This window comes from Malaclemys terrapin, chromosome 1, assembly GCF_027887155.1.
Source record: "Malaclemys terrapin pileata isolate rMalTer1 chromosome 1, rMalTer1.hap1, whole genome shotgun sequence".
In the NCBI taxonomy this organism is placed as follows: Eukaryota; Metazoa; Chordata; order Testudines; family Emydidae; genus Malaclemys; species Malaclemys terrapin.
Window position 1 is genome coordinate 315,799,039 of NC_071505.1, and position 108,540 is coordinate 315,907,578.

The 108,540-nt window shown below is 43.7% G+C and overlaps 1 protein-coding gene and 2 long non-coding RNA genes across 6 annotated transcripts; 1 reads left to right on the top strand and 2 right to left on the bottom strand.

Annotated features, from left to right (window-relative positions):
- Nucleotides 1-21,465: 21,465 nt before the first annotated feature.
- Nucleotides 21,466-90,299, top strand: POGLUT3 (protein O-glucosyltransferase 3). 3 transcript variants are annotated; one of them, XM_054015518.1, is made up of 12 exons: nt 21,466-23,948; nt 45,021-45,178; nt 51,204-51,360; nt 56,448-56,505; nt 60,648-60,774; nt 78,788-78,985; nt 80,738-81,024; nt 82,165-82,381; nt 84,281-84,477; nt 86,306-86,500; nt 87,606-87,710; nt 89,027-90,299. In XM_054015518.1, the coding sequence occupies exons 1-12, from the start codon at nt 23,830-23,832 to the stop codon at nt 89,150-89,152; spliced, it is 1,944 nt and encodes a 647-aa protein (XP_053871493.1). In that variant the 5' UTR covers nt 21,466-23,829; the 3' UTR covers nt 89,153-90,299. The 3 variants fall into 3 exon arrangements, with proteins under 3 accessions (XP_053871493.1, XP_053871491.1, XP_053871492.1); XM_054015517.1 differs by lacking the exons at nt 21,466-23,948; nt 45,021-45,178; nt 51,204-51,360; nt 56,448-56,505; nt 60,648-60,774 and adding exons at nt 73,949-74,037; nt 77,226-77,299; XM_054015516.1 differs by lacking the exons at nt 21,466-23,948; nt 45,021-45,178; nt 51,204-51,360; nt 56,448-56,505; nt 60,648-60,774 and adding an exon at nt 73,725-74,037.
- Nucleotides 32,933-37,832, bottom strand: LOC128829969 (uncharacterized). Its single transcript, XR_008443516.1, has 2 exons — nt 36,346-37,832; nt 32,933-33,298 (listed from the first exon to the last, which is right to left on the bottom strand). It is a non-coding gene; the product is annotated as an uncharacterized LOC128829969 (long non-coding RNA).
- LOC128829968 (uncharacterized) lies at nt 38,146-56,539 on the bottom strand. 2 transcript variants are annotated; one of them, XR_008443514.1, is made up of 3 exons: nt 56,166-56,539; nt 51,264-51,404; nt 38,146-39,357 (listed from the first exon to the last, which is right to left on the bottom strand). It is a non-coding gene; the product is annotated as an uncharacterized LOC128829968 (long non-coding RNA). The 2 variants fall into 2 exon arrangements; XR_008443515.1 differs by lacking the exon at nt 56,166-56,539 and adding an exon at nt 55,253-55,386.
- Nucleotides 90,300-108,540: the final 18,241 nt, after the last annotated feature.

Genomic DNA, 108,540 nt, shown 5'->3' on the forward strand with positions numbered 1-108,540 from the left:
TACCTTGACCTAACTTTGTAGTGTAGAACAGGCCTAAAGAACATAGGAAGAAATTTTCTGTCTTCTAAGCTGCCTTTTCATATGTGTGATGCCAAGTGGCCTAACTGTGGGAGCTTCTGATTTTGGATACCAATGTTAGACTACTAAGGCCTGATTTTTAGAAGTCCTGAGCACCTCCGACTTCATTTGAAGTCAACGGAAACCCAGCACCTCTTGAAAATCAGGCCTGAATTGTTTAATAGTCAGCTCCCAAAAGCTGAAAAACCTCACATTAAAAGCAGTTTTTGAAATCTGAACCTAAACATCTCCATCGAGACTCCCATCAGATTAGTGTCCCTGTGCTTCACTTCATTCAGCATTGCTTTAAATCCTCTTCGCATCTGCAGTCCTCTTCAGAAAACGTTTTTGATCTACATCCTGATTCAAAACCAACTGAAGTCAACTGGAATCTTTCCATTGACATCAATGTTCAGTCTTTGGATCAGGCCCCTATCCTATTTTTATTCTGTAATCTAAAGTATTAGGGTTCCCCTAGTACCTTTAATTCAGCTTACAACTGTACATGTTTGATAATTGTCCAAATCAAACAGAAGCCCTGAAGAACGCCACAGAGACCACATTTACTCTAGGACATGCAGCCCTCAGATTTTATTTACAAAGGAACTCTTGCTCTTCACGGGTATTAGCCTTCAGAAAGGAAACAAATATGCCTAATCAACATTTTTTCTACTTTAAGGGCCTCTCACATATACTGTAAATGAGGATCAGAGGGGTAGCCGTGTTAGTCTGAATCTGTAAAAAGCAACAGAGGGTCCTGTGGCACCTTTAAGACTAACAGAAGTATTGGGAGCATAAGCTTTCATGGGTAAGAGCCTCACTTCTTCAGATGTGAAGAAGTGAGGCTCTTACCCACGAAAGTTTATGCTCCCAATACTTCTGTTAGTCTTAAAAGTGCCACAGGACCCTCTGTTGCTTTTTGTAAATGAGGAGAAACTCCTCTGAAGTCAACGGGCCAGATTAGGTTCTTATTTCCACTGGTGGAAATCCAGAGTAACTCCATTAAAGTCAATGGAAGTACACTGGTGTCAATCAGGAGTAACTGAAAGAATCTGAGTCATACTTGTGTAACAGTGATAATTTTCTTCCCACCGCCTGCCCTCCTGCCATTCTCTATCACTGTTGACAACATCACCATCCCCACATCACTCAAGCCCACAACCTGGGAGTCACCTTTTATTCGTCCCTTTCTCTTGCCCCCGAGATTTGGGTCATGTTCCAATCCAAGTGCTGCTGCTTCTTAATAATTCTAACCTTTACCTTCTTTTCCTTATATCCCCATTGTCAAAACGCTCATCCAAGCCCTCATCATCTGCCATCTGAATTACGTGTTATAAATTATGTGGTGAGGCACAGAAAAGAGCATGTGAAAGTAAAAAGCAGCAGAAAGGCCCCAGAGGCAGCAGACTACACAATCCTGTTAGTGTAGAGGTCCACAGACCCAAGAGCCCTCCATGATAGCATATGCACATTTTAAACAGTTGGCGGACTACTGTTATGTTTTTAAACAGCACTAGAGCTTGCTTTCCCCTCCCCGGCCCCCCAGTGCTTAATTTGTGCCAGGGCTGAGACCTGGCCATTCTAGACTTGGCAGTTCATAGCCCCGACACCTCCGAGTTTGCTGCATCAGCTATGCACGTAAAAAAATTGCTTCAGCCCCAGCACCTCTTTCATTACAAATTAAGCACTGTTCCCCCCTAGATATCCACAAGTCTCCCTCTGACCACAAGCCCATCCAGCAGTCCTTTGAGAATTGACACTTACATCTAAAAGAGCAAAATGCAAAGGGAATGAATGGTGATATATTTTTTTCTCATTTGAAATAGCTAACAGCTGTATGTGTCACTTTTCTTCAGACTAGGGTTGCCAGGTGTCCGGTTTTCAACCGGAACGCCAGGTCGAAAAGGGACCCTGGCGGCTCCAGTCGGCACTGCTGACCGGACCATTAAAAGTTCAGTCAGTGGTGCAGTGGGGGCCCAGGGCTAAAGCAGGCTCCCTGCCTGCCTTAGCTCCGTGCGGCTCCCGGAAGTGGCAGTCAGGTCCTAACAGCCCCTAGGTGCATGGGTGGCCAGGGATGCTCTGCGCACTGCCGTCACACCCAGAGGCGCCACCCCTGCAGCTCCCAATGGTCGCTGTTCCTGGCCAATAGGAACTGCAGGGGTGGGGCCTGCGGGCACGAGGGCGGTGCGCAGAGCCTCCCTGGCCACCCATACATCTAAGGGCTGAAGGGACCTGGCGGCCGCTTCCTGGGAGCTGCAATAAACGCCACCTGGACCACAAACCACCTCCTGCACCCCAAGCCCCTGCCCCAGCCCAGAATCCCCTACCACACCCAAACTCCCTCCCAGAGCCCACACCTCCCCCCAACACCCTGCTCCAGCACTGAGCCCCCTCCTGCATCCTAAACCCCTCATCCCCAGCCTGTGAGTCAGCACACCCAGCCAGAGTCCTCACCCTCCTGCACCCCAACTCCCTGCCCCAGCCTGGAGCCCTCATTTCTGACCTCACCTGGAGCCCGCACCCCCAGCCCAGAGCCCATACCTCCCCTGCATCCCAACCTCCTGCCCCAGCCTGGAGCCCTCTCCCACACCCCAAACCCCTCATTCCCGGCCCCACCCCAGAGCCCGCAACCCCAGTCAGAGCCCTTCCCTTCCCTCCCACACCCCAATCCCCTGCCCCAGCCCGGTGAAAGTGAGAGGGGGTGGAGAAGAGCGAGCAACAGAGGGAGGAGGGATGGAGCAAGCAGGGCCGGGGCCTTGGAAAAGGGGCAGGGCAGGGCCTCAGGGTAGGGCAGGGGTGTTCGGTTTTGTGCCATTAGAAAATTGGCAACCCTACTTCGGACCAGTCTGCATTACTCATTTCAGAATTCCATTATGCACAGTGGTAAGGGAGTAGCTCCCAACCATCCCTTCTGTCAGGTGTGTGTATTTTATGAGGATGTCAGATTGCTTTACCAACAATCAAATCTCTCAACAACTCTGTGAAGCCAGGCGGTATTATTATTCTCATTTCACAAGTTAAATGAAGCATGGAGCAATTAAGTTACCTAACCAAGACAGAACCAGGAATAGAAACCAGGAATCCTTCCTCCCAGTACATTCTTCTGAAAACAAAATAAATGCAAATCAGTTCCCCTTGTACTGCTAGGACACTGGCTGAAATCCTGGCCCCATTAAAGTTAATGTGAGTTTTGCCATTGACTTAATTGGAGACTGGATTTCACCCTCCCTGTTTTTCCTGCTACAGCTGTTCACATCACAAACACCTAAACCCTTGGAAGGAATGCAGCTCCATGTATCAAATCCAGTATTGTAAGAAACACAACGGCAGAGGAATGCAGTACTGTGAGGAATGCAGCACCTTGTAAGATGGTGCTGTGGGTTTTAGCAACATAAGGCAAAATAAACCAGAAATATGAACTCAAATCTCGTCAGATTAAGAAAACTTCTTATGAATGATTGTTGTTTGTTGCTATATTTGTTGAAGCTGCGTTTGTATGTTTACTGTGCCGGCATTAGATAAGACAGAGTGAAGGACAGTCTTTGTCTGAAAGAGCTTAGAATCTGCAAGACAGAAGCAGAGAAGATATGACACACTGTAAGGGATTCATTTCAGTTTAAATTTAAGCAGGGGAAAGAGGCATTTCACGGGCCCCTTACATTCCAAGTCATGTAGAAGAGAAGGAAAAGATACACATGCTCTAGTTTGCAAGTGTTCATAGATAATAAATTGTCAAAGCCTCAACCACAGATTTAAGAAGGAGATAGCACTAATGACAAAGGAAACTTGTAAAGCACCATGCACATCTATGGCACAAGATAGATAATAATGAAGAATTTCTGCCTAAGGTGACAGCCAAAAGAATGGCCACTTCTTAAATCTATTTCAGTTTTAACTGTCTATTGAAAAGAAGCCATGGGCTTGCACGGCCACTGCCCCTGAGCAAAACTCAGGCACAGTTGAGACTAGCCAGTCCCACCTCCCTGATTCTCAGTTGCCAGCTCTGGCATAATTTAAAGCTGCAAGGGAATATTTTTAACTTGAAACAAGATCTTCCCTCCCCACGACCCTTCTGTCCCAGACACACCCTTCCCCATCTTTTGCTTCCCTTTGCATCAGTCCAGGGGGTTCCAGCACAGGAGGAAGTGGAGTTGGGCGGCAGAATTGACACAGGAGGTGGCTCTGCCAATTTTGTATTGGCAGAGATTCCCTTTACAGAGGGAGATTTCCAGTGCAAATCTACAGCCTTTTCAGTTCACTTTGCCCCACATAAGCAGGGCAAAGTGAACTTGATGGACTGGAGAATCCAGCCCAATAATGTTAATCTGACAGGAAAGAAAAATGAAACCAGTTTTCTTAAGTCTCCTTTCAAAAACAAAACAGACCAAACCCACTGATTCATCTGCCTGATTCTCATCCTGGATAGTTCTTACTTTGCATTTGAGTTCTAACCCTTCCACCCCTCTCCCTGAAGTAAAATTAACAAGAAACTTCCTGTTTGTGGGTGCCTTTCATGATGAATCCAATTACTGCAGTTTTTGAAATTAGCCAGGAAGGGGCTGAATGGGAAACAAATGCCACAGGGAATATTGACTGTATTGGGGACATTGCTCAGAAGTTGAGCTCTACCCAAAAGAGTTCAACTGAACCATGTTTATAGCCAAGTATAGATAATACCTTTGGCCTTAGTCACTGTATTTTGTAGGTCCACAAAAAGTCCTTGCATGGAAGACAATCAGACTCCAGGTGACACCCCAACAATTTTCTGGGCCAACATTAGTGGTAGTAGCCTGCTTGGCTATATAAGAATTTGAACACCCCCTTAGTCCCTTTTAAACCCTTTTACTGTTAGACCTTGTCCAGAGTCTAGATCACATTAATGAGAACCATGTTTAAAACCAGCTCTTGCTACAAAAGCACTGGTAGTGTTCTTAACCCTGGGATAGACAGAGCCAAACTATATTTTTAAAGGTGTCATAGCCTATGCGCTATCTGCAATTATCACACCGATCAGTAAAACTACTGGGGAATGGAGTCTGGAATAATCTAGCTGTGTATTTACCTAGAGTTCGGCTGGTTGGTTCTAGGTGGAGTCCATGCCCAATTGTTTGTTTGTCAACATGACGATATGATACATAACAATTAAACACACACCACAGAGTCTTGGGCCTGGTCCACACTAAGCCCCCAGTTCGAACTAAGATATGCAACTTCAGCTACGTGAATAATGTAGCTGAAGTCAAAGTATCTTAAAGTTCAAACTTAAAAGTACTTACTGCGGGTCCACACGCGGCAGGCAGGCAGGCTCCCCCGTCGACTCTGCCTACTCCTCTCGCAGAGCAGGATTACCGGCGTAGATGGCGAGCACTTCCGGGATCGATTTATCATGTCTAGACAAGACGTGATAAATCGATCCCAGAAGATCGATTGCTGGCCGCCGAACCAGCGGGTAAGTATAGACATACCCTTGGAAAAGTTAAACCCTGAGCTGCACGAGAGGCTGACGGAGCAGGAGCTCACTGACAGTGTTTCTGTGACCCTCTGGTTATAAAACCAGCTAGGGAGGGTGTCACATTCTGGGGTGCAATCCAGCTCAGTGAGAGGTTATGTCAACTCCTGTCCCATAACCTCAGATGCCTTACAATGATTTGCTGCTGTATCTCCCAACCTGGGCCACTCACAACCAGCCTAAAAGCATGCAAGTCACACCCTGAGCATCTGTGTATAGTTACAGCCCTAGCCCAGCACCTCTAACCCCCGCAGCCTGTCAGCAACAAATCAGTCACACTGTGGCTTCCAGTGGCCTTGTTTACTACTTGCAGGGTGGCTCCACTAGGCTACCATATGTCCGGCTTTCCCCGGACATGTCCGGCTTTTCTATTTATAAATAGCTGTCCAGGGGGGATTTCTAAAAATCTAAGCATGTCCGTGATTTCCCCCCGGTCAGCTATTTATAGATCGAAAAGCGGTGCCGCTCGGCAGCCAAAGCCCCTTCTTGGCTCCCCCCATCCCCTGCAGCCTTAACATGCCCCTGGCCCCGCAGCTGTCTTCCCCCTCCTCCCCTCCCCTCCCCTGAATGCTCCGTCCCCTGCTCCTCCCCCTCCCCTGCTTCCCGCGAAAGTCTGAAAAGAAGCAGGGGCAGGCGGGCAGCAGCAGGTAAGCTAAGGCGGGGGGGACACGAGAAGGAGGGCTCCGGGGAGGTGCGGCCCGGCCCAGTCCGGCCCCGGCCGAGCGGCTCCGGCCCCGGCTGGCCCCAGCGGCTCCGGCCTGGCTCAGGCCCCGGGGCACCGGCCCCAGTTCCGGCCAAGCGCGCCGGCCCGGCCCCGACCCCAGTGGCTCCGGTTCCGGCCGAGTGCACCGGCCCCAGCCCCAGCGGCTCTGGCCCCACGGCAGCCGGCCCGGCCCCAGCCGAGCACCTCCAGCCCCGGCTGGCCCCAGTGGCTCCGGCCCAGCCCAGCTCGGGCCCCGGAGCACCGGCCCCAGTTCGGCCGAGCAGCACCGGCCGAGCACCCCCAGCCCCGGCGGCTCCAGTTCCGGCCGAGCACTCCGTCCCCGACCCCAGCGGCTCCGGACTAGCTCGGGACCCAGGGCGGCAGCCCCGGTTCTGGCCGAGCGCACCAGCCCCAGCGGCTCCGGCCCGGCTCAGGCCCCAGGGCGGCCGGCCCGGCCCCAAGCCCCGCGACTCCGGCCGGAGCTCAGCCCAATTCCTGGGCTCTTATTAAAGCCGGCCCTGGTCAGGGGACAGGGGCGGGGGGGTTGGATGGGTTGGGAGTTCGGGGGGGGGCTGTCAGGGGGGCAGTGGTGTGGAGAGGGGTTGGAACAGTCAGGGACAGGGAGCAGGGGGGGTTAGATGGGTCAGGGGTTCTGGGGGTCCTGTCAGTGGGCGGGGAGCAGTTGGATAGGGCATGGGAATCCCGGGGGTGTGAATATGGGGTGTGGGAATGGATAAGGGTCGGGGCAGTCAGGGGACAGGTAGGGTCCATGGGGGGCAGTTAGGGTGGGGGGTTCTCAGAGGGGGCAGTCAGGGGACAAGAAGCAGGGGGGGTTTGGGGGTTCTGAGGGGGGCAGTCAGGGGGTGGGAAGTGGGAGGGAGTGGATGGGGGCGGGGTGGGGCTAGAGTGGGGCTCCTCCCCCCGTGTCCTCTTTTTTGATTTTGCAAATATGGTAAACCTAGGCTTCACACTCTCCTAATCCCAAATTTTCCCCAGAATGTGTGTTCTGTGCTGTCCAGCCCTCTCCTGGACAGTCCAGATATTAGAGTTACATACAGTTCAGTTTAAACACAGCGCTGGATTAGTTTTGATTAAAAAATAAAACAAGTTTATTTAACTACACAGAGGGAGATTTTCATGCTATGTCTACACTACGGACCTTACAGTGGCACAGCTGTACTGCTACAACTTTGCTGCTGTAAGGTCTACCGCGTAGCTGATCTTTGCAAGCAGGAGAGAGCTCTTCTGCTGGCACAATTAAACCATCCCCAACAAGCTGCATTATCTATGTCAGCAGGAGAGCCTCTCCTGCCAACAGAGTGCTGTCCACACCTGCACTTTTGCTGGTGAAACATATGTCGGTCATAGGTGTGGTTTTTTTCACACCCCTGACCGACAAACGTTTTATCTACATAAGTGGTAATGAAGACAAAGCCTAAAGTGAGAACAAGTGTTAAGTATTAAAGTCACAAATGATTACCTGAGAAATAAAGATACAATTCTGTCTAGAAACTAAAACTTACCAGCTGGACTTGGTTCAAGGTAAAATCCTTACCACATGTTCCCAGCAACATTGTCACCTTTGTCCTGCTTGTCCTTGTCTGTCCCTCCATGAACGCAAGTGAACACCACACCATTCCATTTTGTTGCAAGCACATTCGTTCCATTTCTGGCCAAAGAGTTTTGTCATGGGATCGGCCCAGCGCGTTTTCGGTCTCTCCAGTTGTCACTTGTGGTCTCTGGGAATCCAGTCACTGATTATTCTTTTAGCCATTTTCGGTTTTTCGTCCTGTGCTACCCCCAGTTGTGAGCGTTGGTCAGGCCGACGCATGAGTCTGTGCTCAGTTTCCTGGTTTATTCTGCTTTGTGTGGCTTGTTTGGCAGGAGAATTTTGCAGCTCTTGTGCCCTGTAGCTGTGGAACCCTCTCCACTTTGGCCGGGTTGCCCTAGAGTAATAGAGGTACTGTCGGACTATCTACTACCCTGGACACTAGCTCGACACCTTCTTGGCTTGATAAGACCTGCCAGAGCATACGTGTTGTACCATAGGTACTGTGCTATATAAGTGGTTATGTTTTGGTTATATACAGTGTATATTTTATAGTAAGAATTAAGGTATTAGAATAAATGAATAGGATAGTGGATACTAGTATTAGCCATTTTCTTTTTATTCATGCCTTGTCAGTAACAGACAGGATCTTGTCTGTGTCTATGTTAATTAGATTAGAGGAATTTCGAAGGCCTAGGCCCCAATGTAGGAAAAGATAGTTGCAAGATCTAATTTACTATGCCTTTTTTGTTCAACATAAAACACTGCTATTTGTTACCTTTTGAAGGTCTCTGTAAAGAACTGTTTGTGTGAATGAAGAATGCATGCATCAGGAAAAGATAAGGTGTGAAGGCCATTGTTAAAGCCAGATGGCCAAGGGAGGAGGAGTGAAGAGACTTAAAGATGCCAGAGAACCATCAGCGCGCATACATGGTTGAGGAGGGGCAGACTGATGACCCTGAGGTGAAGGCAGGCACCCTTAAAACACAAGATAATTGATTAAATCAAAACCAGACAGGATGACCCTCCCAGAGATGTTTTGGGCCATCAAAAGATAACACCCACTGAGGAGTAACTGGTCATAAGCTGACACAGCAAAATCCATAGACTTCAACGGAGAAAAAGGACTATAAGAACAGGGTGCTTTGCCATGGGGCTTTGGGTTCGTCTTGCCAACAACTCCAGGAGCATTGGATCACGACCGACAGAGCCCGGCTCCTCTCTGCAACCAATCTGGCTGGCCACTAGATTGATCCAGACTCTAGCTATAAACATCGACTGGCGGGACTGTGTGCCTGGTGTGTGTGTGTGACTGAAAAGCATATGCTAACTGCTGTATTCTCAATAAATGCAGCGTGTTGCCTTTTCCCCTACAAAAAGATCTCATGTGCTTTGTTTAAACATAACTTACACTCCGCTGTACTTCGCTGTCGAACCCCGTTCACCAATGCTGAGGTAGGGAGGTAGGATTTTGTGGAGATCCCAGCACATTGCTTACCAAATTTTCAGGGCAGGAGCCTCCCCTTCGCCCCCAGGTCAAAGAGGTTCCTTTGTCTGCTTAGGTGAAAGAGAGAGAAAAATAACATGGGATGTTCTTCCCCCTTACTTTTAGAGTCCAGTTGCCCTTTGAAATGCATTTTCCTGAGGGTTGCCCCTAAATAAAGTTCCTTCCAGCTACGAAGACGGAGATATGAAGTCTCATGGTGAAAGAGGTTCCATGTGGTTGCTTGCAAAAATGTAGATGGATCTGTTCGTGCTCCGCTTCCTTGTGAAAGAATGGTCCTTGACCAGTGATTGCCCATCAATTTTGATGATACCTGGCTAGAGGAGTCAGCTTGTCCTTTGTCTTTGAGAAATCGGTTTATCCCCTTTTGCTGTCCCTAGAACCCTGTTTACTACTTACATGTAAATTGTGGTAAACATACATTTCTTTGTTTAGGATAAACCTGTTTAACAACTTCCGTGTAATCAGGGCTATGTGGGATTGAACATGTGCTATCATCATCACACAAGGGGAATTTATGTGTACAGTTATGATGTTGCCACATACATTTCACCATGATATTATTGACCAGTGAGTTATTAGTTTTCAATTATACCTCACAAGGCATATTTTGTACAAAGTTTATTACAATGGTGCATAAGGTGTGAATATAGGTATGCATTCTGTCACAGAAAGATGTGATAAAAGTATTGAAATCCCATGCTCTTATGAATGTGCTTATTTCTGATGGTCTCTGGTGTCCCATTTGAGGTGGAGCCCATTTCAAATCAGTCACCATCTCTGATGCCCTTAAGCAGGAGACAATCCAGGTGATGGTTTTTGGTGATTTAGTATTACTTTAAAAATATCTGCATAAACTCAATCACAGTTTCCATCTGAGATTACCTTTATAAGACATCTCACTGAGAAGTCTTGTCTTGACATGCAATTTTCTTTTACATTTGTAAAAAGCAACAAAAAGTCCTGTGGCACCTTATAGACTAACACAGGCCTGCACAACTCACTGTGCGGCCCGCGTGGGTTGAGTAGGTGGGCTCACTGTGCGGCCCGTGGGGGGGTGAGTAGGCAAATGGGCAGGCAGTTGCAGGGAGTGAGTCGGCGAGCCGGGGGAGGGGGGCTGAGGAGGCGAGCAGCAAATCGGTGGCTGACCTGTTCTGGTCTGGTTCCCATCCCCTTTCCCAGGGCCAGCTCCAGGCACCAGCAAAACAAGCAGGTGCTTGGGGCAGCACATTTCTAGGGGCGGCATTCTGGCACCGGCCATCATAGGCGCCGACTCTGGGGCATGGGGAAATAGTGCCCCTGCCGCCCCAGCTTGCCTCCGCTCCGCCTGCTCCCCTGAGAGCGTCACCGCCACTCCGCTTCTCCCCCTCCCTCCCAGGCTTGCCGCATGCGAAACAGCTGTTTCATGCAGCAAGGCTGGGAGGGAGGACAAGCCGAGAGGCGGGGCACTCGGGGGAGGCGGCGGCGGTGGAGCGGAGGTGAGCTGGAGCGGGTAGTGGTTCCTCTACCCTCCCCCCGTTACTTCCTGCACCCTCCCACCCTAGCTCACCTCTGCTCCACCTGCTCCCCTAAACGCGCTGCTACTCCACTCCCCCCCCCCCAGGCTTGCCGCACGCAAAACCGCTATTTCGCGCAGAAAGCCTGGGAGGGAGGAGAAGCCGAGCGGCAGGCACTCGGAGGAGGCGACGGTGGTGGAGCGGAGGTGAGCTGGAGCGGGGAGCGGTTCCTCTACCCCCCCATTACTTCCTGCTTTCCCCGACCCTAGCTCACCTCTGCTCCGCCTGCTCCCCTGAACGCACCACTGTTCCACTTCTCTTCCCTCTCTCGCCTGAAGCGGAGCAGCAGCACACCAGGGGGAGCAGGCGGAGTGTAGGTGAGCTAGGGCAGGAGGTCACAGGGGGCCCGCAGGAAGCAATGGTGGGGGGGAAATGCGGCACACCAGGGGAGGAGGCAGGGCTGGGGATTTGGGGAAGGGGTTCGGAAGGGGTGGAGTTGCGGCGGGGCCGGGGGCAGAGGGGCACAAAAAAAAAGGGGGGAGCGGCCAAAAATTTTTTTGCTTGGAGCGGCAAAAATCCGAGAGCCGGCCCTGCCCTCTCCAAGTGTTGCAGCTGTCTGGAGGTGCCTGCCTTCCACACCTTCCTCATTCACACCTCATTCATTCAACAGGGCAATTGATTACAAAGTGTGTGTGGGGGGAAGATCTTATTCTACTTCTAGCAAAAAGACATTTTTCTTTTACCTTAATTATACTACCTTTGGGGCCCGCTATAACAAATTACCGAGGTTCAATACTGCTGTTTCGGTGGGGTGACGCTGGGAAAGGAGGGTTTGTTTCCGCGGGGCAGGTGGCGCTGGGGGGGGGGGGGGGTTCTGCAGCGCTGGGGGGGGGGTTGTGGGGCGGGTGGCGCTGGGGCAGGGTTGGCGGCTCTCGGGGGGTTTTGGCCCTCAGCTGTTTTCTTCGGAGTAATATGGCCCTCGCCACTTTATGAGTTGTGCAGGCCTGGACTAACAAATGTATTGGAGCATAAGCTTTCATAGGTGACGAAGTGGGTATTCATCCACGAAAGCTTATGCTCCAATACGTCTGTTAGTCTATAAGGTGCCACAGGACTCTCTGTTGCTTTTTACAGATCCAGACTAACATGGCTACCCTGTTTCCCCGAAAATAAGACAATGTCTTATATTAATTTTTGCTCCCAAAGATGCGCTAGGTCTTATTTTCAGGGGATGTCTTATTTTTCAGAAATGAAAAATGCCTTATTATCGGTGGATGCCTTATTATCGGGGAGGTCTTATTATCGGGGGGATGCCTTATATTACAACGAGAGGCAAAACTGTAAGTAGGCCTTATTTTCGGAGGATGTCTTATTTTCGGGGAAACAGGGTACCCCTCTAATACTTTTACATTTGGTAGCACAGAACTAACATTAATAGAATGCATGTTTTTGCGCCAATAAGGTTTGAGACCACTTAAAAAATAAATCTCTTGGCTTCAGCAGTAGGAGACCATCATCTGAGCATAAACTCACTTTCTATTAACAAACAGTCACTTAACCAATTCATTCTACACAAGCTGTGTATAAAATCCACAAGGCAGAATAACAAATAGAAAAAAATAGACTATGCCAACAAGGAATAAAAAACCAGCAGCCGTGTTTGTATTATCACAATTCAAGTCTAAGGAGCCTTTAAGAAACAACTTGGGAAATTACTTTAAGGACCTGATCCTGCACTACTAATCAGGCAAATCTCCTATCAGAAGCAATCAGGCCCTCTGCATTTAGAAACTTCTCCTATAGGAGTTGACATGTGACATTTTTCAGTACATACATGCTGATATATTTTTCCCATTTAAAATTGACATCTGTCATAGTTCCCAGGTGAGCTGCAGCTCTGATCCCACCTGGTCCCTTTGAATGCAACCCCCTCAGGTCTCTAACCATCACCTGGCTCTAGGTAGAATCTTGTGATTCTCCCACTTTCAAGCTGGGCCCTGGGCTGCAGTCCTTTGTACTAATTGTGATTACCTCAGCAGCAGTGACTTAGGGCTAGACCCTGAAGGTCTGTTCCCTCCGAGAGCAATGCCATGCCAGTGGTTAGTACAGTGACCAGACAGCCTCCTTAGAGTAACATTTATTTAGAATAAACACATTTCAGATCAAACATATCTTAAAACAATAAAAAAAAACTGTACACATACCTAGTTTTTCCCCCGAGGCGTACTGTGCCCTGGATCTGAGACGGCCCCACTGCTAATATTCTTTCCATAGAGTCACTCTTTGTGTGTCAACCCGTCTCCATAGACAGCTGCCGACAATGATCCCCATCTCTTTTCCCCCTGAGAAGCACTTTTTAAATTCCTTAATGATGTGTTTGTTTGTTGTTTTAATCTCCAAGTTCCCAGCCTGGCAAAACAATTTTGCATCTTCCTCAGAGACAGGATCCTTGAAACTTGCCCCCACTGTCTTTCAATTGTGTGTTGGGGTGTCCTTATCTAGATGTACTGTGTTCCTTTCCTGTTTGCTCTTCCCACAGCCACCTGTTAAGTTAGAGCAATACAGTCACATAGTAAATTTACCTCACTGACCAGGCTACTTACAATATTCATATTCTTCTTCTTATTATTATATATCAATCAGTACATACCAGTTCCACAACTGTCACAATGACATTACTCAAATATATAACCGGATGATACAAATGACACCATATGTAGCTGTGCTCTCCCCAAAAGAGTCCACATTTAATGTTAATATACTGTAGTACCAAACTCTGCCCTCCAATATGCTAGAAAATATCACTAGTGGGATTGATTCTGATCTCAGATTGTACACACTAAAGTAATTCCTTTTGTTTCAGAGGAGTCGCTCTTGAATTATGTGTGTAATAGCAGAATCAGAGTTTATATATTATGCAAATTATGTGCTATTCTTCACAATGGAACAACCGCATGGCAAAGTTCCCAGGATATGCTACAATTGTGTGAATACATCTACTTGGCCATACAAAACTGTCTCTGTTGATCGTTACAATCATTTCTGTGGTTTCCATTATTGCTTATGAAAACTCAGTGTGGATTAAACACTCCTGCTTGTTTATACTGTACACAGACATCATGAGATTCAGTGTCATCTATTCTATAGGATTAATTAAACAAGGAGATAATTTGCAGGAAAACTACTAATATAATTAATGCAGTCAAAACAGGAGTATGAAAAAGTGAGGAATGTTCCCCCCACAATGTGGGACAGGAAATGATGCATTTTGGAATTGGCGGGGCAACACCAGAGAGACTGAAAGATGTTAAGGGAATGTACCATAGACCCCAGAACCACCCTTCCTTTCTATAAGCCACAATGGCTTTTCAGTAACACCATTAAACACATGGAAATCAATATGAGAAAACCTTCCAGCTATGATCAGCTCATCACAGTGAGCCACTGCTTAAATCATGAATCTGTATACAATAGCATTGCCTCTGCCCTCCAACCTGGATACTGAGTTCTTCCTCCAGCCCTAGAGCACCCACAGAAACAAATTAGTGGGTGCTTAGCTCCTTGAAGGGGATGTTGTCTGACGCTCGGGGGAGGAGTGCTGGGAGCGAGGACTCTGGATTCCTGGGTTTCCAGCTGGGCTCTAGTTGTTCAAGGGGGTGGGGGGCAGACGGAGACTAGGGCTCCGGACTCCTGGGTTCTGCCCTTAATGCCGGAGGGGAGCGGGGTCCAGTGACCTGGGGTGGGGAAAGAGGCGCGACCCAGCTGTTCCCCAGGTACAGCAGGTGGCGAGCCGCAGCCCCCGGGCTCGGGTTCAGGCTGTGGGACATGGCCTGCCCCAGTACAGAGCCGAGCTCATCCCGGCACCTGGGCTCCAGCCCCGGGGCAGCCTGCCTGAGTCCAGGGAGCGGGGCCAGCCGTACTCAGGTCGGGCAGGCGCACCGCGCAGCTGGGACCCAGGACCCTTCTCCACTGACAAGCCTCGCGGGTGCTGCAACTCCTGTGGGGCCGGGTCCCTCTTCCTGCCCCCGCTGGCGGGGCTGCTCAGACTCCGCAGACACCAGGTAGCGGTATGGACGCGCTAACTCGGAAACATAACGTCCCGCCGTAAGTCAGGAAAGCATGTGCAAATGCCGGCGGGAGGGGTGGAGAAGAGCGGGCTGCGCAGGATTTTTAATAGCACGGTGCTGCCAGCCAGGGTCCTGGCTGCAGGCTCCGCTCAGCCCGCTGCAGGCCTGGGTTCAGCAGCAGGCTGAGCGGGGCCAGCAGCCAGGACCCCAGCAGGCAGCAGCGTGCCATTAAAAATCGGCTCGCGTGCCGTCTTTGGCCCTCATGCCATCGGTTGCCGACCCCTGAAGTAACGTATCATTATCATCCATCTAGATTTTAGTCAATCCCCCCCACTAGGGCTGCTCATAGTCCTTATGGGGAACATAGTCCCTGCTTCCTTTGATCTCTTCCATAGGTATTAGGTGCTTGAAAGTGGGCAGAGAGGGACAAAGTAAGGGCAGGGCCATGACACTACGCACATACTGCACAAGCCACCAGAGCTGGCATCATTTGGTAATGTATATTGATATTACTTCATTGTATCCCTCTTTCCCCACCCTTCATACGTTATTTGCCTTCTTAGATTGTAAACTCTTCAGGACAGAGACTATTTCCTTAATATTTGATTGTACAGCACCTAGCACAATGGGGCCTCATGGTGCTACTGTGATATAATAATAATGGGTAGGATGGGACTGTCTTTCCAGGACGCACTGCCTGAGACCCTTCAAGAAGAACACTGGCTGATTCAGTTAACTGGCTAACTTAATTTATAGCTGCTTTGTATCACCAGAGTGGCACAAAGAAGCCAGAGCATTTTGGTGAACCTGGCCCTGTATTTCCTTCTGGTATTTCAGATTCTGTTCTTGTTACATTTAGTTTGTTCCTTCCTTTACATAAGAAATAAATCCAGGATAATTTAGATTATGGAAGAGTGTTTGTAGCAGGGCTATGTCTTCTGGTTTCTCTGCAGATTGTGAGGTATGAAAACTCAGATGGACCTCTCATTTTTGAAGGAAACGTTCCTGACTACCTTTCTACTGTGTTTGGGGCTGAAGATCAAGATCACTACAATATGACTGGCCATTTATAAAGGTAGCTGGGTCTTAATACTCACGTCTTTTGGGAGGAGTCCCCAAGGAGATGGTAAGGAGCAGAAGAGCATTAGACACCAAAGACGATAGATTTTCCTAGGAAAATTTGTCTCCACACATATCTTTCCATATTGTAAGGACCTGTAGACAGCTGAGTCTCCAGGGCACCAAGTTAGGAGGTACCAGCTGTGTGACGTTATTGATATAATCTGGGACCATATAGAACATGGTTGCAACCAAAGTCCTGTAGTGGCACCAAATCTTATATAAAGGGAGTCAAATGAGGTGTCTAAGACAAGGTTATGGTTTACTGGTTATGATTATGCTGTCTATATGTGTGTACCAATTTTGTAGTTGAAGTTATAAATATTGGCTCTAAACTGTCTGTATTTCAAACTTATGCTATGCTTCTGGGAGACATCCCAGACAAGTTGGTGTTAGCTCTGCCTAGCCTGCTTGATGGCCCATTAAGGACCATCAGCTATACAACTGACCCATGGAGAGAAGGCAGATATGCCTTGTGACTCAGCAAAGTATGCAGGAACTTCCCCGTGTGTCTCCAGACTCCATTTTGCTGTAATTTTCCACAGTAAGAACAAAGAGGTGTTCCTACACCTGGAAAAGACTATAAAAGGCTAATGCCTCTCATCAATCTTGTCTTCGGTCCTGCTGACTACGCTACTGTAACGATGCGGTTCTGGCGGGACCCAACTGAGAGTGCCAATTCAGGACAAATCGCTTAATACAGGGCAGTTACAGCCTAAGGCTGGGGTTTCTCCACCTCTAAGACAAACCAAACCAGCCAGACAAAGAGGACTTTGGTCTCACCCCATTGGCTAACCACAAGTCACACAAGCAATTCCCTTAGACACTCCAGTTTCCCAGTATCACCACCAGTGCCACTCATTATGGGGACAAATGGTTATGAAAACCAATACCCCAGTAAAAGAAAAAAGGTTCTCCTGATCCCAAAGGATCAAGCCCCAGACCCAGGTCAATATACAAACTGGATCTTACCCACAAATCACGCTGTTGCCAATCCTTTAGAATCTAAAATCTAAAGGGTTATTCGTAAAAGGAAAAAGATATAGATGAGAGTTTGAATTGGTTAAATGGAATCAATTACATACAGTAATGGCAAAGTTCTTGGTTCAGGCTTGTAGCACTGATGAAATAAACTGCAGGTTCAAAATCAAGTCTCTGAAGTACATCCACAGTTGGGATGGGTCATCAGTCCTTTGTGTAGAGCTTCCATTCGTAGCAAAGTCCCTCCAGAGGTAAGAAGCAGGATTGAAGACAAGAAGATTGTTGGGGGCGGAATGGATCTGGACAAGTAGTCTGGAGATAAATGTGAGAAGGGAGGGACAGGCAGTAGAAACAAAAGTGAAACTGTTTAAGCAGCATATTTCAGAAGTTTTGAGGTCTTTCTGAGTGTAGCCTTCATTGATTTGAGATCTACCATACCATTCTCTCACTAGAGGGGAAACCTATAATGGCAGCAGGCCGTAAAAGAGACCAAGTTTGGGAATATTTTAATGAAGTTCCTCTACCTGTGGGTAAGATAGGCATGCGTGCAAACTGTGCAACAAAGAAATGCAAGGCCTGGTTGACCGAATGAAACAACATCATGAGAAGTGTTCATTCTCAGGAGGAAGCTGCGTTGAAGATGATGAAAGGAACATGTCTGAACACGCAGGATCTTCAGGTTGGTAAACTTCTTTAATTCATAATTCTTTCTTAAGTAGGGTCACCATATGTCTGGTTTTTCCCAGACATGTCTGGCTTTTTGGTAATCAAACTCCCGTCCGAGGGGAATTGCCAAAAAGCCGAACATGTCCGGGAAAAATACCGGTCGGGCACTTCTCCTCCCGGGCTCCAGCTGCTCTGCTCTGGTGGTGCAGGGTCCGGAGGCATGGGGGCTGCCCGAAGCCGGTAGCGCTTGGGCAGCTCGGCTCTTAAACAGAGCCGAAGAGTCAGGGGAGGAGCACAGCAGCCGGAGCCCAGGAGGGGAAGTGCTTGGCCGGGGGCGCAGGGTCTGGAGGCATGGGGGCTGCCGGAAGCCCGAGCGCTACCGGCTTCACGGTTTGCCGGGCAGCCTTCAGACCCTGCGCCCCCGGCTGGGCACTTCCCCTCCCGGGCTCCAGCTGCGCTGGAGGCTGCCCGGCAAACCGTGAAGCCGGTAGTGCTCAGGCAGCCCTTTTCATGTGGCTGGGAGGGAGGAGGGGGAGTTAGGGTGGGGACTTTGGGGAAGGGGCGGGGAATGGGCGGAGTTGGGGCAGGGAAGGAGCAGAGTTGGGGCGGGGCCAGGGCCCTTGGAGTGTCCTCTTTTTTTATTTTTTAAATATGGTAACCCTATTCTTAAGGACTGCCTGGCTTCCTTCTGGATTACTCTTGAATTCTCATGTTTGAGCAAAAAAAAAAAAAAAATAGTATCATAGTTGTTACTCTATCATTTTAGATGCAGTTGTGATAAAAAATAAATAACTGAAATAGGCAGATCTTCCTTTTACAATTTCACTGTTAAAGTAGTACTGAGTGTCAGTGAATGCAATGAGTAATACTAAATGAGCAGTATGGTAATAATAATTAAATAACTGCATTGACTTATTTTGTTTAGGAGAATCCATCCTCAACATACAGGATTCTGAAGACTATACACCTTCAAGATCACCATCATTTTCTGTAGTTTCAGAGTTATCTGCCAATGATAGTGTTTCAGTTACATCATGTAGGTCACGTAGCCACAGTGTATCACCTGTAGCAAAAAGAAAAAAAAAATCTCCATCATCCAGAAACAACCATAGATAAGTTTGTGATAAGAACTAGCAGATTACAAAAAAGAGGTAATTGATGAAAAAATTTCCTAGTTTGGTTATGCAGTAAACTCTCCTTTCCGTATGATTGAGAACCCACACTTCATTAATATGGTTCAGTCATTAAGACCAGGATACAGTCCACCCAACAGAGCAGATGTCGCAGGCAAATTACTGGATAAAGTGTATGAAAGAGAAATTGAGCAGTGTGCAAAAGGTCTAGAGGGTAAAATTGTTAACCTGAGTCTTGATGGGTGTAGCACAATGATCCTGTTGTATGTGCTTGTGTGACAACAGAAGAAGGGAATGTCTTCCTTACAGAAACAATTGATACATCAGGAAATGCACACACAGCAGAATACTTACAAGAAGCAGCTATAACAAACTGTGAAAAAAAATTCAAATGTCTAGTACGCAGCTTGGTAACAGACAATGCTGCAAACATAACGAAGATGAGAATAAATTATTTAGAAGGTAGTTCCAAGCTAATAACATACAGTTGCAGTGCTCATTTCATGCACCACCTAGCCAAAGACTTCAGTGTTCCAGAAACAAAGTCTAATGTTGTTGAAATTGCAAAATACTTCCGTAACAACCACTTTGCAGCAGCTGCTTGAAAAAAGTGGGAGGAACCAAGCTAACTCTCCCACAAGACGTGCAATGGAACTCAGTAGTGACTGTTTTGAGCACTATATCAATAACTGGCCTAATCTGATGACAGTTTGTGGACAAAATCATGAAAAAAATAGATGGCACTGTCACAGCCAAAGTTCCCAACATTGGGCTTAAGAGAAATGTTGAACACATGCTGAGTCCCCTGAAGCCTATTTCTGTAGCCTTGAACAAAATGCAGAGAAATAGCCGTTTTATTGCTGACGCTGTTGAAATTTGGAAGGAACTGAGTGAGATCTTAAAAAGAGAAATATGCAATGACAGAGTTAAATTACAGGCATTAAAAAAAACTGAATGGGACAAGCACTATCTCCAGCTCATTTTCTTGCAAATATTCTCAATACTCGGTACCAGAGTTCACACCTAGGCAAGACAAAGAAAGGTGGGAGGAGAAACCAGTGAAGTGACTTGCCTTAGGTAATATAGTAGGTCAGTGGCAGATTCAGAAACCCAGCTCTCCTGGTTCCCAGTCCAGTGCCCTATCCTCTGGACCACACTGCCCTTTTCAGTGCATTTTATATCTCATTTGTGTTGTCTTGCCTGTATAGATTGCAGGTTTCTCACAGGAGGGCTGCCTCTTTGTGCATCTTATACAGTTTTGATTACAGTACTCCTGGGGGGAATTCTGCATCACTGTGCGTGCACAGAATTCATGTCTCCTGCAGATTTCTTTGCTTTCCTGCAGAAAAATCACTTTTGACGGGGAAGCTGCAAGAACAGTCACATGCCCCTCCCCAGCAGCACAGGCAGGTTGGTTCGGGCACCCGGAGCAGCCAGTAGAGACATAAATCACCGCCGGCAGTGGAGGGGGGTTGGGCAGTTGTTCACGGGAGAGAGGGAAACACTCTGTCTCTCCCGCTCACTATTGTGGCACTTAGTGTAGATAGGCAGGGCTTTGGGGTGTTTCTGAGGAGGTAGGCATGGGGCAGGTTCTGAAGCAGCCTGTCAGCTTAGTAAATTGTTCCCATTGTTTTTGTAAATTCCCCCAAGAGTATAAAACAGATGTAAAAGTTTTAAGGCTTCTTTACATTGCCACAGTGGTATAAAGCAATGGTATCAAGTTGCAGTGGGGGAAGTCTAGGATGGATATTAGGAAACACTATTTCACTAGGAGGGTGGTGAAACACTGGAATGGGTTACCTAGGGAGGTGGTGGAATCTCCATCCTTAGAGGTTTTTAAGGCCTTGCTTAACAAAGCCTTTGGTAGGATGATTTAGTTGGTGTTGGTCCTGCACAGGGGATTGGACTAGATGACCTCCTGAGGTCTCTTCCAACCCTAATATTCTATGAAAGGAGAGTAAGGCCTTATAAATGCTTATGGTGCTTTAGTGATTAGAACTGATCTAAATTTTTGGACTGAAATAAATGTGCTCCATAAACTGTTTGCTACTCATCTTTCTGGTGATGGTCAGTAGTCAATATAAATTGTGAGTTTGATTTCCCAGCTGTCACTTGCTCTTCAGTTGCCTATGATGCAACACTGAGCAGATGGCTGCATATATTTGTTGACCAATAACTAGAAATAAAGGGTCAAACCTAGCTCCATTACTATTAGGCAGGGGGGCTTGGGAATTTCCTCCAGGGCTCCTCACACCTATTCTCCATCTGTTATATCATAGTTTAAATAAATTACCTAAATAAATGAAAGCAGCAGGGTGGATTTGATTTAAAGCACTAGTCAGGAAGACTCAATTTAATCATGGATTTCTACATAAAAGTGCATTCTTGTTGGTCGTTATAACCTTAATACATATTCTTCACAACTCAGAGATAGATTTAGGTTTCATTTTTAGAAAGTACACACTATACATTTAAGTGATTTATTTCAAAAACGTTTCAGATTAGTTTTATAGCTATATCAGAAAATGAATGATTGTTTGGTTATTTCATTTACCAAAGGTAATTGAAGCAGATGTTTATGGAGTCATTGGGAGGTGAACTATCATTAATATTTGGAGGATTTTCTTGCCATGCTGTATTAGGAGGAGAACATCACCAGACCGACATTTAAATTATTTTATTTAACTAAAACAACAACAACAACAACATCATGTATTCTGGATTTTTTTTCTTCAACAGCAAACATATAATATTTTAACAAAACAAGCATATGAATTTTTGAATTTAGTTAAACATTCAACAAAAGCAAACCTGATTTTACAAACACTGCTGTGCTGTGGGAGGGGTTAGCCTCACTCATCCTTGAGGATGAGTTAAATGAAATATTCTCAAGAAAGGATTTCCAAGTGATAGAAATACAAAAAGCCCAAGGGGCTGTTTACAGATGCTGAAATATTGGTAGGGAATGTAAGGAAATGTGCAGCAGTCAATTCCTGTAGCAACTGGCCCTGAGTTTTTGGAAGAACTGTAGAATCTTGTCTGTTCCTGCTGAACTAATTACTGTGTGAACTACCATGCAGATTAAGTACAGGCAAGTTTAATTAATCGCATGAAATAAGTCATAGTGAAAAAGGGTCACAAAGTAAAGTATAAATGTGACGCATCTTTCAATCTACACTGAATTTTTTTTAAAACTTCTCCTTTTGTTTGAAATAAATCCTTCCAGTGCTGACCCAGGTAAATAACAAATTTGACCATCTTACCCATTAAAAGACAAATTAATCACACTCACCACTACACTTTAAGATAGGCCCATCATTTGAGTCTCACTGTACCACTATTATTATTTCAATGCATGCATTTTTCCTTTTGAAAAATGATGAGTGGAAACTGCATCCACACTCCTGCCTATGGCTGCTGTGACTGCACCTGCAGTTTAGCCCCAATTAAAAAGATCTTGATTTGTTTTAATCCTCTGGTTGAAATATTAAGGGTAATATATTCTTATCTTGATACATACAATGCAGGAGCATCAAAATAATGTCTAACATGTTGCTCCACAATAAGAGCCATCAGAAATTAGACCAGGACAATTGGTACACGGCTACCCCTCTGATACTTGACACCAGGACAAAAGTTATTTCTGTGTTGTTATAATAATGCTTAGCAATTAAGAAGCCTGATTCTCCACTGCTTTGCAGCCTGTGAAATCACTCACAACTGTGCTAAGTGTCAAATGCTCCTGCCTGCTTCCCCTGTAAACGGAAAATTCAGATTTAGTAACATTTTACCCCCTCTTTATGCAGGTATCAATAATTATTATTAGTGTTACTGTAGCAGGTAGAACTCCCCCACCAAGATGGGGTCCGCTTTGCGCCAGGCACTGTACAATCAATCATTCAGGCAGTGCCAGTGCTTAATTTGTAATGAAAGAGGTGCTGGGGCTCAAGCAATTTTTTTTTTTTTAAACTTTCATAACTGACACAACAAGGTCAGAAGTGCCGGGCTCAGCCCTGGCCCGGATTAAGCATTGGTCACTACCCCAAAGAGTTTTCAATTTAAACAGACACAGAGCAGCAGGGGAAACAGAGGCCCAGACAGCTGGAGTGATTTCCCCATGGTCACACAGCAGCTTAGATACAGAGCCAGGAATTAGAAGCAAGGTCTCCTGACTCCCGTTCCTACATTAGACCACACTTGTCTCCCCTCTGTAAGTGATTACACAAAGTCCACATCCTCCCATTCCCTTACAGACATTCATTAAAAACCTCACAACAACGCTGTGAGCCAGGGCTGAAGAAGTGGGTTTTTTACCCACAAAAGCTTATGCCCAAATAAATCTGTTAGTCTTTACAGTGCCACCAGCCTCCTTGTTGTTTTTGTGGATACAAACTAACATAGCTACTCCATAGTACTTGAGGGCTGATTTGTCATCCCCCTATTACAGGTAGGGTCACAGACCCAAACAAGCAGGCTGCTGGTCACGCAGGGATTTGAAATGAGCTGACCATAGTGTGTGTCCCCGTAGCCCAGGGCTCCTCACTGCAGTGCTGGTCTCTCTCCAACAGGGTGTTTCCTGCAGCCCCAGGGCCATCTGTTTCCAGCGCTGGCTCCCTCCCCTGGGGATCTCTACCTTTGTTAAAGGTCAAACTTCCCCGGGTCAGACCCCTTCATCCAAGTCTTGACAAAGCCCTTCCAGCCACGTAACTCCTTCATCGCCAAAGCCCGAATGCGCGTCAATAGCCAAAGGCTCAGAGCAAATATTTGCCTCTCTCAGCCTCGCTCCCGGCAGACCTAAGGGTCTCGCTCCGAACGCGGCTCAGCACCTTGGGACACGGCCCGCCCCTGCGCACACGCGATTGGTCCCGGCGCCCCGTTCAGCCTCTGGCGCCCCGCCGGGGTTAGGTCGGCGGGCTGTCACTCACGCAGGTGTTGGCCAGGGCCAGGCCCCCAGGTGGGAGTTGGTGCTTCCCGCAAGTTGGGGCCGGCTGCTGGGCGGGGCAGGAGCTGAGGGAACAGAGCCGGTCCCCAGCCCGTGCGCGGCGATGGCAGGAGCCCCGCGCGGGCTCGATCTCACCTTCCTCAGCGAGCAGGAAGCCCGGCAGATTGTCCAGGTGCTGGAGCGGGACGCGGAGCTGAAAAGGGCCGAGAAGGACCGGATCAGGTAGGAGGCGTCGATCCTGATCCCAGTGGGCCCCATGCCCCGCTGGGAGGGCAGAGGCAGCGCTCCCGAGCTCCCCCTCACCCCGTCCTGCCTCCGCGCGGCCGCTGCTGCCCCGCCGCGCTGGCCAGCCAGGCTGGGCTGTGTTGAGTGTGTCAGACCCTCGTGCCCTCAGCGAGCCCCGCGAACAGCGGCCCTGGCTCTCCCAGGCAGGGGGCACGGCGGCGGGTGTGTGCGTGGCCCTCATGGACTGGGTGGGTGCAGGGCAGGTTGTTAGGCCGTATTTGTTTGTGTGCGTGTCGGCAGGGAGAGGCTGCAGCTCCCCTGCCCTGCTAGCGCCCCCCCCCCCCTCAAGCCGGCAAGTTATTGGGAGCAACGGGAGGATTTGGGAGCAGCTCTAGAGACACAGCAACGAGCTGGGTAAGAAGCGGGTGTGTCTGTGGTGAGTGGCACTGAGGGCTCTGTAGGGTCTCCTCCCCCCCTACCCCCCTTGTCACGGGAGGCTGTTCTGTCACCTCACCTGTCAGTGACAGAGGGTGTTGGCTGAAGGTTCATTCCTGGTGGAGCGAGGACGGCATGAATACTTGATAAGGGCTGTAAGGAAATGATCCCTATCCCTGTGACAATCTCAGGCACATTCCAGATTGACTCTTGGCACCTCTCCAAAACCAAAGTTGAGGCCTTCACTGATCGAAACAGGTAATAAGGCAATTCACCACTAGGTCATCTGTTTAATTTCATCCCAGGTCAGTGATGGCGATGAGTGACCTAGGTGAAATAACTGGGTGGCCTTAGTCCAGTTCCTAATGGACAGGTGTATACATCCCATAACCACTAATACTGGTTACTTGTTGCCAGTCAAAGCAGACCAAGCACTGAACAGGAATACCCGGTGATCCTTAGAGGTACGGTGCCTCTAGATCAGATTTGAAGTGCTGGTGAGATAGAGTGGGGAAAGCTGCCCTGAGTGCTGCACTTGTTCTCCAGGGTTCTCCCTCTGGCATCTTTCATGAGCGTGACATTCACTTAAACTTTAAAAGGAAGGCAAAGGTCATCTGAAATGAAGTACCTCAGCAGACTGGACTTGCCTGACATATTACAGGGGGCTTGGTTAAACACATGGGGGTAAATTCAGGACTGACTTATATCCTGTGTAACTCCAGTGAAACCCAAGGTTTTCCTCTGAATGGGCGCTCTTACTGAATCCATTGTTTCCAGTTGGTGTTTGCCTTTCTTCAATCACTAGCTAGTTTCTGTGTGGTTTGCCCTGTTATGATAAGATAGGGAGGGGAAAATTGGCCAGGTGTGACTGTTTGCAAGGCTGGAAACATTGTGAAGTATAAATATAGGCCAAGATTTTTGAAAATGGGCACCTAAAGTGAGGCTCCTAAGACCACAATTAGGCATATAAATAAGCTTTTCAAAAGAGCTGAGTATGCCTTTTGAAGTCAATAGACTTACACCTACCACCAAGTCTGAATTTCGTCCTACATCTCTATATTTATGGTTCTGTTTTTCTCTTTATGCAAAGGCTATCTAGGTAAGCTTAACACGTAATGGGGTATTTCTACTGATAGATTGTTGAGTTGGAGGTCTACTTTTAAATTTCAATTAAGTTAGCCTTCGAATGTAAGCTGAGCAGAAGAGCGGAAATAGTCTCTTGTGGCTAAGCACTGGACTGGGATCTGGGTTAAATTCCTGGCTCAGCCAGAGTCTTCAGGTGTGACCTTGGGCAAGTCACTTAATCTGTCAGTGCCTCAGTTTCCTGTATGAAAAATAATAATTCTTTCTAACACCATTTGTTTGTTTTACCTATTTAGATTGTAAGTGCTTCAGATAGCTCCCTGTACTGTTACGATAAGGCTGCGTGTCTGTCATGGAAGTCATGGATTCTGTGACTTCTGCAGTGGCTGGTGTGGCTGGCTCCGGGGCTACTTGGGCAGTCCCTGGGCCAGCAGCAGCAGTTTGGGTGTTGGAGGGGGCTCAGGGCTGGGGCAGGGGGTTGGGGTGTGGAGAGGCACTTACCTCGGGGGAGGGGCTTCCCGGAAGTGGCTGGCATGTTCCTGCTGCTCCTAGGCGGAGGGGCCAGGGGGTTCTGCATGCTGCCCTTGCCTGCAGGCACCACCCCTCAGCTCCCATTGGCTGCGGTTCCCGGCCAATGAGAGCTGCAGAGCCAGCGCCTGGCCTTCCCTCCCTCTAGAAGCTGCAGGGACATGCCAGCTGCTTCTGAGGAGTTGCTTGGAGCTGGGTAGGGAGCCTGCCAGCCCGGCCAAGCCTCCTACTCTCCTCCCCCCCAGCACCAGCAGGGGTCCTGGGCCACGCACTGCTGCATTCCCTCCCCCAGCTCCTGCAGCCCCCCGGCTCAAGTTTTTGTTAGCGGTATATAGAACAAGTCATGGACAGGTCATGAGCTGTGAGTTTTTGTTTAGTGCCCGTGATCTGTCCACGACTTTTACTAAAAATACCCGTGTAGGGGGCCATGGAGCCCATCTAGATTGTTTCCCTGTAATGCAGTTTGTGAGGTAGAACTGTGCAGGCCTGAGGTACCCACCCAACTAAATAGATCCACTGACGCTTTCGTAGTAGCTTCTCAAGGCAGGGAGCTGTTTGTGATACCCTTCATGTGATTATATAGCACCACACACACTGAAAGTGCTATAGAAATAATTATAAAAATTTTTAATTATGTCTGTTTCTAACATGTTTCTGCCTGTGAAAAGACTGTCTTCATTGGGATAAAAATATCATATCATTCTTCAACTCCAGATTAATTCATAAAGGCCCAGGGATTGTCTAGATAGAGAGTTAGTGCACAGAAAACTGGGGTGTAAATCTACAGTGCACTAGTTTGCCGTGCACTGACTGGCCATGTGAATTCTGCTACCATACACTAAAAGTTCCCTAGTATGGTTTGACATACTCCTGAATGGGATCAGATTCTAGCCCTTTTGGGGCCGCACCCTAGAGTGCAGTCAGGTAAGGGATGGCATTATCTGGTAGCAGCAACACCATAGAATGGAGCTAGGGGAAGGAGAGGTGGGGCTGTTGCCTTCTCCATTGAATGGCTAGAGCAGGTCTGAGGTCAGGCCAGGCATACCCACAGGCTGCCTTTCCCGTAATCTCTGGAGCTAAAGAAGATTTGCTTCAAATTGTCTGAGCATGGCTCAGCCTCAGTACAGACAACAACCTCCACCAGTGGATTGGCACCAGGGGCCTAAGTGGAGAAAGCTAAGGCAGAGGGAGTGAGGAGATGGCCAGTGAGCCCTTTAAAAGAAGCAGGGCTGTAACCTGGCAAGATGGGAGCAGGCTCCCTGTTCATTTCCACAAGGACCAGGAAAGAAAAGCTTGGAGGAACAGCAGAGGACCCCTGGGCAGGTATTGAATTTATTTAATAGGAAGAGCCCCAAATTGTTTAGGTAGGTGATTTTATTTGGGAGCTTATATAGACCCAATTACTACAGTATCTGAGTACCTCAGAGCCTTTAAGGTTTTTAATCACCACAACATCCAAGTGAGGTAGGGAAGTACTATTATTTCCATATTACAGATGGGGAACTGAGGCACAGAGATAATAAGGCTCAGATCCACAGAGGTACTTATGTTTATGTCTGGGCTTAAGTACCTAAGTCCCAGTTTTGGCTCCACTACGATCCACAAAACTTCAGCCAAACCTGGTCAGCTCCTAAACTCACTCAGGGCGTAAGTTTTCAGAGTAAAAGTTCCCTAGCTTCCCCCTTCTGAACACATGTGTAACCCACACACCATCTGGTTGTGGTGTTGTGTCCCATCTAGTGGCACCGAGACCACTTAGAGAGAGAGATTTAATGAGTTTACTCTACAGCCTTTGCTAATAGCCAGTTGGCTTTTAGCTCATGCACTAAGCTCCAAAGGTCCCCGGTTCTATCCTGCCCGCTGATGACTGGGGTCTGTCAGCGTTATACATGCACTACTCCCTCCCTCCTGCCTAAGCTGCAGAGCAATCCATGAGCTGGGGAAGCCAGTCATTTGGTGGCCTAAAGTGCATACAGGCCCAATCCAGTAGGTGTGTTCAGAGGCCACCTGAGCCAGATCGGGTCCCATTCAAAATCATCATTGTGGTAGTGCCGCCAGTGACCTTATAACTAGGCTTTGCAGAATTCAGGGTTTTTAAAATAATTTTGATGGATAATAGTTTATTTTTAAAGATGATCCTTTTAAATTTTCACAGTTGTAGGAAATTATGGGGGAGTCAGACAATTATTTAATGACAGATGTTGAGATTCAAAAAGTTAGTTTTATAACTGCTAAACCACAAATTGTCAACTTCACATGTCAAAATATACAAAGTAAATATCTTTAAATCAACAAATTGTATCTGTTTCTACTATTCAGTTACTAGTCCATTTGTAACAAGCCTAATTCAAAAATCTTAATCACTGTATTTTTACTCTGATGAATTGTCAGATTGGCATAGACCCTGGGTTTTGTTTTGTTTTTTGCCTTCCCCTGCAGCATGAGTCACTTGCAGGTTTAAACTAGTGTAAATGGTGGAGTCTCTGTAACTTGAAGTCTTTAAATCATGATTTGAGGACTTCAGTAACTCAGCCAGAGGTTAGGGGTCTATTATAGGATTGGATGGGTGAGGTTCTGTGGCCTGCAATGTGCAGGAGGTCAGACTTGGTGATCATGATGATCCCTCCTGGCCTTTGTCTGCTCAGGCAGCATTTTTCTTACTTTTCCTATCTGTACGTTTTGATTTTTTATTGATGGAAATATTTTTTGTTGGCTTGTGTGTGTGTGTGTGGTGAAATTGACATTCCCAACGTTTATCAAATAAAAGATTAATCCATCCAAGCCTACTTATCCATTTTAGCCCTGTCATTAGATCACTCACCTGGGATATGGGAGACCCTGGTTTAATTCCCCCCTCTTTGTCAGGTGGGGGAAAGGATTTGAACCGGGATCTCCCACCTTTCAGGAGGTGCTTTAACCACTGAGGTATTAGCTATTCTGATGTGCGCGATTCCTTTAATCTCTCCTGCTGAAATTGTTCCGCTGTGAATACATAATGAAAGAATCTTTGGAGCCGGGAAACTAGACCTGGCGTCCACTGCCTTCCAGGTGGATGCCCTAACCACTGGGCTACAGACAGAGTCATTCCTGCTTTTTTTTTCTTGCTCTCTCTCTGTGTGGCCCAAGTGACTCTTCCACAGTGGATCAATACTTAAATAATCATTGGGCCAGAGAGAGCAAGAGAGGGAGCAAGAATGACTCTGTAGCCCAGTGGTTAGGGAATTCAGCTAGGAGACCCCGGGTCCAGTCCTCCATCTCCTACCACTCTTCCATTATTTAGCTACGGTCAAACAGCTTCAGCAGGAGAGACTGAGAAAGACCCACATTAAAATATTCCATAACTCCATGGTTAGAGCACCCTCCTGAGAGGTGGGAATTGAACCTGTGTCTGTAACCACTGGGCTGAAAGTTATACAGTAGGTACTGCCATCACCACTTCCTCTGACCATGTGTGGAGCAAGGCAAACACCTAACTCATTCCCACAAGAAAAGCCCTCTGTGCCTAAGCCGCCTGACTCTTCGCAGCAGGTGCATGTTTGTGAATTGCTATGCACAGCTAGGCTTCTCCCTAGGCACCTATCTCCCAGGGCTTAGCACACAGCATTCTGGGCAGCATCTCCCTTTGGCTAGTTTAGGTGGCTCCCCACTGGCATGCTGGCTTTTGTGGATCACATTCTTAGGTGCCTTCTCTCGTGGGGGGAGGGGGCGTGGAGTGGTGAGGATGTAATTGCCAGCCCCAGCACTTACGGGCACCAGCTTCAGCTGGTGGGAGGGAAGCAGAGGGGGATAATAAAGGAGGAAGGGAACAGAATGAATCAGTCGCTCTTGTTTCTAAATTGTCTTGCTTGATTATTAACTGTTTATGTCCAGGCCCGGGAATCGGAGCAGCTGGCACCAGAGCAGATAGTGATTACATTAGAGACGAAGAGCCAAACCAAACTAATGAATTCTTAGGAGTTTTCAGCACCTCTGCCCCTTTACAGTAAATGCCCCCTTGGGTTATGAATACAGAAAGCATGCAAGAAAGATGAATCCTCTTTGTATTGTTTTGTAAACACGTGCTACAATTGGACTCTTGGGAGCAATTATTTATTAAGGAACACAACTGAACTTACTCCTTATGTTTGGCAGGCCAGTCACTGAGCTCCCCACTTAGTGCTATTGGATTTTGTTTGAGTTGTGCTCCTCTGAGATGCTTGATCCCAAGGGTTTTACTGTAGCAGCCAGGCATAAAATGGTGTAGAGGGAATGCACCTTTTTCATATGCGTTCTGCACTCATAGCAGATTGTGCTCCTTTGTGTTATGGAGCAGACTTGGTGCATCTTGGGATTTAATTTGTTCTGACTTGTTTATATTTTCAAGGGCCTGATCTTCCAGCCTTTACTTAGAGATGTGATTCTTACTCATTTACACAAAATGCCCCATTGAGAAGCATGAGACCACTTGCATGAGTGAAGATGACCCATGGGAGTTAGGAGTAATGGGACAGAATCCTCTAACCCTTTATCATTAAGGAAGATTTCTAACATCCTGCCTTATGCCTCAGCAACTTTTGAGGCCTAGAGAGGGAAATACAGGGGCAACCAATCGTGGTAATTATCCTTGTTTCACTGGTGCTCCCTCCTGCTGCTCACACGGCCACAGCTGTACTTTTATTTTTAGCTCACTAGCATGGTATATCTACTCGAGCTGGGAATTACTGCTCCAGTGCAGAATACCCTTAGGGAGGCCTGATTTAGAGCCTGATGCAGAGCACACTGAGATCTGTCAAGACTTCCATGGACTTTGGCAGCCTTTGGATCAGGCTGTCTTGTGCTTTGACAGCGCTTGAAAAATATTGCATGTATATCTCCTGCTTTCCAAGGCTATGCCCCATGCAATTTAAAAATAAGAGTTGTAAACTACTTATTTGTACTGAATTTAACCACTCTTTAAAATTTCCTGCTCCTCCATGGTGAATGGGCAAATGGAGTTTTCAAGCCCAGGACCTGGAGACAAACTTTTTTTTCTCACTGATGCAGGTGGTCCTTCCAGGACAGAGATGAGGCATGTTGTCCAGGAACAGCATGGAGACATTTGTTCTACCATTCCTGGATGTGTTCTAAATAAAGGACTTCAGTTTCTAGAGCTGACAATCTGGAACCTTTCATAAATTCTAAATTTTCATGTAAGAAAAAAAAATCAAAGTAGAAAAAGAAGATTAGAAAGGAATTTTCGTGATCATTTGTGCAACTAAAAATTGATGTGGGATTTACTCTCTTTTTAATAGTTGAACAATTATGCTTACCATATTTAAGTGCGGTAACACATATATGAATGCCTGGGCGTGGCAATCATTACTCATATTTTTTTACAGTTTTACACTGTAAATAGTTACATGTATTGGTACCATAACAACTGAGACCTAACACATTAATGCAAAAGAAGGCTAAGTGAAGTAGATAAGATCTAAATCTAACTGGATTTTATTACTAATAATTATGTACATTTTAATTCGTGGCGAATGTAACTAAGAAACCATAATGCCTTTGTGTTCTGTGTACTGCACCTTTACACATCAGTGTATACTGGTCTGAGTGCAAAGACAGTAGCCATAGAAGGAAGGTGGTGTATTGTTAAGGGTGCAAGCCTGTGATTTGGGAGACCTGTGTTCAATTCGCTGCCGCACCATTGACTTGCATGACTGTGGACAGGTTACTTAGTTTCTTGCCTCAGTTTCTGACCGCTGTAGAGTAGGCATAGCAGTATTTCTCTAATTCATAGGGGTGTTAAGAGAATAAATATGGGAAAGAGTGTGAGGTCCTCAGATAGTATAGTAATAGGGACGATATAAGTGAGAATGGTAAATTTGGTTTTCAGAGTTACTGCCTGGTATAGAGGAGACACTGATACACTGTGCTCCCTCCTGGAGACTTGACTTTTGTACTTTCTTATGACTGCTTTCCTCAAAGGATAGAAGTATTTTACACTGAAAGTATATAATGGCTCTTATGAGAAAAAACAACAACAAGAGTAATTGGATTGTAAACTAACAATGAAATCACAGCGGTATAGCTACATATAAACCATCATCGTGTGTGTGCGTGTGTTTATATATATGTCTCTCTCCCTCTCTCTCTCACACACACACACACACACACACACACACATTAAGCCATGCTGTGGGCCAAATTCTATCCCAAATTTGTGTGCACAACTCTGTTCAATCACTTAGGAATGTAAGTGCATATTTTGAGAGAAGAATCTGGCCCTTAAACCCTACTCCTACAATGAGAACTCTGCCAACAGACCTCTGATCCTATGTAGAGCCCCCAAACTTTGGAGCTCTGCATGTGACCAGAACTCCTTCCACACAAATTTGCTTGCAGGAGTGGCATCTTAGTTTTTAATTTGGAGCTCATTTCTTCAGAATTCATACATACTGTGCTACTCTTTCCTTATTTTTCCCTTTTATTTTTCAATGTGACATTTTTGTACCAAAAAGCAATATGGCTACATGAGAAATATCTGTGTCTTGCATCTTCATAAAGTAGTTCATGATAACATTTATGGCTGCACTGTAAGTTCATAGATTCCTAGGCCAGAAGGGAATAAATGTGATCATATAGTCTTCCTCCTGTATAACACAGGCCATAGAACTTCCCCAAAATAATTCCTAGAGCAAATCTTTTAGAAAACAATACAATCTTGATTTTAAAAATTGCCAGTGATTGAGAATCCACCACTAGCCTGGACAAGCTGTTTCAATAGTTAATTATGCTTACTGTTACAATTTCACTTCTTATTTCCAGTCTGAATTTGTCTAGCTTCAATTTCCAGCCATTGGCTTGAGTCATTCCTTTTCCTGCTTAGTCTGCTAGATTAAAGAACCCCTGTTATCAAATATTTGTTCCCCCGTAGATACTTATTGAAGGAACACAAAACGAACACCGTGTAGAATCAAGCAGGTGGGTTTATTACGCACAGCGCTGGTGGAGTGTCACCTTGCTTATTAGGCTCAGAGACACTGTCAATCAGTTGATTACAGTAACTTATATGGATTTTCCATGGGCAGAGGAAAGTGACGGGGTAGGTAGTCCCAAACCCCTGGATAGGTCTAGCAGCAAGACAAGATAAGCATAGTAGCCAATGGTCAAAGATTGCATAATGTCTCCGCCCATGGTTTTAGGTTAACAAGTAACATACAATTAGTACTTCAAACAATGTATAAATGTATATTAGTATAAAATATATATGTTGAATTCTGATTTGGGGTCCATAGGAATGAAGTAGCCCTTCTGATTGTCCAACAGGTATATACCTAGCAGTTAAAACAAAAAGACAAATGAAAAGTACATGGCAATAAAGATTGTCTTTCAGTTGCTCATTTGTGTTTCTAAGGCAGGCACTGGTATCTGTGGGAAGCAACAGGGAGGTTGTCACATCTCAGACTGACATGCTTGAACCTTTTCCATAAACTCAAGATTGATGCGTGGGGAGAACATCTTCTACAGAAGAACGGACCCAGGCTCAATAGGCCCCTTTCATTCCTTTGGCCTATTTGCAACTTCAGATAAGAGTGCCAATTATTGCTCCCCACCTGGCATTTTACTGACTAAGCTTATTTTAGTAAAAAGCAAAGTTATCTTTTGTTTGCTCTGCTTCTCTTAGCTAATATTGTTCACTGTTTACTAGGCCTCTGGCCTCTTGACCAAACTCTAGACTTTGGGCCTGTAAAAAGAGCTGACATAGTCTATATTAGGTTGTTACATAAACAGCACATGGATTCTGGCCCTTCACTTAGACTGTAATCAAGTCACCCCTTAACTTTCTTTTTATTTAGCTTAACAGACTCAAGGAGTGCAATTACTTTTTCTAATCCTTGAGTTCTGTATCAGTGCTCCATTTTCTTGCCCAGGATCGATATTAGACTAACAGGCCTATAATTACCCATTTATCCTTTCTAAATATTGGCACAACATTAGCTTTTTTCCAGTCCTCTCAAACTTCCCCAGTGTTGCAAGATGTATTAAATATCAACATTAACAGTCCAGTGAGTTCCCCAGGCAGCTCTTTTAAAACTCTTGGATGCAAGTTATCTGGAGCTGCTGACTTTAAAATATCTAACTTTAGTAGCTGCTGTTTGACATCTTCCTGAGATACTAGTGGAAAGGAGAGAGTGTTTGTATAATGAGACTATATCTGTTTCCCCAAATACATACTAGAAATATTTATTGAACACTTCTATCTTTTCTCCATTATTATTGATGATTCTACCATTTCCAGTACGATTTGGATTCTTTTTGTTCCTAATATACTTACATTCTGTACTGTCCTTAACTCTGTTGGCTATAGCTTTCTCCTTGTGACCTATTGCTTCCCTTATACATTTTCTGCAGTTCCTAGCTTCTGATTTATATTCATCACTATCAACTTCCCCTTTCTTAGATTTGTTTTTTTATATATATTATAGCTGCCTTCACTTACCCTCTAAACCAGGTTGTTTTTTTTAACCAGTATAGCCTTCTTCCTTGATTGTGGCTTTTTGGAGATCTAGTAGAGCAGTGGCTTTCAAACTTTTTTTCTGAGGACTCAGTTGAAGAAAATTGTTGATGCCCGCGACCCAACAGAGCTGTGGATGAGGGATTTGGGGTGTGGAAGGCGCTCAGGACTGGGGCAGAGGGTTGGGGTGTGGTGATGAGGGCTGCAGGGTGGGACTGGGAATGAGGGGTTCAGGATGTGGGAGGGGGCTCTAGGCTGAGGCAGGGGGGTTAGGGTGTGGGAGGGGGTCAAGGCTCTGGGCTGGGGATGCAGACTCTGGGGTGGGGCCGGTGATGAGGGGTTTGGGATGCAGGAAGGGGTTCAGGTTTGGGGGGTCTCAGGGCTGGGGCAGGAGATTGGGGCGCAGGGTTGGTTTGCGGACTTACCTCTGGAAGCTCCCAGTCAGTGCAGTGGCGCAGCCGGGGTGCAGAGGCAGGCTTTCCACCTGTCCTGGCACCACGGACTGCGCTGCGCCCTGGAAGCAGCCAGCAGCACTCTGGCTCCTAGGTGGAGGTGTGCAAGCGGCTTCGCACAACTCTCGCCTGCAGGCCAATGGGAGTGCAGAGCCGGTGTTCAGGGCAGGGGCAGCACGCTGAGCCCCGTGGCCCTCCTGCTTAGAAGCCGGACCCACTCCTGGCTGCTTCCAGGGTGCAGCGTGGTGTCGGAACAGGTAGGCACTAGCCTGCCTTAGCTGGGCAGCACCGCCAACGGTACTTTTAATGTCCTGGTCGGTGGTGCTGACCAGAGCGACCCAGTGCCTGATGTGCCGTGATCGAGTACTGGGTCGCGACCCGAATTTTGAAAAACAGTGTAGTAGAGTGTTCTTAAACCATTGTCATTTAGATTTTTCTGATTACATTTTTTTCTCCCAGATTTGGCTTATAATTGTTTTCAGTTGTATGACATTTAAAGCACCAAGTGTATATATTACTGCATACACCAAGTGTATATAAGTCACCTGCATGGAAGAGCAGGGGTTTGCTATGATTTCCCTAAGCGTGTTGTTATTATCTACTGAGATGGTATTTGTTTATGAAAAATCTTTTTTCATGACCCACTAAAAACTCATTAGACTGGAAGAGTAGACATGTCTTGATTACGTACAAATCAAAACCACTATAAGGGACATTATCTAAGAGAGTCACTTCTAATCAGTCAGGTTATGTCAGTAGCTACATTTCCTTACCCACCATTTGGAATTTACACACCCACACAGCATACTTTAAAAGATTATAAACATTCTTCCCCTCAATTGCACCATGAACCTATAGTTGTTTTATTACTATATTGCTAGGTAGCTTGTGAACATCTTGGTCATAGGCAGTGTGATAACAAGTGCAGTACATCAGCCATTCTGCACAAACTGATTTCCCCCCCCCCCCCCCCCATCCTGCAGCTCCTATAGTAATTTATACCTGTTCACAAACAGCACAAATTGGTTATGGAACATTACCAAATCACAATAGTAGTGTTGTACACCCATAATGCACTCTGCATAAAGGTAAATGACTGAACCAGGTTCAGGACAATTGAGAATCAGGCCCACTTTCTAGACAGAGAGCAGCTGACAGCTGTGGCATTATAATGCCCTTAATGACCTGTCACTCAAGAACTTGTTTTCTAACCTATTCATAGATCCAGTAAAAAGATACTCCAATTTCTGCCTTGTCTACTTGTTCCCTGATAGCAACATGGCACAAAATAATATCTTCACGATAAACTATGACTGACCACACAAGATAAAACCTGAAGAAGAGCTCTGTGTGGCTCAAAAGCTTATCTCTTGCCAACAAAAGTTGGTCAAATGAAAGATATTACCTCACCCACCTTGTCTCGTACAAGGTAATAGTGAGATTCAGATGTCAAGATTCAGTGACACAAAGTTTCTCTCTGACTGTTCTTTCAGCCTCTGGTAATGAAGTGGTTTAATGGCTGGAGGGGTTGTGAAACGTCGATATAGCTTGAGCTGGGTGATGAATACGTGGTCTCAGTTTGTAGTGTTCTGTGCTTTAAGGACTTGCATTATTTGACTTAAAGACAATCTGAACTCCTGATTTCTTAGCTTCCTCTGAACTCCTGCTTCCTGAGCTGTCATACAGAGGTAATTTGTGTACTCGCCATGGGGATGAATCTGGCTTCTTGCTCCTGTAGCTGCCCACTGGCAGCTTGTTATGAAGTTCCAATGGTTTCCACTTCAAATCAGTCTGTCTGCCTATGCTCCTGCCCAGGAGAACAGACAGCAGTTAATGGAGATGGAGTTTTGGGCTTAAATAAAGGAAAAATAACATCTAGAATAAGGAAACTCATGGATATAGTTTAATACGCTAAGTTGCTGCTTTGGAGTGGGTGGGAGAAAATGCAGGTAGCCTATTGCCGGTGACTAGAGGGGGCTCATTTTAAGATTACAGCACCAAAGACAACTATAAAGTATAGGATGCAAGGATGCTCCTGTGGTTAAAACCCAGGGAGTCCAGAGATGATATTTAATTTACATCAGATATATGATAGCTTAGTTTTCTGGAATCAGTTTCTTTGTAGGCTGATTAAAATTTAACCTCTACATTCGTACTGAGTTAGGCTTTACCAGAATACAGTCAGTGTGGAATTAAATGTATAAACTTGTGATTAGAGCTAATTGTTCACACACTTATTGTTCTGTCTCCCAGATGTTCTGGCATCTGTCTGGTATGTGGTACCTCTGATTATTCCTTTGCTCTAAGGGCTTTGAAGCTGTGTGATGTACAGTAGCCGTTTTTATTGTCCTAGCTCATTAAGGAAAATATATTGGACAGATTTTGAGGCTTTTTTTTACAAGGGGGCTGGGAGCAGGGGCAGGGAGAGGACTTAGAGGAGGTGGAACACCTGGAAGGGGCAGAGAACATAAAGGAGTGCTGCTTCCACTAAAATATTCCCCACCCCCATCCATAAGACCTTCTGCAGATGCTTAATGCGAACAGGGCTCTTGCAGTTTCAGTGCTAGGATGGGGGGGGGGGAACCCCTTATCTGTGGCGTTCTCTCTCCTAGAGGCAGCAATCAAATAGCCACAGCCAAGCCCTGGTTTATACTACAGAGTTCGGTTGAGTTAAGGCAGCTTACATTGACCTAACTCTAAGCATCTACACTAAAATGTAGCTCCCACCGATGTAACAGGCCTACTACACCAATTTAATAACTTCACCTCCACAAGAGGTGTAGCGCTTAGGTTGACATACTTAGGTTGGCACAGTATGAGTGTAGACCGGGGTGGGCAAACTATTTTTGGCCTGAGGGCCACATTGGGGCACGAAACTGTATGGAGGGCTGGGTAGGGAAGGCTGTGCCCCCCAAACAGCTTGGCCCCCACCCCCTATCCACCCCTCCCACTTCCTGCCCCCTAACTGCCCTCCTCAGAATCCCCCACCCATCCAACCGCCCCTGCTCCTTGTCCCCTGACTGCTCTCTCCTGGGACTCCCACCTCTAACCGCCCCCCGGGACCCCACCCCCATTCAACCCCCCCATCCCCTGACTGCCCTGACCCCTATCCAATCCCCGCTGTTCCCTGTACCCTGCCCCCCCGAACCTCTGCCCCATCCAACCGCTCCCTGTCCCCTGACTGTCCCCCAGGACCCCCTGCCCCATAGTCAACTCCCCCGGCCCCCTTACCATGCCGCTCAGAGCAGCATGTCTGGAGCCGCGCCTCCCAGCTGGAGCCCCACACACTGCCGCATTGTCCTGCATGATCGCGCAGCCCCACCGCCCAGAGCACTGCCTGTGTGGTGGCATAGCTTCAGGGGAGGGGCCGGGGGCTAGCTGCCAGGCCAGGAGCTCAGGGGCCGGGCAGGACGGGCCCGTGGGCCGTAGTTTGCCCACCTCTGGTGTAGACACTGCGTTGCTTAAATTACCTGTTGCTGCCTTTCAGAAGCTGTCCCACAATGCCCCGCCATGACAGTTAAATCAGTGCATGCGCTCCTTGTGAAGATGTGCACCGTCGACATAGTGTGGACACGCAAAAGCGATGTAATTACTGCAATGGCTGTATGTCAACGTAACTTAGCTCAACTTAATTTTGTAATGTAGACTTGCCTTAAGATGTTCCCACTTAAAATAGCAGTAACTGCATTCCAGGGTGCATGTAGGAGATATGTGCAGGAGTGGGTCTCTGCCCATTGACAGTCCAGCTCCTTAAAGTGGTATCCAGCCAGAGAGAGGAGGGCCAGAGGACTAGAGTTGAGAGGCTGATCTACGGAGTCAGGGGTTTCATTCCCAAAAATCCTTTGTACCTTTACTTTTGAGGCGTTTCCTTGCATCAGTGGGAAGAGTCTTTCCATTGACTTCAGTGGGCTTTGGATCTGGCCCTCAGAGGGCAAAAGATTGAATGTATATATTGCGCAATCTTCTTGTTGTGACCTTTATCCCTAACACCCTTTACTGTTCGTTTGATTATGAGTGCTGTAAAAGCAGTAAATAATAGTGCCACCATGTGAAGAAATTCAGAGAAGGAAAAACAAAGAAATATTGAGAGAAAATGAAAGGTGACAGGTTAAAAGGACACTTTCTACTAGTCTACACCCAACCCTTGTATTGTTTTGCCAATCCACTATTGACAAAAACTATTTTGTTCTTCTAAAAAAAATTCATTATAAACATTTTCAGATTTAGACACTAATTTTGTGGAGACATAATATCCAACATTCTTAATTTGACAGACATGAAGATGTTAGATAAATAAACCTTTGCAGGATTACAGCCTTTTACAGAAATCCCCGTAGTGTGTGCATCCCAGATGTAGTCAGTTTCACCTTCTGGCTCTTAATACTCCTGCAGTGTGCCTCCAACAGAAAAGTGAAATTTTCATTATCTAAGTTGAAAGAAGTACAAGAAGAAAACAAGAGCATAAATAGTACATAAGTAAGATCTTAAATTCTCTCAGCTGTAATAATATAAGCTATTGTTAGTAACACATAGAGGAATTTTTTTTAAAGATGACAACTTGCCCATGTACCTTTAAATATCTCTTATATCGTTACTATATACATACATAAATAAATTAGTGGAACTGCTGGCTTATGCATTCTGAGGGATGTGTGATTGAAGTAACTGAGTCAAAATTAACTAGATACATAAGCCAAGGATAGAGAGTTCACCAAAGGGGCATACAGAATAAAGCAGGAGGAAGGTAGTAAATTGAAATACCAGGGAAAGATGCTTTTCTTTGTAAAGAGATATCTTGGGTCCCAATTAGACCAAAAAATGGTTTTCTAGTGCTGTTTTTCCAATGTGTTTGTATACCCCTCACTGACGAAGCAACCCACTTCAAGTATGAGCAGAATAAAATAATAAATTCCTTGAATGACTGCTGCAAATTATTTGCACTGCAATAGTTGGTATCTAATGCTGTGGGCACAGTTTTGTTTTCTTTTTCATGTAGCCACTTCAGCTTTGCCTTCTCAGCCACTGGTTGCCTTGAACGGATGAGTTCTTTCTGGTCTGCCCCTCCTTCCCCCTATGAAGTCTTCCTCTTTCCCTGGATACTGCAACATGTATAGTTTGCCATTTTGTATTCAAGGATCATTTAGGGCCTGATCTGGCTCCTACTGAAATCAATGGGAGTTTTACTTTTGACTCAAGTAGAAGCAGAATTGGGTCCTCATTCACAAGCAAACAGCAGGTTGTTATAGAGCATCTTTCAGAGGCTCTTGCTCAGCACCCCAGTCTCTGTTACATTACTAGTTCCTTCCCTCACCCTTCTACAGTATGAGGATGGTAGAAAAGATACTTTTCCTCTTTCTCTAGCAGTAGAAGCTCCCAAGTGTCACAACAGGAAGTGCCATGTTGAGACTGTAGCTTTCTCTGCAATTATATTAATGATAGTAGGTTCCATATCAAAGCATAAACAAAAACGCTCGGGTCACTTCCTCCCCATCTCCAGGCCTACATAAGAAGAATTAGGACATGTTTATGCAAATATGGAAGAGGTGTGTATATAAAAAAAAAAGTGATGAAATTGTTCACGGATTGAGCAATATATAGTTGAGATATTGTTTGAGATAATGATGGGGAAAAGTTAGAAAAGAGGGGTCATTCAGGATTGTACCTGCTATAGTTTGTTGAACAGCCAACACAGTCAGCCTTCTGGGTGAAGTCCTTGGAAATAATTAGGGTCCTACCAAATTCACGGCCGTGGAAAAACGCATCACAGACCATGAAATCTGGTCTTCTGCGTACTTTCACCCTATACTATACAGATTTCACAGGGGAGACCAGTGTTATTCAAACTGGGGGACCTGACCCAAAAAGGGGTCATGGGGGGGGGGAGAAGGGGTTGCAAGGTTACTGTGGGGGCGGGTGTCGTGATATTGCTGCCCTTATTTCTGCGCTTCCTTCAGAGCTGTGTGGCTAGAAAGTGGCAGCTGCTGGCCAGGTGCTCAGCTCTGAAGGCAGCACCGCCAACAGCAGCGCAGAAGTAAGGGTGGCAGTGGGCAGCTGGAGAGTGGCGACTGCTGGCCGAGGGCCCAGCTCTGAGGGCAGCAGCACAGAAGTAAGGGTAGAAATAGCATACCATGCCATCCTTACTTCTGCGCTGCTGCTGCTGGTGGCGTTGCCTTCAGACCTGGGCTCCCAGTCAGCAGCTGCTGCTCTTCGGCCACCCAGCTCTGAAGGCAGCGCTGTCAGCAGCGGCACAAAAGTAAGGATGGCAATACTATGACCCCCCCTACAATAACCTTGCGACCACCACCCCCCACTACCACCTTTTGGGTCAGGACCCCATCAGTTACAACATCATGAAATTTCAGATTTAAATATCTGAGATAATGAAATTTATTATTTTAAAAATCCTATGACTGTGAAATTAAGCAAAATGGACCATGAATTTGGTAGGGCCCTAGAAATAATCTTTTATCCTCCAAGTTTTTGGAGGTAGTTTTGCTAGTCACACTGTTGTCTCCTCCCAAGATGCTCAAATAGGTGCCATGAAAGAACTGGAGTGGAAGAGGGCAGTTAGGGTTTAGATGGTGTTACAGACACTGTCTCAATATTTAATTTGTTTTCTGCTTTATTCAGCAGTGTTGCAATCCAAATAATAACAGCAGTGACTCACAGGCACGTTTCATGGTCTATATTTGGAATCAGATTACAACACAAGATTGTTAATTACTTTCTATTCTCAAGAACTGCTTTCCTTGTAATTTAATATTGTTGTTCAGCATGGATTAGGGGGACCATGTAGACGTGATTGGGCAAATGTATAGTGGGTGTAAGATAGTGTTGATGGGAGCTCCTCCAAAGAGAGGGGATCAGTATTTAGATGGTATATCATAAAAGATAATATATGTATAACATATCATAATCTAGTTATATAGTATGACATAAGGGCTGGGGAGTTTTTTGCATGAGTTTGGAAGAACTGTATTATTCATAAGCATCAAATCCTGCACAAGTAATAGATGCAGATCATCCAAAACAAATGCCAGTAAAAACTTTACACTGCTTTAGAGTGCATGAATTAAAAAAAATATATCTTTGCAATGTTGTATAGTTGGAATGAAATATCAACATCTATTCATCCAACAGATTAGAGTGTAGGGCTGATTGGATTTTTTTTTTGTTTTTACACCTTGACCTAGCAGGAGAGCAAATCTTAAAAATAGATTAAAAAAAAAAAAACGCCTCAAAATTCCAAAAGTTTTGAGGCCATGGTTAGGATATTTATATATATAAATAGACCTGGAGCAGTGGAGATGCAGGTTTTTGCCTGGAGCTGGAGCGGAGCCAGAACAGTTCCAAAGCCCTGTGTAGGGAATTCAGGTGTTTTTCATCAAGCTTTCGGAACACTTTTTGCTTTTTACCACTAGATGGCGATAAATTGAATATGATTTTCACCTGCCTTTCTTGAACTGTTTCCTCTTAAAAAATAAGTCCAAAAATTAAACTGGTTTGATATAATATATATGTAACTTCTGATCTGTCATATCATTACATCTTACACAAATCAGACTAATAATTTATACTTATTTTTTTCAAAGAGACGATGGGGATGCCTTATAGATGTTCTCATCTTTCAGAACTCCAGCAAAGCAGGTCTATGCTTGTTTCTGAGGCAGTTTGTGCTCCTTGTGACTGCAGACTCTCCCCAGGTGCTGCATTTATAGTTCTGTGTCTGTATTTTTACTTTCTCTGATATATTGAATCTAGGGTGACCAGATGTCCCAATTTTTGGGCCTTTTTCTTATATGGGGTCCTATTACCCCCAACCCCCGTCCTGATTTTTCACACTTGCTGTCTGGTCACCCTAATTGAATCCCTTGTGTTAAGGCTGTAATGGAGGTGGCTCATGGGAACATCTTGTTCAAATTCTTCCAGCAGTTTGACATGGGAGTGGGGGTGATTTTTCCTGCTTCTGATGGAATTCACCATCTCCCTCAATACTTCTTAATCATCCAGGATTTCCTGAAGAGTAGAGTTTTTGCCTTTGCATCAGATTGCACCAAATATCCAGTTGTTTTTTGTTTTTCTAAAAATCCTCCCCAAAGGAAATCTCCACAAACCTACCTATAAAGGTCTACCCTGAGCCTACCTTCCTTTAAATGACATCAGCTGAACAATGTACTACTCAGTACTGTTTTCTGGAAGAAGTGTGAGTGTTTCCAGCATGTGCATTTAATGTAAGCTTGTTTGCCAGCAGTGGGTCTCTCTCCAACAGAGACAGAAAGTGATCGTATGTAAATCGATAAGTGAATAGATTTCTCAGCCTGTAACCCTCCTCTCAGAGCACAGGCACCCTGAGTCGTGGGATTCACCACAGGGAAGATTTTTTGAGAGCCATTGTTAAACACTGGCATTCGGTCACAGGGCTGCACGCAAAGGCTTTCTCCCCATCCGAAATACCATGTGGGTGTGGCACTTCTTGCTTTCAAATGACATTGCAGTAGTTTTGCAATCCAGGCACACAGTAACAGGGTTGGCCACATGCTGAGCACCCCAGCATAGCCAGGGTTGGCTGTGCAGCACTCTGCCTTTGTTTACCCTCTTCAGGAGCATTTAAGAACTGTGCTGGAGGCTTTCTCATGGCCAGCAATACTCCTCCTTAGGATCTGGCTGTATTAACATAAACAATTCAAACCATTCTCAAAGTCTCAAAATGTAGTCCATCAATACACCACCTATTCTAATCTGCTAGTCTCAGAGTTCTTCTCCAATCCCAGCCTGCTTTTCAATCAAGCAGCTATTTCAGCCACTTCTAGCTAAAGTCTTTCCCTGCTCTTTCCAGCACATGCTCCCCAGTCTTCCTACCTGGAGTCCTTTCATCTCCAGGAAAGGGCCCAACACCCTCCCAATGTTGTCTATGCTCCATCTTTGAGAGGTCCGCAGTCAAACCCCTCTACTCTTCCAGCCCTCAGCCTTCTTCAACTCTTTGGCTTTGGTTTCCAGGCCCAAACCCTTCTCACTGTCAGAGTCTCCCACAGCAGCCTCCTGCTCACTACAACTCTTCTCTGTATCTTCCTGCTGCTCTTACAGATGACACCTGTCCTCCGTTATGCCCCATCAGAGCTGTTAACATTGCACAGGTGGGCTGGAGCAGTTTCTGCTGTAAGGGCCCAGTCCACCCTGTAACATGCATCATTCAGACTTTTTTGCATCTGCAAATTATTCTTTTAGGTCCCAATAAATACTATATTCATATGACCAGTTATTTTGAATAAAAATAACAATTGATGTTCAGTTTCTCTTTGTTTGGTACCTTGTCCAAGCCACATTTGTATAGTTTAATCCATGCCTAAATCTGCTTTGGAGAAATCTATAAATTGTAGGTTGGTTATACACAATGTTAAATACGGGCAAGCCACGAGGCAGTAATGAAAGTTAGAAGAGTAATAATCTTGTTTAACTGACAGTGCATAGCTATACAATCTGCATTTAGTATTGTGTTTGTAGTACACACTGAAAACTCTAGACAGGGACCCCACACTGCTGAGTGCTTTACAAAATACAGTCTTTGCTGCAAATAGTTTACTATTAGGACAAGAACAATTTTACTGTTTGTTTTTTTTTTTTTTTTTTTTCCCTACAGAAATATGAGGTTGAAAAATCTCAAAAATGGTTTAATTACAATATATATATTATTTAGGTTACTGATGTGACAGACCCTCAATTTAAGCTTTAATGAGTTGTAAGATGTATATGTTTATGCATTATGGCCCCGGTTCTGCAAGGCAGAAGGCTATAGCACTTAAGCATATGGGTAGTTTCCTGAAGTCACAGTTAGGCATGTGCTTAAATACCTTGCTGAACTGGGCTTTCAGCTCTCACTGAAATCAAAGGGAATCTTTCCATTGACTTTGATGGATCATGTCCTAAATCCTTATTTGGTTTGCTTTTACACATTATTTTTAAGTAAGTTGATTTGTAGAAATCAAGCATAAGTGTTTCCATGAGGGAAAGGAGAGTTGCTAGTGGTGAACAGTAATAGAAGGTAAATTTCTAAATTAGTTGAAAAAATTGACTGGCATTTTTTCTTTTTAGCAAACTTCAGAAGAAAAAGCAAGATGTAACTGGACTACAGGGAGTGACAGGAGAATGGTTTGAAGAAATACAGAGAAAAAAATTTCGGAATGAAATTGATGTCAACAGAATGTTAAAACGACCACTAGCACATTGGCTAAGAAAGACATCAAGAACCGGTGAGTCATAGCGAGTTTTTCAAATCCCTTTCTTATGTGATGATCACCAAAACCATGCAGCAAAGCATCTCAAAGTTCAGTAAGAAAGAAGTTTCTGAAATTGTGTTCAACCCTTTCTCACATCAGAGCTTTGCAAAATAACATTTTAAAAGGGAAATGTGTTCCTTTGAAGTAATTGTATTAAAAGCACAACCGTGCAACAGATTACAAAGCTGTTGGTATTTCTTACCCTAGAGTTATAATAGTTGGAAAGATTATAAGCAAATAGATAGGCATTATCTGATGAAAGAATGAGTGTTAGCTTCATATAAACTGCATTAGTTCCACAGAAATAAAAATCAAAGGTAAATATAATGATCACAGTCCAGTCTAGCTTTTTTAAAGGAGATGAGGGAAATGGAAATAACTTTAGATAAATGAAGCTTCAGAGAAGCAGAGTAGATGTCAGGGGACAAATTTGGATAATCAAGATTTAGATGAAAGAGGTTTGAATGTATTTGAATAGAAGCTTGACTGATTACACAGGGCTAAAATGTGTGCAAGTGTCAGATTATCAAGGTGGGAGATTGACCCTGTCTGCTGCCTGGTTGCCACTGTGAAAGAACTCTGGGCAGTCTTCTTCCATGCATGCTGTTGCCCATCAGACCCCAACATGGTCAATGTCCCTATCAAATTTCCCATTCTGTAGTGCAGTGGATCTCAACCTGGGATCCAGGGTCCACTGTAGAGCTGCGAGCAGGCTCAGGGGGGGCCGCCAAGGAGGGCCAGTGTTAGACTTGCTGGGGATCAACGCAGAAAGCTGAAGCCCCATCGTATGGGACTGAAGCCTGAGCAAAATAGCTTCACTGGGGTCCCTGTGGTGTGGGGCCCCAGGCAATTGCCCTGCTTGCTACCCCATAACACCGGCCTTGACTTTTATATGCAGAAAACCAGTTATTGTGGCACAGGTGGGCCATGGAGTTTTTATAGCGGGGAGGGGGGATCAGAAAGAAAAAGGTTGAGAACCTCTCGTGTAGTGTCTCCCCCATCCTCCCTCCTTGTGGCTCTCATGAATAGATCTTTTCTCCATTCACATTTCTATCTAGTATAATTTTTTCATCTGCCACCCTTTGATATACATCACCATCCTCTGCCTCTCAATAGCTGGAGGCAGCATCATAGGAAGCAGAACTATATTATAGAAAAATCATGGAGCAGGTCCTCAAGGAATCAATTATGAAACACTCAGAGGAGAGGAAAGTGATCAGGAACAGTCAGCATGGATTCACCAAGGGGAAGTCGTGCCTGACTAACCTAATTGCCTTCTATGATGAGATAACTGGCTCTGTGGATGAGGGGAAAGCAGTGGATGTGTTATTCCTTGATTTTAGCAAAGCTTTTGATACGGTCTCCCACAGTATTCTTGCCGCCAAGTTAAAGTAGTATGGGCTGGATGAGTGGACTGTAAGGTGGATAGAAAGCTGGCTAGATCGTCTGGCTCAACGGGTAGTGATCAATGGCTCCATGTCTAGTTGGCAGCCGGTTTCAAGCGGAGTGCCCCAAGGGTCGGTCCCAGGGCTGGTTTTGTTTAATATCTTTATTAATGATCTGGAGGATGGTGTGGACTGCATTCTCAGCATGTTTGCAGATGACACTAAACTAGGAGGCGTGGTAGATACACTAGAGGGTAGGGATCGGATACAGAGGGACCTAGACAAATTAGAGGATTGGGCCAAAAAAAACCTGATGAGGTTCAACAAGGACAAGTGCAGAGTCCTGCACTTAGGACGGAAGAATCCCATGCACTGCTACAGACTAGGGACCGAATGGCTAGGTAGCAGTTCTGCAGAAAAGGACTTAGGGGTCACAGTGGACAAGAAGCTGTATATGAGTCAAGAGTGTGCTCTTGTTGCCAAGAAGGCTAACGGCATTTTGGGCTGTATAAGTAGGGGCACTGCCAGCAGATCGAGGAATGTGATTGTTCCCCTTTATTCAACATTGGTGAGGCCTCATCTGGAGTACTGTGTCCAGTTTTGGGCCCCACACTACAAGAAGGATGTGGAAAAATTGGAAAGAGTCCAGCGGAGGGCAACAAAAATGATTAGGGGTCTGGAGCACATGACTTATGAGGAGAGGCTGAGGGAACTGGGATTGTTTAGTCTCCAGAAGAGAAGAATGAGGGGGGATTTGATAGCAGCCTTCAACTACCTGAAGGGGGGTTCCAAAGAGGATGGAGCTCGGCTGTTCTCAGTGGTGCCAGATGACAGAACAAGGAGCAATGGTCTAAGTTACAGTGGGGGAGGTCCAGGTTGGATATTAGGAAACACTATTTCACTAGGAGGGTGGTGAAGCACTGGAATGCGTTACCTAGGGAGTCTCCTTCCTTGGAAGTTTTTAAGGCCCGGCTTGACAAAGCCCTGGCTGGGATGATTTAGTTGGGAATTGGTCCTGCTTTGAGCAGGGGGTTGGACTAGATGACCTCCTGAGGTCCCTTCCAACGCTGATATTCTATGATTCTATGATATTTCCATAGAAGGGCTGTATACCAAAAATGTCACCTAAAGGCCACAAAGAGGTTCATGTGACTCTTTTGATGTCATGCTTACTATCACCAAACCATTAGGTTCCAAAAGGAGTAAAGGTTTTCTAACATGAAGTCTGCCTATCAGTGAGGTACAAGTGATACATTACAGCCAAAAATGAAACCCTATGACCTAAGTTCCCTCTGAGCTGCATGGCTGGGCTCAGGGTACTCAGGGCTGTTGCGGGAAGAGATGCCTCTCCCCCAGTACATACCTGCCGTGGCAGGGAGAAGCACCCCTCCCCCTGCCCAGGCCCACTGGAGCTGCCAGGGAGAGGTGCCTCTAGCAGCAGTTGAGGGCTGGGGGAGAGAGGGCTGTGGGGAGTCCTCTCTCTCTCTCTCTCTCTCTCTCTCTCTCTCCCTTCCCCCACTGCAGCCACTGGGCAGCCTGTACCCCAAATCCCTCATCCCCAGCCCCACCCCAGAGCTCACACCTCCCCCACACTCCAACCCGCTGCCCCAGCCCTGAGCCCCGTCCCACACCTGAACCTCTCATTCCCGGCCCCACCCCAGAGCCCTCACTCCTAGCTGAAGCCCTCACCCCTGCAACCAACCCTCTGCCCCAGCCTTGAGTCCCGTCCCGCACCCGAACATCTCATTTCTGGCCCCACCCCAGAGCCTTCACCCCTAGCTGAAGCCCTCGCCCCCTGCAACCAACCCTCTGCCCCAGCCCTGAGTCCCGTCCCGCACCCGAACCTCTCATTCCCGGCCTCACCCCAGAGCCTTCACCCCTAGCCGAAGCCCTAACCCCCTGCAACCAACTCTCTGTCCCAGTCCTGAGCCCCCTCCCACACTCCGAACTCCTCAGCCCCAGCCCGAGTCCGAGCCTGCACCACCCCCCTCCCACCCCCACCCCCCCGTGCCGCCTTCCACACTCCGAACCCCTTGGCTCCATCTGCACCACATGAATTTTGTTATGTGCACCAATATGAAGGTGATGTGTCACCTTCATATTGGTGCACATAACAAAATTCATTCCGCACATGAATGTAAAAAAAATTAGAGGGAACACTGCCTATGACATGCACCTTTCATTTCATTGAGAGACCAGACTCAGAATATTGCCCTTGCCTCTCACAGTTTGTATCAGCTATTTCTATTCAGTTATGTATCCATTTCTAGAATGCATTTCCCCCCTACACCCTCCAATACACACAATATATAAGGTATTTCTATGCTAGGGTTACCATATTTTGTGCCTCCAAATGGAGGACACTCCACAGCCCCCCGGCCCCGCCCCAGCCCCGCCCATACCCCCGCCCCAACCCCGCCTCCTCCCCAAAGTCTCCGCCCCCTCCCCTGCTTCCCGCGAATATTTGATTCGCGGGAAGCCTGTAGCAGGTAAGGGGCGGTGTGGGGGGAGGAGGCGCGGCCCAGGCTGGCCCCCCGGCGTTTCCAGCCTGGGTCGGCTCGGGCCCTGGGGTGCCGGCCCCGGCCGACCACCCCTGGCCTGCCCAGCACTGCCGGCCCCCGGCGGACCCCCCCGGCTCCCGGCTCCGCGGGCTCGGCTCCCCGGTTCCCCGTCCCGCGGGCTCGGCTCCCCGTCCCGCGGGCTCGGCTCCCCGGCTCCCCGCCCCACGGGCTCGGCTCCCCGCCCGGCGGGCTCGGCTCCCCGCCCCGCTCCCGGCTCCCCGCCCCGCGGGCCCGGCTCCCCGGCTCCCCGCGCGGCTCCCCGCGGGCTCGGCTCCCCGGCTCCCCGCCCGGCTCCCCGGCTCCCGGCTCCCCGCGGGCTCGGCTCCCCGGCTCCCCGCCCGGCGGGCTCGGCTCCCCGCCCCGCTCCCGGCTCCCCGCCCCGCGGGCCCGGCTCCCCGCCCGGCTCCCCGCGGGCTCGGCTCCCCGCGGGCTCGGCTCCCCGGCTCCCCGCGGGCTCGGCTCCCCGGCTCCCCGCGGGCTCGGCTCCCCGGCTCCCCGCGGGCTCGGCTCCCGGCTCCCCGCGGGCTCGGCTCCCCGGCTCCCCGCCCGGCTCCCCGCGGGCTCGGCTCCCCGCCCAGCTCCCCGGCTCCCCGCGGGCTCGGCTCTCCGGCTCCCCGCGGGCTCGGCTCTCCGGCTCCCCGCGGGCTCGGCTCCCCGGCTCCCCGCGGGCTCGGCTCCCCGGCTCCCCGCGGGCTCGGCTCCCCGGCTTCCCGCCCCGCGGGCTCGGCTCCCCGGCTGACCGGCTCCCCGGACCCGCGCCCGGCCCGGCACTGTGACCCTGGCCCGGCACTGCCCCACTGGTTCCCGGCCCGGCACCATGCTCCCGGCCCCGCACCGGCCCCGGCCGAGCACCACCGAGCCCTCCTGATTTTCCCGGACATGCCCGGCTTTTGGGGATTTCCCCCCGGACGGGGATTTGAACCCCCAAAAGCCGGACATGTCCGGGAAAATCCGGACGTATGGTAACCCTATTCTATGCTGCTGTTTTCGCTCTCACATCTGGTGATCTAAAATGGCCGGGGGAGGCGGGGAAATCTTCAATTTTTCAATGATGCCCTGTTATCTGAATGTTGCTTTGCTTCCCTGGTCCCACTGGAGCACCTTTTAGCAGCAGAGACTGCAGTTTCTCTGCTTACTCTGTGAACCAATCTGTCGTTCACACCCACTATCAACTGCTTTTGCCACGAGGACAAGGTTCATGTTCCCTGTGGAAACAAGGCCATATTCTCCCAAAATAAATAAACCAGGATGCCCTTCTATGATTCTGCAAACAAAATAAGCTCTGAGAGAATATACATAAAATAAAACACTTTAAACATTAATTGTAGCATTCAACCACCAAGAATGGTCTGGCGAATCCATCATAAACTTAGGTATAAAAAGTTTTTTATAACATTCTGGTATCTAATATAAATGACTCGTGTAATTAATGATTCTGTCTGTATTGTGTTTATAGCATGCTCAGGACAGTGGTATCTGAGCGCCTTACACATTTGAGAAGTCAACCCGTTATGGGTCTTTGGTCAAAACTTTCAAAAATGACTAATAATTTCAGATGCCCAACTGGAGACACCTTAACAGGGGCCTGACTTTCATAGGGCGGGTGTTCAGCAGTGTCTGACAGTCAGGCTAATTTAGTTATCTCATGTTGGGCACCCAAGCATGGATGCACCCAAAATCATCGCTCCTTTTGAAAATGTGGACCTGTGTATCTTTTTTTCCCTCATTCTCCAGTTAGACACCAAAAGCCAGTATGTCACTTTGCTCAGTCAAAAGAAATCGGTGATAGTCTGAAATTGCTAACAAACTTTATACAGAAGAAAATGTATTTGTCTCGGGGAAAACAACTTACAAACTTGCTGTGTTGATAAAGAATCACAAAAGGGAACAAATCCCCTTTTGCTTCTTTTGCAGCTCATCTTTAATTACAGCTTACTGCCTGCCTTTATTCAGGCATGCAAAGCTGTAGCTTATTTTTGTATGGTTTAAAAAATTAGATTTAACAAGAACTGGAAATGAATCAAATAATTGCAACATTGTAATTTTTTTTAGATCCTAAAGAGTTTAAAATGTCATCTCCCCAAAATCCACAAGCACAAAAGAATGTCTCACCTTCCATTCTGGGATTCAGAACTCCTTTTGCGTCACTCTTCTCCTTCAAAAAATCAAGGAAGCACACTTTAAAGCACCAGACTCGGCAGCAGCCACGGTGAGCTATACACAACAGGTGTTCATTCTACTGCTTAATAGTAGCTAGAAAAAGAAAATGAATTGTTTCATGCGTTGCTTGTAAAACTTTGTGTACAGCTCCATTTAAATTAGATGATTCTCCAGCCTGCTTTTCACATGTCCCAGTAGGAGCATGATTTTATTTGGTTATGTAATGCAGAGTTATCAGTTAAATGTCAGAAAGAATAAAGACTAAGTGGAAAGTAAGGGCCAAATTCCCATCCGATGATGAAATTTAATTTGCTCAGGCTTTGCACGAAAGCTGCATGGTTGTTACAGTCTCTGGGCTATTGCAGCGGCTCTAGCCCATTATGCCCCTTCTTCATGGGGCCTGGACAGGGCCGGCGCAACCCATTAGGCGACCTAGGCGGTCGCCTAGGGCGCTGTGATTTGGGGGGGCGGCGACCGCAGCAGTATTTTGGCGGCGGGACCTTCCGCCGCCTCTGTGGGGGGGCGGCATTTCGGGGCAGCGGAAAAGCTGGCGGCGCTCCTGGGCCTGGATAATAGATTCAAGTAGTTTGTAGACACATTGGCAACACCTCAATGTCAAACCCCTCTTTGTGATTCAATGTTGTTATTATTTATATTGAGGTAGTGCTTGGGGTCGCCAGTCATGGATTAGGGGCCCATGGTAGAAGGTCCTTTTCAAACACGTAACAAAAATGTGGACCCAGCTCTGAAGAGCATACGGACTTATTATAAGACAAACTTAGATTGTAAGCTCTTTGGGGCAAGGACTGTCTTTTTTTGTTATGTTTGTACAGAGCCTAACAATGTGGGGTCCTAACCGGGGATCCTAGGTGCTATAATAATACAAATAATAAATAACATGAGACAACAGGTAGATGCAACAACAGACTGGGGGAGGGGGAAGAAAGCACAAGGTAATAATGAGACAATACTGGTCAGTATGATCAGTAGTTGTTTTCGCACCAGCTACCTAACAGTTGGTAAGGTTTTTGTATCACAGCAGAGGAGAGTTTTAAGGTGGGGTTTGAAGAGGGACAATGAGGTCACCTTGCAGATGTTTCCAGAGAGCTCCTCCCTAGCAGAGCAGCAAGGTGACCATCATGGAAAATTAGTGGCCCCCTGTGAGTTCTGGGAAGCAGATACTAGCCATGCCACAGCACAGTCCAGCTATTCCCTCTCCTTCACCCTTGGCATAACCCCTACACTGGGGACTGGGAGCAGGACGAATATAGAGCTCTCACACCATCTCTATGCAAACCACGGTGGCCCTCTGTATAGGGAGTACTCGGGGCTATTCCCACAGCATAAATGCCCACAACATAAAGGGGCATTTGTGTAACTGAGAAAGAGAATAGGGTTTCAGGAGGGATATATATATTGGTGTGAAATCAATCTTGTGGGATGAGATCAAATGAAAGCAAAGCCTAGGGGGCTTCAGATTCTGGGCTCTTCAATTTGGCAGCCTTTACCAGTATGAAAATGACTTTTTTTTTTTTTGAAAAAGCAATAGAAGATACTTATAATGGTATGTACTCATTGCTTTGGTTTTCCCGATTATATATTTATCCTGATTTTTCAACAGAAAATGTATAAATTAGATCTTGGGTTCAGATGATCTTTACCAGTGGTGAGCATGTCAGGGTAATCTGCTGGCGGCCCGTGAGACTGTTTACATTGACCATCCACAGGCACAGCCGCCCACAGCTGCCAGTGGCTGCGGTTCGCTGTTCCCAGCCAATGGGAGCTGCGGGAAGCGGCAGCAACACGTCCCTGCAGCCCATGCTGCTTCCCACAGCTCCCATTGGCCGGGAACGGTGAATTGCGGCCACCGGGAGCTGCGGGTGGATGTACCTGTGAACAGTCAATGTAAACAAACTGTCTCGTGGCCCGCCAGCGGATTACCTTGATGGGCAGCATGAACCCCGCAGGTTGCCCACCACTGATCTTGACTCATTACAAGGCAGAATTTTTGAAAAATAAACAGCAAGGCTATTCTGATGTGGAGCCGAGCCAATTACTAAATATCCTAGTCACGTCTCCCTATTGAAAACTTCTCCGCCCTTTCTAGGTGTTGTCTTGGCACGTGACTTGTTTTATGTGCGGACAAAGCAATAAAAATACTTTGCCTGTCACCAGGTAAAGTTATTTGGAGAGTAAGTGATGTACAATAGGCAGCAGCACTGTAAGTCATGTAAGTAAGCTTGACTGGTGGAAGTCTGTAAACAGCTAGGTATTAGCGACTGTTTAGATGGTACTTTGTCCCTTTTGTGCGCGGGGGGAAAAAAAAAAGTCTCACCTGCTGTGGGGTGTTTTGTTGTGGGAAAAATATTATGGAAGGCTGCAAAAAGAAGTCTATTTACGTGGAGCTATTTAAGAGGCTAATAAAAGGGTTGTAACACCAAAGTTGGCAGTAAGTAAAACCTGTGATTATTTTCCATTCCAGGCATTTGATGTTTTAAGTTATTCTTATCCTCTTCTTATAGCATGTTTAAATAGGTGTTACATTTAAAAAGAAGCGCTAAGTTTTACTTAACCAAGTGTTTTCAACATGCTTGCATAATTTGATTGTTGTTTAGCTGGGTACTGTGTAGTGCTCATACGAATATTAAAAGGAAAAGACTGCGATCTGAGAGAGAACCCAGGCATGGGCCATTGCAGATTAGAGCCTGACTGAAACTAATAATTTGCTGCAGAATCTATTTCATGGAGTTATTGTGTATTATTATTAAATGCAATCACTCTTCTAGTGTTGCACTCTGTAATCATCTGTCTAGCTACAGGTACTTAGTTTCATGTTTGGGGGTGTGTGGGGGGGGAGGGGGAAAGTGGTTTGATGACCAAAAGAAATCAAATTATTTCCGGTTTCTATGGTAATGAATTTAAGAAATACTTGCACTTTCCTACTTGCACGTAGGAAAACAAACCTTTAATTTCAAAATACTGACAAACTGGATGGAGGTCAGAGTAGAGCAATGAGGATGATTAGGGAGCTGGAGGGACTGATATAGGACACAAGATTATTGTAATCTTGTTTGTATAATTTGACTAGGAGAGAACTAAAGAGGAACACCATCATCTATTACTTAAAGAGTGCTAAGAACAAGGATGGGGAAGAATTATTTAGGATGGTGCAAGGAGGTGTAACCAGGAGTAATTTTGGCCAGAATATTTAAAAAAAACAAAAAACATTTCTGATAGCTAGATCTACTGGAAAAAGAATAATGATGTCCCGCTACTTGGAATAATTAAAACTGGGGTAGGGACAGCACTTGCAAGTGTGCTGTACAGAACAATTCTCCACATGCAAAGTTGAAGCAGCCAATAGAATTTTTTCCATTTCTAATGGAATAAGACTTGAGATCGTTTACAAAACAGAACACCAAACTCACTGCATTTGGTTTGAAAGAAATAATTGTAAAGATTCTGAAATACCACAAGCTCAACTCTATATGTTGTGTTAAGTGTTACTGCATATTCCACATCATTTTAGCTTAAAACAAAAGTTAAATATGGCTTTGAGATCTGATTCTGAAACCCTTACACACACGGAGTAGTAATCCCATTGATTTCAATGGGAATATTCACATGATTAACTGCTATCAAGCAAAGTTAAGGAGTGGAGCAGGCTCATAGAGCCTTATTCTGCAAAGCCCATGGAAATCAAAGGGAATCTTTCCATAGGCTTCAGTTGGTTTTGGATGATGCCTTGTATGAGGAAGGGATCCTGATTTTAACCTTCCCAATTGCAAAAACACAAATACTATCCCTTTCAACTGTTCTTCCCTGCCTGCAAGCGCATTACAAACAAATGACAAAGCACAGTGGGAAGAAAGACTCGGATACACAGAACGTGCCAACAAGCCAGTTTATACTTGCTGCTGAAGCACAATAAAATAATTTACCTCAGTCCAGTGAAAGCCTTAAGAACCAAAAGGAAATAATGACTGTAAAAAAATCCTTTCATAGACAGGATTGATCAGAAAAAATGAGAAGAATAAGCAAAACAAAGTCCTCTGGGAGGAGGGCTGAACAGTGAAGAGCAACCATAACTAGGCAAAATTCTTTTCAATGTCCTTTTGGCAGGGGGATAGGCATGTTAATTTTTAAACAAAGGTCTGCAAGTGGGAGAAGGAACCATATCTTACTGCGATGGGGTTAATTTCCTCATTTGAATTAGGAAATTTTTTTTTTTCACCTGTATGGATACAAATAGCGTGAATATCCCCATTTAAATCAGCTGCACTTCTCCTTTCCTTTGGTTATTTAGTTAATTAGATGTATACACTCATTCCATTAAAAGGAGTGCCCATCCTTTGCTCTTGGCACCCCTGGACATATTTAAAAAAACACAATTCTAAAAATATATTATTTCATATACAACCCTCTCTTGGCCAGTAATTAACATTAATGCAGCAGCTGAAAAATGGCTGAAGTTCCTTACAAGGACTCCCACCAGAGTCCTGGCAATCCTTCACAACCTGGGAAAATAGTTAGGCCTTGCAGTGTGCAATGAAAGTTGAAAAATTAGGATTATTTTGGACTGGTGGGAGCAAATTTCCCAGGGCCTTATAGAGAACCATCTGACAGCTCCCCCTCTTTCTTATACAAGTGGGGTGCCCTGTGATCTCCACTGGGGCAATTTGGGACAGGAAGAGAGACAGTCTTTCAGATAAGTAGGTCACGGGCCATTTTGAGCGTTATAGGTCATATAACCAAAACCTTCGATTCTCCCCAGTACTTAATAAATTCTTATCATTTGGAAAATTACCTAAGATTGCAAATAACCGTTTGTTAGAATGACAGATGGAGAGTTACCTTACTGATATTCCAGCAGCGTAAATGCCATTAATCTGAGGTCCCTTCTTGGCTGTTCACTTGGAACATTAACAAGTTGCAGATTCCAGCAACCTGATGGATGAAAAAAATATATCGTAAGATGCATTTGAGAAATAACATGACAAACTCTGTGGACTCTTCATAAAAAGTATTTTCGGAAGCTTCTTGCTGGATATTAAAAGGAAGCAAGCCGGCTATTTACTCCCTTGTAAAATTTGATCGTGTTTATCTTCAAAGCAGCTTTTTAAATTCTTTTCACAGATATGACAGCTTTGCTCTGGGCGCCCATACATCTTCCAAAGTTGAGGAAATGGCACAGGTAAGTAGCTTGACACCTTTATTGTAAAAAAATGTTTAAAGCGGGGAATATTTTGAGTACTAGTCCACTGTCTTTGTAGAATAGACATTATGCCCTTCTGGCTGCTTATTTAAACATGACTTATGTAAACATGACTCTTGCAATTCTGTATTTAAATACTAGGGAAAATTCATATGTGGTGTAAGCCTGTTGAATTCAGCGGTGTCACACCAGGGATGAGTTTGCCCCATTTATTGTACGAGTGTCTCCAAAGAAGTCCGAAGTCTAACTTCTGCAGTGCGGTTTCAGTTCTCTTTAACAAGGAAATTATTTAATAAATTATTGCTATGGGACAAACACAAGATACATTTTGGCAGTAGTAGCCAAAGCACAAATAAACGTGAACTCACTTTGAATAAATATTTGCCGTTTGGATTTATTTACAATTGTTAAGTTTTATTCGTTGCATCTGTGCTTACGAACAGGTTGAGCACATATCCACATGATTTCTGGCTTCAGTGCAAGTTTAAATTCAGTTGCAGATCATTCAGATTCTGTTAGGCAAAGATTCTGCCACCTTTACTAGTTCCAGTGAGGTCAGTGGGACTAGTTTCAGAGTAACAGCCGTGTTAGTCTGTATCCGCAAAAAGAAGAACAGGAGTACTTGTGGCACCTTAGAGACTAACAAATTTATTAGAGCATAAGCTTTCGTGGACTACAGCCCACTTCTTCGGATGCATATGCATCCGAAGAAGTGGGCTGTAGTCCACGAAAGCTTATGCTCTAATAAATTTGTTAGTCTCTAAGGTGCCACAAGTACTCCTGTTCTTCTTTTTGTCAGTGGGACTGTCTGTCTGGTAATGGACTTTGCAATGGGTGAAATTCACCCCCATGCAGACAGCCTGCATGAAACCTACGAACCACTTACATCCTGTTTTAGGCCTTAAGCAGGAGTTAAGTGGGAGTTAAGGCCTTGTGCAGGTCTTCTGCATGGGGGTGAATTTCACCCAATGGGAGTAAGATTTGGTCCAATAGTATTTTATTTCTGATTCTGCAAGCCCTTGGTGCACAGAAATCCCATACACTGAGAGTGCTATGTGCTGAGTGTTTGCAGGAATGAGGCTCTTTGATGTCACTATGAGCTACTTTAGCTAAATAGAGCCTGGGCACTAGGAAGGCTCCTTTGTGTTCTAACTTCAGGTGATTTGTTTTGGCTGGATGCTCCAGATTGGTAGCACAGAGACATTTCAAGCATGAGGCACCAAATTCCTCTCTGGTGTAACTTCAGTGTAATCCTTGGATATCAACAGAATTACACCTGGGATGAAGTTGGCTCAGAGTCTCAGTTTTAACCATTTCACTGCTCTGTATTACTAACATGAACTCTGTTATAGGGTGTAATCAGAGAGGTGACAACTGAGGGCTTGTTTACACTTACAGTGCTACACCAGTGCAGCTGTAGCATTTAGTGAAGACACTACCTACACTGACAAGAGAGCTTTTCCCATCGGCGTAGATACGCCACCTCTCCAAGAGGCTGTAACTATGTCGACAGGAGAAGCCCTCCCATTGGCATAGTGCTGTCTACACCAGGGTTAGGTTGGTTTAACAACATGGTCGGGGGTGTGGATATATTACACCCTTGAGCAACATAGTTATACCAACATAAAATGGTAGTGTAGACCAAGTCTAAGAGGGAACATAAGGGTATACAAATAATGAATGGTATCAAGAAGATAAGTTGGGCACTCCTACTTCCCCTCTCTAATACTTCTAGAACAAGGGACTATTCCATGGAACCTAATGGCAGGATTTAAAATTGATAAAAGGAAATACAATGCCCAAATAGCCTGAGGAACTCATTGTCACAATATATCATTGAAACAAAGATCCAAGCAGGATTCAGAGAGAGACTGGATGTTTATATGAATAACAAGAACATCCAGAGTTAGAATAGAAAAGATTTTTTTTTTTTTTTTAAATGAGAGTGGGACCAAATGCTTAGCTCATGTAAATCAGCCAAAATCCATTGAAGTCAATGGAACTATACTGATTTATGCCAGCAGAGGATCTGGCCTCAGGAATTATGGAAGCCTCCATATTTCAGAGCATAAACCAGCCTCTTAACTGATGGGGACTAGGAAGAAACTTTCCTTCTGAGGAGGTAATTCGTTGACTGCCTGATGCAAGGTTTCTTGCATCTTCCACTGATTCACCTTGTGCTGGCTTCTGTCAGGTACGGGATACTGGACTAGATGAACCATCTGTCTGATCCAGTCTGGCAATTCCTAAATTCTTATGGAATTTTGGTCCCATATTACACAGGAATAAAGGGCTCATTCACTCTTTCCAGGTGCATTTGTTGGCTCTGCACCAGTCTGATCGATCTTGAGATCACTCAGACCAGAGCAGGAAAGACCATGAAGGGACCTCACCCCCATTCCATGGTGGGACCCACTGAGGTGCCCAGTGGGAGGATAGCTCATACAGTCAGCATTCTGGTCCTCCATTTTAGGCCCCCTAAAGGGTGCCCCCTTCTCATGATGTGACCCAAAGACTTCTTGATACTAACTGGCAGAGGGCATTGAGGTACATAGGGGCACAGCGATCCCCTGGGTTCACCAAAAGAATGTCATGTAAGGTCTCTAATGAAAGCCTGTATCACATAATCATAATCATTCTGAGATGTATATCTATGTGAGGAGTTTCGTATATATGCTGAAAATTGTGTTCTCTAGGCCTTCTAATTAAAGGCAGGTTCTCTCAAAGGTAGCTTGCCTTGAGGCAAATTTCTCCAGTCAGGAGGTGAGAGAGACACTTCTCTCCTTAGCTAACCATTGTGTATCTCACAATGGAAATCTGTTAGCATACTGAGTCTAATGCTAATAAAGAGTTTTTGGAGATTTCAGAAGGAAATTAACAGGAAGAGGTAAATTGCAGGAGGAAGGGAAGAACCCTGTTTTCAGAGGAAGATCAAAGATCTGGGGTCATATCTGGGGGTGCAGAGAGATGCTCTGGCATCCTTCAAGCTGGGAAGACAAGCTGGCAGCAGGCTTGATCTTATGACAAGGGGAATCTCAGCCACCATGGTTGAAAATGCTGGGAAAAGGACTTGGGGTAAGCTATCCTGTAGGAGACCAGAATGCTGTGTGTGTTAAGTTTAGGCTGTAGCAAGCATGTTATGATTTTGTTTTATATGTATCCATTTGTTTCTAATAGTCTTACTGACTATCATTTGAATCTCAGTTCTTTAATAATAAACTTATTTTTGTTTTCACTGTAAATATATCTAAGTGCTGTGTGTTAAATGGAGCAGTGATCCTGGGTTGAATCTAGTAAGCTGGTGTGTGCTATTCCTTTGGGAGCAGAGAATCTGAGAGTTGTGTGAGTGATCAGGGGCTTGGCACTCCAGAGAGATGTTTGGGAGCTAAGGGGTTGGTGTGTGCCTATAGCTAACCTGTACAGAGAGAGCAAGGCCTGCAAGGCAGTGCTTGTGTTGCCAGAGGCTGGTGGAATTAGTGTGTATGTGAAAATACAATTTTAAAACTCCAAGAGTAAAGCATCACAAATGGAATTTGTTTCATTAAAATATTACTAATGTCTTAACTGTAATACTTATAAAATGCTACTAAATTAGTTGTAGTATTGTGTGAAGATGAAATCTTAGTATAGGAGAGGTGTCTGTGGTATTTGATTATTACATTTTTGATGGGAGGTGAATACCACCTGTTGTTGGGGTGGGTTGTAAATGTGCGCATTAAAGAAGAATGGATTAGGAAAATTTAAATTATAGAGGCAATATCCTACTAGAATGTATGTGGAGGTGAAATGAGTGAACAGCTAACAACTACAAACAAATATCAGTTATAATACAAAACCACCATTAACGTGCTCTGGAGTGTGCTACAGCCTCTGGACAAGAAGATGGACTAAAATCCCCCCAAAATCAAGTGAAAGTCTGAACTATAGATAGTTGTTCCAAATCCCTTGCTCTTACTATGTAGAATTTAATTCTTCACACGTGCAGCACTGTGATTTCAGGCATATATTGTTTAAAAAAAAGAATATTAGCACCCATGAGGGTTTTCTCTCCTCTTGTCCATATTAAGATGATTTGTTTTGCTATGAAAATAAGCTACACAGTCTCTTAAACTTCTCAACAGGCTGAAACATGCAACTCATCTTTACCAACTGAACTACCTGGTAATTTATTTGATGCAACTCAAGCTGAAATGATGGAGGACAGTGCACCTATATGGAATGAACAGCTAGAAAAAGAGTTCTTCCGTGGTAAGTGTGTGCACTCATGCTGTTTTTTTTACTGTAGTACCAACAACACACGTGTAACTGGATATGGGAGACATAGGTACTGGAACTACAGGTGTTGGGGGTGCTGCTGCACCCCCTGACTTGAAGTGGTTTCCATTATATACAGGGTTTACAGTTTGGCTAAAGGGCTCTCATCACTCCCACTATAAAAATTGTTCTACCACCCTGATGGGAGATCCTTTCTATAAATGAATAGTCTCTCTATATGAGTTGCTCATTGCTTCCAAATACGGCAGCTACTTCTCTCTCACTTTGTCTGTCTCATGTTTACAGTAATTCGAAGACACCCATCCTCCTGCACATGTAACTCCCGTTGAGGTCAATGTGTAGCTGAGGCTAGCTTTATGATTTGTAGAGCCCCAAGCCACAGGAAATGAGAGGAGCCATGAGTTACCTCCCCATCTGGGCCCATTACCAGAAGGAGTGAATGGGGCTAGCAGCCAAGTCACTTCTTCCTTTCTGGTCTCACTGCTGGTGACTGAGGTAAGGACAGACAAAGCTCAGACTGGCCCACAAGGGTGCAAGGAAATGTATTATTCCATGAACTTTTCTGGCACCCTCCAAAAAAGTCCTCCTTGGTACACCGCTACCCAGGACCCGTATGTGGAACAGCTACACCAGTTTTTCACTTTGAAAACATTATTACAATATGGGGAGAGGGTATGATTAGGAGGCAGTGAGGTGGGGAGGCATGCTAGAGGGAGCAGGCAGCAGGGGGTGGCGGTGTCTCTCCGGAACCCTCAGCCCCATCATTTATTTTAGGCAGCAGCTATCACTGCTCAGGCAGTGCCCAGAAGCCCCTTTCCTCTCATTTCTCTGGAGGCCCTTGCCTCCTCTGTTTGACACAGGGCCAGAGAGAGCACTGCAGAATTTGGCCGTGATGTGAGGTCCTCAAAATAGTAAGGTCCCAAACAGCCACTTGCTTTGCTTGTGCCATAACTGGCTCCCTTATGGTCCCCCACTCTCTGCTGTCCTCAGCAGAAACTCAGCAAAGCAGAGAATCTGAGGTTTGCACTGAGCTGTCCATGACACTCAGATCTTTTTTTATTTCAGCCTTAAAAAAGGTGGGTGATGGACCATTTGTTTACTAGTGTTCAATTCTTAAATTCATCTCTGGTGTAACTGCTAGATGTATTTAGTTCATGTGGATGCAAACTGAACACATTAAACTGTCATTTCATAAATCATCCCTCTGATTGAAAGTACTCCCAGTAAATTCTTTTTATCAGACATGGCTATCTAAAATCCGTCCCAGTTAAACAAGAAATTCAATGTTTAATCCAGGTTAATAGGTTAGTGCATAACTGCAACTTTGTTGACAGAGTGAATCAAAAGTTCTTATTAAATGTTATTACACTTTATCATCACCTAAGCTATCAACCCATCTGGCCTCCAGAGATTCATAGAATGCCATTGCCAAGCCCTGCATGTTATAGTCCTTTTATAGAAATCATTAAAAGTGAGCAATAAGCGATAAATTACTTAGGGCTGTCAATTAATCGCCGTTAATGCATGTGATTAATGCAAAACAAATTAATTAGATTTTAAAGAATAGTCACGATTAATCGCAGTTTTAATCGAAATGTTAAGCAATAATAGAATACCAATTTAAAATTTATTATGAATATTTTTGGATGTTTTTCTACATTTTCAAATAGATTGATTTCAATTACTGTACAACATAGAATACAAACTGTACAGTGCTCACTTTAAATTATTTTTTATTACAAATATTTGCACTGTAAAAATAAACAAAAGAAATAGTATTTTTCAATTCACCTCGTACAAGTACTGTAGTGCAATCTATTGTGAAAGTGCAACTTACAAATGTAGAAGTATTTATTTATTTATTACAAAAACACATTTGTTTACATTTACGGGAGATAATGCTGCTCACTTCTTATTTACAATGTCACCTGTAAGTGAGAACGCGTGTTCTGCATGGCTCTGTTGTAGCCAGCATTGCAGATATGCTGAACTTTGTATGCCCCTTCATGCTTCGACCACCATTCCAGAGGACATGCTTCCATGCTGATTTGGGTTCTGTTTGATAACAATCCAAAGCAGTGCGGACCGACATGCCTTCATTTTCATCATCTGAGTCAGATGTCACCAACTTGTTTGTCTTAATACTAGCTGAACAAGAAGAGGACTGAGTGGACTTGTAGGCTCTACAGTTTTATATGGTTTTGGGTTTGAGTGCAGTTATGTAACCAATAAAATAATTCTACATTTGTATGTTGCACTTTCACGATAAAGAGATGGCACTGACTACAATATTTGTATGAGGTGAATGGAAAAATACTATTTCATTTATTTATTTTTATAGTGCAAATATTTTGTAATCAAAATAATAATATAAAGCGAGCACTCCACACTTTGTATTCTGTGTTGTAACTGAAACAATATATTTGAAAATGTAGAAAATATAAAAAAAAAATTATAATACATTTCAATTGGTATTCTGTTATTGTTTAACATTGTGATTAAAACTGCAATTAATCGTGATTACTTTTTTAATGTTGTGATTAATAGCAATTATAATTTTTAGTTGTTTCACAGCCCAAATACTGAAAATGTTCAGCTGTTTTATTTACAACACATTCCAAGCTAAACAAGCTTAGGACATACAGGGCTACTCCATGTGCTCCTTTGAATGTTAATATCTAGAATGTCCTTCCAGCTCACAGCTACATCATAGCGTTGTCTATGCTCTGGAAACATACAGAAAGATCTGAGCATGCTCATCAGCACCAGGCCCAGATTAAAGGGTTTTGGGCCTCTCACACCTTCTGTAAACTAGACAGCAAAGTACCACCACACCATTAAATACCCCACCTACAGATCCCAACGTGCTCCTTCCGCCACCACTCCACACATACTGCTCCCTATGCACAGACCCCTGAATGCCCCTCCCACCCCACATATACCCCAACAACCCTTCACCAGCCCCAACTTATCCTGACAGCCCCCCACACATCCCAGTAGCTCTGACCTATTTCCTGCTCACCACAGCCCCCAAAACCTCAGCCCAGCAGCCACAACTCCCAGCAGCCCCCTCCAACATCTCCCCCCCCCCCCCCAACAGCCGCCACGACTCACCCCACTCCCACCCCATTCCTTGCAATCTGGAGCATGGGGTTGCAGCACCATTCAGTTTTGGGGGGTCACCAGGGGCCCTCTTGAGATGGGAGTCCTGTGCAAGTACACTGAGTGCAATTGGTTAATCCGGGTCTGATTAGTACAATTCTTTTCTACTTGCTTTGCAAGCTAGAATTGTGAAAGGTTCTTCCTACACTTAGCTGACAAATGTAAATTAAGAATGCAAACTAAGGTGTTTTTTTGTTTGTTTTTGTTTGTTTCAAATAGCAAAAACAACTAACACTGGCTAGGTTGAGGAGCCCTTTGAGGACCAGTCTCAAATCAGTACAGACTTTTTCCCCCCAGTCAATGATAGATTATCGTTGAAAGGCACTGTGGAAGAAGTGAAGTATATTTGGGGAGCAGGATTTGAATATGGAGATGGTGGCTCCTTTCAAAACCTGATCTGGTCACTGATATGCAGTAGTACATTACACTTTTCAGCATAATTAGTTTGAGAACATTAATAATATAGCTGTCTTTTTCTGTGTAGTTCTAGGTGATCTGGATGACCAGCTGGCACAGGAACAAGCCCAAGATTCAGTGAACAGAAAGCGTCTAGATGACAGTGGACCAAGAGCACAATATCTGTTTCCCAGTACAAGCAGACAGACTGCTATTAGGGGACGACACAGAAATAACTGCAGTGAAACACCCAGCACATTTTTCTCTGATGCAACAAGAACAATAAGAGCCAAAGAGGACCATAAAATTTTCTACAGACCAAGGAAATTTTATGATACATATATGAACAGATGCCATTCAGCATCTAAAGAAGAATACATGCACAAGGATTCATTAGACAGTAGTTACCCTGTTCTGAGCAGAAGGCTGTCTTCTGTATCTTTTGGAGAGTCCTCGGAAGGTAGCTTGCATCTTCCTTCCATAAGACAGAACAGTGGATTTGGACACAAGAGTTATATTGGGAAGGGTACAGTTGGGAGAAGTTACTCTGTGTGTTCTCTTCAGAGATATCCATCTTCAGCATCCTCTGAGCCATTTTCAACAACTAGTTTACAAAATCTATTGGCAACGGAGAACAACAGTGGATTTGTAAGAAGGAACAATCAGCAAACCCCAAAGCGAATTCCCCTCTCTTCTATTGTATGGAATAAACCATATACTTCTGGACATGCATCAAATCAAGACAATCTTTTTAGGACCCAATCATTAATGGAATGTAATGCCACAAAACAGGATACATATCCTTGCCCTCTGCACAAAAACAGAGAATATGAATTTTACCGGTCAAAACACCATTACAGAAGAGCTGTGTCAAGTACTAATTGGTTTAGTAGCATCAGTTGCACAGACAAAGCTGCTACTTCACTATCCTTTGATAATTGGGAGAATTATCCATTATGCGGGTTGGAAAACAATCTCTCTAGGTCCCACTATAGAGATACAGCTTGTCATGGTAGGTTCCAAATACACCAAAAGAGTTCTCCTTTTGGAAGAAAAGAGGAGCACCCTTCCTGGTCTGATATTTATCAGTACTACAATGATGAAGTGTTTCTTTCCCCTGATGCTCACTATGAAATGATTACATCTAATTTAAATGACCAGCAAAGTGCACATGCAAAGAATGCTAAACTTGCTTCACAGTGCCATCAGAGTGACTTTCAAACATGTGTGTCAGAGAACAGAAGCAGTATGGAGGTATCAAGTGGTGCAAGTAGTAAACTGCTTTCAAAGAATTCAAAAGACCCTCAGAGCTATCTCACTTATAAATCTGCAGTTACTTCAACCAACATCAAAGCAGATGTGTCTGAGTCTGTCGTACTGGGTTCAAGGTTCAAAAAGAAATTGGTAGCAGAGAACAGCAGTTCTGTCACTAAGATTTCCCAAAGCCAGCCACAGCCTTTGGTTACCCAAATGAATATTAAGAAAGACTTTAAAAAAGCTGCTTCAGACAAGGTCAGAGACTTGGAACTATCAGGCAAGGCAGACCAGAAAAGTATTAAAGACATAATATTACAGCCAGTTTCTCAGCAAGTGGATACAAAAAATACCATTGATCCCCAGATTTCTCCTTCTAATAACACTGCTGCCTTGCAAAACAGCACATCTCTTCTTAATTCACCTCTCTCACTGAGTTCAAGGAGACAAACCCAGCTCACCGCCACAAGAGAGATTACAAAAAATAACATATCAAAGAGTTGTAAAAGAAACCTACAAAGAAAGGAAAATGATCTTCCTGCTCACAGTGAACTTAATCAGGCCCCTTCTCTTCTGTCAGCTGATGAGAGCAGAAGGGGATCATTTCTTTCAAATCTGAAGCAATGGGAACATCATCTGCTTAATTCAGCAAAAAGAAAAGGCATTAAATTAGGAAGCCGGAGAGCAGAAACTACTGATCATATCACTCCTAAGGGAGAGTCTTTCCAGGTAGATATTCTACAAAGTAATGCATCAGTTCATTCTGCTCCAATTACTGAAACGTTGGCAAACCATCAAAGCATACTGCCCAGTCCGCCAGAACTTCTGTCTCATAGTTCACAAGGCTCTCTACAAGCCTTTTCTCATAAGAGCTATCTGAAATCTTTAGAAACTCCAACTAATTCTTCAGTGAATTGCAGAGTTACTGAAGCTCCAGCAGAAGGTGGGGAAGTAGTTGAGTTGGTAGGTGTTGTTGCAAAAGTTATTCCCCAGGAGAAACCCAAAGATCAAAACATTTTAGCCAGCAAAGACCATAATAGTCAATTAACTACTGGTGGTTCACAAAACAGGAATTGTGAGAATATTTATGCACGTAGTTTTGACAGAGGCCCAGAGATTGCTGAACGTAGTTTAAACTATTTTTGTTTGGAAAGAGAAAATGGAAAAACAAGACAAAATGCATCATGTATTGAAAGGCTCTATAGGCAAGGAAGCTTACTGAGACACACGAATAGTAGCAGCATTTCTGGCTCTCCTGGTAAAAGCAACCCTGAGTCACCGGAGCCTCGTGTCATTTATTACACTTTACCTAGAAAATCAGCTAGCATTGCTGGCAGTGTAATGTCAGATATGTCCATCTCTTTCCCTAAAAGCAAAACAGCCATATGGGATCATGTAGAGAAGCAGAACTCCTTTTCTTTTAATCAAGGAGATAAAATATCTTCTTTAGGATCAGCACATTCCTCAATAAGACCAATACCTTTAGATGGTATTACAGATATCAAAGAAAATGTCCTGCAAATTAAGGAGCGCCCTTTGCCTCTAAACAGGAGCCCTAGCCACTCCTTAAGTGGTAGTACAGTTGTCTCTGAATCAGAGAGAGAGAAACTTGTAAACCAAAAAGAATCCCCAGTATTTTCAGACTGTTTGGAAAAGGAAATGGGGGATTCTTTGCAGAAATATAAAACTATTAGCACATTTACAGTTTCTGGTGATGAGGATCATGTCGAATATCACGAGTTGGTTTCAATTTATTACACCTTACCACGGAGTCATTCAAGAACATTGTGTAACCTCTTTCTAGATGATCCAGAGATCGCAGCTTTACCTCTTTACACAGAAAAATCTAAATCACCCAAAATGCGAAACAAGAACTCTGAAGTTCGCATCGGTTTAGCAAATGTAGCTTTTCCTAGCACCTTAGAAAAAGAGAGACACCCACATTCTCCTGATCAAACTCTTGCAGCTTCAGTGACACCCCAGAATGCAAAGACAGGAGCTGTTGACACTGATCAGGAAAGCTCACATTTTTCTCCCAGCACTGAGAAAGTATGTACTTCACAGTCAACAAGCATTGTACATAATAAGAAAGATATTTCACCAGGGCTTGCATTAAAAGAAAGCACACTTGTACTTCCTGACATGGTGACATCAGACACTTCTATTCGTGATCCAGAATCCACTGCAGAAGCGGATACTTCCGTTAAGGCAATTTCTACTGCTTCACACAACCAAAATATTGATATATGCTTTTCTTCAGGTAAAGAAAGTAAAGAGAAGGAGAACATTTTGCATACTGACACACCATTAACCTCCACTTTGTCAACCGCCCCAAAACACAAAGACCCTCCAGAGAATGTTTTTAATTTTACTTCTGCAATTAATACTAATAGTGTGCAAAACAGAGACTCCAAAAATTGCCAGCAATTTATTAAAGTAAAAGGGAGCAACAATCAGAATATTTTACCACCCCAGTTAGATAAAAATAGTTCCCATGAAGGAAAAAGTCATAGAGAGTCTGCAGTCAATAATACACCAATAACCTCTGCTGAAAGTAAATCTAGGCATGATGCAGGAGCCAAAGAGAGATCATATTTTCAACACCAAAGCATTTCCCTATATAACAATAAATGTACTGGATTTCTATTAGGAGCTGAAAGTTCCAGAAATAGAACAGATGAAGAATTAATTTCTGATAGAAAAATGCTTCCAAATTCACAGAACAAACCATTTGAGCTAGGCACAGTTTCTGCAGCTAAACCTATACTTCAACCAGCCAAAATAGGTATCCCAGACGCACATGATCTAGTGAGCCGCAAAACTAAACAAGAGCAAATATCCCTGAACACTCAGATGGACAAAGATTGCACTAGTTTGCAGAAAGCTGTGATGTCCAGTGAAGATAGACAGAATGTTGAGTCTAAAGATAAACTCTCCAGTGTCACACAGGATCTGCAACTGCTGCAGAGTGCAGTGAGCGAAAATAAGCTTAAGTCTGATGGCACTAGAGAGAAAGTCAGTGATATAGAAAAAAGGAAAAACAGGCCCTCAGTTAAAAATGAAGTGGCAGCCATTTACAAAACAAGCCGAAAATTTTGTAGTAAAAATGTAAACCCAAAACCACACGTAAGTAATATATTTTCACAGAACGATGGAGGTATCACTTCTTTAGAGATTAACATGACCCACAACACATTGCATTCCCCTGCTTCTACCCAGCTGTTTCTCCAAACAGGAAATGAAGACCAGAATCAAAATCTGACCCCTGGTGTTTGTGACAGCCCTGTTCACAAAATATCTGAGAAGAATAAGAGATCACAAACTAATGATGACTCTCCATTGTTAGTTAAAAACCAGAATCAAGGGCCTTTTGCAAATTCATGCAACCAGAGAAGAGAAGTCAACAACCCCAAACAAAACGAGAATGAAGTGGAAAGCATGCTGAGCCCCACAACCCTATTTCCAAAGGAAATCGCTGCAAGAAGTAAGAATTCCCAAAAACTTGTCCAGGGGTTGGCAAACAGAAATCAAACCATCTTTTCCAGAGCTACCGAAGCAGATTCATCAGGCAATCAAAAGAGAACCAGTACTGGTAGTTCCCATGGTCCTCTACTATTGCCATTTTTAACTGACAAAAACTCAAACACATTTATAACAAATTTGCAGGCAAGTGTCTGTTCACAGAAACAGGCCCTTTCCCCAGATGAATGTGATCATGATCAAAACCTCCATCGGTCAAAGAGTTTAAAAAATGCAAACCTGTACAGTAATCAGTCACGCATGAGTTATGCAAAGAATCAACGTGAACGTCACTTTTCTGAAAGCACCTATACTCAAGATTCCCATGACAACCTTGTCTCTGGAAGTAACTGTCTACCTAAAAAAAGCAGGTACAGTAGAAAGTTTAAATCTTATTCTGAGCTGTGCTCTTGTGATGAAAATGAAAACTGGGCTTCATATGATGAGAGGACTACCACCTACGGCACTAGACGTGTGATGTATCCTTCTATTGAGTTTGGTATATTTGGAAAAGAACAACAACTGGCGTTCCTGGAAAATATCAAGAGATCACTCACAGAAGGGAGATTATGGAGACCGTGTCTTCTTAAAAACCCTGGCTTTCTGAGAAATGAAGAGAGTGATTCTTTAAAGAGGGCTGAGCTCTTGAACTCAAGTTCTGCTAGGAGCAAAATGTCAGTAGATGCTTCATCCCCAAGAGACCCAATTGACATCTATCGAGAAGAACCGATGGTTTATTCAGACTCGGACACTGATACCACCACGGATGATGAATACTATCTTTGTGAGACTGATAAAGAATCAGAACTGTGAGATCCTGTAATACAAGATTGAGAGTGAGATCTCATCTGAAAGGTGTTTTGATGGTTCCTGGATGGGCATAAACATGTAACACATTTTGGGCCAGATCCTGTGCTGGTGTAAATCAGTGTTGGTCCATTGACTTTATTGAAGCTATGTTGATTTATGCAAGCTCAATTTGGCCATTTTAAATTTTAAAAGTATTTAAACCTGTCATTTTCTTTTGCAAGCAAAAGATAAATTCTCACAAATCTTTTTTTTAAATATATATTTTATGAAGAAAAGGAAGATGAATGTGGAGCTTTTTATTGTGTAATGATATGGAAGTATCTCCATTGACTTCAGTAAGAGTTGGATTGAGCTCTTATATACTAAGTGGCCAGGGATTTTTTTCCTGTATAGCTTTGTGGATAGTAATCTCACTCACTCACTCACTCACTCACACTCTCTCTCACACACACACACACACACACACACACACCACTAAATTGAACAAAAATTCTAAAAAATTCTGTAACTTGGTTCTCTTCTGTTTTATTTCCTGTGTTTCATTTCCTACACTTCATGGGCTCAATCCTTATCTGCATGTAGTTCATGCTGGGCACAGCACTGTTAGTGGGAAAGCAAAGGTGACTCTAAATCACTTTTCCATCTCCCCTAGCCCTCAGCCCAACAGGGGGCTAAAACAGTCCTTAGCATATCTTAGAACAGCCCAAAAAGCTACTATAAATTGCACCAACAAAGCAGTCCTAGGAACTACTGTGCTGGCTGAAGATTGGGCAGAGTGCTGTACTTAAGTTTATTTGTACTTAATCTTCACTAACTTCACATCTGGTCTCTAATTAATCTCATTCCAGAATTTTCTCTATATTTTTTCATTTAATAAAATTATCTAAGACACAAATTATATTTTTATAACTGGAAAGACAATGGCCTGATATTTTAAAGTAATATATTTTAGGCAAAGCAAGCAAAGTTTGTATCACTGAATGCTCCACATGAAAAATATTGTATTAGACAATTGGTACCCTTATTTTTTATATTGTATACTTCGTTAAAGAAGTGGAGCTGTACTTTGAAAGTGTTTTGATGTATAAATATTGTTGTTATATACTTTATTTTCTTTGGTTGTACATAAGACTAATATAAACTACATATTTATATTCAGAATTGTTCTTTAAGTGGTATCTATTTTGGAATGATTTGCACATACAGACTGGTGCATACAGTATTGGAAGGAAATAATTGTCATGTAAATGTAAACTTGTAAAATGTGCTGTTCTGATGAGAAATGCTATGACTATTTTATGTACATGGTTTTACACCATATATACAGAGTTCCATACCATAAGATTAATAAACCAATTAATACTAAGTAAGAGTTTTCTGTTATGATACATGTTTACAGGGAGATAAATGGTCATATGATTTGCTCCATTAAATTGGATTATTTGAATGTTTATACTTGTAAATATTTTCTACCCATATGGTGGATTTTGGACTAAGTTCTCACACTGGATGCATAAAGGAGGCTTTCATTAAATACAGTGCTAGGTATATGATGAAAACTGAGGGCCTTACAAAGAAATCAAAATAGTTTAGAATTTGGTCCTAAATTAGTTGTGCAAGACTGTGGTGGGTCAGAGTGGCTGGTAACTAATGTTTACATAGGGCTGATGTAATTTTGTTAAGAGTCACTCATATAAAAACATGAGGTCAAATTAATCCCTTTCAATAAGAAGATGCAGCTTTCCTAAACTGAACGGAGCTATACCATATTTTGCCCAGTGGTGAATGTGGCCTGTTATGTCTTCTAAGCCTTTTTTTTAGCTAGAATATATTCTATAAATGCTTATATATTATAGGATATTTATACTGAAAATGACTGGTTTGAAATAAATGGTGCATATTGCTTAATAAATGTTTGTACTGGTTTTATCTGTGCACTCAATAACTCATGCTTAACTATTTTAAGCTTTTACAATACACCTATACCCCGATATAATGTGACCCGATATAACAGGAATTCTGATATAACGCGGTAAAGCAATGCTCCAAGGAGGCAGGGCTGCGCATTCTGTCGGGTCAAAGCAAGTTCGATATAACGTGGTTTCACCTATAAAACAATAAGATTTTTTGGCTCTCGAGGACAGCGTTATATCGAGGTAGAGGTGTATCTTAATGATGCTTTCAGGATACTGATGCCAAACAATGCTAAGAGCATTAAAAGATTTAGAATTAAGCATCCAAGCATAATCCTTCATAAGCTCTAGGCATGTCCAAGGATACACTCGAGTTTTCAGTGTATTACAAGAACTGTGTGTCTGATTTAGCCAACTTTCAGACACCTATGCACAGAGGAATAACTTGTGCAGATGAATGACTTGAATCGTTAAACTGCCAAGTACTGGCAGTGGAGCTAAACGGCTATAGATTGTCAATTATTAGATGTCCATATCTGCAGTTGTACTATAGTCCATACTTTTTTCTCTTTATGGTAGATAGCCATTTGGGGCACAAATGCCTTCTCTTCAATCGGAGATGAAATGTTCTCTGTAACAATCTACGCACTGTATTCTGAGCAGTAGCCAAACATCATTGAAACAGAATAGTTTTTAAAACATTTGCAATGATATGTGTGAATATCATTGTGATCTTTACATGTAGTGAGAGGACAAGAGAGGGAACCTTCCTTTTGCTAGACACATGAAAGGATCAATCAAGCATGGGGCTGCTACCAAGTTGCTCCCCCCATGAAGTATGGTTCCTTGTTTCCCAAATGCCACAAGGCTGAGAGATCATGAATCCCACTTCAGGAAAGCTCTAGTTTGGGAACCTGTTTTACACTCTGCTGGTGGGACCATGAGCCACCTACCAAAATGGCCTAGCAACAAGAAAGGAAAAGTTAATTCATGGTCTGGGGTATGAAAAAGCATGTTGAGCAGCCAGTTTTAGATACTATTAATTGATATTTCGCATAATGCAGCCTCAGTGGGCAGAGTGGGTGGGAAGTTAGGCAAATTGTGGGAGGAAAGGATTCTCCATTCTTAAGTGCTTTGCTGAAACATGGCCTAGATTCTCTTTTGAGATGTCACTGTAAAGCTGAATAGGAGTGTGAAACAACATATTGCGTATTTGTGTGTCTGTACTCCATACATAATGGCGTCTATGTATGGATCCAACAACACACTTGGATACCCTGATTGATTTGACAGGAAGCACCCTTCAATTATTATTTTAACTTAAATATTCAAAGATACATATATTTTGACATATACCTGGATTAAAAATAGGGGTTGGTTGGTGTTTTTCTAAAATATAAGAATAGGATCTGAGAGAACATAAACTACCATGCAATGGGAGCATCTCTCTGTTCAGACTGGCCCACTCAGCCCTGCTGCTAGCACGTGTGGGACAGCCCCGTGCCTCGGGTGCACAGCGAGGGAGAAGGCGAAAGACCAGCTGACCCAGCACTCCCAAAAGTCACAGCTCAGAGCCCGTTAAGGAGAGTGGGGGCGTGACGAGGACGAGGGACGGGAACAGCCAGTCTCAGCGGAGTGGCTTCAGCGGCTTCACTGCCGGACTCCGCGCGGAACCGGCCGGTGGGGCGGGCGCCGAGGGGGATGATCCCCCTTCCGCCGCGCGTCCCGGGCCCCAGCGCTAGGTACAGCGCGCGCCACCCGCACGGCCGGGCCCCTCCGCGGGCAGAGCCCGCGCTCCGCCGCCGGGTGGGCAGCGAAAAAGCGAGGTCGTTGCTCTCTCGCCCGATTGGCCACAGCACCCTCCAATCAAAGGCAGCCAGCTCGTCTCTCCCCGAGCCCCCGGCCCCAAAAGTTGTGAGCTCCGCGCCCGCCCACCCCTCCATGCCGGGCCGGAGAATGGGGCGCAGCGGCGCCTCTGTGCTCCCGTCGTGGCAGCAGCTGCCGCTGCAGCTTCTCCTCCTGCTGCTCTTGCGAGTGGCGGAGGCGCCTCCAGGCCCTGTCAGTGCAGAGAGGAGCCTGGTTTGGGGGCCCGGGCTGGAAGCGGAGCTCACGATGCCCGTCAGGTATTTCTACATCCAGGCGGTCAGCGCAGCCGGACAGAACCTCACCCGCTCCCCCCCAGGTACTGTGCATGCGGCTGCTCTTTGCCCCCGCCCCTGGCGGTGGCTTTTGTTCTCCAGGCTCAGGGCGGGCTGGGGCTGAGGAAAGTGTCACCTGAAGGAGTTGACTCAAGATGAGAAGCGGATCCAAAGAGCCTTAAGTTTTTCTCCCTACCCTGTCCCCTTCCTAGCGCCCGAGGCTCCAGTAACCCAGGCTCAATCACTGCTGCGTTTTCATCTCGCAACGTCAGACGCATTTCACAATAATACACCTACGTTTAAACACACAAAGTCTCACTCTGTGATAAGCTCACCGAAAACATTAAAATCCTACATTACGATTCTACTGTCCATGAAACCTGTCTTTCCATGCAACTTAACACGAGTTGAGGGCTTGCCATGCAACCCTGCATCTTCTCGCCAGTGTCCTAAATACTAGCAGACAATTAGCAGCATTAAAACAGGGTGTTCCGAATAAATTAGCCTCCGGGGACCAGTCTTTAGGTACAGCAGTTCCAATACTCTGTGTTTCAGTGGTAGGGACAAACTAACTATCTCTAATCCAGCCACACAGATCAAATAACTTTTGAAAATATTGCCTGGCTGTTCATTGGTCACAGCCTTCTCGTTCCTGCTGTGGAAAAATAGCAGGACTTTCTCCTTCTCTTGTCTACTCTGTGTGTATGTGAAATAGCTTGAGGCACTTAACTAGTGTGAGATCAGAATCAGGTCCTTAGTGTGGTCACCTATGCCTCTCAGCCTCCTTGTGCTTCAAAAGTCTCAAAACTTCTATCTGAGAAATGTCAGTAAGAATTGTAATTAATAATAATACTTAGCACTAATACACTGCTTTTCTGTAAACTAATTACATCTCACAACACCCCTGTGTGGCTAGTAGATACATATGCATTATTATCTCCATGTCACAGATGAGGAAACTAAGAGAAATGTGAGTAATTTACCCAAGATAACAGAGGAAATCTGAGGTAGAGCGAGGACTCAGGCCTCCCATCTCTAAAACTCATGTTAAGTTGGCAATACTATGCTTCTTTTCAAGTACAAGATTAAGAAATCATTCCTGCTATGGATCAGAATGTTACCAGATCAGATATAAAGTACTAATCTGCCTCCAGTATTAAATTTATGTAGAATGAAACGTAGATTTTAATGCTAGAAGGGACCATTATGATCTAGTCTGACCTCTTGCATAACACAGGCCATAGAACCTCACCCAGTAATTTCTGCATCAAGCTTATAACTTCTATTTGAGCTACTGCATATATTTTAGAAAGATATTAACTCTTGATTTAAAGACTTAAAGTGAGGGAGGAGAATCCATTTTATTTCACTGGTTAATTATTCTCCCTGTTAAAAATATGACACTTCTGGTCTGAATTGCCTAGCTTCAGCATCCAATAATTGGATCTCATTAGGCCTCTTTCCGATAAAAAGCCATCTACTACCAGAAATCTCTTCCCTATGTGTGTACTTGTAGACCAGGATCAAATCACCTCTTAACCTTTGTGACAGAAAGCACCCCTGTATTCATACCATACTCACCATTGTAATAATCTTTGTACTAAATATGTCTTGTGAGGTATCATTTGAAAACTAGCTCGTTGGTCAATAACATGATGGTGAAATGTATATAACATTATATGTAAAGTTGTGAATTTTCCCTTTATGATATTATTAGCCCATATTCAAAATCAGACAGCCCTTCCTAGTCAAAAGTTGTTAAACAGGCCTATACTAAACAAAGGAATGTGTGTTTATCTAAATTTATATACAAGTAATAAACGGGGTCCTGGAGACAGCAGGGGGAGGAAATGGCAGGAAACAGAGCGCCTCTTTCATCCCTTTACTTCTCTTCTTAAACAGTGTTTTCAACATTATTACAATAATACCATGAGGTATCTCCCCACGTGCTTTTTTTTTTTTTCTTCTTCACAAATTTCACAAATAAGGAGTCACCCTTATTAGTCTTAAATAAGGACTCCCCCAACACTGTAAGAACCCGTCTCAAAATCCGGCACTCCTTAATATTCCCCCTTCCTCCCCCCACGCATTCTCCACCACATGTTAGACCCGGAGTAGAGCTCTCCCTACGGAATGGGGAGCAGGCAGATACCGGACACAGTGTTGGTATATAATAATCTAAATGCTCTTTATTGATTACAAAACAAACCTTACTCACTCCACATTCATACCCCAAACATATTATACCAGAGTCCACAGGTCAGAATGGTCCTGATGGCCAATCAAGATTCCTTCTGATTATAAGATCATAAGATGTGGGGAGCTGGCAAAAACCACATCTGTATCCACACGGGCTCTGGATCAATAAACGACTCCGACTTGCTGAAATCATAGGCAACCATTTATAGTCCATTCCGTCACATTATCGGTTATTTGCCTTTGTTTACTAGACCTTCTACTCACAATTCCAAAGAGACAATCCTGGGCGGGCTGCCATGATTCAAGGCATGCTATTTCCTCCAATTCTTATATAATTTTTATCAGTCCAGCTGGTGGTGTTTACTTTTCTGCTGATTCTCCATATTTTTCTCAGAACATAACTAGATTGTTTTTGCACAAATAGTTCTAATAGTTATTGACCTTAAGTTCTTGCTTCGGTTCCCAACTTGCAATGCATGTTTTCATGTCAAGTATGCATCATTCATACCAGGCCTCAATTACCTATAACATATTACTTGGATATATCAATATACATTGTGATGCATATATATAATTCTTCTTTGAGTAAGTGTAAATCCCTCTGTAGGTAAACACATGACTCACGTGCATGAGCCCAGAGTCTTTGCATTAGCAGTGTCTGTCGAGACTGCACATGTAACCTCTGCCTCCTCCCTCCATCAGCTCTCTCTTAACCAGGCAGCAAGATGGAACCCAGCGGTGTCCAATCTGTACCTTCTCAGTGTTCACTAATTCTTCTACTAGTTCATCTGATTACCAGATAATCTTCTACCCTTCTGGTAGAAAATCTTTCTATCTACCTAAATTGTCAGTTTAAAAAAATCAAAAAGGAAGAAGACCCCCATGTATAGATTGCCCTGTAAAATTGTACTAAGCCCCGCCGCTCCTGTAGTGGTTTGAGACCACTAACTGATGGTCATAGCAGGTGTTTATTCTGCTTGGGTGAAAGCTAAACTCTGGAGCAGTGGACAGTATGCAATTCCTTTTCCACCAGGATGCACAAGTCACGGGATGCTTAAGCTTCACTTTCTGGAGTAATCAATTGAGGTCACTTCGGATCCCGAAGAAGTGAGTACCATGTCCAATCAGGTATCAAAGAAGTGAACATCCATGAATGCCCCCTCTAGCAGGCATGCAATGCCAAAAGCCAGCACTGATAAACTCTTAACATCAAGAAAAGAACTGGTATTGAGAACCCTGGCACCAATGTATGAGGCACTACCATTTTCAACATGGTAGAAAGGCTGTTCCAGGTGTAAGGGGACTGTTGTCGCCTTATTAAAACTCAGTGGGGGTGTTTTGGTTGGCTAGCTCCCAGTACCAAAAGAAAGGGGAAGGGTCAATGGGAAATCAGGCCCTGAGACTAACAATCCCCAGGAACAATGGGGAGAGGCCAATGCTCCAGGTCAGCCTGATTGACAGGGTGGGCAGGCTAATCAGGGAGTCAGGAGGCCAGAGGGGTCCCGTTAGGGTGACCAGATCACCACACTAAAATATATTGGGACACATTGGGGTGCCATCAACCACGCCCACAGTCCACCCCCACTCCTCCCAGGCTCCTCCCCCACTCTGCCCCAGGTCCCGTCCCTTCCCCGCTTGGCCCCCCCTCACCGCGCCCTTTCTCATCCCCTGGCCTGCCGTTGGCTTGCTGCGTCCCTCCTCAGTCCCCCACCCACTGCTCTCCTTCCCGCCCATTCGCTTGCCCCTTCACCCCCGGCCTGCCCGCCACTCACCCCTATGGCGCCATCTTCCCCTCTGCCGGGTGGGTGCTTGCCCACCCCCCGCCTCTTCCTGCCCCTGCAGTGCCCTCGCCCCGCCACCATTCCACCGCCTTCCCCCAAGTCCCTGCCCCTGCCCTGCCTGGACCACCAGCACTGGATGGAGAGGAGTGCCAGCTGTCCTTATGAAGAATCTCTTCCACTTGGAGGAATAAGTCTTTCTCAAATCCTGCATCTTGGCAGGGGGTTAGACTAGATGACTCTTGTGGTCCCTTCTGACCGTATGGTTGTATGATTTTGTTTTTGACTCCTGCATGCTGCAAGTGCCTTCCCACCAGCTGGCAAGTATTCTTCACTCCTATTGGGTTTTATCCAGGTTTTCCTTCTCTCTGATTCCCGAGGAACTAACATATCCTCACAGTATTAACTTGAACTCTGAATAACAAAGTTAATTTTTGCTTCAAAACATTTAAGACATGCTTACTGCATTGTAACTGTCACACCTCAAGCTAACTTACATCTTGCTTCTTTTCATCTGTGATTTGTCCATTTATATTAGACATATGATGATCAGGAAAACTTGACAGGGTGATTGATCTCTTCCTCTTACATACGTTCTTGGAAATTAATGTTGGTGTATCTTATAAAGCATGACTGCTAAATTTATGCACTCAGAATAGCTTACAGGGTAAATCCAGAGAAATGTCTGAGTTTTATAGAGTTATTTCAGCTTTACACTGGTATAATTCAGAGCAGAATTTGATACATCTTTTTTTTTCATTTAAGTAACCCTAATAGCATGCAGTGTCTACAGCTATTTTTATTTTCTTCTTTTCAGGAAGAACACAGTTTAAAGTGGGAGTTAAAGCACTTTCCCCCAAAGAAGTCATCCGGATCCACATCCCTAACCTTATGGATAGGAATGATGGGTCATTTCTTATACAGTATCGGATGTATGGGAGTGTCAATGAAGGGTTAAAGATTGAGGTACTTTATGGTAATGAACACGTAGCTCAGTCTCCTTATATTTTGAAAGGTAAGTTTTCAGTTTACCATTTTATGGTGACAGCTACAGAAATGTTATGGACTAAACTTTGGCTAGTAGGAAATGGTAACAAACTGGAGGTACCAATGCTTTTTCTGGTTTAAGCAGCCCCTTACACAGCCTTCCTCTTACACAGATTAAAGGAGCAGAAATAATCTACATATAGATCATTGCCAAGTTATGGGACATAAATATTTAAGCATGTAGACCATGGTCCCTGAACTTCAGGTCCTGCCTCAGAACATGCCTCCCTAGCTCTTGTTGCAGGGTGACCTTCAGGTTTTGTGGAGTGCCACAGCAGAGACAAAACTTCTTCATCTGTGGTCTAGCTGTGAGTGCTATATTTGTCTAAAGGAAACCTCACCTAGTAAAGCAAGGAAATCCATGTTGTTCCCAGCAATTCATAATTTGTTCAGTCCATCTTACTGTAAGATGGACTGAACAAATATTCTTACCTTTGATTTCTAAAGCATGGTCCTTTCTAGACATTAAAATCTTATAACCAGCCCCATGTTCTCTCCTTTTTTCTTCCTACAGGCCCAGTTAAGATCAATGCTGGTCCCTACACTCTAAGTTCCACTTAAAAGGGGAAAATAATGCAAACTGTTTTCAAATTTCTGGTCTGCTTCTTTGGTCGTCTCCTCTCTTCTCACAGTTGATTGGTTGCCGACCAAGGGAAAAGGATGAACACTGAAAACAAAACTACTTCTTCAGCATCATTTCCCACTCTTTCCTTCTCCTGATCAAAGGGGTGTGTGTGTGTGTGTGTGTGTGTGTGTGTGTGTGTGTGTGTATAGCATCCTATGTACACACTATTATAAAACACTTCAAAACTGAAGCAAAAATGGGTTTAAGATGAGATTTAAAGAAAGGCAGTAAATTGGAGGATGAGTTTCAGATAGTTTGGAACAGCAAAAATGAAAGCAAATTTCCTCCCTGTTTCCACTACTGCTCGCCTGGAGAGGACAGAACCGTAGCCAGAGTAGGTGCAGATGGGGTAATAGATTGATACAACAGTAAAAAATGTTGATGCAAGACTATGAAAAGTTTTGAAAAATTGGAGTACTGTGGATGTCAAGTGAAGTTGACAGTAGATAAGTGTGATGTGGTCCAACTGCAGCAAGACAGTAGCCTGGCTACTGGTGCTGGAGCATACTTACATAGTCACTAGTGTGACAGAGTACAGTACTTGTTTTTAGCTAGAAGTTCATGGAATAAAGTTTACTTAAATGCTTAGTCCTTATTATAGTGTATAAATCCACACTGATCCAAAAGGACAGACTACATGATTAATTATACATAAAAGAAAGCACCTCACACTAAATGTAAAGACTGTGGCACCATAAAGTTCTAAATAAAGGTTAAAATACTGATAAATTAAGCTGTACAGCTGAATAATAATATTGATGGATGCTTTAAATAGGCATTCTGGCTCACTGGCAGATAGCATGACATTGGTACACAACTTTGTTTTTTCAGTAGAGATGATTGAAAAATGGTAAATATTTTCCATGACAAATTTTTTATTTTTTTTCATCAAAAACCCAGACAATTTAGAAAGAGGAAATTTTCCAAGAAAATATTTGTTGGTAAAGATGGTCTTTTTATTCTAAAAAACAAACAAACAAAAAAAAGACTTCCACCAGCTCTAGTTTTAGATTTTTGTATCCATCAGGAGTCTTGGGCATTGTAAGATGAGACTGTCACAGAAGTCATACATTCTCATTGCTTTGTGTTCTGCAGGGCCTGTTTATCATGAGTATTGTGAGTGTCCAGAAGAAGATTCTCAGACCTGGCAGAATATTCTCTCTTGTCCATCCCAGGAGCCTCAAGTTACTAAGGACTTCACTTCTTTTCCCACCATCAACCTTCAGCGGATGCTTCATGAAGTCCCAACAAGGTTTGGGCAAACGAGAGGTGCTATTGTTCATTACACTGTTCTCAATAATCACATCTACCGTCGTTCCTTAGGGAAGTACACAGACTTCAAAATGTTCTCAGATGAAATGTTGCTCTCATTGGCAAGAAAGGTACCCGCTATATAAGACTTTTGGATCACACAGATTTGTTACCATTTGGATATTATATTCATACTTTTATTTTCATACAAACCTTAAACGACTGCTGCATATTTAATTATTAAACTAAAATTTTATTTTTATTTCTGCATCTGCATGATATCATCTGTTTAGGAAGCCTGAAGTCATTGAAGTCAGTAGGAAAACTGCAGGCACTACGATTCTACAGGCTTTCCTGAATTGGAACTCCAATTGCACAGATGGCTTGCAGGGTTGAGGCTGTAGTCAGTGTCTTTATCTCAAATAATGCTGATCATTGACTGATTGTGAGAGACAAGATAGGTGAGAGAAAATCTTTTATTGGACCAACTTCTGTTGGTGGAAGGGACAAGCTTTTGAGCTTCACAGAGCTGTTCTTCAGGTCTGGGGAAGGTAACTAGAGTGTCAGAGCTAAATACAAGTTAGGACAGATTGTTAAGCATAGGGGTTTCACATATGCTATAGGAGGCCACTTAAAATGAAGTGGACATTTACAGAGCCGGTTTTAGGGCGATTCAGCTGATTCCCCAGAATTGGGCCCCGCAACGTCCCGAAGGAGCTGCCCCCGAACTCTCGCCGCTGTCAACGGCGGCAGCTCAATCACTGCCGCGGAGGAAGGTCCCTCCGCTGAAGTGCCGCCAAAGGCACCAGCAGCCAATTGAGCTGCCGCTGAAGTCCCGGCACTGTCGTCGTCAGCAGCTCAATCGTTGCCGTTGTCTTTGGCAGGACTTCAGCGGCAGCTCCTTCGAATTGGGCCCCGCGGTGCCTAAAGCCGGCCCTGGACATTTAAGGGGTATCCAGCAGTTGGGTAAATAATGAGCCCATTACAACAATTTGTAACACGCTTTACTGTCTGATACCCCTTAATTGCCCACCTCATTTTAAGTAGTCTCCTACAGTATTCTCCCTTCCACCATCAGAAATTGGTGGAATAAAAGATACTTCCTCTCCTACCTTGTCTCTCTCATATCCAGAGACCAGCATGGCTACAACAACACTGAAAATGATTGATTCTATGACACAAGAAAACTGATGACGGTACTTTACTTTTAAAGCATGAGTAGTTGAAGCATAAACCTTTCTGTAATTGTCCTGTATTGGATATTTTTCTAGGTTCGTCTCCCTGATGTAGAGTTTTATCTTAATGTTGGAGATTGGCCAATGGAACATCGAACAGCTAATGATACGCCTGGCCCTATACCTATCATTTCATGGTGTGGCTCTGTGGATTCAAGAGACCCAGTCCTTCCAACATATGATATAACCCATTCAACACTTGAAACCCTACGTGGTGTTACAAATGACCTCCTTTCTATTCAAGGAAACACAGGTAAATTAGAATTCATAGACTTTACAAATCAATTCATAACCCCATCAAAGGTGAAGTAACAGAATATATGTAAAGAGAGATATTGGGCAAAATTTTCAAAGCAGGATAACTTATATAAATATCTAAATAAGAGTGGCCTGATTTTCAGAAGTGCTGAACACACTGAAATCAATGGGAGCTGAAAATGCTCATATTTAGTGCCTAACTATGGATTTCAAAGTCTGACGTTAGGCACTCAGGCTTGAAAATTTGGCCTTTAATTCAGACTTTAGTTACACCCATGCAACACCATTGACTTTTAAATTAACAGTCTCCCATTTGGGTTCTGGAAGCAATACTTTGTGTTAAAAAGAATCTCTTCCTCCTACAGGTATAAAAGTTCACAAAGCAGACCATAAAAATCCTTTTGAAGTGATTTATGCTCTGTCATGTTAGTATGCCAAATACAATTATTACATTTTGCACTGGAATGTTTTTAAGAAAATAAGCACCCGTAAAGTGTAGTTACTGTGGTTTCTTGACAGATGTAAATATCATGATTATAACTCCCTTCATCCAGTAAAGTGCTTTAGAATGCTTTAACCAAATATTAGTCCAATTCCTGAGAGGGGATTTGGGCTGTTGTTGTAATTGTTTAAATTAAACTGTGAAAATGAATGCATAACCTCTTGCAAGGCAGCCTTCACTACACTGAAAAATGGAAAAATATTGTGTGTGTATAAAGAAAACCTCAAGGGCCAGGCTTTTTTTCCCCCTATTTGTTTGTTTGAACATTAGAAAAATTCTCTTGTTCCTGGGAGCCTCTATGGCCGCTTAGGGAATTAAGAATATGACGTGATGAGCACCAAAAAAATGAAACCTGACCAAGGAAGTGATGTTTATTTAGACAGTTTAAAGCTCCCTCTCCTTCACCAAATATTTACTTAATTCAAATACCTGATAAACAGTTTGGACACAAGGTCTCTGTTAACGACTCAGTATACCTGTTCCTTCAATTAAGGATAGAATAAGCGGCTCCCATCCACTTCTCTGGGTCCTCCACAGAGACTACCAGCACAAACAGGAAAGGCAAGATTTGACATTTTGGATATTTCTAAAAGTATAACAACAAGCAGAATGAAAATCTTACAGGATTTCTCTGTATATTGTAAAGATACAAAAAAGGATGCAACACCTTTTTTTCCCCCCTCTGTAGGTCACCTTTAAGTGACCCCTCAAAGGTCTGGCAAAATTGGCTGCTTAACAGAGGTTACTAAAGTTGGAGTGGAATTATGTGTTGGGATATCATAGGATATCAGGGTTAGAAGGGACCTCGGGAGGTCATCTAGTCCAACCCCCTGCTCAAAGCAGGACCAATCCCCAGACAGAATTTTGCCCCAGATCTCTAAATGGCCCCCTCAAGGATTGAACTCACAACCCTGGGTTTAGCAGACCAATGCTCAAACCACTGAGCTATCCCTCGCCCCTGTTTGGGTGGACTTTTAAGATTGAAGGTCTCTTGCTCAGACAAATATTTTTAATTAATTAAATAAGACAATTTTCTTAGAGACAATATAGGTGAGGTAATATCTTTTATAGGACCAACTTCTGTTGGTGGAACGGACAAGCGTTCAAGCTTCACAGAGCTCTTTTTGTTTCTTAAAAGAAAAAAAGACTTAAATTTTACATTTTAAGAATTTTTTTCCATGCTAAAACTTCAGGGCAGGGCAAATATTTACCAGTTAGGTTTAAATGTTTCTTTAACTAACAAGTTCATAATAGAAGTTATGTTGATACCTGTTTTACCATACATGGGAGCGTGACCCTGATATCATAACAAATTTATATTGAATGTATGAGCATGTGTAACTTAAAGATTTCAAGGCTGTCTCCCCCCCCCATCTCATTCATTATCTGTAGGCCCTTTCTGGCACAACAAAACAGAGCGAGCTTTCTTTAGAGGTCGAGACAGCCGAGAAGAACGTCTTCAATTGGTGCAGCTATCTAAGGAGAATCCAGAACTACTAGATGCTGGAATAACAGGATTTTTCTTCTTCCAAGACAAGGAGAAAGAGCTGGGAAAGGCTCAGCTCATGGGATTCTTTGACTTCTTTAAGGTTTGTCACATTATATTGCAGACATAGGCTTACTTTGCAGTTAAATGGTTACTAACTGAAGAGAGGCAGCTTTCCTTTTTAACTTTGCTGATTGCATTTCAGTGTTTGAAACAGCGATGCTGCCCTGGGCATATGCGGCCATACAAAATAGATATTTTACCCATAAGTAAAAACATTGTGTAAAACATCCTTTAAAAAAAACATACTGTGCTATCCATTGTGGTCTCTTTGACTTTAGTGGGCTTTGGCTCAGGCCTTGTACTCAGATTTCTGACCCCCTGTACTGTGTACATTTCTTATTTAACATGCAAACAGTGGGCATGTTTTATATAGATGTAGGTGCACTGTGTATTTCAAAACCAGTTCTTGTAGCAGCGCGTCAGAAAAGTATATTGAATGTTGCTGATTTATTTGAACCTGCAACTCCTTCAATTGCTATGTCAGCAGCAGGGGAGGGGGAGGATGTGAAGTGTCCTCTTTAACTTTGCTCATGCGTAGACATCTGCAGTCAGAGTTTCCTGGCAGCTGGATTTAGCCATAATGTTATTTCTTCTTCATATTCTTCAAATGTGATTCACAAAACAGGCAGGCATGGTTGGCTTCAGTGTTCTGTTTCTGTCCTCTGAAACTGCTTGGGTTATGTTGTGCCACTCATTGGGGATGGTATGAAGTCACACCACCTCAAGGGGAAGGCTTGTGAGTGAGGAGATGGAGAGGAGAGCATTTGGGGACTGATTCAACTCAGAGTCTCTAATAATATATTAAAAATATTATCATTTGCAATTATTTTAAACCTTATATTTGCCTTACAAAATTTTAATTTTGATTTAGTGGCTTTAATAGAATGTAATGAATCTGCTGATCCTTATGGGAAAGTGAACAGCGATCCTGTAAACAAAGTTGCAGGAGAGTTATCAATCTCTGGAAATAAAGGGGGCATAGCCTCAGCTGGTATAAATTGTCACAGCTGCATTGACTTCAGTAGCTATTATATTTTATGCCAACTGAGGTTCTGCCCCATGGATTATATCAAAAATGCTAAAAACAGCCCTCTCCAAAGTGAACACCATATATTACTTTTAGTGCAATGTTTACTACTACTCTGTTTACTTTTAATTGAGGATAAATTTGGTCCTCTTGAAATGAGAGATTATCATGAGAGATATAGACTAGAACTAAATTACAGCTATCCTTGTCCCAGCCCTCTTCTTAACAGAATGCCCATCATGGTGTCCATGTGAATTGTGTCGTGGTTTTGTGATGTGAACTGAGGACAACCAGGGGTTAAGTTCTTCATAATAAACTGCATAATATTTGGAATTCATGTATATAAAACATGGAGCTGATATGGATGACCTGAAAAGCTTTGGTGGGCACCTAGATGAAAGCATTTGATTTTCTTACCCCTACTGTCAGTTGTTTTGGGTTTTTTTACTGGGCTTTCACTTCACAAATATTGAACCATATCCATCTTGCTTTATTTATTGACTTCTGTGGCACTATTAGGGTGAGCAGTATTTGGTTCGTTTTTAATTGACCCTGAGGTCAGCCCGGTGGAATAGGTAAGTGAGGACACTGAGGCATAGAGGCTAAATGATTTGCCTAAAATCTTGTAAGGAATCTGTGTCAGATCCATGATTAGAATCCAAAGGTTCTTAATTACCAGTCTTGGGCCTAAACCACAAGATGGTGCCTTTCTCTAGATATTTATTATTTCCAGGATGTTTTGAGACTGTGCATATATCTAACACTAAATAGGCTGAAAGATGAGATATTTTGATTCAAAATATTTTTTCTCCTTTTTTGCTTCTTTGTTTTCACTTTACAGTACAAATATCAAGTGAATGTAGATGGGACAGTAGCAGCGTACAGATTCCCATACCTCATGTTGGGTGACAGTCTAGTACTGAAACAAACCTCTCAATACTATGAGCACTTCTACAGTGAATTAAAACCATGGAAACATTATGTTCCAATTAAAAGAAGCCTTGATGACTTGCTCGAAAAAATAAAATGGGCTAAGGTAAGTGTTGTTACCAACAAAGTTAAAAGGGATACATTGACATAAACAAGCGCATTCCTAGTGGTCCTTTTCCTTTTGTATTGCTAAATCTGTGTTCTGCATCAACTCTGCACTGAGATATTCAGATAAAGGGTGTATATATTGCTATTATTATTCATTTAATTAAATGAAAGTAAGGCCCCAATTCAGGTAAATATCCACATTCAGGAAATCACTTAAGTACAGCCTTAACTTTAGGCATGTGCTTAAATGTTTTGCTATAGAACAACTTTAAATACATTTTCAGATCTTTAAAGATTGCTTTCAAACCTTGGATTAATTTTTTTTTCAAATGCTGTGATCACAGAGTAGAAATTATTAATGCAGATATCCTGTTCAGATGTACCAAAATAATACCTTCCTGTAACATAGAATGAGAGAGACGGGCTATTTATAAATATGTGGTGATGTAGAATATAGCTGAAACTAGCAGTGTGAGAAACACAAGAAATGTTTTAGTTCTGAGTACTGTAGTTGTTCACAAAGGACCAGATGAAGGGCATTACAAGCTTTGAAATGAAGCTCTAAAACTCTTGAATACAAGTACATGAATAAAAATGCTTAGTACACTACCCACATCACCAAAACACATTCCACGTGTGTAATCAAGGATGGTTCAGTTGAAAAGCTTCACAAAGAACAAAGCTGGAAACAGAAACACTTAATTACATGCTGTAGGAAAAGACAAAAACTACAGTTCTGTATTCTGTGTAACCAAATCTGTGTGAGAGACATCAAACCTGCTTATGAACTGGGCTGTGACTTGGACAATACAGTAGAGCGGTAACTGACTGATTTTTCCAAATATATACAATTGGCCACCAATACTCTTACCAGCAGCCCTAAAGATATCAATGTCTTTGTGACCATGCAAGCATACTGATAAATTCTAAAAACCTGGAACTAAATAATGTGTTCTTGCACTATATCAGTAATTGTACATTGGATAGCATTCCAGTTATTACTACAGATCTGAACAGCCCTCTTAATGAGAGTTATCATGCTGGAATTTAATTGATTCACTGATTGCTCTATTATTCACTGCTGTTTCTTTCCAATTTCTCAGGTAAATGATGAAAAAGCTAGGAAGATTGCTAAAGAAGGACAGTTAGTTGCAAGAGAATTACTGCAGCCTCACAGGCTTTACTGCTATTATTACAAAGTGTTCCAGGTTAGTACAGTGTGTCATTTGGTTACGTTTTCGCTTAGCTGCTACTAGTTCTAGCCCTACAGTTTTCTATTCTTAAGACGTTGTTCATGATAGGTTGTAAGGGATCATCCAAGAACTCTGGCAGAATGTACCTTATTATTATTGGGATGCAAGCTGAGCTACCAGCAATCCTACTGTGAAAGGGCTCTCATGATTTCCCACCCCATCTGCTTTGTATTCTGTGTTTTGTAGTGCTTTATTTCTGATTAAGACAGGTGATCTTCTGTTGGCCTTTGACCCTTTGGCTAGTGTTCCTCCTTTTGCTAGCTCCAACTTCATCCTCTGAACCAATGTCCCAACATGGCATTGATTCTTTGGGAGGCCCTGGTTCTGGTTACTGGAAAAGGAAGCCTTGGCAATATGGCAGCTGTGCTGCCACGTAGCAGGGCAGGCCAAAGACTCAAGTCGGTTGCAAATGGCACTAGTCTCACACTGATTCTGGGGGATCCAGGGAATTTGTGGGCTGTCCCCGTGGCCTGTTTCTTGGTGGTGAGCAAATCATACTCAACAATGTAACAATTGCGGAGAAAACTGAGAACCCCACAGGGATCCTCCCTTTTAGCTTCCTTCTATGGATTTGCACATGGAAATGGAAGGTTGGGCCCATTATTAATTGAATTACAGAGATATTGTGAAAGAAGGAGTAACAGGAGTTGGTCACAGCCTGAGGAGCAGGGGAGAGCAGAAGAAGGAGTGTTGTCCACAGAAATGGGGTTAGCAGAGGGGACTTGGGAAGCATCTAAGATGACAACTAGCCATCCAAGAGGGTATGTGAAAGAGATGCAGGATTGAACAAAAGGGTATAGATCCAACCAGTTTGTGCATGGTGCAGTTTACATGACTTTCACTTCAAGAAGCAGAATTCTAATTTGACTCCGAAACCCTCTACTCTCTATGGGTATTGAATTGCTTTGCTGTTCTGCTATACAGAATCAGATTTCCTATGAATGCTCAGTTAATGACCTCACTTTTTGGACTGTTTAGTGTGCAAAAATATGACCGATCATTTGCATGTGTTTTATATTAAGCGGTTTCATACTGTTGATGACAGTATTAAAGCTGACATTTAATAGGACATAAGACAAAACATTAAAGGAAGTTCCAGATCCAGTTTAGTTTATTAGTAGGTGTTTCAATGAAAACCTAGTAAACAGACTGTAACTGATGTAGGAAGCAGTGTTTAAAGCAAGGCTTGAGAATGGAAGGGGAGGAGAATTCTGTTACATGAATTACATGCTATTGTGTCAGCTCCCTTAAATGTCACTTGCATATTTCAGAAATATGCCAAGCACCAAGCCAGCCAACCTGAAATAAGAGATGGAATGGAACTTGTACCTCAGCCTGATGACAGCACCTCCGTCTGCAATTGCCATAGGAAAAAGCCTTTAAGGGAAGATCTATAACTGTACCAAATGAAGAAAACCACTCTGGTTTCACTAAGGATGCAAAAATATACATGGGATTTAAGCTGTGAAATCTAGGACATACTTGTGCACTGGGGAACATTCTTGGTTAAGCGCTCTTATTGTATTTGCACACCTTTATTCACTCTGCCTATGATATACGAGTTCGTGCAAGTTCTTTTACAGGAGCATTTCTCACACAACAGAACAGTATTAGATTTCTCTATTAAGTCATCTACTGATTTCTATTTTCTACTGAAAATAACTTTTTAAAACCAGAAATTATTCTACCACAGTATTAAGCTGAATACTATATATACAGCAGATTTGTAACCGTAGACACAATGTGGATCATTTTAGGTTTGCAAGTTCCAAATCTGGTATTACCATCTGATGTTTATTTGATGGTCCATGTCAGATAAATCTTGTGATCTCCATTCAGATCCTAGTGAAAAGTTGTCCAAATCAAGAGTCAGATTGGGGGTAAAAAATGGTGGTGATATTCTTCCAACCTCCACATGTGACCAAAATGAGATACCTTCACCCCTACTGTAGATTGTATAGATATTGAAAATATGATCCTACTATGGTCAGGACACTTGCCTGAAACTCAAGAGACCTGGGTTCAGTTCCCTGATCTGCTACAGAGCCTATGCCGGTATAGCTACTTCGTGTAGACGTAGTGTAAATCGGGTCCTGAGGCCTACCATGTATTAGAGGTGAACCCTTTCCCACAAAACAACCTGCCCCTGCTGAGTCAAGCACCTAAAATGCTAAATAAATGCTTAGTACAACCCCCATTTAGTCTAAGTATTTGTGGAAGGTGTCAAAACAACTGGGTAAGTGGTGTGTGAGTGTGAAAATGACTCATGAGGAATGTGGTGTATTACCGTAATTTAGATATGAGGGGTTTTTTGGCTGTTGAGGGAGGGGACAGGAGCTCAGATAAATGTAGCTGTTCTGAATGTGTGAGAAGGTATTTCAAGGGTGGCTCTTGTTTGACTGTAAAATATTTATTATTCATTTTTCTGATACAGGCACATGGAAAAAATGCAAACATGGCATTGACATTTGTATCTGCTATACAGAACCAAGAAAATGGAGGGGAAAATATATAAAATAAACAAACCAGTTCATTTAGCGCTGATGTTGCATGGTTTCTTCAGAACACAAAACTCACAACTTCTGTATTAGAACAATAATGATTATCAAGCATGGAACATCTGGACTCTAGATGCTCTCCTTGTAATCATTCGTTACATTTCCTTAGATGAAACATCTGGCACTACCAGTCACTTTACAGGGTTTAGTTCTACACTGGAATAAATAGTTTGAGTTTTATTTGGCATGGAAATAAGTCCTAGAAACCAAACAGAACCACAAATATAGTTCAGTATGCTAAACAAATTTGGCTCCAGAAAATACATGTGGCATTCATTTGCTGTCATAAAGCTTCCTACATCCAGTTCAGAAACAGGGTTACACTGCTGAACCAGATACCTGAAATCAGGTTTCTGCTCCTTCTTTCTTCTCCATGTGCAGCACATTTCTTGTCCGTCTTTCATGGTAACATATCACTCTCTACATTACTGTACTATGCTGACATGACCTGACTAGTATGCCCTTTACCAGACAGAATCAAGATTTGCAGAGTTTAGCATGTTTATGTGGCATTGTCAATCTACTTTTCATCTGCATTGATCAGTATTTTTAAAAAATACATTACTGTGCTAATCAAGGGAAATTAAGCCATGAATTGTCATACCAGATGGATGAAACAACAATTTTGTTCATGTTTCAGAACAGAGATCCAAAAAATGAAAGGTCTTCATAACAACACTATGCTTGGGGGGAAATTTCTCTGAATGTCTGTGTAGGAAAAGATTCCAGAGTGGTAGCCATGTTAGTCTGTATCAGCAAAAAGAACAAGGAGTATTTGTGGCACCTTAGAGACTAACAAATTTATTTGAGCGTAAGCTTTCATGAGCTAAAACCCACTTCATCGGATGCATGCAGTGGAAGATACAGTAGGAAAATGTATATACACAGAGAACATGAAAAAATGGGTGTTGCCATACCAACTGTAACGAGGGTGATTAATCAGCCACACTTTCAGAGGCTCGTTCACCTGCACATCTACCAATGTGATATATGCCATCATGTGCCAGCAATGCCCTTCTGCCATGTACATTGGCCAAACCGGACAGTCTCTACGCAAAAGAATAAATGGACACAAATCAGACATCAAGAATTATAACATTCAAAAACCAATTGGAGAACACTTCAACCTCACTGGTCACTCAATTACAGATCTCAAAGTCACAAACAAACAAAAAAACTTCAAAAACAGACTCCAATGAAAAACTGCAGAATTGGAATTAATTTGCAAACTAGACACCATTAAATTAGGCTTTAAGACTGGGAGTGGATGGGTCATTACACAAAAGAAAACTGTTTTCCCATGCTAATTTTTCCCCCCTCTGCTACTCTCACCTTCTTGTCAACGGTTGGAAATGGACCATCCTGATTATCACTACAAAAGTTTTTTTTCTTGTGCTGATAATAGCTCACCTTAATCACCCTCGTTACAGTTGGTATGGCAACACCTATTTTTCATGTTCTCTGTGTATATATATTTTCCTACTGTATTTTCCACTGCATGCATCCAATGAAGTGGGTTTTAGCCCCTAAAAGCTTATGCTCAAATAAATTTGTTAGTCTCTACGGTGCCACAAGGACTCCTCATTATTTCTACCTTGAATTGTCCCTTAGACTATGTGCTAACTACTTATGCTAAACAATCTGCACTGCATTTATTTGAGATGCTTGGAGTACCTTTCCCAGACCAGAAGAAGAGCTCTGTGTGGCTCAAAAGCTTGTCTCTCTGACCAACAGAAGTTGGTCCAATAAAAGATATTACATCACCCACCTTGTCTCTCTATACAGGAGCAGGTATAAATACATGAAAGGATGGGGGTTGCTTTACCAAGTGTGAGATCAGTCTAATGAGATAAATCAATTAACAGCAGGATACCAAGGGAGGAAAAATAACTTTTGAAGCGGTAAGAGAGTGGCCCGTTACAGACAGTTGACAAGGTATGAGTAACAGTAGAGAGAAATTAGTACTGGGGAAATTAAGTTTAGGTTTTGTAATGACCCAAGCACTCCCAGTCTTTATTCAGGCCTAATTTGATGGTATCCAGTTTGCAAATTAATTCCAGTTCTGCAGCTTCTCGTTGGAGTCTATTTTTGAAGTTTTTTTTATTGAAGAATTGCCACTTTTAGATCTGTTATTGAGTGACCAGAGAGATTGAAGTGTTCTCCTACTGGTTTTTGAATGTTATGATTCCTGATGTCAGATTTGTTTCCATTTATTCTTTTGCATAGAGACTGTCTGGTTTGGCCAATGTATGTGGCAGAGAGGCATTGCTGGCACATGATGGCATATATCACATTGGTAGATGTGCAGGTGAGCGAGCCCCGGATGGTGTGGCTGATGTGGATACGTCCTATGATGGTGTCCCTTGAATAGATATGTGTACAGAGTTGGCACTGGCGTTTGTAGCAGGGTTTGGTTCCTGGGTTGCTGTTTTTGTTGTGTGGTGTGTAGTTGCTGGTGAGTATTTGCTTCAGGTTGGAGGGCTGTCTGTAGGTGAGGACTGGCTTGTCTCCAAGGTCTGAGAGAGTGAGAGACCATCCTTCAGGATAGGTTGTAAATCCTTGATGATGCACTGGAGAGGTTTTAGTTGGGGGCTGTAGGTGATGGCTAGTGGCGTTCTGTTACTTTCTTTGTTGGGTCTGTCTTGTAGTAGGTGACTTCTCGGTACCCATCTGGCTCTGTCAATCTGTTTCTTCACTTCACCAGGTGGGTATTGCAGTTTTAAGAATGCTTGATAGAGATTCTGTAAGTGTTTCTCTGTTTGAGGGATCGGCGCAAATGCAGTTGTATCTTAGAGCTTGGCTGTAGACAATGGATTGTGTGATGTGGTCTGGATGAAAGCTGGAGGCATGTAGGTAAGTATAGCGGTCAGTAAGTTTCCGGTATAGAGTGGTATTTATGTGACCATCGCTTATTAGCACTGTAGTGTTTAGAAAGGCCTCCTTCCCATGGGTCCAGATGATGAAGATGTCATCAATGTAGCACAAATAGAATAGGGGTGTAAGGGGACGAGAGCTGAGGAAGTGTTGTTCTAAGTCAGCCATAAAAATGTTAGCATACTGAGGGGCCATGCGGGTACCCATAGCAGTCCCGCTGACTTGAAGGTATAAATTGTCCCCAAATCTGAAATAGTTGTGGGTGAGGACAAAGTCACAAAATTCAGCCACCAGGTTTGCCGTGATGGTATCGGGAATGCTATTCCTGATGGCTTATAGTCCATCTTTGTGTGGAATGTTGGTGTAGAGGGCTTCTACATCCATAGTGGCTAGGATGGTGTTTTCTGGAAGATCACCAAAGGATTTTAGTTTTTTCAGGAAGATAGGTGTCTCGAAGATAGCTGGGAGTGCTGGTAGGGTAGGGCCTGAGGAGAGAGTCTACATAGCCAGATAATCCTGCTGTCAGGGTGCCAATGCCTGAGATGATGGGGCATCCAGGTTTCCCAGATTTATGGATTTTGGGTAGCAGGTAGAATACCACTGGTCGGGACTCTAGGGATGTGTCAGTGTAGATTTGTTCCTGTACTTCTTTTGGGAGTTTCTTAAGAAGATGCTGTAGTTTCTTTTGGTAATCCTCAGTGGGGTCAGAGGGTAATGGCCTGTAGAATGTGATGTCAGAGAGTTGTCTAGCAGCCTCTTGTTCATATTCCGACCTATTCATGATGACTACAGCACCTCCTTTGTCAGCCTTTTTTATTATGATGTCAGAGTTTTTTCTGAGGCTGTGGATGGCGTGTTCTGCATGGGTGAGGTTATTTGGCAAGTGATGCTGCTTTTCCACAATTTCAGCTCGTGCACATCGACGGAAGCACTCTATGTAGAAGTCCAGTCTGTTGTTTTGACCTTCAGGAGAAGTCCACACAGAATCCTTCTTTTTGTAGTGTTGGTAGGTAGAGTGGCCCATTAACACCTCTGCAGTCATAGGACAAAAAGAGGGGGTTAGTGATTTACAGATTGTTGTAATACACTATAAATCCAGTGTTGCTGTTCAGTCCATGGTTTTTAGAGTCTAGCCAAGTTACGAATTTAAGCTCCCAGGCCCATCTTTTGGAAGTGTTATGCAGGTTTCCTTTGAAGATGAGGTCTGAGCGGTCAGCTATAGAGTGATCACTTTGTGAAAAGTGTTCACAGGTGGTAAGGTGTTTTGGTCTTTTATCATTTTCCTATGTCAGTTAATTTGAGAGCATAGTGATTATCTGTAGGACCCTACTAAATTCACAGTCCATTTTGGCCAATTTCATGGACATAGGATTTTAAAAATAGTAAATTTCATGATTTCAGCTATTCAAATCTGAAATTTCAGTGTTGTAATTGTAGGGGTCCTGAGCCAAAAAAGAGTTGTCACGGTGGGGGGGTCGCAAGGTTATTGTAGGGGAGGGTTGTGGTACTGATACCCTTACTTCTCTGTTGCTGCTCGTGACAGCGCTGCCTTCAGAGCTGGGCAGCTAGAAAGTGACAGCTGCTGGCTGGGATCCCAGCTCGGAAGGCAGAGCCACCGCCAGCAGCAGTGCAGAAGTAAGGATGGCCTGGTATGGTATTGCCACCCTTCTGCACTGCTGCCTGCAGAGCTGGGCCCTCAGTCAGCAGCTGCCACTCTGCAGCCACCCAGCTCTGAAGGCAGCAGCACAGAAGTAAGGATGGCATGGTATGGTATTGCCACCTTTCTTCTTCTGCACTGCTGCTGGTGGAGTGCTGCCTTCAAAGCTGGGTGCCCAGCCAACAGCTGCCGCTCTCCATCTTCTCAGCTCTGAAGGCAGCGCAGAAGTAAAGGTAGCAATACCGTAACCCTCCCTAAAATAACCTTGCAACCCCCCTGCAACTCCCTTTTGGGTCAGGACCCCCAATTTGAGAACCACTGGTCTGTCCCAGGAAATCTGTATAGTATAGGGTAAAAGTACACAAAAGACCAAATTTCACGGGAGGAGACCAGATTTCACGGTCCGTGATGCATTTTTCATGGCCATGAATTTGGTAGGGCTCTAATTATCTGGTTTCACCCACATAGTTATTCTTGATGCATTTAGTGCACTGTATGAAGTATACCACATATTGTGATAGGCATGTGTGGGACCCATAGATCGTGAAAGTTGTATAGTGTGTGTGTGGGGGGGGGTGTTGATCATTATAGCAGTGAAGATGTGTCTGCAGGTTTTACATCTGTTGTTCTGGTAGGGTCTGGTGCCGCTTTGAGTTGATATGTTCTGGTCTGTGGGGAGCTTCTGATGATGAGCTTGGGGGGTTGGTTGAGGGCCAGAAGTGGGGGTCAGGAAATATTTCTTTAAGGATCAGGACCCGATAGAGCAGGGCTGGGCAAACATTTTGGCCCGAGGGCCACAGCGGGGAATAGAAATTGTATGGCGGACCATGAATGCTCACAAAATTGGGGTTGGGGTGCAGGAGGGGGTGAGGGGTCTGGAGTGGGGCTGGGAAGGAGGAGTTTGGGGTGTAGGATGGTGCTCTGGGCTGGCACCAAGGGGTTCGGAGTACCGGAGGGGGATCAGGGCTGGGGCAGGGGTGCGGGAAGGGGTGCAGGTTCCGGCTGGGAGTGTGGGCTCTGGGGTGGGGATGGGGATGAGAGGTTTGGGATGCAGGAGGGTGCTCCGGGCTGGGATCAAGGGGTTGGGGCATGGGGAGAGGCTCAGGGGTGCCCTGGCTGCAGCACTGGAGCGGGGCCAAGCCGCGTGGTGTGGCCCCCGACCCTGTGCCCCGGCCGGAGCCCCAGAGCTGGGCCAAGCCGCATGGTGCGGCCCCTGACTCAGCTCATTTATCAGAGCTTACGAAGAAATTATAAAGAAAAGGAGCATTACATAAACAAACTGTTTGTCTACACTTAAAATGTTACAGTGGCACAGCTGCGCCACTATAGTGCTTCAGTGACACTACCAAGGCTGATGGGAAGTGTTCTCCCATCAGTGTAGGCAATCCACCTCCCCGAGAGACAGTAACTAGGCTGATGGAAGAATTTTGTTTGTTGGCCCTGAGCTGTCTACATGGAGACATAGGTTGGTTTAATTATGCTGCTCAGGGGTGTGGCTTTTTCACATCCTTGATCTACGTAGTGAAACCAACCTAATTTTCTTGTATAGACCAGGCCTTAGGTTATCATCAGCTCACTTATGTAGGCAGCATGTACAAAGATGTTCTGTGGTGAAGTGAAAGGTTTTATTTAGCTGAATGTTTTTTAAAAAGTCATGAACAAGAAAGAATCTTTTGTCTGGGATTATATCAAATATTGTTGAATGTGTGTGATTTTTAAGACCTGGACCCTCCCTCAAATAGTATTTGGGTATGAATGTGTAGCTGTTGATTACTGCACAAGGAAAGAAAGTATTATATGTATAGTAATACTTTAAAGAGAAAAGGCACGAATTATATGCGCTGCTTAAAAAGAAATAAGGAAAAAGTGGTTCTTTGTGAGTAAGATGTCATTTACTATTGCAAGAAGAACCAACATCAGTAACAGAACACATAGTTATAGTTAAAATAATCCATGTGCAGGAAAGTTGCAGATGGAGCTTCAAAAATGAAGAGGTAATCTTTGTCTTGCCTTTATGGGCCTGATTTTCCTTTCACTTACACTAGTTATCTCCAGTGACTTTGATAGAGTTACCCCTGATTAAAGATATAGGAAAGGAAATTCAAGCCCTGTATGCTTAAAAGTAAACAGTTCCCCATTTTTTGGTTTAGATTCTGCCTTCAGTTATACTGATTGTACATTGCACTGCCATCACTGGAGTTGCTCAAGCGTAATTCAAGGTAAAATGTCTCTTAGGGCCCGATTTTCAGTGACAGATCATTGACATCAATGAATTACTCCTGATTTACACCAATGTGAAAGAAGAATTAGTCCTTTGTCCTTTTTGCTTTCCTGCTAACCCAGTCCTCACTTTTCTAAGGAAGTGTAGTGGAACCAACAATGAACACCTTCTTTAAAATGTATTGATTCTCTGGGTATTTGTTCATGTTGAGTTTATATGAAAGTTTCCGGGTCAGTCTCAATGATGATTCTAACACATATTTTTCCTTGGCTGGAAAAATGTAATAGGTCAGATTTTGCGTTGACCTGCACCCCATGCAACTCCACTGATTACTAGGCCTTCATACATATACTCTTTCCCTTTGTGGGTATCAGATCTTGGGACATCCACAAGGTTAAGGAGCTTATTAGTATTCATTTATATTATAATAGTGTCTAGAAACCCCAAATGAGATTGGGTCCCTGTAGTGCTAGGTGCTGCATAAACACACAAGTGTTTGTGTTGTGTAAACCTGAAGGGTTTACAATCTAAATAGACAACAGACTAAGGATGGGAAGGGAAATGGGCATAGAGAAGTAAAGTAACTTGGCCAAAGTCACACATCAAGTCACTAGCAGAGTCAGAAATAGAACACAGGTCTCCTGACTGTTAGGTTTGTACCCTATCCAGTGGCCCACGCTGCCTATTCTGCAGGAGATGACCTGGGGCAACTCTGTTCCCCAAAAAAGACTAGAAGGAATCCCACAAGTTGAAACTTGTTTCTTGGCTGCTATATGGGTTTCTCCAAATATGGATGCATTTCACCCTTGTCAAAAGGTTGCATATGCTTTTGTCTGCTTAAATATCCTGAGTATTTAGCATAAAAATAATTTTAGACATCAGATTGACTTGCTAGTGCATAGTCCAATTTTCAGAGCTCCCATCAATTTCTTATGAAGTGAACTCTTGAAAAGGTAATGTTGCTGACTAGGGAAATTGAGAAACTTTTTATGCACAATGCCTCAAATTTCTAGAATTTCAAATATAATTTGGCACCAGTTCTAGATACTTTTTTACTTTCAAGCTCAGAAACACAGCATACTTTAATTCAATTTTAAAAAAAAATCTGCTGGCAGTGAAATATCTCACCTCTAGGATTTTTTGGAAAAGCTTTTGATACAGTTCAAATGTCAAAGTTTGAAATTGCAAAGTAGCAATATAGTGTAATATAGTAAGTTAAAACTTATCACAAACTTTGTTAGATGGTAAAAATTAGCAAAAAGTGGAACTGCTACCAGCTCCTGTTCAAATAAATGGAAGGAGAAGGTGGAATAATTCACTTGGATAGGTGGGATCACTGTAACAAACAAACAAATGTAAAAGATCATTAAGTTTGGGACATAAACGGGCAAAAGAAAAATAATTATATATGTAGTATTGGTGATATTAACTCATTGAGTTGTGAAGATATTTTAATGTAGGCTTTTAAAAGATTGCAAAAACTGTGGTAGCAATGTACTGTATTTGTGCAATGCACAGAGAACATAAATAGAAATCAGATACAATCTCATACTGAGGTATTTTGGACTAACTGTTTGGGTTGTTTGGAGTAAAACTGGAGTGGAAGATGGCAGCTTTCACGCAGTCCACTTTGTTAAGTGAGAATTCATGACGAATGCCATCAACTTGGCGACCGAACATCGCTCAGTGATTTCCCAGTCATCAGAGCAGCAACTCAACAAATCCTAAAATTCCTGCACTGCACCAGCAATACAAAAGAAGAAGAGTTAAACTGAATTTACACTAACAGGCTGTGATTCCACAAGTGCTTAAGCATATGCTTAGTTTTATTTACATGTGAGAATCCTATAGGATTTAAACTAGTAAAGTGCTGAGAATGCTTATTGTGATCTAGCAAAGCAAGTAAGCATGTGCTTAATTTTAAGTAGACATTGGGGCTACTCATGTACTTCAAATTTAAGAATGTGCTTAAGTTGTAGAGTAGGGATAGAGTGCTCAGTGTAACCCACTGGTCAGTGTGCATGATGCATCCTTCTTAACATATGTGTGATCCACAGAAAATATATCAGGTACAGCCCCCAGTAAAACACCTACCTCTGTGACTCACTGTGGAGACTGGTGTTTTTAGCTCCAGAGGTGCTAGATTCAATCCCCAGTGACAGCCACAATGGCTACTATCAAATCAGCATCTTGGAGGATCAAGACCATAGTTCCTCTGAACAGAAACCAAAGCTGCTATTGTTCCTATGAAAAGAAAGTCAAATATAGTTGCTTTGAGTGAGGTTTGACCTATACTTAAAAGATTACCATCATAGCTATGTTGGTTAGGAATATAAAAAAAAAATCATACTCCTAACCAACATGTATATGCCAGCAAAAGCTCTACTGCAGATACAGTTATACAGGCAAAAAAGTCCTTTTGCTGGTATAGCTTATTTTGTTTGGGGTATAAACCAACATACCCCTTTTATTGTAGACAAGGCATGAGATATGCTTCACCAGCATGGCAAAATTACATCAATATCCCCATTCTATTTTACACTAAGAAGCAACTGCTACACACTGCTCACGACTAGTGAACGGTTACATAAGGCCATTTCACATTTGTGAAGTTTAAGTGATCAATTCCAACACATGCATCAACTACTTTAATTCTTATTTCCTTCTACAAACTTTTCCTCTTTGTTCAGTCAAGCCTCACTTGAGTCTTTGACGCACACCTGGAGGAGTCCAGTCTCACCACCCAGGAGCTGCCTGTAATTGAAACGAGAAAGTAGGTGAAACTCCAAGATACCTGCCACATGTAATGGGTAATTATTTTTTGGTTCTGTATAAAAACAGATATTTAATCCAGATAAAGATCAGTTAGATATGACTTCACTGTGCTTTATAAATATTGTGTAATGCTTAAATACAAATAACAGAGATTGAAGATGTAGATTAATCCTGAGCATTTATTTTGGAATGATTTCCAAATTACTTCAGCTTGTTTGCAAGAACAGAAGTACCTTTGGGGCAAAATGCTATTTCAGACTATGAAAATCCTCCCAGGGATCAAGAAGAGCATATTCATGCTAACAGAGATACTATTACTAACACTGTACATGGTACTGAAGAACTCACTAGAATTCATTGTGACTATAGCAACTACTACTGCTTAAATGCTCTTTTGCAAGGCAATTCATTTCAGTAGTCATGTTTCCATTCCAGTCATAGAAACAGTTACTGGCAAAATGAACACTTATATCAGGGTCAGCTGTATAGCCCAGTGACTCTGTAATGGGGCAGGTACCTTTCAACTATAGGTTGCCAGTTTGAATTGAGTCCAAGTCTGTAGTGACTGGAAGTTGTTACCTCAGAATGACAGTTCATTGACCTAAGAGAAATGAGTTGTTGGTAGAAAGCAGCTGATTACCATAGGCAGCATCACCAAAGAGGTGGAAGGAGCAAATGGGCATGGTGACTGAAATATATTATCCCCTCTTCATTTCAGGATTGTGAGGTTTTATGGGGTAGTTAGCTTTGCTGCTGCCCCTACAATGTGCACAATACATACCTACGGAAAAATTTAGTCACCACAATAGTCACATTCACAAAATTTAAAAAAATATATATGTTCATACATTTGATACTGTTCTCGGACAAGTGAGATCCATTCATTTTCAAGTGATTTTCTAATGATACTCTACTGTACCTGTTCTAACTTCTTTGTATTCTGTTTTGTTGAAATATTTATTTTTTAAAATATAATTTAATTTTTAAGTCTGGTTTATGTTACGTGATAGGCATGTACATTATATATGCAACATGGACAACACTTCTATAGTTCATAATCCATAGCAGAGTAGGAGACAAGGTATTAAACATGTATTGTCAAAGTAATACAAAAGGGTATCTCATTGGGGTAGGTTTTATTTTACATTATAGTTCAATTTATAATTACTTACACTGTCTCAGATCTCAGTTTAGCAAGGAATTTAAGCACATGCTTAATTCAGACATGTAAGCAGTCCCAATGAAGTCAATGGAACTAGTCACATGCTTAAAGTTAGATATGTGCTTAAACTCCTTGCTGAACTAGCATCCAAAGCAGAAAAGAGTTTTCCTGCTAACCTGTTTTGAGATGCAATTGGTAAAATGTATGGGGGTTGTTGCTATATTTTGTAGTTCATGAAACATATCTGACATTTGTTAAATATTGAGGAAAAATAAGACTTCATATAATACTGTAACAAAAACATAAATAGAAAAAATTGTCTGATGTTATAAGAGGCCACTCTACATATTTCTAGATATTACTCAGAAAATACATTAAACTTTCGGAATGACTTCTTTAGTCTTTTTATAATCATGTAGTGTAGGGCCCAAGGACTGAGCACTCACATATCTCATTTACTCCAATTGGAGTTGTGGTTGCCCAGCACCTCTAGGACCAGGCCCTTTGTATGTACATATCTATGCACAGTAAACAGATCTTACTCTCTACATCAAAAATTTTCTTCTGGTAGGTACTGAAGATCATTCCAAAACCTCTCAAGCAGATCAGATACATTACTAAATGTTTGCTGTATTTTTCATTAATGTAAGTTACACCCTGCTTTGATGATATGTTCCAATGTGTAATAGTTGTCAAACTGGTTCTGTAAAGTAGGTCACCATGTGTAGTTGTCCCGAGTGTCTGCTGGAATATCTTATTACATGCCCTGTAACTGGAATCAATTTTGACACAAACCCACAGGACACCTGGTCCTATTAGAGTCAGTGGCAAGACTCCCTTTGACTTCCATGGGACCAGGATTTGGACCAATGTGTTCATGTTTGAGATAAAACAAAACAACTCCAGAAGGGCTAGGTGGGCTAATGAATGAGTTCAGCTGGTGAAAAACTGAGTTAAAATACTACCATTGGTTACTGACAAGTGAAAAGTCAGTTTGAAGGCTCTTACTGGGCCAGAACCTAATAAGTACTGAGCATCACCTGGGTGCACTAAGCAACCTCAACACCCACTGGCTTTAAGAGAGTTGAAGCTGCACAGCACTTTGTAAGATTATGGCTCGCTGTGCCGCTGCCTGGCTGGGCGGCTGCTTTTATGGGCCCTCTACTCAGCCAAGCCCCGCCCCCTAATCAGGGCTCGGCGTCCCTCCCAGCACCCTGCCCCTGCAGGCCTCTACAAACACACAAGGACAACAAAGACAGACACAAACACAGATACCTTCTCCTCCAATGAGAACTCCCTCTCAACCTCCCCTGTTAGCCGCCCTGTTTGCTGCCTCCGGTGCCGCTGCTCGCAGCTGATACGAGGAAGGATTACTATTGCTAATATTCTGCAGAAAAGGACCTGGGGATTGCAGTGGACGGGAATCTGGATATGAGTCAACAGTGTGCCCTTCCTTGTTGCCAAGAAGGCTAACAGCATATTGGGCTGCATTAGTAGGAGCATTGCCAGCAGATCGAGAGAAGTGATTATTCCCCTCTATTCGGCACTGGTGAGGCCACATCTGGAGTATTGCATCCAGTTTTGGGCCCCCCACTACAGAAAGGATGTGGACAAATTGGAGACAGTCCAGTGGAGGGCAATGAAAATGATTAGGGGTTTGGGCACATGACTTATGAGGAGAGGCTGAGGGAACTGGGCTTATTTAGTCTGCGGAAGAGAAGAGTGAGGTGGGATTTGATAGCAGCCTTCAACTACCTGATGGTGAAGTTCCAAAGAGGATGGAGCTAGGCTGTTCTCAGTGATGGCAGATGACAGAACATGGAGCACTGCAGTGAGGGAGGTCTAGGTTGGATATTAGGAAAAACTATTTCACTAGGACAGGGGTCGGCAACTTTCAGAAGTGGTGTGCCGAGTCTTCAGTTATTCACTCTAATTTAAGGTTTCACATGCCAGTAATACGTGTTAAGGTTTTTAGAAGGTCTCTTTCTATAAGTCTATAACATATAACTAAACTATTGTATGTAAAGCAAATAAGGCTTTTAAAATGTTTAATAAGCTTCATTTAAAATTAAATTAAAATGAAAGCCCTCCGGACCGGTGGCCAAGACCCAGGCAGTGTGAGTGCCACTGAAAATCAGCTTGCGTGCCACCTTTGGCATGCATGCCATAGGTTGCCTACCCCTGCACTTGGAGGTTGGTGAAGCACTGCAATGGATTACCTAGGGAGGTGGTGGAATCTCCATCCTTAGAGGTTTTTAAGGCCCGGCTTGACAAAGCCCTGGTTGGGATGATTTAGTTGGGGTTGGTCCTGCTTTGAGCAGGGGATTGGACTAGATGACTTCCTGAGGTCTCTTTCAACCCTAATCTTCTATGATTCTATAAACAATAAATGAAGTCTCTCCATCCCGCTCCCATTAAAGTCCACATTTAACCTTCATTGACTTCAATGGGAGCAGGACTGGAACTTAAGTGGGTATAGAATGATCATCTACCAGAATTTTAAGGTATCACCAACGAAAGGAAAATAATTGTTAAGGGTGACCATATAGAGTAAAACAAAGAGTTACAATAGTGATGAAACAGAGCATAGGAAAAATTAAGCTGAGTGTTTAGAAAAAATGTCCTAATAGGGAGATTTACTTGCAAAATAGTCTCTTTAAGCAAGCAGTTTAAGAAATTGAGACATCGCTTACATATTATAGTGATGGGCATTATATAAAATACATAGATACATATATATTTCAAGATTGGACAAAAGATTTGAGGGTGAAATCCTGGCCCCACTGAAGTAAATGACAAAACTCACATTGATTTCAGTGAGGCCAGGATTTTCCCTTAGAACTATACTGGAGGGAATGAGAGGGGACCATCCTTTCTGGCAGCAAGGAAAGGACAAGCTGACCCAATAAGTTTTCCCATCTTTAGTTTCTATGAATCAGTCATAATTAACACCCAATAGCACCTCCATAAGCAAAACCAGGTTATTCAATAATAGAGTAAAGGAAGATATACACTAAGCTGATATTAACTTAAATAGGAGTAGGATCAGGCTCAAAAAGATGTAATTTTTGAAATAAAATACTAGTGGAAATTAATTTCCACTTCAGTCCATCTTCCAGTAGTGTAAGAAAAAAGGGAGGGAGGAAATATAAATATAGTTTTTCTACTTTACATCCTTCCACGGTGTACAGTACTGCATCTATTTCCACTTAATCTGTCTTTTATAATCTACAAAAGCTATACACATGCAATTGTTGTATTTTAAATTACTTCTTTGAAGAGATGTCTTTGGATCCCTTTTGCTTTCTGCTTTCCACTTTCCAAGAACCTTCCATTGGCTGGACTCGCCCATTCAGCTGAAGAGGACTCATTTAGTTCCCATAGGAACTCATCAAAGCACTCCTGAGTTAGCTGGAGGGTATTACTACAGAGCAGAGCCCACTCTGCTAGAAAAGCCAACAAATATTGTACCTGTAGCCATTGACAGTCACCCACTTAAAAAAGTTACTAAACCCTTTGCTGTCCTAAGCACGTTCTGCTTGCTTGTAGTAGTGTCAGCTCTGAATGTGAGTCACGACCTGTCACAGGCTCCCAGACCAGCGGGAAATGTATTGAGCTAAGACCTAAACTTAACAACACACTCTGTGTGTGATTTGTCAGATTTTTAACTGTTAGCAATATTGCCAACACTTGGTTAACAGAAGTCTTTCATCTTAAAGGTGTAACATGCAACCTTTACTCTTATCAAGATTCCAAACCATCATTAATGGTCCACACTTTACACAATTACAATAGGCCCTCAGAGTTACATTTTATATTTCTAGTTTTAGATGCAAGAGTGGTACATTTATACAAATCAGATGATCATACTCAGTAGATTATAAGCTTTGTAATGGTACCTTACAAGAGACCTTTCACATGACGCATATCCCAGTTACGTTACATTCACTTATTACCGTATTTTCTCTAAAACTATCTCAGTTACATTATATTGACTTATTATCAAGTTTTTATAAAACCATATAGACTGCACAACGTCACAGAAACTAACTGAAGCAATCTTGGAATCAATAGCGTGATTATCTTCAAGAACTGATGGAAGACTGAGAGAAGACTCTAGAGAAGAGCATACATAGTATCTATCTTCAAAGAGAGGAACAAGAGAATCCAGGGAATTATAGACTAGTCAGCCTAAGTTTTATGCCTGGAAAACTACTGGAACATGTTCTTAAACAATCGATTTGCAAGCACCTAGAGGATAACAGAGTGATAAATAATAAACAAAATGGATTGATTAAGAACAAATCATGCCAAACCAACGTAATTTCTTTCTTTAACAGGTTTCAGAGTAGCAACGGCTGCTACTCTGAAACCTGTCATTATGCAAGGCACTGCATTTAGCCGTATGGAGTGGAAATTCATCAACTTAAATTTGTTAGTCTCTAAGGTGCCATAAGTACTCCTGTTAAAATTTGTTAGTCTCTAAGGTGCCACAAGTACTCCTGTTCTTTTCTTTAACAGGGTTACTGGTCTAGTGGATATGAGGAAGCAGTACACCGAGTATAACTTAATTTTAGTAAAGATTTTGATGCAGTCCCACATGACTTTCTCATAAGCAAACTAGGGAAATGTGTGTGACATTGTATTTCATAGTCCTTATGAAAATATGCTTATGCTATGAATATGACATAACTGAGATATACTTTATGCAAGATGGCTTATGTGAGATATCATTTGAAAGGTTATGATTTACTGAATGCGATTATCCAACTTGTATGCCTGTATCATTTCTGTATCTGAAGTTAGGAATATTGACTATGTATCTGTATTTCAACTATGCTACTTTGGGTGATCCCCACTGCTAACACTTCAGGTACAACAATGGAAAACCCAGACAGGGCGGATGGCCCATTAGCGAGGACAATGGACTGTGAAAAGCTTGGCCTTCCTGTGGATGCTCCATACTGCCACTGATTTATGGAAGCTGTGATACTACAGGGTCAGGTGGTCTTGTCAGCTGCTACTAAAACGTTACCTGGGACTTCTTGTAACTTTCCACTATGAGGGAAGGCGGGGTCAAGTTTGGGAAACAAAGGATTCCCGCCTTACGTAAATCCTATTAAGAGTGGGGAAGAAGGCAAACAGGACTCCTCCTCTCCATGGCCTGTCTGCCCAAGAAGATAGACTGCAAAAGGGAAGGCTAGGGGGGAGTCCAGACTGAAACAAGTGTCCAGTCTGAAAAGGAATATAACTGGAACTCTGAACCACAGAAACTTTGCAAACTTTCTGCAACAATATCTAGGGTGAATAGTACTATCTGTAACCAATTTCTTTAGTGAAACTAGCTTAGTTTGCGTGTTTGATTTCATTTGCTTAGTAATCTGCTTTGTTCTGTTTGTTACCCCCTTTACCACTTAAAATCTGCCTTTTATAGTTAATAAAATTAGTTTTGTTTATTATTAAACCCAGTTTCTCTAATTTCTAACTGTAGGGGGTAAGAAGTGTACACACCTCTCTCCACATTGAGCGAGGGGGCAAATTTCTTAATATATCTTGGATCTGCACTCCAAGGGAGGTGGACATCTGAGTGCTGAAGCAAATCCTTTAAATTGAATCTTCCCAGAGCTGATCTGCAGTTGGGTGTGGCTCTGCCTGTTTGTGTGTTAGAGGAGGTTTTAAGAGCCTGGCTCAGCAAGACAGGTTAAAGGGGGCCCATGCTGCCAGAACAAGTAGACTCAGTGGTATCTCAGCACATCAGGTGGCTTCATAAGGGGTCCAACCCATCACAATGTGGTCTAGATGAAATTACTATAACATGGGTGTGATCCTAAGAGCATCCCAGTGCCAGAGGGGAAGGGGCTCACTGGTATCAGGTAATGAGTTTCAGCTGACCTAACCAATTCAGCATACCCCAACTCCCTGTGGGTATAATCTGGATCTAAAAGATATCATGTAGTATGTCATTGGAAAACTAATAACTCCTTGATCATTCATATTCTTGTGTGATGTATGTATGCATTGTGTATTAAGTTATGGATACATGCTGAAATTATGACTAAAATGTATTTAAACCAGGCATACCATGAGGAGAACAGGTCTGCCCTCGACAAAGGAATGTGTTTGTGTCTCTGCCCAGCCCGGTCGTCAGACAGAGACAATGAAGATCATGTTAACAAGTGGGGGAGGAAACAGCTTTCATCAGGGAAGAGAAACTTTATCTTGGATATAAAGACAGGGGGTCTGAACCTCACGTGATAAGCAACTGAATCTACTGACTGCATATAATCTTATTGTATTATAAAAGTTTATCAAGTGAGGTGTTTTATGAAAGCCTATGACACACTGATGATTAATATCATTGTAAAATGTATGTATTAAAGCTATATAAGGAATTACGGATACTCATTGATATTAGACTTTACAGTCTGTGACCATACAAAGGGAGAAACTGGTCTCTCCCAGACAGGAGAAAATATTGCAGCTAATTACTTGTCTCCCTTTTAAATTAAGCATGGTGGAATCAAAACAATGGAAGCTCCACTTACATACAGGGTAACAGGAAGTCCACAGGAAGAGAAAAACAGAGTGAGATCACCCTGCCTCTTGAAATAAGGTCATTGAACTTTGGAAGATATAAGAAAGAAAGAAGCCATCTGTGACATCCATCACTAGACAGACACAAGGGAACAGAGCACTTGCAAGCTGAGAAAGATGGGTCTTTCAACCAAGGGAGAGCTGAAGTCTCTGGCAACTGGATGTAAGTAAGAAACCTGCTTAGGCAAATATATTTCATCTATGAAGACAAGAGAAACCAGTCATTTGTGCTTCTGTGGAAAGTCTTAACTGAGAGAAAGTCAGCCATGACTGGAAAGAAGAAAGATTGGTAAGAAATCTTGGTAGAACAAAGACCGTAGCTAGTTTAGACTTAGACACTAGAAAGTTCCTCATACTTGAACTCACTTAGTCCTATGTATATTTTGTTAATACATTTGTTTTATTTTCACTATAAACCAACTTAATGCTGTGTTTGAAGGGAAGGGTGGTTTTACACCAGTTAATAAGCTGTAATGTGCTTTTGTTTCTTTAAAGGAGCAACAAACCTTATTATTTCTCTGAGTGGTCCAGATGAGGGCTGGCATATGGTTCTGGGAAAATCCAGGAATGGGAGCATGTTGGGGTCACCTTGCTGGCTGTAACTAAGGCTGGTGGAAGCTCTAGACAGGCTTCTAGAAAGTGGGGGTGTGGAGCTCTAGACAGGCTGCTGTGGTCAGAGCCGTCTAGCACACATACACTCAGGGTGCAGGGCTGGCCTTACCATGAGGTGAACTGAGGTGGCCGCCTCAGGTGCCAGACTGTGGGGGGGTGCCACTAGGACCCAGAGTGTAGAAAATGGTGTTTGATGCTGGTGCATATGTATTCTCTCTGCTCTAGATGCACAGAGATGGTGGAGTGCTGTGCTGGAGGAAGGCGGACACAAGAGACATAACAGGCAGGCAGGAGAAAAGATGAGAGGGAATAACAGAAAGCAGCAGGAACTG

Coding starts and splice junctions, on each gene's coding strand:
- POGLUT3 (XM_054015518.1), top strand. CDS start 23,830: ATGGCAGGAGCCCCGCGCGGGCTCGATCTCACCTTCCTCAGCGAGCAG. Junction 78,986..80,737: donor GTCTCCTTATATTTTGAAAG/GTAAGTTTTCAG, acceptor TGTGTTCTGCAG/GGCCTGTTTATCATGAGTAT. Junction 81,025..82,164: donor TGCTCTCATTGGCAAGAAAG/GTACCCGCTATA, acceptor ATATTTTTCTAG/GTTCGTCTCCCTGATGTAGA.